This window comes from Alexandromys fortis, unplaced genomic scaffold (assembly GCF_014885135.2).
Source record: "Alexandromys fortis isolate MF-2015 unplaced genomic scaffold, M_Fortis_MF-2015_v1.1 scaffold_12, whole genome shotgun sequence".
Lineage (NCBI taxonomy): Eukaryota > Metazoa > Chordata > Mammalia > Rodentia > Cricetidae > Alexandromys > Alexandromys fortis.
In genome coordinates, this window is record NW_026067937.1 from 17762395 (window position 1) to 17905066 (window position 142672).

General features: G+C 46.7%; 3 protein-coding genes, 1 long non-coding RNA gene and 2 other non-coding genes across 22 annotated transcripts in view; 4 read left to right on the plus strand and 2 right to left on the minus strand.

The window, feature by feature from the left end:
• The window catches only part of Pard3 (par-3 family cell polarity regulator), a 482565-nt gene extending 475107 nt beyond the window's left edge, over positions 1 to 7458 (minus strand). For 6 of the 17 annotated variants that reach the window (XM_050147190.1, XM_050147191.1, XM_050147182.1 and 3 more), the window contains exon 1: positions 6913 to 7412. In XM_050147190.1, the coding sequence (XP_050003147.1) occupies positions 6913 to 7032 (120 nt within the window). In that variant the 5' untranslated portion in view covers positions 7033 to 7412. Of the gene's footprint in view, positions 1 to 6912 lie in introns of all 17 variants that reach the window. The other 11 variants (XM_050147183.1, XM_050147181.1, XM_050147176.1 and 8 more) reach the window with 8 other exon arrangements.
• Positions 7459 to 67532: 60074 nt separating this feature from the next.
• LOC126504731 (U1 spliceosomal RNA) lies at positions 67533 to 67694 on the minus strand. The gene has a single exon (XR_007592702.1). It is a non-coding gene; the product is annotated as a U1 spliceosomal RNA (small nuclear RNA).
• Positions 67695 to 72362: 4668 nt separating this feature from the next.
• On the plus strand, positions 72363 to 93582 carry Rbm34 (RNA binding motif protein 34). Its single transcript, XM_050146963.1, has 11 exons — positions 72363 to 72547; positions 72628 to 72799; positions 73457 to 73590; positions 74245 to 74470; positions 76068 to 76127; positions 81652 to 81695; positions 86510 to 86593; positions 86730 to 86793; positions 89059 to 89098; positions 89565 to 89683; positions 90914 to 93582. The coding sequence occupies exons 1-11, from the start codon at positions 72498 to 72500 to the stop codon at positions 91190 to 91192; spliced, it is 1272 nt and encodes a 423-aa protein (XP_050002920.1). The 5' UTR covers positions 72363 to 72497; the 3' UTR covers positions 91193 to 93582.
• A 2967-nt stretch (positions 93583 to 96549) lies between these two features.
• Positions 96550 to 110814, plus strand: Tomm20 (translocase of outer mitochondrial membrane 20). The gene is made up of 5 exons (XM_050146964.1): positions 96550 to 96831; positions 100445 to 100491; positions 101867 to 101948; positions 104654 to 104796; positions 107005 to 110814. Exons 1-5 carry the CDS (start codon positions 96711 to 96713, stop codon positions 107047 to 107049), a joined length of 438 nt encoding a protein of 145 aa, XP_050002921.1. The 5' UTR covers positions 96550 to 96710; the 3' UTR covers positions 107050 to 110814.
• Positions 96838 to 99149, plus strand: LOC126504576 (uncharacterized). Its single transcript, XR_007592644.1, has 2 exons — positions 96838 to 98905; positions 99013 to 99149. It is a non-coding gene; the product is annotated as an uncharacterized lncRNA (long non-coding RNA).
• Positions 97515 to 97648, plus strand: LOC126504726 (small nucleolar RNA SNORA14). Its single transcript, XR_007592698.1, has one exon. It is a non-coding gene; the product is annotated as a small nucleolar RNA SNORA14 (small nucleolar RNA).
• Positions 110815 to 142672: the final 31858 nt, after the last annotated feature.

Consider the following 142672-nt stretch of genomic DNA (forward strand, 5'->3'; position numbering starts at 1 on the left):
AAAAAAAAAAAAAAAAAAAAAAAAAAAAAAAAGATATTCTATTTTCTGTGTCAAACAAAAAAGGCACCAAAAAGATTTGGCATACTGACCTCAGACTCTACTGCTACTGATCTAGGTCTAGACAGGAATGTGGAATTGACGGCTACAGAGGAGGGAGGATGCTGTGTGTGCCTAAAATGCCAGCTCCACCCAGTGGAAAATAACCTATGGAAAGAACCCACTGGCCTAATTGTCCCCCATTTCTTTCCAACCTTGAAAAGAGGAAAACAATGTGTGTGTGTGTGTGTGTGTGTGTGTGTGTGTGTGTGTCATCTGTTGAGCGTCTGCCTTCACAAACATGCATCCAACACCACAGGAAGGTAAGGCCCTTCCAGGACAGATGGAAGATCTGTCTGCAGGTTAATGGCCCATGTGGGACTTTAAACATTACCTTCAACAAGTAACTCATCCATGAGGAATTGAAAACACCATAAGCCAAGCAGAGCTTCTCCTCAGCCAGATTCATCCTGTGAAGCTCAAATCCTAAACACTTGCGTTCACTTCTGGCCCAGCCCCAAGGATTCACACTGAAAGACATGGAGGCACTAGACCGAGCCTAAGTAGAGTCAGGGCCAGATTTCCACACTGCTTTGGCCACATGCCTTGAACCTGACCCAGCGCAAACTCCAGGACTAAGCACTGTTTGGTCTCACAGACAGACTAGCCTCCTTGAAAATAGCTGACATGAACGAGAACCTTCCATGTTGTCCAAACTCTCTCAGTCTTAGTTCTGATTGTACACTGTGTGTGCTACATGACAAACACACAGGCCTTAGGCTCCTTCTAACTAGTGGGAGGGAATCAGTGCCTTCTCAGAAGGTCCTTCCCATGTGCTATTTGTGTGATGTGTTTACTCATCCTTTATGATGGCTATGTAACAGACATCTGCTGAACAAACCAGACTGAAGTGAGGCATTTGTACCAGCACCTCACCTGGAGGAGAATCACAGCTCCATCCTTTATAGCCTTGAGTCCTACACGGTACAAGAGCTATAGGAAGTCCTCGGGAGATGCACAAAGAAAAGAGGGCCTCAAACAGCCAAGTACACACAACCCAATCCCAGAGAGGACTAGCCTGAGCTGAGGGTCAAAGGAAGCCTGCAAAGAGGGAACAAGCATCCTAGGAAAGAAAATCGGGAAAGACAGAGCAGAGGCAGGGAAGTTCAAGGGGCTGGGGTATGGGGTAAGGAGTCCAGAGAAGAAAGCAAGAAATCTCTAGAGACCCTTAGACCTCTGAGAGAACAGGACATGAGAGAGCTGAATTTTGAAGCATGTTTAACTATGTTTCCTCTTTCCTTTTTCTATTTTGCAACAGAAAATGGTGCAAATAATAAGCCTTTACTCCACTAGTTCTTTTTCATTCTTGCCTATATCTTTGCTCAATTACAGCTATAATGTAACTTCCATTGAGTTTCCAGTAAGTTTGCAACTGTGTGGCAAAATGTTACCATGCATTCATTCACACACAAGAAAAAGAAAAGAAAAAACATACCAACTACCAGGCATTTCCTAAAATCCCTGATTCATAAGTTTAATAATTAACAATATCCCAAAAGAAAATAAATTTTTTGAACGTTCATGAGCATACATTGTTTTTATTTATTTCTTTGTTCATTCATTCATTCATTCATTCATGAACAATGAAACACTAACTGGCCTGGAACTCACTATACAGACCGAACTGGCCTGGAACTTGTGACCAGTCCTCCTGCCTCTCACTCCCATTGCTTGAACTGCAGGATTGTGGGTATGTCCCACATCCCCTCCTCTTTAAATTGTATCTAAACAAGTTACTACTAGGTCACCCTTAGAAGACTGGTTTGGGAAGCAGAAGCCCAGCCAGCCCATCTGAAACACTTAGAGCACTCTTGGCATTCTCTGCTCCCTAGGCTTACTGAATCAATCTGCCCTTCTGATTGCACCATTGCATGAGCAGGTTTGAAATCAACCAACTCTTCAATTAACTAACACTCTAAACAAAAGAAGCAAAAGCTAAGCAGGAACTACGGGATAGAGGAAAGTTGAGCATGTTCTGCAGGTGAAATGTATCAGTGATTCAATCTTTACCTAGCAGCTTTACAGACTAGATCTAGTTCAGAAGAAGTCATATTCATCAAGCTCAACACGCACTCTCTGCAAAAGAGATGACGAAAGTGAGGGTTAGCTTGCCCAAGGTTAAACAGCTAACACAGTGAGGTTCCCAACACTGTCACCAAAACAAGGCTCTAAGGAGAAGGGAGGTGGGCCAAGAGGTTGCAGCACTCATCTTGTCTTCAATCCCTTCTCCTGTCTACAGGAGCTCTTCTTTCCAACTAAGCCAGGCTCATCCAATCAACTCCGTGTCCTGTCTTTGCTGTCACCAGACCACAAGACATCCCAGAGTCTCTCCCTGGCATTTCCTGTCCTCCGCAGCCAGATCCTAACATCGGTGCTCCAAAACCCCAAAGTTTTTGTTCCCACAGTGCATTCGCTCACACTTTCAGGACGGCAACACGCTCTCCAGTCTCACACACCATGACTCCCCCACTTTCAGGACAGCAACACGCTCTCTAGGCTCCCACACCATGACCCCACTGCAGCCCTGCAGACCCAGAACTCTCCCACTGCAAGGAAGGTGCTTTCTGAGGTCACTCAGCCTCTCAGTTAGAAAGCAGGGCCCGAAACATGGCTGGCCATCCCACCCACCAAGCCCACTGCAAACCCTAATGACTATAAGATACCCACCACCTGCCACTGCATAATGGTGGCTCCTTCTGTGAAGTCCAGAGCAGGGCATTTAGTAAACAGCTTTCCTTCAATAAACCCCATGCTTAAAGCTAAGGTTAGGCTCTGAACACACACAGAGCCACAAATGGTCCTCCATCTGGACACACTCGGTGAAGTATACACATAACCTGTCTACGCACAGCATCTGCTCAAACCGGGTCTTGATAATGGTAGGTAAATGAGGACAGCTAGTGTACACTAGTGTAAAAATATAGATTACAGTGGGGGGGGGCTCACACCTTTAATCTCAACAGCACTCAGGAGGCAGAAGCAGGTAGATCTCTAAGTTCAAGGCCAGCTTGGTCTATAGAGTGAGTTCCAGGACAGTCAGAGTTGTTACACAGAGAGAGCCTGTCTTGAAAAACCGATAGGGTGTGTGTGTGTGTGTGTGTGTGTGTGTGTGTGTGTGTGTGTGTGTGTGAGAGAGAGAGAGAGAGAGAGAGAGAGAGAGAGAGAGAGAGAGAGAGAGNGAGAGAGAGAGAGAGAGAGAGAGAGGTGAGGGAGGGAGGGAGGAGGAGGGAGGGAGGGAGAGAGATTGCATATGACTAAGAGTAAGCTATCTAACACTGACTTTTTAAGGACATTTCTGGTACTAAGACATGGTATTTTCCTGGTCGTAAGTTGATTTGTCCAAGCTACAGAGAAAACAGCTCAAACAACACAAACAACATGCCAGAGAATTCACCCCACCACACCACAAAGTGCTTAGTGCACAGAAAACTTGACTGGTTTTCCTTTGCCAGCTCTTTTCCTTCTCCTTTTCTTCTGCTTCATGGGTTTGCATCCATTGAACATGCTCTGCCTGCCCACACTTTTCCCCAGCAGGTAGGAGCTCATCATGTCTCATGTCACCTAGCAACCTAAGCAAGATTTTACCACGACCTGGCTACCCAGTTCTTCAAACAGGATCTACCCTGTCTTATTAAGCAGAAGAAATAAGAGAACAGAAGTTGCAACACTCACAGCCTTGATGTGTTTGCTCCTTAATGACCTTAAATGGGAAGGGTGGTCTGGGAGAATTGTCTGTATTCTGTCCATCATGTTTTAAATAAAAGCTGATTGGCCAGGCAGGAAGTATAGGTGGGTCAACCAGACAGGAAGTAGAGGTGGGGCAACGAGAATAGGAGTATTCTGGGAAACAGGAAGCTCCCTCCACAGTTCTGCCCAGACCACTGAAGAAGCAAGATGTGAGCTGCCCCTCTGAGAAAGGTACTGAGCCATGTGGCTAACATAGATAAGAATAATGGGTTAATATAAGCTACAAGAGCTAATAAGTAGGCTGAGCTAATGGGCCAATCAGTTTATAATCTTATGGAGACCTCTGTGTGATTTTTTTGGGGGGGTCTTGCCGGCTGTGGGGTACCGGGCAGGACAGAAACCCCAACAGCCTGGCCTTCATGTTACCGAAGGGAGAAGTGTGAAAGCCTAAAGATGAATCTCAGCCATTGCCTAACCATCCAAGAGGAAAAACAAATGGATGAAACAGCTTTTAAGTTAATTTGTTTACTTTATGTGTATGGATATTCATCTGCATGTATGGGTACCACATTCACGTAGCGCTTGCTGAGACCAGAACAGCATTAGATCCGCTGGGACTGGAGTTATACATGGTTGTGAGCAGCCACTATGAGAGTGTTGAGAATTCAATCTAGGTCCTCTGGAAGAGCAGCACATAGTTGCTGACCTAGCCCCTGCTTGATTGGTTTTGGTTTTTGGTTTGTTTGGGAATTTTTTTTTTCCTTTTAGGCAGGATCTCATTCTGTAGCCTTGGGTGGCCTGGAGCTCACTCTACAGATGAAGCTAGCCTTGAATTCACAGAGACTGACCTGCCTCTGCCTCCGAGTTCTGGGATAAAGCTATGTGTCACCAAGTCCAACCCTTTGTACACTTATGAGTCAACTTGTGATCCAATGGTTAAACTCCGAATACTATAAAAAAAAATCTATGGGGGTGGGGGAGCAAGTAGCCCTGGCTGATCTTTAATTCTGGGTTCAGAAAGACTGTCTCAAAACAGAAAGTGCAGAGAGACTGAGAAAGACACCCAACAATGACCTCTGATCTCTAAACACACACACACACAAACACACCACCTCCTAAACTGAGCTTTTTTGGAAACCAGTGAATCACCCTTGACTCTCTTATCTCTAGCAATCCCTCTCCCTTTCTTGCTTTCTCCCACCTGGTCATCTCACAATTACTCCTGCTCTTTTTATGACCTCTTCCCCACCCAGTCCCTTCACCACGGAGCAGCCACTGCTGACAGTGAAGAACAGGCCACATCTATCAACAAGGGTGTTCCACTCCCTCCATCCAACATCCCAGAGACATCTTCTTCCCACAGCACAAACAAGCTACTCCATGGCTGTCTCCACTGAGGAGCCACAGGAATCTTGCTTTAGATTTTCACTATCCCTCTTCTAGGAAGAAGCCTACCGGCCCCTTAAATGCCTAGCACCCACAACACAATACGCGCTTAGTTTGACCTAGTATAGTAAATGCTTGAATTTCTATGGAAAAATTAATAATTCAGCCCAACAGTCAGTCACTGTGTATTCCCATAACAGACAATTTGACCAAGTTGACCATTTCAACTTGTGGTGTGCAAGATGAAACACGGCTAGTTTTACAAACAAAATCAGCAAAGCAGAGAGCAACGGCACCATGCGTTCTGCTCTGGAACACTTCTTTGCACTATATGTTACTGCCATTTTTCTTTTCTCTTTTTCCACAGCTACCAATGTTGGTCTGCAGAGTACAAAGACAACATTACAACATTAAATCACCAACTGTCAATCAGAAAGGATGCTTAAAACACTTAAGTGTGAAGTTACAGAGGATTTCCCCTCTTGTCAGCTTTACAAGATAAACAGGTGCCCAATTTCCACAAACGTTGTTTGATTTTTCAATGAATTCGACCAACTGGAAGAACACAGCTGTTGAACTCAGCATCTCCTATCCCTGTATCAGATTCCTAACCATCCCCCCAAAGTTGCCTTAAAGGGACAATTTTGTTATTTTTCCCAACACGGGGTAAAAGCAAAATAAAACAAAGGTGTGACCATTTTGCCCTTCCTTAATTTCGGAGAAAAATGGAGGGTGGCCCCTGAGCGTTCGGCGACTTAGGCAGACAAAGCCACCTTCCCCCTCTCGCTTGTTCCGAAGTCACAGAAGGCAGGCCACTCCACTGTTGAACAGACAGCAGACGGAAATACCAAAGGGAACACATTCCACTCTAGTACAAAGGAAATATCCTCAGGTGCTGGAGCGAAACTTCAGCGTGGGCTGTTGTCAAGCAGAGTGGGTAAAACAGTCTAACAAAACGCCCTTCCACTTCTGCCCCACAATGGAGGAATGCGGTTTAAGGGAGACAATGTTACTCCAGCAGGAAAACAGAGAAACGACGCTCCCCCGACCCCAGGCCCTCTGCAGCCCCGGCTCCGCACAGCTTGTCCAGCGAGGTAAGGGTAGAGGTCAGGAGGGAGCTCCGACTCCAGAAGCGAGTCCAGATTGAGATGTTTCAAGGAGCCTAACATCGGTCGGAACCACTCCATCGCCCCCACCGGAGTCCATGAGTCCGGGTCGACCCAACCTGGGCTGCCTGTGCGACCTAGAGATCCCGCAAGAACACAGAAGGTTCCCGGGACCGGCAGCGGCTCCCGCGTGTACGGGATCACTCAACTCTTTCCACACCCCCCAAAGTTCCGTGGCCAACCCTCCGCGGCAGGCCTGCTCGGGGAGAGGCCTGGAGCTGGATTGCCAGGGCCCGCGGTCGGCCGGGCAGAGGCGCCCCACCAGGCAACGCCGCACCTCCCGCGTGCCGCACTCAGCCTCGCCCGGTACCGGCTCCGGGCGCCGAGCCGCCCACTCCTAAGCCCCGAGGACCCAGACCATGTCCAGGGACTGTGCGGGTGGCGATCGCGGCCCAGCCCGAGCGCGCCGAGAACTTTGCGGTCGCAGGGTCCCGGCCGGGGGCGCAGACGAGGCCGCCGGGCTGCCGCACTTTCCCTTTCCCCGCCTCCCGGTCTCCCTCCTCCGTCTCCAGGAAGCGCCATATTGATCCCCGCGCCTTCCCCGTCCACTCCCCGCCGCGCGCCCCAGGCCACTCACCTTGGCCACGGCCTTCCGGTAGCGGGTCACCGCCTGCTGGATGAGGCTGAAAACTTTCATGCGGCCGTCTCCGCACGGCACGACCACCCGGGTCCTCCCGAAGCACACGGTCACTTTCATGCCGCCGTCCCTCGCTGGCCCCGGCCGGAGAGGCACTGGGCCCGGCGACTGCTGCACGCAGGGCGCGGTGGGGCCGCTGCGCCGGCGCGCCGGCGGCTAGGGGCGCGAGCAGGCGGCGGCGGCGGCACGGAGCCGCCCGGCTACCATGTCCAGCCCGGCCGCCTTGGCCTGGCCTGGCCTGGCCTCGCCTCGCCTCGCCTCGCCTCGCCTCGCCTCAGCCTGGGCGCCTGCAGCCTCCGGCCACCTGTTCGGTGGCTTGGCGTCTTGGCGCGCTCGGCGGCGGCCCGGGGCCGTGTGGCGCTCAGTCAGGACTCCGAGGAGGGGACCGCGAGGCGGGGAGGAGGAGCGGAGCGGCGACGGGCCGGGCGCACAGCACCGCGCGCAGGCGGCTGGAGGAGGCGCAGGGCGGGGCGCCCGGGAGGCCTCGGCCGCTGCCCGGCTGCTTGGGTCACCGCGCGGCGAGGCGCATCGCAGCCCGCGGCGCTGGGTTTGGACCGGCGCTGGGCAGGGCGCGTCCTCCTCCTCCAACCCGCTTGCTCTAGAGCTGCGGCGTTAGGCCCACTCGGGGACGCCCCACCCACGCCCCCAAGGGCTCCACCGAGGTCCCCTCCCTTTCTTTGTGACTTTTAATCCCCTTCCTGGGAGAAAGCAGTTTAGGCTAGGAGACGCCCCTCGAACCCAGCAGCCACCGAGTCGCCCCGGAGAGGACAGGGACCCGACTGCGGAGAAAGCACCAGGCCAAGTCTCTTTCTGTCCGCAGCGAGGCAGGCAGGCTCTCAGTCCTAAGTGCCTGGCTCCGGTGCAGGGCCGGGCGGCGCTGTTCTGTAGCAGAGATTAATTGGCTGGTCCCGAGAGAGGCTGGAGACGCTTGGACGCCCTGGTACTTCCTCTTGAGGCCACTATTTACCTTAAAGTTTCTTGGTGAACCACTTGTTTAAATAAGTAGGACTTAAAACCCAGTTCAAATACATTTGTTTCTTGAAAATTCTTCAATCTAAGCAACTTAACAAACCCTCTGAAAAATAAAGTCCGAATACTCTCAGAGGAAAACCGTTCTAGGATATTCCCTCACCAGGCTGGCTCATGGCTCATAACTCAGGTAGGCACTGACACACCCCCAACTCCCTAGGGAGTGGGTGACATGCAGACTCTAAGACGTTTAAAAACTACGTGGACCAAGTCTAGAAAAGTGACTGAAGCTGGCCTCCGACGTATAAGATGTTCCTAAATCAATGTGTACCATTGTCTTCAAAGAATGGCAAACTTCAAGAAAGCCGCTGTTGGCCTACTTGTCTGTCACTATATAGAAAGTTCATTTTGGCAGGATTTGTTCATAATTTGCAGGACTCCCTTGAACCCGTTAAAGAGCCTGTGAGCCCCAGAAGAACTTGAGCACTTAAAGCCAACTCTGGGGGTCGTCCATCTATTCCTCCTCCCTTTTGAAAATAATTAACAAAGCAAAGAAGTTCCTTGGCTTTTCAGAATCGTGCACATTCTCCTTGGCTTTGTGTCTCTAGGTCAGAGGAAGCATCGTGTTTCCTCCTTTCTGGCAGCTCTCAACCCACCCAATGAATCCCGGTCCCAGCAAATGGTGCCATCATGTGTCCTCCCCTCCGATGTCCATCAAGAAGTCACCCTCCCAAGTCCACAAGAGAATGCTTGAAAGAGCACAGCCCTGGGAAAGACTCATATTACCTCAATATGGCGACATTGTTGAGCTTGTCTACCAGTGACTATGCCAGTAACTCCTGCTGAGGATACATTGCTTCCGACATTATCAATACCTGCGTCCATGGGCCAGCAAGATAGCTCAGCCCACCAAGGAACCTGCCACCAAGACTACATAAATGCCAACCTCAGAACCCAATAGTGGAAAGAGAACTGCCCCTGCAAGTTGTCCTCCAACATTCACGCACGCGCGTGTGCACGCACACACACATAATAATAATAAATAATAATAGTAGTAGTAGTAATAATAATAAACAATACTTGAGCCCACAATAATTATGGATAATTAGGTAGAGATGGAGTTTCTGTTTTTACATATGGGAGGAATATAAAGTAGAGAGTGGGTTTGTCAAAAAGCAAAAATGTAAACGTGGCACTGAGCTAGGTTCAGGTCTAAGTTTCAGCACTAGTGCCTTCAAGTGTGGTGTTCACACTCTCCCCAGCCTTGCCTTTACCAATTGAGGAAAGAAATCGATGAGATTCATTCCATAAAGTGTGAAAATCAAACAAATTCTGTATTAAAAGTCTTGATCCATGCTGCTGTGTGGAGCATGCAATAACATTGCAGAGTCTGTGGACTATGAGGAAACCAAACCTAGATTGGGTAGCAAATGACTGGGAGGAATAAGCGAGGGAAGCTCAAAGCTGGAGAAATAACTGGATAAGGGCTGGGGATAGAGCTAGGAGAAGGCTTGTCTAGTGTTCAAAGCCCTGGGTTTGATCCCTAACACTACATAAAAGCTGGGTATGGTAGTCCACATCTGCAATCCCAGCACGTAGCAAGTGATTTGCAAATACATAACAAGTTCCAAAACAACCTGGGCTACAAGAGACCATGTATTGTTAAATAGGTAGGGAGGGAGGGAGAGAGAGAGAGAGAGAGACAGAGAGAGAGAGAGACAGAGAGAGACAGAGAGAGACAGAGAGACAGATAGATGATGATGATAGATAGATAGGTGATAGATAGATGATAGATAGATAGATAGATAGATAGATAGATNAGAGAGAGAGAGAGAGAGAGAGAGAGAGAGAGAGAGAGAGAGAGAGAGAGAGACTTTAAGCCTATCTGGCTAGTTAAATAGGGATGTGATTGTCATTAATCTTATGTCTGAAAATATCCCAAGCTTTGACATATGTCAATCAACAGATTATAGGTCTTGATGCAGTAGCGATTTAAAATGTAACTACTGGAGTATTTATCTTATTCTAACCTTTCCATAACTCACCTGTGCAGTTCTGTAGCATCTTAGAGCTTGGCCCGCGACAGCCTCAGTACCTCCAGATGGAATTGAACTCCCATGAATGAGGTACAGCCTTCTGTCTTAGTGTGGAGGGTGACCTTGAACTTCTGAATCCCATTCCTCTACCTCCAGAGTTCGGGATTTACAAGCATGCACCACCAGCCTTGGTTCATGGAATGCTGTGGTAGAATGTAGGGCTTCATGCATTCTGACTAAGCACATTACCAACTCAACTATATCATTAGCCCCCTGTGTGTGTATGTGTGTGTATGCAGTGAATCTCTTTATATTAAAAATTGATGAGAATAATGCTTTGTAATTTTAGATACCAGACCTTTTCTGTCTTTAAAAAAATTCATAAAATTCTATGGCAAATAATTAATTTATTTTCACCACTATATTGCTCAGATAACATCTAACCATCAAGATGGATCATAGCCAAGCCACCTTCAAGTCAATAAAATATTCAGCTCAACAAATAGCTTCTAGTCTGAGGTAAGCATTAAAGCAACCCAGTCTCCTGGAGAAGCAAAATTATCAAAGTCAGGGGTCAAATGCTGTGTAAATATCTTAAAGTAGATTTACTTATTTTCTTAAATTCTACAGTTTCTAGGTAAAAAATAATCATGGCCTTTGTCTGTATTTCTGTTTCACAGTTAATTGATTCAATGGGTTATGAACACCCAAGGGGGTTCTGAGGAATTAATTAGGTTTCGTCTGGGCTTTGTGCCTAGGTATGGGTGGGCACATATGACCACACGGAACATAAGGTCAGTGCTATCCAGCTACGCTCACACACTCCACATGTGTAGGAAAATCACTGTACCAAGCAGCTTGCCCTTAGAAAGTTAATAATTGAAAATAAGGGAGGTGGGGAATGGGAAGATGGCTCAATTCAATTCCCAGAAATCTGGTGGGGTTTGGGAGGAGGCAGGTTTTGTAGTGTACTTGTAATCCCAGTGCCTAATCAGTGAAGAGGAGGAGACATGTGGATCCCTGGAGCTTACTGACCTACTTGGAGAGTGCTTGTTTCGAAAAAATGTGTGTGTGTGTGTGTGTGTGTGTGTGTGTGTGTGTGTGTGACATCCAGAGCTGATCTGGCTTCTACGTGCACATGCACACACTCACATGTATACAAACAAACATGAACAAGCATAAAGAATAAAGATAGAGTGTAAAAGATTTTTGAAACGCAATCATCCTGCGAAGATTATTATTTCCAAGGCATTTCATACAATGCAATGCTTACCTTTAGATTACATATCCAAAAACAAATGCCTGGACTCCCATGAGTTGGGTCTGACAGATATATCACACTCATTGAGTAGCAACAATGATGCATTTTATATCAAGCCCTAAACTACACCTTTATAAGGTTCTTCCTCAAGAGAAGCCCTGTCTGGTGAAAATTTCAGAAACGAAAGAAGAGCAACTGAAATATGATTGCCTGCTATACAGTAGCAACTATGTTGATATCAAAGAAACTACTCACTCCCTCGAACAGAGACAGAAATGGCCTTCTAATTTCCTCGAAGAGAAATACACTGTAACAATATTTGTGTGTTAAAAGTAACAAATGGCCACAAATAAAATGATCACAATGTAGTTTATTTAACCAAAGATACTAAATATTGCCATCTTGACTTATAGAAACATTAATGAAATGGGGTCTTGCTTTATAGCCGAACGCATGTAGAAAATCAAGAAAATAGACAAACCTTTATCCAAAGTAACCAAAGGCATAGAGATAGAGAGAATATCCAAACTAACAAAATCAGAAAGGAAAGAGGGAACATACCAACAGACATGAAGAAAATCCAGAGAATTATCAGGTCATATTTCAAAAACCTGTACTCCACAAAGTTGGAAAACTTAAAGGAAATGGACAACTTTCTGGATAAATATCACTTACCAAAATTAAATCAAGACCAGATAAGCAAATTAAACAGACCTATAACTGCTGAAGAAATAGAAACAGTCATCAGAATTCAAAAAGATTTTCAAAGAACTAATACCAATACTCCTCAAATTGTTTCACACAATAGAAACAGAAGGAACATTGCCAAACTCTTTTTATGAGGCTACAATTTTATGAGGCTGATACCCAAACCACAGAAAGACAATACTAAGAAAGAGAATTACAGACCAATCTCACTCATGAACATTGATGCAAGAATACTAAATAAAATACTGGCAAATCGAACACAAGAACACATCAGAACCAACACCCACCATGATTAAGTCGGCTTCATCCCACAGATGCAGGGATGGTTCAACATATGAAAATCTGTCAATGTAATCCACCATATAAATAAACTGAAAAATAAAATCAACAAGATCATCTCATTAGATGATGAAAAAGCTTTCGACAAAATTAAACATCACTTCATGATAAAGGTCTTGGAGCGAGCAGGGATACAAGGAACATACCTAAACATAATTAAGGCAATATACGGCAAGCCAATAGCCAACATCAAACTAAATAGAGAGAAACTCACAGTGATTACACTGAAAGATACCAAATATTGCCATCTCAATGTGTAGAAGCATTAATGAGATGGGGTCTTGCTTTATAGTTGAACGCATTCCCAGGATTGCCTCAAACTTGCAATCCCCCAGCCTCGGAGTGCTGCAGCTGCCCATGTACAGTTTAGTAAGTCTCTGCATTCATATCTCTCGGCTAGGTCATGTTGATCCTGTGTGTGACTAATGCCCATGGCACAGCTCGATGTGGAGCACATTTCCAGAGCTCAGTAGCGACCTGTGGTCAGTGGGTGCCATCTTGGACAGCATAGCTCTGGAGTTCGGGGCCACTAGTAGCCCAGACACAGCGGGATGTTAAAGAAGAGACTCACAAATGGATTGGACTCCTTGAGGCAGAAACTGTTTTTCACCAGGTGGGCTCAGTTCACACTTTGTGACTGAATGAGGGTGTGTGAGTGACTGAATATGAAGGGGTGGGTGACAAGTGTCATCCTGACATGCAAATTGCACAGCAGTGCAGAATATAACAAGCAAGGATGGGGCTGGGCCCGGAGCTCGGCTGTTAGAGCGCTTGCCTAGCGTGTACAAAACCCTGCCTAGATTTGATCCACAGTTCCGCATAAACTAGGCATAATGACACATACTTATAATCCCAGACAAGGGGACTGGAAGCTCAAGACTGTCAGGGGGCTGGAGAGATAGATGGTTCAGCAGTTAAAAGCACAGGCTGTTCTCTTGGAGGACCTGAGTTCAATTCCCAGCACTGGCAATCATCTGTAACTCCAGTTCCAGGGAATCTGGCACCCTCACACAGTCATACATGCAGACAAAACAGCAACACACATAAAAATAAACATGCAATGGTTGTCCTCAACTACACATTGAGTTTGAAGCCAGCCTGGGCTACAGAGCAAGTTCCAGAACAGCCAGAGTTAAACAGTGAAACTCTATCTCAAAACAGCACCCACCACAAGAGAAAGAGAGAGAGAGAGAGAGAGAGAGAGAGAGAGAGAGAGAGAGAGAGAGAGAGAGAGAACCAAGCTGGATGACCAAATTTGAAACTTAATCCCAGGGACCCACATGCTAGAAAGAGAGCACTAATTCCTACAAATTGTACTGTGACCTCTACACATATGCTGTATATGTTTACAAATACACACAATAAATGTAAAACATGATGTATTAAAGGTGGCTGACTAGGTGCTGGAGAGATGACTCAGCGGTTAAGAACACAGGCTGCTCTTGCTGAGGACCCAAGTTGAATTCCCAGCAGCTATAGGGGAGGGAGGCTCACGACCACCTGTTACTCCAGTCCCAGGGAGTCCAGTGCACCTTGTGCAGTGATCCTGACAGCTGGACCTGGGTACATCCAGCCTACGGATGACCACTACGTAGTGTCAGACACTCGTTTGTCTTCCTCTGATAGCTACCCTGCTAAGTTCAAAGCTTGCTGTCATGGATCTCTTGCTTTGGGAAGTCGGTACCCAATCAAAGACTCAATGCTTTCTCAGATGAAGGTATCCTTGGGGGGAACATCGTGCAGCAGACTTATCAGAGATCCTGAACCCACAAAAGATCTCCCTGTTATGGCCCAGTCCCCCTTTCCCATTGGCCAGTTTGCAGACCAAGTGAGTTGGTTTGAACAAGACTGACTACCATAGGCTCATATGTTTGACTATTTGGTCCCCAGGTGGTGGAAATGTTTGCAAAGATTTGGGCAGTGTTGTCTTGTTGAAGGTGTATCATTTGGAAAAGACTGTGAGGTTTCAAAAGACCTCTTCCAGTCCTACTGTGCTTACTGCTTCCTTGTGTGGGTTTTAGATGTTTTAGCTGTTCATGCCAGCATGCTTTGGTTCTACCATCATGGACTCCAACACTCAGGAACTGTAAACTCCATTAAACCCTTCCTTCTAAAATCATCTCTGTCATGGTGGTATCAAAGCAATAGAAAAGTAATTAAGACAGTAGGCAATGTCACTTTTCTTCTCAGAGCCATTCAAAACCGTGTACCCCATCCTGAAACAGAACCCCTATCCTCACAGTGATTCCCAGGGGCCCAGATGATCCATGCTCCATTTCCCACTCCTTTCTCTCCAGCTCCCTGTTCATTATGCCCGTATTTAGTTTTCCTGCTGGTCTCTAGCCAAACTGAGTGGACTCTTGTTTCAGGGCCTTTGCATTTGCTGTTCCCAAATTCCAGAATGTTCTTCTTAGTTCCATGTCCTTCAGGCATCTACTCAATATTATTTTCGTATTTCTTGACCTCCTACCTATAGTAAATTCTCCCTGTCCCTCTCAAGGACTGTCATTTTATTCTGCTCATTAGCACTCACCACCCTTTAATATCTAGGTGGCTATTAATTCGCGGCATGTGTCTCCAAAAAGCCGGCAACCGCGAGAGAAGAGATCTCATCTGTTTTGTTCACTGCTGTAGTGCCTGAGTTGCTAAGTTCACAACTATCAAACCTCAGACACAAAGGACTTGATGGCACTGAGATTATCAGTAGGTTTAATGTTTGCTATACAAGCATGAGGACCTGTTAGAAATTACATATGGAAGCTCATTTTCAAAGATGCCTCCAGCCAGCTTAGGTCCAGTTGCTGCTGAATATAAAAGGCTAGACTCCACTTAATGCCTTCAAGCCCAGCTATCCAACACGTACACACACACACACACACACACACACAACACGCACACACACACACATATCTAGAAATATAGAGTAGAAAATTACTCATAGCAAGCTAACCTGTAAGGTCATCTGCCTGACAAGTTCTACAGTGAACAGGATGTAAAATGGTAGCAACGGAGCCACACTTGATGTTGTTGTTGTTGCTGCTGTTGTTAAGAAAAGAGCGTACTAAACAACACAGAGAAAGTAAGACCTAGAAGATGTATAATATTGGACCCTTCTGGTTGTTAAATAGAAAGAGGAAGGGCCTGGTGTTAGGGTTTAGAAACTGTCCTCTGTACTAAGTGTTCCTGCCATTGTAGGCTTGACAACCAACCTTGCAAAGTTGTAAGTAAAACTGCTTCTCTAGAACTCTTATTATGAAAGGGGGACTGTTGTTTCTCACAGACCCGAGTTATATCTCCAGAACACACGTGTGCGCACACACACACACACACACACACATACACACACACACACACACACACACACACACACCGCTAGGCATGCTAGTCCATGCTTGTGATCCCAGTGATGGAGAGGTGGAGGCCAGAAAACTCTTGGAGTCTGTGGAGAATTCCAGGCCAGTGAGAGGTCAGATCTCAAGAAACAAGCTCAATGTCTCCTGAGAAATACGTGAGGTTGACCTCCTTCATGCACACCCATGCGCACAATGCACACACCCCCACACTCACCTGTGATGACCGCCTTGTTTGTCACTCGGAAGCATTCTTGCCTGGTGAATCCTGGCATTCCCTTTGCTTCGGAGAACAGCTCTGTGAAGCCGCCCCCATTATGACTCCTACAGTATTGTTATTTGACTTTATTTTCTATTTTCCAAATGGAAAAACATAGCGTGTTTTGCCTGTCTTGTCTATCTGTACGCCACAGGCTGCAGTGCCTGCAGGGGGCGGAAGAGAGTGCCGGATCCCCTGGGACTGGAATCACAGATGGTTGGGAGCCGTCCTGTGAGCGCTAGGAATGGAGCCTGGTTCCTCTGGAAGAGCAGCGGGTGTACCTAGTGGCTGAGCCATCTCTCCAGGTCCAGTTGTTGCTATTTTAAAAATAGTGAAAGCCAGCTGCATGTGCAGCAGTTGTCCACCGAGAGAGGGGTTGGTCAGCTGCGGCCTGAAGTCTGCATCAAACCCACCATCTGTTTTTGTGTGCCCTGTGAGCTAAGAACGTGGATTTTGTTGGTGTTGTTCTGTTTTTGTTTTTATCCCTTTCAAGTGGCTGTGAAAAAGTCACAGCAACAAGAATAATTTGTGATGTGAAATTTGCATGCAATTCTCATGTCGGTGTCTGCAGATAAGTGCTAGCTGGGACACGGTGTGCTCATTTTTTCTTGTCTTGGCTGATTGTGCGATACATCGTCAGATGAACACTCGCAGCAAAGAGCAGATGGTCTATGAAACATAAATCTTTCCAACCATTTGTGGCAGATGTTTCCAGGTCTCCGGCTTAGAGCAGGGCATAGTGATTGAAAAGTAAAGGCAGGGCTGTCAAGATGGCTCCATGGGTAAATGCACTTTTCACCAAGCCTGACAGTCTGGGTTCCATCCACAGAACCCAAATATTAGAGAGAAGACTGTATCCCACCCCCAGGCTCCCAACACGTGCGCGCGCAAACTCTTTTGTTGTTTTTGTTTAAGGTGAGACGCTGTAAAGGATCTCCACCATAAAATGATATAAGCCTCCATGTCTTTATCAGTTGTGGTAGGGAGATCCCAATGGCGGACCTGTGAAGCTCCCCTCACCCCCGATAGACAGAACCTGGGGCTAAATTCCAATCAGTACGAGGTGCCTGATTTGGGTCAACTCGACCACATCTGGAACCAATGAGAACCCAAGCTGTTGGGCACTCCCTAAGCCTGGGCTCTGCTGCTCTCCCTCATTCTCCTTCCCAAAGGTCATCTATCCTGTCGCTGGCAGTATTAAATCCCACTTCCTTAGGGTTCCAACACTGACTGAAGACGGGCCGCTCTCCAGGACTCCACTGCCAGACATCCACCCTCCTGAGCTGAATGGCTGCGTTATTCTCCTCTTTTCCACACATGACAGTCATCGTTCAACGACCCAGACCCTGTCCTGTAAACAAGCTTGCTAAACTCCTTCTAATCTCTACGTTCGTTCTACCCGCTCTGTTCCTTTAGAGAGCTCTGACTGATACACAGTGGAACTGAAAACTGCCGCAGGACGTCACTGCTGTGGCTGTGTTCCCTGATGGAAGGTTCTACAACAACAGGCCAGAAGCACCACGCTGTCAGCTGACCGTGGGAGGGGATCGTGAGCAGGAACCGGGGGTGGCCTCTGAGAGACTAGGACAGCGTTTGCTCACAGTAGATGAGAAGCCAGTGTTCTCCGTGTCAGTGTTTGTGAGACACAGAGTCGTGACCCACAGCGACTGTGACTTATTGCAAGCCACTAAGTGTGTGGCCATTCATCCACACACTGGAAAACTAATACAGCTACACAATTCAGAGCTTGAGCTGTGATTAACATCCTCGGCCTTCTCAGGTTCCTCCACAAGCCCTGTGCCCCATGCTCAGTCATTGAGGCTGCTGATCAACAAAATGGATCTCCACAGGCCTCTCCTGACACTGTGGTTCTGCAGATGTAACCTGAGACTGAAATCTGACCCCGGCATCCTGCCTGAGTTTCATCTCTGAGCAACAAGTTAAAAAGGAAGTAAAGTAACCACGAGCGGAAGTGGTTGGAAATGAAGTGACCACAGAGTGGGTGATAAGTGGAGATGTCTGTGTCGAGCGTACACACTGTTCTGGCTGGGCCACGAACGTGTTTGCCAGCGAGACTGTTGGAGGTAGGGATCCTAGGTAGGCCTGTGATGGAAGCCTATAATCCCAGCAATAAGGAGGCAGAGGGAGGAGGATCATTTCTTGTTTGTTTGTTTGTTTGTTTGTTTGTTTGTTTGTTTGTTGAGACAGGGTTTCTCTGTGTAACAGCTCTGGCTGTCCTAGAACTCACTTTGTAGACCAGGCTGGCCTCAAACTCACAGAGACCAAAGATATACACTACCACACCCATTATTTCTAAAAGTTTTAGCTTGTTGATTAAGTACAATATTTTTAAAGAACTTTTAAGTTGTCCTGATAGTTCATTACCTGATTGTCAGGGGTCATGAGCATCCAGAACAAATAAGCAGACTGCAGCTCCGTGATTTGCGTGGGGACTGTACCTCTGACAAGATCTGTTCTGTCAGAGGAGGAGCCACAGACAAGTCAGGACCTATGGGTGTTAGCTGGACTGTTTAAAATGGAGGAGCATTGAGCCGGGTGCAGCTGGAACACTTGCCTAGAGGCAGAGGCTTCCCTATCTGTAAGAGGAAAGGGAAGCAGAAGAGAAAAGGATTTCTACAAGGGGCTTGTCAGGAAACAGAGCTGGGCGTGACGGTGGCGCACTGAGGCTGTTGGAGATCTGTGAGGTAGAGCCAGCCTGGTCTAGGAAGTGAGTTCTGGAACAGCCAGAGATCCACAATGAGATCCTGTCGTGGGTAGCGGGGCAGGGAGAGCAACTCGACAATTAATGGATCAGAAAAGGCCCTTGGGAAAACCTATCCAACTAGATGATATTTCTTAATCACATTTCGTTTTTAGAATAACATCGTCAAATAAACCATGAAGCAAAAACTAGGTTGTACAATCATGTTACAATCTTCCTAAATAGAAATGTAAAAGTTCAGCTACATAGTGAGTTCAAGGCTAGGTTGGTCTAAGAAAAAGAATAATTAGGAGCTGGGCAGTGGTGGTGCACACCTTTGATCCCAGCACTCAGGAGGCAAAGATAAGTGGGTCTCTGTGAGTTCGAGGCCAGCCTGGTCTACAGAGCAAGTTCCAGCATAGCCAGGGCTACACAGAGAAACCCTGTCTCACAAAGCAAAAATAAAGAAACTAGGGAGTTGGAGGATTGGCTCGGTGGTTCTGAGCCCTTGTTGCTCCTGTAGAGAGCCTAGGTTCAGACTCAGCACAAACTTGGTGTCACCTGGCGTCGTGTGGGTACCTGGGCATGTGCACAGCATGCAAAATACATGTCATCAGGGTGTGCACACATACGGAATAGAGTAAACCCATCTTCAAAAGAAGGAATGATCAATGAAGAAATGTCAAAGAGATTATTTTTCATATTTTCAGTTTCAAATTTCCAGATGAATTCCAATAAAATATTTTCAAAGTTACTAGAACATGTTCCACTAGGGGGAGGCGAATTCAGAAAAATACCTTTGTACCCTCAGGTCGTCAGGTCTCGTACAAGGCACAGATGCACAAAGACAAATGAACTGTTCAGGTTTGGCCATTGATTAGCCCCAGTTGGTATTAAAAATAGAAGGAAGGCCTTTCCTGTCAGCATCTCAACACGATGACGTTCTTACTCCCAGGAGGACTTCATGACCCAGATAGGAGGAAACACGGTAAGACTCTGAGCTTCCTATCACACTGTCAGTGAACACACAGATGTTCCTCTGTTTGGACACCATTTCTGTGTACCAAGGTCTTGGGATAAATAAAAAAGATTTAAGACAGGGCCACGCATACTATATGTTCCCGAGCAGATCACAGCGTGAACACACGTGCAGTTACCTGTGACCTTCAAATAAGCTAGGATTCGTCCTGGATAGACCAGGTTTATTCCCACAGGACCTTCTCTTTTCAGGCAGCGGTTGGCGTGTGAAAAGAGCATGTTCGTCAGCCGTGCCGATGATTTTAAGTAGGGAGAGAACGTGGTGATTCCAATGGGAAATGGAGCTGCGAGCCTCGGAAGAGGGCAGTGAGGCGGGCTCTCCCATTGGCTGTCAGCCGTCGCATCTCGGGAGGAGCATAGCATGAAGAATTGTCTGCAGAAAAGTTGCTGCGTGGGAGTCTGTGCCCTTTGACATCCACGAGGTTCGTGTGAATCAGAGCGAGCACTTGTGGAGTTAATTAAACTCAAGAAGCCTCGCTTCCTCGTTTGTAAAAGCTGTAAACAAATAAATATACTCTATATGGTCGTCTAGGTGTTGTCTCAGTAAGGCAAATAAAACCGCCGAGTCCTTGATTACACAGTGTGCTTAGTAGAAATGTCTGGTTCTGCATAGCCATTCTGACTACCAACATGTATTCTGTAGAATGACTTCAAAGGCCTCAGAATGAATTTTCGGTCGCTTCTTGTCAAATAGCCCAAGCTCCGTTTCTTATCTGGTTTTATGTCAAACTTTTTATCAGGATTTTTCTCCTTGTTCAGTCATTTCCTGTTAGAATACAAAGGGCTAGCCGGGTGGTGGTGGCGCACGCCTGTAATCCCAGCACTTGGGAGGCAGAGGCAGGTGGATCTCTGTGAGTTCGAGACCAGCCTGGTATACAGAGTTAGTTCCAGGACAGGCTCCAAAGCCACAGAGAAACCCTGTCTCGAAATAAATAAATAAATAAATAAATAAATAAATAAATAAATAAATAAACAAAACCTTTAAAAAAAAAAGAATACAAAGGGCTAAATCTCATATCTTGAGCAATGATAAACAGGAGTGAACATCTTCCACCCAGAAAGCAGCTCCGTCCCTCCAGAGCAGAGGCTGATGACGGACCTCTTCTCTCTCAGATCCGTGAGATCATACTCCCGTCTTCACAGTTCAGTCACATGACTTCCACATTAGCCAACAAATATTCTTCCTCTGGAATTTTTAGGCTATACATTGTTTTTATTTTCTGGTGGTTTGGGTTGGGTTTTTAAACAGGGTCTCAGGTAGTGCAGGCTAGCCTTGAACTCTCTAAGCAGGTGACAATGACCTTGAAACCCTGGTTCTACTGCCTCCACCTTTCAGGGCAGAGATCTTAGGTGTGGGTCACTACTCCAGCTGGAATCTTCATTCTTCGATCTCCACACACATCTGGAAAAGAGTCTGTCAGTCCCTAAGTAGGGAAGAGCAAAGGAGGACCCTTGAGTCAAACAAATTGATCAACTTAGAAACCATCAATATATTGTTTTCCATCCATGAGTTTGATCCTTTTTCCACTCCATGGCGCTTTAAAATGCTTTTCTGTAGAGCTTGCTCATTTTGGAGTATTTCTTCCTTGTTAGCCTATACGTCTGCTGCTACTATAACTGACTTTTTGTTTTGTTTTGTTTTTATTTTTCAAGACAGGGTTTCTCTGTGTAGCTTTCTCTCTTCCCTCACTTTCATTCCTCCCTGGCCAGGAACTTTAGAGAACGTTACTAGAAATGACAATGGATTTGTGTGGTTTGATCCTGATCTTGAAGTTAATGCTTGAGACCTGCTGATAGTAGGAATTAACTTTGCTCTTGAAGGAAGTTCTCTGCGTTTCCTGGTTTACTGAATACTTGTGAGCTTAGGTTTTTAGGGTTGTTTGCTTTGGTATTACTTTGGTTGTTTTGAGACAGAAGTTCATGTAGCCAAGGCTGACCCCTGTGTGTAGTTGAAGTGGATCGTGAACCCCTAATCTTGCTGCGTCTCCCCTCACGTACAGGGACTGTGGGTGTGCTCTTTCATGACTGATTTCTGAGGGTGCTGGGGATTAAGTTCAGACCTTTGGGCATGCTAGGCCAGCACTCTGCCAACTGGGTCGCAGCCCAGCTGCTAAGTATTTGTTTTTAATCATGAATGGATGCTGTAGTTCACAAATCTATTTTATGCAGCTATATGGGTAGACTTAGGCTTTTGATCCATTAATCTAGTGAATGCATTAATCACATTTATAGTGTCCCCTTTCACCTTGTTTGGGACTTTTGCATCCATTAAAGGTAAGATAAGATGGGGTGGCAATTTGCTTTTTTTCACACTGATCTTTATAGTTTTGATAGCTAGACCATAATAACTTCAATAAACTAATTACAGAGTTCCAACTTCTTATTTTCTCCAGATAGAAGACTGTAGACAATCAGAATTATTTGTTGCTTAAACTGAATGAATGCTATCTCTTCTATACAAATAAGCTCCCAACACCCCAGGTTCATCAAAGAGCCTACACCAGGAGAAAAGAGTCCATGAAGCCTGGATTGGAGTAGAATGAGTAACCAGCACCTGCTTCAAGCAACTAATACCAGGGGCACCACACAATGCCCACTTCCGGAGAATGGGTGATAGATGCAAGCTGAGCAGTGACCATAGCCCCAACTGCATGCTGACCGTGGGAAAGCCGTCACCCACTGGCGGCAAAGCTAAGGAGCCTTTCTGGTGACAGGCTGGGTGAGTTCTGGTTACAACAGTGGTGTTTGCAAAGATGATCAAATGAAGACAACATGGAAGGAGCGTGCTCGTGGGAGCCTCTAAAGGAACAGAACTGAAGGACGACTGTATCAAAGGGAGCCTTGCTAGACAGGCTTACAGGATACAGTCAGGCAAGCCAACAGTGGGTGCCTCACCCTGGAGAGGAAGAGAATCCTGCAGTTGTTCAGTTCCCAATACTGGAAGTCTGAGCAGTCCAATTCTGATTTGAGGCCTGGAGAATTCCTGGAGAGCTGCTGATCTTCAGTCTATGGAAATCCGGATTAGGTCCTAAAATTGGTGGAGAAACCACAGCGACAGGGAAGGTGGAGCTGCCAGCAAGACTGAGGGCAATCAGGCAAAATCAATAAACAAAGTTTTCTTCATCCATGTCCTTTTGCCTGGGCTGCCACCAGAAGGTGCCATCAGCATCTAGTTGGGTCTTCCTACTTCAAATAATCTGATTAAGAAAGTCTTTCCAGGAGTGCCATGCTGTAGTGATATTTCAGAACACCTCTGTTTCAGTTTCTTCTGAGTTCTGCATCCAGAACAGCTTCAAGGCTGCTGGCTGAGATGATCCAGCCTCACAGGATACTCCAGTCAGGATTTGACCATAATCCTAAATTTTCATTGGGTCTCCGTAAGATTACCAATGTCCTCAATCAGCAGGAAGTAGCCTGGAAAACTACACCCACATTCCCAAAAAATAGATGATGGGTGTTTGTCTTTGTTTAGTGTGTTGGTTACAGGTTGTTATGGATAATGGTCAAGGGGGAAAAAAGCTAAACAAAGGAGATTAGATTCAGGGTCTTTTTTTGAAAAGACAAAAAAAAAAAAAAACAAACAAACAAAGTACTGTGGGACACTGTAAAAGTTTGTCACTCATATTGGCTTAGCAAAACGCTAATTGGCCAGTAGCTTCCAGGGGCCTTACAGTCTCCAGTGCAGCGGCTGTCTCTTTGTGTGTTAATGAGCTATCATGTGGCTGAGGTCCAGGTAGCTTCAAGATGGGTCCAGTTGACAGAGGAGCCAACTATGTGACTGAAGGATTGAAATGTTCAGCCTGACTCCAAATCTCAAGGGCAGAGAGACAGACTGGAGACCGAGTTCAGTCACCAGTGGCCAATAATTTCATCAGCCACTCTTGGCTACTCAGACTCCCAGACTTCCATGCTCTGACATAATTCTTCAAACAACTCATATGGAGGGAAGATCTGTCTTGGCACTTGGTTCAGGCGTTCCAGTCCATTGCTGTTTGGTTCTGTTGTTCTGCAGCCTGTGCAGGAGCTCAGTGGCCAGAGAGAAGTGTGAGGCAGAGCAAAACTGCCCCCTGACATGTGACTGGGAAATGGGGTTGGGGGGTAAAAGGAGAAAGAAGTAGAGAATGTCAGAGTCTTGATATCCCTTTTGTGGTTACTCCCCAGTCAACTCCCTTCCATCACAAGGCTCCGCCCTCTAAAGGTTCCAGTAGAACCACCAGCAAGTAACCTAGCCTCCACCACACAGACTTAGAAAACAATGAGCATCCAAACCATAACAGTTATCTATGTGAAGAAGTCTCCAGAAAACCCCTGAGTGATAGGTGACTTGCCAATGCCTTTGTTTTGGAGAAAACATGACGAGGAACTGCCGTAAGATCAGCCTGTCATTTCTCTACACACCAATGTACACACTACAGGACAGAAGTGGGGAGTATGAAAGGAGGTGCAAAGCTCCTTTTGGCCAAGAGTTGCCATGGCTGGGAATAACCAGTGAGTCAATGTCGGGTCATAGGTAGCCATCTCTCGTGGTGACCATGACTGAGGGTCATGGGGCAGAGACAGCGAGAGCCTAGAGAAACAAGTCACTTTGGTTCTGGATCCCAGGCTGCTGTTGTTAAGGGAGTTGTCACCATTCACAATGAAGGAGCTTTGCTAACTGGTGTGGCCCTGGCTCACAGCGGGGGGGGGGGGGGGGGGGGGGGGGGGGGGGGGGGGGGGGGGGGGGGGGGGGGGGGGGGGGGAGTGCTCTTATCATCTCGGAGACAGTGTTTCTGCACTTGGCGCCCTGCTGGACCTCACCCTGTGTGTCTACTCATCCGCCAGTCATGTGGCTCCTTTTGACATACCTTCCCACAAACCAATAAGGACCAGTGTTTCCCCGAGTTTACGAGCCACAGCCATAAATGTTCAATTATGAAGGGAGGGCACAGTAACTCCCACTCTTCAGCCAATCAGTTGGAAATACACAGCATGGCCAGATAAAGACTGGACTCTAAAGCATGGGCAGTCTTGTAGGACTGGATTAACCTGCAGGGTCCGTGCTCACTCCAGGGAGACAGTGTGATAACTCAGTGGAAATTAGTTTTAAGATACCAGTTCGAGCCTGGGGATTCAAGGAGTTGGTTATTAGTGTGGAAATTCTTCCACATTTCTTCAGCAGTACCGAGGACACACAAGCATGTTTTTCTTTGATGAGAGAGAGGGAAAATGTTATCTTGGATTCTGTCTGGCGACAGACAGTGTTCTCACCTGGGACTATTAAAAGAAAACAACTTAAATTAAATACGTAATAGAGACAGACTGGTAGACTTGATCTGTTTTGACCTAGATAGAACATGAGCCTGTATAGAATGAGATCCGATAATTCTGTTCCTTTATGTTCATGACCTTTCGTGAGTGGGGTTGACAGTGTCCCCTGTCTATATGCTATGTGTTTCCAAAGTATAATATCTGCTAAGTGTGAGTGTGCAGATTCACTTCCCCAATGGTTTTGTGAAATAAGAAGCGGTGTTGTCATTGTGTTGCTACGGGGTCTCCTTTTAGGACTTTGCGATTGACATCAGGCAGCTTAGAGCTTGTGAAAGAGACAGGAGAGGATTCTTACTATTGAGGTTGTGTATTGCTGTGTGATACTATTCCTGGGGAACTGTGAACAACCAAGCACTTACCCCAGATATGGGGCCAACAACAGAACAGAGCGCAGATACCATCGAAGTCCAACTTGTTGAACCAAAAAGTTTTCTTAGAGTGACTTACATTAATATGGGTAATGAGCTTACTTACAAGATGGATGGTTTTATTTTGGAGAAAAGTGTTGCACAAAATGTATGTTTTATTTCCTGTTTTTACATAGGTATGCAGGTGTGGTATGTACTCGTGTGTATATGCATTTGCATGTGTTTGAATGCAGGGTTTTGTGGTTGTGCGCGTGTGCTCATGTGTATATGTGTGTGTGTGCATGCCTACATGGTGTGGTATCTGAAGTTAAAGTAGGGTGTCATCTTTGGTGGGTCTCCACTTTCTATACTGAGGCAGAACCACTGAATGAACCTGGACCTTGCTTGTGGTTGGGCTGGTCTGGCTAGAAAGCTGGCTCCAAGGATTCCCACTCCTTGGGATTAAAAGTGGGCTGCCACACCCACACAGCTCTTACATTCTGTGTGTGATCTCCAGGGCTCGTGCTTGCATGGAAAGCACTTGGCCTGCTGTACCCTCTCCCCTTTAATTAATTAAATACACTGAATGATGTATTTGTATGTGGTATACCTATTCCTCCATGGGGACAGAGAAAGATGGTGGGTGTCCTGTTCTCTCATTCACCGTGTTCCCTTGAGACAGGGTTTTTCATTGAATCTGAAGTTAGGCTACTAGCCTTCAAACTCTGTCCATCCCCCTGTCTCTACCCCTTTTAAGACTGGTGTTACAGGCACTGACAGTCATGCCCAGCACTTGAAGCTGGTACTGTGGAACTGAACTCAGATCCTCATGCCTGCACATTGTCCTTACTTGCTATTTCCTCAGCTCTAAGGTATTTAATCTTTAAAACTTTAAACTGTGTGTGTGCTCATGCATGTGTTTGCCACTGCACACGTATAGGGGTTGAAGAACAACTTGTGGGGGTTGGAACTCATCTTCTGCAGTGTGGGTCAGGACAGCAAATGGAGACTTGCTGGTGAGCACCTTCACTTGCTGGGCCATCTCACTGGTCTGCGAAGTATTGAAGTTTTTTCATTAAAAATATATTAATTGTTTGAGAATTTCACTCAGTGTATTTTGATCATATGCACCCTCAACTCCTCCCCTTAACTCCTGCTTGATCTAGCCCTCCTCCTTACCCACCAACTTTGTCTTCTCTTATTTTTTTTTTTACTTTGATATCCCATGGACTCCAATTTGTGCGATTTTCATGTTAAAAAATGAGACAGGCCATGTGTGATGGAGTACACCTTAAAACCCAGCACTTGGGAACCAGAGGCAGGCAGATCTCTAAGTTTTAGAGCAGTCTGGGCTACTCACAGAAACCCTGTCTCAAAAGAAGCAAAATTGGAGACAGAGAGACAGAAAGAGAGAGGAAGAAGAAGAAGGAGTAGAAAAGGAGGAGGAAAAGGAAGAGCCTAAGAAGAAGCTGGACGATCAGTGGGTACTGTAGAAGGAAACTGATCATGGATCAGAGATGTCCTCTTGGGGGATGGAGACCACCCTTGGAAAGGCCCCGTTACTCGGCAATTCTGTGTAGACACTGGGAAATATTCCTTAAAGCCTGGGGTAGTTTGGCAATTAGAAAGAGGAACTTCATTGTCCTTCCCTAAAACCCAAAGCTATAGAGACCTGGATTAGAAATTTAAGGGCTAAAAGACATTTATAATTTGGTGGCCTGGGCAGCTGTTCCTCATTCCTACTTCTTCAAAATGGTTTTATGGGGAAAGGGAGGAAAATAAAGAAAAGAAAAATGATTTTTTATGCTACCACATGGTAAATTTTTGAGCGTAGATTTTTATGAAAACTCTGTAATGACTTACCATTTATTGTAAATTTAATGGTTCTCTTTGAAGTAATATTTCCATTCTCCAGCCTTAGCTTCGTTTCAACGGCTAAGTCAATTCAAGGTCCTTTGGTATAAGTAATAAGAATATTGCTTAACGGGTGTTTTTAAAAGAGCACAGAGGGGCTGGAGAGATGACTCAGCAATTAAGAGCACTGGTTGCTTTAGTGGAGGACCCAGCTTCAGTTCCCCAAACCCAGTGGTGACTAACAACTGCCTGCAACTCCAGTCCCAGGATATTGATCACCTTCTGCTCTATGCAGACATGCAAGTGAGGGCACATGCTTACACACAGGCAAAACACTAAACATAAAGTAAATACATCTAAATTTTTTAAATGATGATTGGGTACCTCCCGCTTGGAACTGGGGGTGGGGACGGAGGGGGGGGCAGAGCAGAAGATGAGGAGGAATTGTGGGATTAAGGAGGGGTCAAGGGAACCAGAAGAGCATGCCCCGCCTCCAATCAACTAAACAGGGATAATGGGGGCTCACAGAGACTGAAGCAGCAACCCTGCACGGGTCTGTGTTAGGTCCTCTGAGTATATTACGACTGTTGACTTGGTGTTTTGAGGAGACAGTGGGAATGGGGGTGTCCAGATTCTTGTGCCTGCTCTTGTGACCCCTTTCCTCCTACTGAGTTGCCTCACCTAGCCTTGATGTGAGGGGTTTGTTCTTTATCTCATTGCATCTTGCTGTATTGTGTTCAGGCGATGTCCCTGGGAAGCCTGCTCTTTATTGTGGGGGGCAGCATAGAGGATTGGGGGACTTCTGGGAGGAGTGGAAGAAGGGAAAATTTTGGTCGGGATCTATTGCATTAGAAAAGACTAAATTTTAAAAAAAATGTAATTATAATATTATAAAAAAGAATAAAAAGAGCAAAATGAAATAAGGCCAGGTGGTTTGCTCCTGAAATCCCAGCCTTCAGGAGGATGAAGCAGGAGGACCAAGAGTTCTAAGTCAACCTGATTACAAAGAATCCTGTCCTGAAATAAATAACAAAATAAGGCAGTGACTTCCTTTTGTGTTTAGATTTCTTTGGTCCATCAGAAGGCTGCTCCAGGACAGGAAAGGTGGGTGACCAGGGAAACACCGCCAAGGTGCACATGAAGTTTAAAGGCTGATGGTGAAGAACTCAGAATCAGAAGTGGACTTAGGACCCAGAGTGCTTGGGTGTGTGGACTCTGCTGGGTACCCTTGGCCAGATGAATTCACTCTGTTGGGACACAGCTTGCTCGGGGGTTAAAGCAGACACAATGATAAATGCCCTTCTCGTGGGATTGGGAAGATGGTGAATGAATCAGAACCACGCCGAGTACCTGACTAGTGTGAGCAGGCACTTGTTAGTGTGGGTGTTCGCTCACCAAACGTGTAATGAGCACCTGCTAGGTACTGTAATAGTGGAGGGGTTTGTGGTGTGTAACTCTGTGACTAGAACAGATGTACACAACGCCAGCCTGCGGGAACACGGCTCCAGTCAGAAGCACTACGGATACATTCTGAAGCCAGGAGCTCAATAAGGGCCAGATGTTTTTATGTGACTAATGAGATAAAAAAAAAAAATCATAAAAGGTGAAGATGTGGCTCAATTGGTAGAGGGCTTGCCTAGCGTGCACAACTCTCTGGGTTCAATTCCTACCACCACAGAAAGCAGGAGTGGAGAATTCTTGAAATTCCAGCACTGCCGAGGTGGAGAATTAAAAATTGAAGGTCACCCTTACCTACACGGAGAGTCCAGGGCTAGCTGCCTGGACCTATGAGACCTTGTCTGAGTTGTTGTTTTTTTCTATAAAAGAGAAGTAAAGGGCCATGAAATACATGAGAGGAGCCATGGGAATTTGTGGGGTTGTGTTACTAAAAGTAACCAGCTTTTGTGTAGAACTGGCTTCCTCGGGGGAAGTTCTGAAAAGCAGTTCTGAAGAGCTTTGGCGCCTGCTTGTTCAGACCTGCCGGAATCACTTTGCTGCCGCTGTCGTAAACCACCGTAACCAAAGCAGGTTATGGGAGAAAGAAGAGGCTGTGTTGGTTGTTGTTGTTGTTGTTGTTGCTGTGACTCATGGTTCCAGGAGAGTAAGAACCCATCATGTCGGTAAGACGCTGCAGCAAGTGGCAAGGATAGTGGCCAGGGAGGAAAGTTGAGAGTTCACATCCTCAACCATCAAACAGAATGGAAAGGAAGTGGGGTGTCTTGGTCTGAGTTCTATTGCTGTGAAGAGCCACTATGACCAAGGCAACTCTAATAAAGGAAAGCATTTGATTGGGGCTGGCTGACAGTTTCAGAGGTTTAGTCCATTATCATCATGGCAGGAAGCGTAGCAGCATGCAGGAAGACCTTGGAGCAATAGCTGAGAACTATTGAACATGCTGATATACAGTAAGAGACCCAGGCCTTGGAATGGACTCTTCAAAACCTCAAAGCCTACCCCCAGTGACACATTTCCTCCAACAAGGACACACCCCCTAATCATTTCAAATAGTATGCTTTCCCAGTGACCAATTATTCAAATCTATGGGCCTATGGGGTCATTCTCATTCAATGGGGCAAGACTACAAACACTTAATGCCCAACTCCAATGAAATGCTTCTACCAGTAAAAAAAAAAAAAAAAAAAAAAAAAGTCACTCAACCTCCCCAAGCAGCATCACCCCACTGGTTAGTTTTTATGTCAATCTGACACAAGCAAGAGTCATTGGAGAAGAAGGAACCTTGATAGAAGTAGGCTGAACAAGCCATGGTGAGCAAGCCCGTGAGCAGCATTCCTTCATGGCTTCTGCATCAGTTTCTGCCTCTAGGTTTCTGTCTTGAGTCCCTGCCCTGACTTTCTTTGGTGCTCAACTGTGAAAGTGTTAACTGAAATAAACCCTTCCCTCCCCAGGTTGCTTTGTTCATGATATTTTACCAAAGCAGGAGGAAACGTAAAACCAACTGGCGATCAAGGCAATCACATATTCAAGTACCTAAGCCTATGGGAAGGAACATTACTCATACAGACTCCCACAAAACACATCTGGACTCCTCTCAGAGTCTTACAGACACTCACTCAAAAGCAGCTCCCCCTCTGCAGCCTGCTCTCTGACCGGGTTCAGTCTTTGCACCACTTGACCCTGGTTTTGCTTTGGTTGTATTTCTGCTATTTCCTGGAGCTATGTCAGCCATCCAGCCTTACAGATTGCTTGGCTGAGATCTGTATTTGTCGTTTTCCTTTGAAACTGTGATCCACAGTGTACATGCTTTAAACAGAATCCTCCCAGCCCTGGAGACTGGAAAGCTTGTTTTAAAAAACAAAGCTGTGGAGCCAGCTGTCCTCCTCACAGCACACCAGGATGGCGGAGTTAAAGAAGGGTATGCGGAAATCTCAGTTACTCTTCTGTATTAACCGAAATGCTTCAAATGAGGAAAAGAATGTCACTTTCTACCGCCAGGGTGCCCAAGACAAATCCAGCCAGCTGAAAAAACAGACTTCTAAATGAGAGCTTAAGAAAACAACACCCTGGCCACCATCAAAGCAGTCTTGTGATTCGTGTAGAATGTGTTCAGACGGGGTTTCTCAATCCAGAAAGGAAGGGCGATGACCACTGTGGTTGAGTTTACAATGTTCTCCTGTCTGCTGGGTGTCGGAAGGCACAGCGGTACAGTTCTTCGCTGCTGGCTGTGGACTCTGTTCCGATTTTACATCAGGTTCTGGTTGACATTATTTTTTTGTCACCTTGACAAAAGCTGGGGTGATCTAGGTGGAGGAACGCAGTTGAGAAAATGCTTCCACACAGATCGCCGGTGGCAAATTTGTAGAGCATTTTTAAAAATTAATGATTAATGGGGCGGGCCCAGTCCACTGTGGGCGGTCGCCGTTCCGGTGGGTGGTCCTTAACTGAGGGATAAAACACATAGAGGTCTCAGGTTTTATCACAAGCAAATAATATTGATGCTGACTGTTTTTACGTCAGTTCGAGCCAGACTAGAGTCATTTGGGAAGAGGCAGCCACAGCTGAGAAAATGCCCTCACCAGATTGTCCTGTGGGAAAGTCTGCAATGCGATGGGCGTGGCTGATGTGGGTAAACCCCTGCCACAGCCAGAGGATGGTGCCAGCCATGGTCCGTGGTCCTGGGTGGTGTTAGGAGGCAGGCTGAGCAAGCCGTGAGGGAGAGCCAGTAAGCATTACTCTTCCATGGCCTCTGTATTATTTCCTGCCTCCAGGTTCCTGCCCTGCTTAAGTTCCAGCCCCAGCTTCCTTCAGTGCTGGACTGTGATGTGCAAGTATAAATGAATTGGGGGGGAAAAACCTTTCAACCCCAAGTGGCTTCTGGTTATGATGTTTTGTCACAGCGATAGAAGCTCTAAGACATTGATACATGAATAGTAGATGTATTTAATGCTCATTCTGAGACAAGAACATGTGAAGTGTTGTTCATATATATATGAATATATATATGTGTGTGTGTATATATATATGAGTTTATTAAATCCCATGATGCTAATCATGTTGGATGTCAGTCCCAAGGCACTAGAATACAAGTCTTTAATCTTCCTTAAACTATCCATGACTGGGAAACATGGCTTAATTGGTAAAGTATTTGCCATGTAAAACACAAGGATATGAGTTTGATCCCCAGCACCCATATAAAATCTGAATGTGATGGTGTGCACCTGCAGTTCTGGATCTGGGGAACAGATGCAGGACGATCACTGGTACTTACTGGTTAGGTTCAGGGAGAGAACTTGTTTTGGAAACATAAGGTGGAGAACTATTGAAAGGTACCAGGCGCGAATCTCTGGCCATCGTAGGGATGCATGTGTATATGTGCCCACACCCCTACTCCTAATATTGTTGGGGCTTCAGACCTAGAGTGTAGGGAGCTCAGAGGCTGACAAGGCTGACTAACTCCTCAAAAAACTCTTGGGGAGACAGACAGCCCTGAAAATGGGCACCAATTGTCCCAAGGGCTCAGTGTTTCTTCCTGTAACTAGAACAATGCAGATTTATTTATCAATAGCGTGGGACTAGAAGCAAAGGCCTAGTCAACACTCTGGATTCACATGGGGACCTAAAAGATCTGGATTGTTGTGCTGATGGTCTCCATGTTACTGTAGTAGGAGGCTGCTCATTCGTTTCCCAGCCGTCCAGACCTGAAATAATCACACAGAAACTCTATTAATTAAAACACTATTTGGCCTATTAGCTTGGGTTTCTTATTAACTAGCTCTTATGTGATGTGGGAGTGTCATATATCAATCTGTTGATTTCATTGGCTGAGCAATAAAGAAACTGCTTGGCCCTCATAGGTTAAAGCATTGGTGGGAGGAATAAACAGAATAGAATTCTGGGCGGAAGAGGAAGTGAGGTCAGACTCTGCACTGCTTCCAGAGGGACCGGACAGCCGCCATGCTCTGCTCTCCCAGGCAGCTGCAACCCACGATGGACTTAGGCTAGAATCTTCCCGGTAAGCGCACCTTGGGGTGCTTACACACATTACTAGAAATGGGCTAGTCCAGGTGCGAGAATTAGCCTGTAAGGGCTAGAGTTCATGGGCCAAGCAGTTCTTTAAATGAATACAGTTTGTGTGTTGTTATTTCGGGCATGAGCTAGCCAAGCGGCCAGGGTGTTGGGGACGCAGCCCCGCCGCCGCTCCTATTTCAACACTTATGTCTTAAATTAACCTGTTTTTACTATTCTATGTATTGCCACACGGTATGGCCTACCAGTAAAGTTCTGGGGCATCTCTCTCCTTCGACTGCTACATGGCATCTCTATGACTCTGCCTTCTTTCTCCCAGCATTCAGTTTAGTTTTCCCACCTATCTCTATTCTGCCCCCCCCAGGTCAAAGCAGCTTCTTTATTAACCAATGGTAATAAAACATATTCACAGCACACAGAGGGGAAATCCTATATCAACATATTGCTCAGATGCTGATTGTCTCCATGATGCATACTGCCTAGATGTTGGTGTTACATACTGCCCAGATATTGGTGTTACATACTGCCCAGATGATGGTGTTACATACTGCCCAGATGTTGGTGGTTTCCATGTTACATACTGCCCAGATGTTAATGGTCTCCATGCTAACTACTGCCCAGATGTTGGTGCTACACACTGCCCAGATGTTAGTGTTACATACTGCCCAGATGTTAGTGTTACACACTGCTCAGATGTTGGTGTTACACACTGCCCAGATGTTGAGGATCTCCATGAGGCATACTGTGCAGATCCCACATTTCACTCCACTGCATGTACCTGCACTCTTTATATTTAGTTCCCCTGGTAGACACTCCCAGCGATGATTCAAGTTTAGTAGACTCTAGTCTGGACTTGATCTGAGTCTCAGGAGTCCTCATAAGGGACCAAGCTAGGATGAAGATCTAAGACCTCAGCGGTTTCCACAGTGGAGGGGGTGTTAAAGTTCTAATAACAACATTAACAGTTCAGCTCTGGCTAATCCCCTATAGACCATATTTATTATCATCTAAAATTATTTCTATGATGCCCCCAACAACACCCTCTTCTCTCCCCTCTCAGAAACAGAATCCATGGCTTCCTCGCCATTACTAAGGACGTGCTCTGCTTTCGGAGCCACATCCCCAGTCCTTGTGTCCTGCGTCTTCACAGCAGAAAGCACTTGACTTGTCTGGAGAGCTACAGAGGGGCTGGCTTCCTTCTCAAGGGTGTGGCAAGCCCTGCCTTCAGCTTTTACGTGTCCCGAGAGGCACCAGCCAATTTGTTGAAACCCAGAGTCTCTCACTGTTGACACAGCGCTCCTGCACAAATGTTTGCTGCAGAGAAAACATCTTTGATGCCCATGAAGCCAGTGAAATGAACTGGAGAATTAATGAGAACATTAAAATAATTTCTCTAAGAGCTCAAGCAACCCCTGTTTGGCCTCATGCACAGCATGACTTTAATGAGCCTCTCTGCTCCTCCTCCCCACTCTGCTCCTCTAATAAAAAGCTCTGAATTAAGTTACTACTTGTCATCTGGTGTTGTCTGACTCGATATGTTTCCACACAGCTTTGAAATCTCCCTTAGGAACATGGAGTTTAACTATAAGAACGAAGACAGGCTAATGGAAGAGAGGAAAATAGAAAAGAAGAAATTTGGACTTTTCCTAGCAGTTCCTTCTTTCATTTTTCTGCTTTGAGGCAGGGTCTCAGGTAGTCCAGCCTTGTCTCAAGCTCTCTAAATAGCCTGAGAGTGACCTTGAACTTTTGATGCTCCTGCCTCCACCTTCTGAGTGCTTATAGACCTGCTCTATCACACCCAGTTTTGTGTGGTGTTAGGGGTGGAACACGCTGGGCAAATGCTCCACCAACTGAGCTGTAGCCTTGGTCTAGCCTTTCCTTTAACCACCATTTCCTTTCTCCAACCCTCAGTAGTTCCTTCTGGTGGGCTGTATGCATTCTGTGGGCTCCCCCTCTGTCTCATCTCTGTCCTCTGAAAGTTCTTATGTTTTCATCCATCCTTCAGAATTTAACAGAAGAAGAAACACATTCCTTTATGCGCAGGCTCAAAATGGAGCCTTAATGTCTTAATAAAACTTGATGCCAGAAGTTCTCGGATTCATATCATAACCCTGTTTTTAAGTTTTGGTGTCCTTCATCTCCTAATTTACTGGCTCAGCTAAACCTTTTGAGAATTGTGTTTGACTGGTACCCCACTGTCGTCTTTGTTTTTTACTGTTTTCTTACTATTTTTTGTTTTGTTTTGTTTCTTTGAGATAGGGTCTCTTGTAGCCCAGGATAACCTAAACTTGCCTTGTAGTTGAAGATGACCTTGAATACCTGATCCTCTTGCCCCACTTCCTGAGTACTGGGATCACAGGCAGAAAAACAGCCCCCCCCCTTTTTTAAATGTAAGCTACTTTTCCCTCTTGGTAATGTGAAGGGGTTATAATCAGCATGACATTCTAGAAGACTGTCAAATAACAAGTACTCGGCTCCTATTAAAGTGAGTTATTTTAGGAGCAGAGATAAGTCATCCTCATCTATTCTGAAATGTGATGTCTTTGCTTTAAGTGGGGGCTGAAGACACTTTGGAAGTCACTTTTCATTCGTTAGACGCCAAACTGCTGAAGCCTTGTACAAGAAACAAACGAGAAAAATCCATCTGACAAATCTATAACAATTGCAAAATCCAGTTTGGGATCCTTTAGAGAATTTAAATCTGAAAGAGGAGACAATGGGCCCCACGGATGAAAATGAGCTGTGACAGACAGTTCACTAAGGAAGGCTTCGCTGGTGGGCCATGTGACATGGCCTTGGGCATCTGAGAGAGGAAGTTCTGCTTCCCAAGAGAGAGGATGTGTTCAGGATGGGTAGGAGCCTGCAGCAAGTTTACATCCATCCTCCTGAGATGCTCCAGTGGTCCAGAATTCTGACTATTGCATTCAGAGTAGAGCCCAAAGGTCTGTGACACCTGGGAACTCAATAAAAACAGATAAAGTATCGTTCCTACCCTCTAACCACTGAGGGAAAAGTTTCCTAAGCTGGGGGCTTGGGGAGGAGAGAAGTTTGTATGTTGATAAAGAACTTGTTGGGTGGGACATTTGATACTATAATGGGGAACAGAGGGATGTTTAGAAAAACGCAGCTGTGAAGGGAAAAAATGAAATTTGACAGTAAATGGATAGATAGAACTGAATATGGTTTTGAGTGAGATAACTCAGACCCAGAAAGGCAAACACTGTACATTGTCTCTCATAGTTAATGTTGGCTTTGAATCTTTAGTCTTTAAGCTGGAGTACCCACAGAAGACAGAAAACTAGGAAGGGGCTGTGAAGGCGGAGTTCAAGGAAAGGAGATTGTAGGTGATTAGAAGGAGGGGTTCAGGATGGGAGTGCAGGATAGAAGCGGGAGTGTGGGGAAAGATCAGTAACGTTAAAAACCTTTGGAAGTGTCATACGGAAACATAGAAGAGTCCTAATATATATTAAATTAGGAGTTATCCTTTAATGGGAAGACACTACCTCTCCCCCAGACCCACTGGCCATCAAATAAGAAGCCTGATGCCAGGTATGGGTTATTTCTTTTTGCATTGTTGCTCAGTGGGATCCCACATGTCCCCTCCCAAACACTACAGGGTTTAGCCATTGCTCTGGTTACCCTACAGAACTTGATTATAAGACCCTATTTCTGCCAGGTGTGATGGCATACACCTTCAGCCCTAGCAATAAGAAGGCAGAGGTAGGTAGATCTCTGAGTTCAAAGCCAACCTGGCTTGCTTAGCCAGTTCCAAGCAAACCAGGGCTACATAGTGAAACCCTGTCTCAGAAACAAAGTAACTAATAAGTAATAAATAACTAACAACAAAAGCAACCCATTGTTGAAAATATCATCTGTCTGAGTCACAGGCATGGAGAAATCAATTAGGTACTGATCTGGAAGCTGCATTTCTATTGGTTAGCTTTCATAGGGCTTGATGGTTCTGTGCACACTACTAGGAAAGAAAATCATCGGTTGTGCCCCCATGTAAACCGAGAGCTACAATAACCATTTACCTAGCAAAATATACCCACGGGTACAATAATAGCATACATCTTATGAGAGTAACCAGTCACTCTCTGATTGGATTTAAAGCCTACTCCCATGCCTGATACTATTAATTGGGTCAAAATAACAAACAAAACAAAACAAAATAAAACAAAAAATACCTAGAGAATAACTTTCTATTTTTTGAGACAGGGTTTCTCTGTAGCTTTGGAGCCTGTCCTGGAACTAGCTCTTGTAGATCAGGCTGGCCTCAAACTCACATAGATCCACCTGCCTCTGCCTCCTGAATGCTGGGCTTAAGGGTGTGTGCCACCACTGCCCAGCTACACCAGAGAATTTTTTGTTTGTTTGTTTTTCAGTAGATGGTGATTAATACAGAGATCAACAGCCAGTCCATGTGAAGGAGTAAGAGACCAAGGAGTGCTTAGCTCTGAATGGGACATCTGTATCATACATCCTTCTCCTGAGACAAAAGGATCATCGCAGCCAAAGAAAGTGTCTGACCATAACGGGACACTGCTTTCCAAACAACACATGTATACACGTGAATTCACAGCAGCTCAGACGGCTTGCACAAGACCTGCACAAGATCAAGCTGGTAGAAATCCCAAATGCTCATGATGTCACACTCCTGCATGAGGAGACACTAACAGTTGGTGGTGACCTGGAGAGGTTGGTACCTTTTTTTCGGGGGTGTGGACCCCTGAGAGACCTCCATGTTCATGGTTCATACCATGCTCATGCAGCCACCTCTAAATGGACTCAGTGTCTATTAATTTTTTTTAAAGATCACATGAGGTGCTGATTAATTCTGGTTTATCCTTTCTCTTGATAGTGTATTCAAGTCCTTCACTGGGAGACTCACTGTTTTCCATAATAAAGAGGGGTTTGGAGACTGGAAGCAGGGTGGACAGGCATACTAGAAGGTTCCAGTACCTTTCCATGGTCAGTTCTCAGGGAAATCCCTGGCATCCCTGCTAGGTTCTATGAGGGACCCAGTTGTGAGTCCTCTCCACCTCTGCTGGGAGTGCTGGCTTCATAGTAACCCTAGGGGAAAGACAGAAACGATACAGACTATGAGAGAAGAAATTGAGCTTCAGAGAATTTGTGCATCTTGGCCAAGTTTACCAGGTCTGGGGCACACACCTATCATCCCAGTATTTAGAAGGCTGAAGCAGAGAGACCCAGAGTTGGGGACCAGTCTGGGCTGGATAGCAAGAGTCTCATAACAAAAACTGAGGCTGGACAGCAGCTTAGCACTTTGAGGGGGAAGGCAGAAAGATGAGGAATTCAAGGCTATCCTCAGCTACACACTGAGTCTTAGGTCAGCTTGGGATGTGTGAAACTCTGTTTAAAAAAAAATGCACCTTTAATCCCAGCACTCAGGATAAAGGCAGGTGGATCTCAGCGAGATGATCAGGATGATCTACATAGCAAGTTCCAGACTACACAGGAATAAGCACACAGTGAGATCCTATCTGAAAATTAAAAAAAAAAAAATAGTTACCAAGTGATAATGTGGCAGTGGAGGGCACCTGGTGGCCTTCTCCTCACAATGGCTCAAGGAAACTCAGGTGGGCATTGTGAATAGTTGTCCGTTCTATTCTTCATAACTGTTGTGATACAAGTTTGCCATAAGCATTCACAACAATAAAAGTGTGCCAAGAGTGCAAAGCAAAACGGAAAAAAAAGACAAAGGCATGTTGAGTTGGTTTTTTTCTTTTTTCTTTTCCTGTTTCCAATTTCTAAGGATCATACTTGCCCCAGGTCAATGTAATTGTATCACTTATATTTCTTGGAGGGTGTTTGGGTCAGGGTGGGAGTTAGAATTTCCTGGTTCTCTTCAAGGCAGCTGTAGAGTGTAAGGAATATCAGCATGTGGACAGCACCCCATCATGATAACCTGTCTTATGATTTGTGCGATTTGTTGTTATCTACACCACGATTATAGGCAGTCTGACAGCCCAGTGTGTGCCATCCTTCACTTTCTTATCTCAAAACAAAACAAAAACAAAACAAAAATGTGTTAAGGAAAGGCACAAAACACAATGCACAATGCCCAGGAATCAGGCCTGACAGAAGGCTGCGCATCTGTTGCCAGGGAACAAGGCACTTCTCTTGCTGGGAAGGACAAAAGAAAACATTACTCCCGCAGGAGACACCTTAGATCCATCTGAAAAGATCTTCCCTGCTACATCAAGTGCCACCTGGTGTCCCAGGCATGAAGGCTTGGGGGACAACAACATGGAGCTGACAAACACCCCACGGAAGGCAGCAGATGGCCTGATAGAGTTAGCTACTTAGGTAAATCACTTATTTTTTTCTATAAGATAATAACAACTTACTCTTATAAAATGGTTTTCTATAATATGGTGCTTTTGTTTCTTGATTTTTCTCTTCATTTAAGTAATTGTCTTTCTAGGTATGTATCTACCCTGCTTTCCTACTGTTGACCCTCACTCCACTCCTTTTGGTTGCTGTCATCATTAAACTTACTCTGCAGGGTCTCTGAACGTGTGGTTTCCATTTCCTGGTGCACGCTTCCCCAGGACACCAGGCCTGTTCTGTAATTCAAGTCTTTAGGAAGAGGTCATCTTCTCTGTGAGGCTCATGAGGACAGTTAAAGCCATTCTGTCACTGCTTGACTCTCATCCAACTTCTTCCTAAATCTCAGCTCGCTGAATTATCCTGATGCAATAGTACTTGGCACAGACCAAATCCTCAGCACATGTTCACAGACAGAAATTATTAAAAGAAACTGTGGCTATGAGTCCAGGAAACAGACTTCCCAAATTAATGTCATGGTCATTCGGGAAAGACTGAAGGAGGGATGACAGGGACAGAAGTGAGCCAAAGTGGTGTGTGCTTATGTGCGTGTGTGTGCATGTGTGTGTGTGCGTGCATGTGTATGTGTGTGCGCGTATGTGCGTGTGTGAGTGTGTGTGCACGTGAGTGCGTGTGTATGTGTGTGTGTGTGTGGTATGTGTGGTGGCATTTGCCTGTAATCCCAGTATTGGGGAAACTAAAACAGGAAGGCACAGACTCCAGTCCAGTCTGGAATGCATACTGAGACTTTGTCTCAAAAAACAAAACCAAATAACTAAACAAACAAAAACCTAGTAACGACAACGAAGCCCCAAATAACCTAAAGAACGGAATATAGAGGTCATTTCAACAAAGATCAATGTAATGTTTATGCTAGAAAAATCTAGAATTTTCCAAAAAGTATATGTCATGACTATTCTTGGTTGTCTACTTGACTACATGTGGAACTAACTGGGTGGCTGAGCAGACCTGTGATAGACTTTACTTAATTAAATCATTTGAACTGGGAAAATGTACTTTTGATCTAGATCTTTGAGGTGGGAAGATACACATTTAATCCGGACCACACCTTCTGCTGGCAGCCTCTATAGAAGTCATGGAAGAAGGAAGGACTTGCTAGCAAGTCCGTTCCATCACTGGCATTACAGCCTGCTTCTTCAGGATTCCAGAAACGCACTAACGACCAGCTGAGACATTCAGCCTCATGGACTGAACAACTCTTGGATTCTTGGAGCCTTCATTGTAGACAGTCATTGTTGGACTAGCCGGACCACAGCCTGCAAGCCATTCTGATAAGTCACCTTTATATACATTTATAGAGAGCGATTCATCCTATCAGCTCTGTTCCAGTGAGAACCCTGACTGCTGCAGTTCTTAAAGCAATGACAATTGGTAAGAGTACATTTGATTTACTCTGCATCCATATGAAATAGACAGTCAGGTGTGATAGCATGTACCTTTAATTCTAGCGTTTGGGAGGCTGAGTCAGAGAGATTTCTGTGATCTCCAGGTCAGCCAAGAATATATATAGTGAATCTCTCTCTCTCTCTCTCTCTCTCTCTCTCTCTCTCTCTCTCTCTCTCTCTCTCTCTCTCTCTCCCTCTCTCTCTCTCTCAAAACAACAGCAAAAAGACAAAGAAGCTGGGATACATCTTAGTGTTGAGTCTTTGCTAGCATGCATGAAGCTGATAGACTCTGTCCCTAACACTGCACAGTAAACAAACAAGCCAGTGTGGAAATAACACAAGATAAACTTGTGGGGAACTGGGCCTCTTAGCAGAGCCTTATGTTCACGGCCAGGGATGTTTATTCTTGTCTTCCCCTGAGGCCACTGCTTTTAGAGAATAGAAACCAAGAGTGTATTCTTTGAGAAATTTTCAGCACGGTGACGTACACCTTCAATCCCGATTCTCTGGAGGCAGACAGAGGCCAAGAGTTCCAGGACAGCCACGGCTGATTGTTACACAGAGAAAGCCTGACTCAAACAAACAAACAAAAAACAGAAGAAGAAGGAAGAGAAGGAGAAGAAGAAGGTAGCTTTTCATGGTGTAGGGAGAAGTTTCTTTCAATCCTCAGAAAGACCCTATGGGATCATGAGGTAAAGAACAGATTTTCAGAGAAGAATTTGTCCTAGGCCATCACCCAGTGTCTTCCTCAAACTTCACCCAGCTGGACACCTGCCAGCCAGCACCTCCTGGGTCAGAACATCGCCCACCCCAGCTCCCCACCACCCACCACTTTTTCTTTGAGAAGGACTTCCTCAGAACAGCCCGAGCTGGCTTTACCACTCCCCTGCCCCGCCAGTATCACTTGCGATCCTCACAGTTACTGTCCCCGGGTTCTTCTCCCACACAGAGTCACTCAGCTAAGTATTTAGGTGGGACTCCACAGAACACCACTAGAGTTTTCTCACAGCCTGTGGGGACTGATGTCACTGTCCAAGACACAAGGACAGAGTGTCACCCAGTCAGCAAGGGACAAAGAGAGATTGAAGAGATGCGTCAGCGGCTGGCTGTGCCTCGGCTACACCAGACCTCTCTCCTCCGCTGGCCTGTTCCCTTCATCCTGTTTCCAAACACGCACTGAGCGGCTGCCATTGTTCTATAAAGGATTGGCACAGCAAAGAAGGAAAGAGACAAGGCCTGGGCCCTCACGGGGCTCATGATCTAAGAGGGGTAAATAAACAAACCCTCCCTCTGTGCGTCTACTGGCATCTACACTCTGTATAAAGATACACAACACAGTATGCTAAGCAAATACAGGATAGAAGCAAGGCAGCTGTTGGATGCTTGTTTATTTATTTATTCGGTTGTATTTATTTTTAAGACAAGGTCTCGCTATGCTGTTCTAGCTGACTCCCAAGCTCCTGACATCAGTGATTACCAGGCCTCGGTCTCTTGAATAGTTGAGACTATGGGTATGTGCCACGATATTTGAACAAAGTAATTCTTTCTTTTTTGCATCTTACTCCCCCCACCCATTCTTTCCTTCCTTCCAAGCTACATGCTAAGCCTGATCTTGTTTAGACAGGATAGCTGGAAAGGTTAGCACCATGATGTTTGAGTATAATCAGCACACCTGAATGGAGGTGAGAGGATGAGGGGGGAGCAAGGCTTGGGGTCACCTAGCCATATGTCAAAGTCAAGAACAGCTTTCATTACATAAGACCCTGTCTCCAAAAAAAAAAAAGGATATGTTGAAATAGGAATGGCGGGGCTTCGTTCCCAGAACCCCAGCCGCCTGCTAGCTTATGCCCGAAATAACAACACACAAACTGTATTCATTTAAACACCACTTGGCCCATGAACTCTAGCCCTTACAGGCTAATTCTCGCACCTGGACTAGCCCATTTCTAATAATGTGTGTAAGCACCCCAAGGTGAGCTTACCAGGAAGATTCTAGCCTCCATCCATCCTGGGTCAGAGCTGCCTGAGAGAGCGGAGCCTGGTGTCTCTGATCCAGAGAGCAGAGCTGTCGGGTCTCTCAGGGAGCAGAGCAGAGTCTGACCTCACTTCCTCTTCCTCCCAGAATTTTATTCTGTTTACTCCACCCACCTATGTTCTAAGCTATGAGGCCAAGCAGTTGGTTTATTATAATTAACCAATGACCTTCCTCCATCAAGGATAAAGTGTGGGCAAAAGTTCGTGCAGTATGAACAGGTGAAGATGGATGAAAGACATCATAGTGGGACTCCTACCTTGACTAGGAAGACAGTGGTCAAGGGTCCCAGTATGCCTGGGACTTCCAATGGCACAATGTAGAAAGTGACAGCAAACCTAACCTAATGAGGAATCCTCACTGCAAGGCTGGGTGAAAACTTTGACCAAAATCTGGGACAGAGTAGGTGTCAATGGATGAACAAATACTTCACATTTGTGACTTTAGGAACTTTGTTTACTTCTAGTAATTAGTGAATTTTTTTCTTCCTGGGCAGAGTTTATCTAAATGCTGTTTGCGCTGATGTAATACCACTAATTAAAGCATGTGATACAAACTAATTCAAGTTCAAGAGGAAACCATGTCACACATCAGCCGTCCAGCATCTGTGAGGCTGGGGTAGAAGGATCAAGCTGAAGACCAGGCGATGGCCCTTGTGGAGACACAACTCCAAAGTGAATGAACAGGAATAAAGGGAAGAACAGGCATTCAAGCAAAGCACAGTAATAAGCCTTCACAAACCAAAAGCAGGAAAATGATTCGGGCTTAGCGGGCTAGGGTGGAAAAGTGGGTAGATTCTGGAAATAAAGAGGAAAAACTCAGCCTATTTCTTTTCTACTTCACACCTCCCCTGCTCCCTGATCTGTTTCTCTCTTTTATCCTTTCTATTTCCTCTGTGCACACCCTCAGCTTCATCTTATCTCCGGGGTTCCTCCACGCAGACCATGATGGCCACCTGCAAAATGTCTGAGGCTTAAAAGGAGTGTGAGCTGTTTGCTGTTCTCATCAGAGCAACTTAGCTCAAGCCCTCAATTCTCAGTCCCGGGAGGAACCTGACACTTCTGTCATGCATGTGCTAATCATGGTAACTTGAGGGGAATTGGCAGGATCAGGCACTGTACACATCTGCACAGATAGGACGACGGCTACCCGTGGTGGGAAGGAAGTTGGGAGAGTGGCTCCCCGACAGCTCCAATTACTCCATTTCCGTTTTATTCTTAAATTTTATGGTAAGTTTCCTGATGTTTTTTTTTTATCACTTTCCTCTACTATTTTAACGTCTGAGATTTCTCTAAAACTTCAAAGGAAAAGGCTGTTTTCTAAACTGAAAGAAAAAGATGTCTGTGCAGTTGCACGGATACAGACACGAGCTCCTCCACAGGTGATGAGATTTTAATAGAATTAGTAGATCGGCAGATGTTAGCCTCCTTGAGCTCTTGTACACTGATAGTTTTATATGAGGGCTAGTAACCCAGTCGGCCATCCAATGAATATTTATTAAATAAATACATTGAATACTAAACACTCTCTATCTGCTAGTCAAACTGGAAAGTCCCAGATTTATAGAGGCTCAAACCAGGGAGACTGTAGTTGCTAAGTACTACAAAGATGGAAATAATTTCTTTATTAATCTGAAGTGAGCTTCTGTTTAAATGTTTTCTTGTAGTTAATGTTTTTAAGATTTCATGTATTATTATTTTAATTTTATGTGTATGTATGAGTGTCTGCACCTGTGTGCACGCATGCATGCCTGGGGTCTAAGGGGGCCGGAACAGGTTGCCGGGTGCCCTAGAACTAGAGCAGGAGGCAGTTGTAAGCCTTCTGAAGGGGCTGGAAACTAAACCCGAGTCCCCTATAATGGAAACATGGGACCTGAACCACGGAGCCATCTCTTCATCCCCATTCTTCCAGTTTATAGCAAGGAAAGGCCTCAGTCATTTGGGAGCAAGTGTAATTTTCTTCCAATTAAAGAGAAGTTGTGGCAGGCTTGGTTGCACAGACCTTTATCCCAGCACTTGGTAGTCAAAGGCAGGTAGATCTCTGAACCTGAGGCCAGCTTGGTGTACAAATGATTTCCAGGACAGCCAGGGCTATGGAGACACCCTGTCTCAAAAAAACAAAAATAAAATAAAATAAAGAAGTACTCCTAAGCCACATATATGAATATATGAATATAGTGTCTTCATTTCCTTGCTGGCCAGGTTGTTGCTCCACCCACGAAGAACTAGGAACTTCACACTGAGCTCTGGACCAACTCAAGGCAAAGGAGCAAGGGATAGTGACCCCTCACAGACCTAGTACAGTGCCTACCAACAACACAGGACTCAGGAGCAGTCCCATCACAGACAGAGCACAGTGCCTGCTAACACAGGACGCAGGAGCAGTTCAAAAACAGGGTGGAGATTGGATGTGGCCTGTGTTTGATCTCACACTTGTCAAATATATCAAGATGATGAGATTCCCATCACAGGCTACATAGAGAGCTGGAGGCTAGCCTGGGCTATAATGAGACCCTGTCCCAAACAATCTGTGGAAAGCAACCATAGGAAGAGGACTGGCTCCTTCCAGGTGAGCTAATACCTCCAAGTACCTTGGCTCTTTGATAGAAGGAGGAGAGCCCAGGACAAGAAAGAAGGTCCTGGCAAGTGGAAGCCAGAGCCAGTTCCGACATGAAGAGTAAAGCATTCTGAATCAATCTTCACTCCAAACTGGTGTGGCAGGTCCTACCAGTTAGACACAGAAATCAGAGGGTAGTTTCAAATTGCATAAATGCAAAGCCGTAAATCTCATGTTTCATTGAGAGAATAATAGGGAGATTTGTGGAAGAGGAAGGGACTGCATGCTGCAAACCTGTCAGGCCGGAGTTCAGTTTAGAGCTGTGGTTAGTTAGCATCATTTAGCATCTGTTCCAGGGGTAGGGTTAGGATCCTGGCTTAGAAAGTGTTATTATAATTGCATGGGCTGGGGTTAGGGGTAGTGCTAGGGTTAGAATCAGAGTTACAGTTAGGGGTAGGGGCTGAGTCCGGGGCCAGGATTAGGGGCAGAACTAAAAATGAGGTTAAGTTTATGGCTAAGGCTGGGGTTTGTTGTATGTCTGTGGCTACAGTGTGGGTTAATCTTGTGGCTAGGACTGGGGATACAGACAGGTTTAGAGTCATAAGTTTCAAGCTGTGGGGAGGGTTTGGGCTAGCGTGAGGGCTATGGTTAAGTTTGAGTTCAAGGCCTGTGTTAGTGTTCTGACATGGGCTAGGCTTAGGGTCAGGGTTAGGATTATGTTTAGGTTTAGAGTTAAGGTTAGGGATAATTCTAGATTTAGGGTTAAGGCCACTTTTAACACTGGGGTAGTATCCAGGTAGGGCTATAGTAGGGGTTAGGACTTGGTCAAATGGTAGGGTTATGGCATGGTCTAGCTTTAGTTTTAGGGCTAAATTTTATTTAGGGCTATGTTTAGGTACCCGATTAAGGTTGGCCATATATTAATCTTTAGGGCAAGAATTATTTTTTAGGGGTAGAGATAAGAATACGGTTATTTTAAGGTTTGTCCTGTGATTAGGGTTTAGGCTAACATGAAGATTATGGTAGCGAATAGGTGTAAAATTAGGTCAGTGTTAGGGGTAAGGACGGTAGGTTTAGGGTTGGTCACAGGAAGGTTTAGTGTTATGGTTAGGGTTAGGGACACGGTTAGGGACACGGTTAGTATTAGGGTTTCGATTGGGTTTAGGACTGACTTGGTGAGGGTTTGGGTTAGAACGTTTGACTCTGTAGTTAGTGTTGTGGCAAGGGTCTGTGCTAGGGTTGGGGTGATGTGAGTTTTAGGGTTACAGTTAAGTTTAATGCTTGGGTTAATATTAGGCCTGTATTAACTATTTGTTTTAACAATACATAAGGGTTCGGTGGAGAGCTTTTATTAGGGTTGAGGCATGACTTAGTTTTGTGGTGAGAGATAGGGTTTTGGTTAAGTTTAAGTTTAGGTCTTGGGCTAAGGTTTGGTGTGGACTAAGGTTTGGTGTGGGCTAAGGTTTGGTGTGGGCTAAGGTTTGGTGTGGGCTAGTGTTGGTGTGGGCTAGGGTTTGGTGTTAGAGCTAGGTTTGGTTTGAGCTGTAGCTAGTGTTAAATATTAGAACAAGCTGTAGGCTATGTTACGGTTATAACTACAGATACAACGAAGCTTAGGGTTTTGGCATGGACCAGGTTTTTGATCAGGTATAAGAATGGAATGGCTGTAGGTTTAGGGGTAGTTTGGGGTTTAGGATTAGGGGTAGGGTATTAGGACCTCTTGTATGGTTGGGGTCACTGCTCTAGGTAGGGTTATAGTGAGGCTACGATATGGTTTAGGGTTATGGTTAGAGCTGATATAAAGGTTAAGGGTAGGGCTCATTTCATGGTCTAAGGATAATTATAAAACAAAAATTATGGTTAGGTTTAGCCTTAGGGTTAGTCTTTTGTTAGTGCCAATCTCTGAGGCTAGGGGTGTGTCAGTACTAGGACTAGGTGTGTGTTAGAGGAAGGACTAGTTATGGTTAGGGATAGCATTATGGTTAGAATATTTTGTTCATTCATTTTGTTTTGTTTTGTTTTGTTTTTTTGAGATAGCAATTCTCTAGGTAGCCCTAGATGTCTTAGAACTTACTCTATAGACCAGGCTGGCCTTGAACTCAGAGATCCACCTGTCTCTGCCTCCCAAATACTTGGATTAAAGGCCTGGGTCACTACTGCCAAATTTAAGGTTAGAATTCTGACTAGCGATAGTTTAAGGTTACTGGTAGTATTAGCTATAGGGCTATGGCTAGGTTTCAGTTATTTTAGAGATAGTGAGTATGGGATTAGATTTATGGTGCTCAGTAATTTGGGGGTTAGGGTTTGTCTAATGTATGTTTAAGGTTAGGTTTAGGTTAATGTTAGCGCTAGTTTGACTAGGGTTAAGGCCAGGATGTTCATGTGTGGTACTAGGAACAGGATAAGAGACAGTGTTAGGGCTAGATTTAAGATTAGGTCTATAGCTACAGTAGCCATTAGGTTAGTACTAGTTGGTCTTCTAATTTGTTTTATGGATATGGGAAGGGTTCGTGTTTGGCTATGGTGAAGGTGAGGATTTGGTTTAGATTTATAGATAAGGTTTGCCTTTTGTTCATTTTAGATTATGGCTGGGATTAGAGTTGAGTCTTTGTGTAAGATTAGGTCTTAGTATTAGGATTAGAGTAAGCATTATGACTATGTTGAACATTCAGTTTGGAGTAGAAGTAAGTTTTACTTGGAGTTAGGGTTACCTTTAGGGTTAGAGTTAACTTTAAAACTTGGGTAGCATTGTCATTGGGGTAGGGGTAGAAATAGGTTTAGGGTTTGAATGCATTAATAGTAAGTTCTATGTCATTGAAAAGGCTTGGGTGTCACATTGATTATTACAAAAATCAAAGGACTTCCTCTTGGTGTTTATTTAACCTGGAGTGAATCCAGATTTGACTTCTTTACCTCACTCTCCCTGTGTCTTCTGTGTCCCTGTCTGTCTGTCGTATGAGTCTGAGTCTTTGCCTATCTATGGGCCATCTGGTGACTCTTTTCCTGTGTCTGTCCATACGTATCCATACCAAAAAGCTTTGCTCGCTCTTTTGTTAAACAGCACAGAAAGCAGCATGTGGAAGTAATGAGAAACACTCCACAGAAATCCTAGCAGAGTTTTACAAGGAGTTACATCACTCACTGAGTCATAGTAGCAGGAATCCAGGCATGGGCTTGTTGTCTAAGAATTAGCCCCAACTTACCCCAGCTGACCCAGTGACCGTAGCACAAACATCCCTGTATATCAGACAATCTCCGTATAGTGTCTTCAACACTAAGAATATTTGCTTTGTGATATTACTTTCAGCCTGTTTGCTGCTCCAGAAAATGATTATCATCACACATGTACAAACACACATGCACGACTCGGGGCACGGAAAATTACATAACTTAAGATTACAGCTTTTCAATAGTAAGTTGTAAAAGTTGATGATGTGGGAAATGCAGGGCAAGCAACGTTGGTTGTCACAGTTTTCTCTCTTAGAAGCGGGTTAGACAAACAGGCTGAGTACTCAACAGGATGGCAGAGCCCTGTGCGAAGTGCTCTCAAGGTGTGGGGCTCAGCAGAAGTTCCAGTCTCTTAAGACGTAAGCGATCATTTTTATCATAATGCTTTGCCACAGTTCCTCCTTTGTATTCCTTTAGAGAAGAAACACATCACTGGCTGTGCTCACTGGCGAACACACGGTGTACTGTAGGGCCCCACTTTGTTCTAGATGGTCCTTTTTGAGAAGCTCACGACGAGCCAGGTGTAGTGGGATGTGTCATTGATCCCAGCACTTGGGAGGCAGAGGCAAGTAGGTCTCTGTGAGTTCAAGGACACCCTGGTCTACAGAGTGAGTTCCAGGACAGCTCCAAATCTACACAGAGAAAGCCTGTCCCATAAGATCAATAATAATAATAATAATAATAATAATAATAATAATAATAATAATAAAGATTTAATCCTGAAAACAAATTAGAAAGATTTAGCCAGCTAATTATGAAATAGTGTTTGTCTTAGTTAAAATTTCTATTGCCATGAAGAGACACCATGACTGCAGCGACTCTTTTAAAGAAATAACACCTAATTAGGGTGGCTTACATTTTCAGAGATTTAAACATCCATTATCATCATGGTGGGACGTAGCAGCGTGCAAACAGACATGGTGCTGGAGAAGGAGCTGCGAGTCTCACATCTTGACCATAGGCAACAGGAAGTGGTCTGAGACATTGGGCATACACTGAGCATAGGCAACCTCAAAGCCTGCCTCCACAATGACACACTTACTCCAACAGAGCCATATCTCCTAATAGTACCACTTCCAATGGGCTTTTGGAGGCCAATTACATTTATTTTTTTTAAATATTTATTTATTTATTTATTTATTTATTTATTTATTTATTTATTTATTATGTGTACAGCATTCCTTCCGTGTGTGCCCACAAGCCAGAAGGGGGCGCCAGGTCTCATTATAGATGGCTGTGAGCCACCATGTGGTTGCTGGGAATTGAACTCAGGACCTCTGGAAGAGCAGTCAGTGCTCTTAACCACTGAGCCATCTCTCCAGCCCGGCCAATTACATTTAAACTACCATATTCCACTCCCTGGCCCCTATAAGCTTATAACAATATCATAATGCAAAAATACACTTAGTCCAACTTCAGAAGTCCCGTAATCTATCACAGTCTCAAAAATGCTTTAAAGGCCAAAGTTTCACCTGAGATTTATGTAATCCCTTAACTGTAATCCCCCTATAAAATAAAATCCAAATCAAAAAAACAGATCACATACTTCCAATATAAAATGGCACAGGATATACATGACCATTCCAAAACTTAGGGAAGGGAGCATAGTGAGGAAATACTGGACCAAAGCAAGACTGAAAACCAGCTGGACAAACTCCAGATTCTGTATCTCCACGTCTGATGTCCCAGTGACCTTCAGATCTCCAACTCCTTTCAACTGTTATCCGCCCCCCCAAAAAAATTCTTTCTCTTGGGCTGGTTCCTTTCCGTTAGCAGCTCTCCTGGGCAGCTATTATTAATCCCATTGAGTGAGAAAAAGACCACTACCACAGTTTAAAGCCAAATTGGAAGCAAGATTTAATTAAACACTCTCCAGATGGATGGGCTCAGGCTAGGTTCATACCCAGGTTCCTGGCAAATGGCCCCAGAATCACAGTTTGCAGCAGCTAAAGAAGGAAAACCCATAATTCATTGCATTTCCAATCAGGGGCAAGCATACATCCTGATATACCTCCCACCTACATCAGGCCAGACACACCATGACCACAGCACCTCTTATAAAGGAAAAAAAAGCATTAAATTGGATGGATTACATTTTCAGAGGCTTAGTCCATTATCATCGTAGTGGGACATGGTGGCGTGCAGGCAGACACGGTACTGAAGAAGGAGCTATGAGTCTTACATCTTGACCTGCAGGCAACAGGAAGTGATCTTGAGCATAGGAGACATCAATGCCTGCCCCCACCGTGACACACTTCCTCCAACAAGGTCATATCTCCCTCGAGAGTGCCACTCCTAATGAGCTTGTGGAGGTCAATTACATTCAAACTACCACACCATTTAAAAGTGTTTATTCTGAAAATAGAACTTTTATAGAAGGCACAGGGTTCTTGTGTTCACAGATAAGCACTTGGGAACCTGGAATGTTAACCCACAGGGTTGTTCCTCCAAGGAAGGGATGCAGAACCTGTCATCCACCCAGAAGGATCAGAGCAAATATGGTTAAAAGACTGGTGAAATTTGTACTATTTGTGTGGCCAAGACCACACTGGATCCTCCCCCAGACCTTTATCGTAAGCTTGTTTTTCTAGGGCAATCTATAGAACCCATCTTTACGGAAGGTGTCCTATGTACTTCACAAAGAGTTTTGATGCAGTCTCATCTCATCTTTATTTAGTTGTGCACATGGGATTGAGTTGGTTGTCACCAGGAGAGTCTGACCAAATTATGCTGTGCTTAAATATGCCTACAGTAAACTACTCTGGGTCAGACCCACAGTGTTCGAACCAACGCTGGCTTCCTAGAGGATCACTACTCTGCTGGCCTTGGTGATTGCATAGACCACACACCAGCAGTTGGAAAAGACTGAGCTAAGCTACTGCTGCCACGACAGTAATAACTGGGGCAGCCATGATAGCTGGAATAATGACTCCAGTGAATTTTTGCGCACATATTCAAGAGCTTAAGTGGGTTGTTTTAAAAGTGCATCCTCCATGCCACGGCTGAGTCATAGGAACAGGAATCCAGGCATGAACGTCTTGTCTCAGAATGAGAGCGGGAGACAGAATTACAGTGATATTAGAGGAAGTGCGGCCAAGGGGAGGGGAGTAAAAAGGATATGGGGCTGAAAGTCAGGAAGTTCAGAAAAAGAAATTCCTCTTGGGTTACCATGTTGTTTCTACAACACCAGGACATCTTGACGTAGCTGTATCAGCTCTGTTGGAATCTGGAGAAAGCCTGTTGCTGAAAGCGCAGGTCTGGAGACCAGGCTCTGAGTTATGGGGAAACCAGACACAGACATTGGGTAGACCATAGAGGAAAGTTTAGAGAAAACCAAGACTTTCGCTAAAACTTCTTGTTCCTTGTGTTATATTTCTTTTTATAGGTCATCAAAGGAGAAAGTTTAAAGAAACATCTTTTAAGTTTTAAAGTAAAAGTTGCCGAGGAAAGTTGCTAGTTCTAAGCCGTCATTCTCCCTTTGCTGTGGGTTTCACTTTTTTGTTTGTTTGTTTTTTTGAGACAGGGTATCTCTGTGTATCCCTGGCTGTCCCGGATCTCACACTGTAGACCAGGCTGGCCTCAGACTCACAGATCCACCACCTGCCTCTGCCTCTCAAGTGCTGGGATTAAAGGCGTGCGCCACCACACCCAGCTATATGTTTGACTTTTGAGTAATAAATGAGCTTGTTCAGGTAGTAATGAACTTGAGTAATAAATGACCTGCTGCTGGGGGTTATGAGGAATGCCATGAGAGACATGAATTTCCTAAAGTTGGCCAAAAAGAAAAAGATAAAAGTTTTAGTTACATTAACAAGACAATTGTCTGTTTTATGAAGTTATCAATACAACATTAACAAATTTAAAATGTGCAAAGGAGATTTAATTTTTTAAATATTAATATCTCTGATAATATTAAGTTTTCTTTGTGAAGCTTTAGCAGTCATTACTTGCAGCTGTTACCAAGAATCAATGAATAATTTATTATAAGTGCATTGGCTTGTCACCATACAGGGGGTTGTGATTGGGTTTTGTCTGCCAGTTAAAGAATTAAAAGGCAGGAAAAGTCTTGAATGCAGTGGGTAGCAGTAGGGGGAAACCTCAGACACAGCAAACGGTAGCAGAATCAATTGGGTTTGAGGCTTTTATCAGGGTGAGGAAACACAACGTGGCACAGGGAGAAAGACCCCATGCAGAGGAGGTGGGGAACCCGGGAAGCTGGGACCCATCTCTCCTTGAGAACTGGGGGTTTGCAGAATCTTTGAGGGGGTCTTCCTCCCTTAATTTCGTATTTGTCTGTTTGAGCAGGTCCACAAGTTCAGGATAAACACACCCTGGTGTGGCCTTGAACCTTGAACCTGTCAGGCGGGTCCAGAGGCAGGGAGTCTGCTGGGGGGCGGGGAGGGGGGGTGGGGGGGAGGGGGGGCACCAGGAATCTGTTTCAAGCCTTGGTCTCAGGTCCGGAGGTTGAGCCAAAAGCCAGCCATCTTGGAAGTTATCTAGTCTACTCCTCTTACCTGTCTGCCTACCAGGGACTCTGTCTAACTCCTAGTCTCTCACCGCCTCCTCTCAGAGGTCACTCTAACTGCTGGCAGGGGTTTGGGAGCAGAGCCCCTGCTAATTTCTTCCAAGCTAACCAAAGGGGTGAAGTTGAAGTGGCAGCCATTAGCGCTCCTCGGAAAAGAGCTGACATCACGGCGTATTCGATTGCGCTGTGAAACCCGAGACTGTTGTTAACAAAATCAACCTTGGATCAGGGGGTGGAGCCAGCAGCTAGTTGACAGGAATTAGCCATCCAGAATTTGGAAGGAGCCAGGAAGATGGATGGAGAGAGGCAGAGGAAGGAGTAGGGAGGGCCTTGGAGTTTCAGTCTTTTTGGTTTGGGCTGGCTGGAGAGATGCTCTCGCGCTGTGTCTCTGGCCACAAAGGTCAGCTGGCTGCTTCTCGGCCTCTCTGACTGAGCTAGCAGGTTTTCACTCCAACATCTGACTCCTGAGTCTTTACCGGTAAATAGAATGATAGAGACTTGGTTAAACACTACATTTGGCAGCAGCAGGGAAGGTGCCGCTGAACCAGAAGTCGCACCAGGCAGCACCAGGAGCAGTGGGGCACGGACTGCAGAGTCACAGAGTCACAGCCAGTAGTTAAAATACCAAAAGATTTGGGTGCAGCAATAAACCAGTGGAAAAACAACAGGCTGGTGTAATAAGCCGTAATAAAACTTAACAGACAGCAAAGGTCCAGAACATAAAACATCCATTTGATAACAATGTGTGTCCTTGGACCATGCTATGCAAGTGGGGTGGCATCTGTACCATAACATAAGATAGCCTCGCATAGATCGACTAATTGACAAAAGAAAGACCAGAGGAGCCAGAGGTCTCTCTGAAGTCCAAGTGGCCACTGAGGACTAGATCCTCAACTGGCCTTAGCGGTTCAAAAACAAAAATTAATTTTGGCTACCTACATGGTCTTAAACACCCACTGGGAAAATATAGCCAGGATTGAAATGATCAGTAAGTTTCTTTGACAATCCAAAGCGTCCTGTCTAGTTTCATGTCGATTTGACACAAGCTAGAGTCATCAGAGAGGAGGCAGCTTCAATTAAGAAAATGCCTCCATAAGATTGGGTTATAGACAAGCCTGTAGGGCATTTTCTTAATTAGTGATTGATGGGGGAGGCTCATCCCTCTGTGGGTAAGGCCATCCCTGGGCTGATAGTTCTGCGATCTATAAGAAAGCAGGCTGAGCAAGCCACATTGAGCAAGTGCTACATCAGCTCTTGCCTCCAGCTCCCAGCTCTGTGTGAATTCCCATCCTGACTTTCTTCAGTGATGAACAGTGATATGGAAGTGCCAGCCAAATAAACCTTTCCCTCCCTCAAACTGCTTTTTCTGTCATGGCATTTTGCCACAGCAATAGAAACCCTAACTGAGACAAATGGTGTTATCTGTCACAAAGATCACTTAGGCATTACTGGGGATCTGGGCTCATTCTATCTAATACTGCACAGAAGAAACAGCATTTAAATATGCTGTACCCTGCTGCACCGACGATCACTTAGGCATTACTGGGGATCTGGGCTCATTCTATCTAATACTGCACAGAAGAAACAGCATTTAAACATGCTGTACCCTGCTGCACTGATCCATGAACACGAAGATCCTAAACTGGGCTCTTGGTTCATGTCTGTCATCCCAGGACTCCAAAGGTTGAAGCAGGAAGATTACCACACATTTGGGACCAGCCTGACCCACCCAATGAGATTCCAGCAAAAGCTACAGAGCAGGACCCTGTCTAACAAACAAAACAACAAAAGCAATATGAATTTTCCATCTCTGTTCAGCCCAGGAAACTTCTAGAGTAAAGGTGTTGAATATGGGGCAGGTCACATCAGGAAAGAAAGCGTGGCTTACACCACTTCTTTTATTTGACAGGTGTATCTGGTTGTATATGGCAAGCAGGCATGTCCAACTTTTTGACATAGTCACATGAAACTGATAACCACAAAATCAAGTTACCAACAACAAAACAAACAAACAAAAACACGCTAACACGCTAAAACTCTAGTTTACAGTTTTGCATTGTCTGAAAACTCTCACCTCAAAGTTGAGAAAAGAGTTTATTCTGAAGCCAAATCTGAGTGACTGTGTCCTGGGATCACAGACATAAGCCACCCCAAATTTCACATTCCAATGAGCTTTGATGATGTTTATTCGTTAATACAACAAGGACATCATAAATCAAGGCACCTTTTAAGTACATTGGTGGGAAGATTAAGTAGGTGAGCTAGGGCAGAAATGGAAACTGTGGTGGTTCTGAGATGCTGATGGCAATCCTAGCTTTTCAGTTGATTGTAAAACCAACTGCACATTCCAAATGACTTGCACAATGGTCACAAAGTTGTAAGGCCAGGAACAGAGGGCAAGAAATGGCTATTAAGAGATCTACAGATCGCCCCAATAATCTGTCATTAAGCTCCGGACGGGCAACATTCTAATCTCTCCACGATCATTGAAATTCTAATCAGTCACTTGGTCTTGCAACAGTATCAGCTGAAGATGCAAGTTCCTCCTGGGACATTTTGTTCCCAAGTTGCACTCACAACGATCTTGGACTGTATGCAGTCACAGGGTAGACGCGATGATGCTGCCTTGTTCTTCATCGTAACCTGTTCAAAATATCTAAGGGCAATTTCAGTTCCAAGCCTGGGGCTTGTTGGGTCTGCTGTTCTTAATTAAATGCCTTTTCATTGCCTCCCGTGACAGCACCTGGTAGCTCTCGCTTATTCATTGGCTCTTTATTGAGGTGGGCTTGCTGACTGATTGGCTCTCTAGATATGTGGTTGCCTACTCAGCAGAGGGGGACGATTCCCGGAGACGCCCATTGATGGAGACAAGAAATCGGTACGGAGGCGGAACTGCCCAGCTAGTTCTGGAGCAGTTTGTGAGTCTGACATCTGTGTTTAGTTCACAGCTATGGCTTCTGAAAAATGCAGCCAGCCGGGAAAGGCCGGCTGCCAGGGCGACCCCCTCAGGACACTTGGAACTGCAAGGAGGAATGGTCGGAGAGCGGAGAGCGCGCCAAGACCAAGAGCTCCGGGGACCAGCAGTTGGTGCTGTGGCTCAGAAGCTTTAGCCCAGCTCTGTTTGCTTAGTGGACCTCCGCCTGGGTGAACCGCAGATCATGGGAACGGCTCTGGTCCTGCAAAACATAAACGAAGAGGCGCTATGAGTCGAACTGGACCAGGGCTTCTATGTGCCTCCAAGCCACAAAGAGCTGCAAGACGGTGGGAGGGGCGAGTCCCTGCTGTGATGGTTTCGTGGGGCTGAGAATGAACAAGACTCCCCAACGAAGTCAGCTACCTGCCATGACTGTGGGCGGGCCTTGGCACATGGATACAGTAACCCTTAGCTGAGGACAGTGTTCTTGCTAATCCTTGTAGAGTATTTGTCACCTTGAACACATTTGCTCTCTTCCCCAATGGCAGGTAAACCTCTAGCATTTAGCAGCTTAAAACAAAGTTGATGTTGCAACTGAATTAGTTTTCATTTCACTTGAGTTTATTTTGTCCGAGAAAAATGGCAAAGCAACACTTCAATTTCCCATTCCAGTTTACCCACTAAGTCAGAGGCCAACGCTGAAGTTCCCAACCTCAAAGCCCTTTCTTGCTGCAATTCTCCCATTAGCCCTGCAGCTTCCCTCTGGATGGCCCTCTTGGCCTCAGACTGCTGAACTGCATCTCCCATAGTAGTAGCCAGGTTGCCTGTGCAGTTACTAGCTGACACCTCCACCCCTGATGTACTACTACTCAGTGTCTCCTCTAGACACCTGGCAGTTCTCTCAAAACATGTCCATACTTCCAGACAGACCCCACGTGTGTGGGTTAGATGAGAATACCCCCATAGGCTCATATATGTGAATGCTTGTTCAACAGTTGGTGGAACTGTTTGGGAAGAATTAGGAGGTGTGACCTTGTTGGAATAGGTGTGTCACTGGGGATGGTCTTTGAGGTTTCAAAAGCCTACATCATTCCCAATTCTTCTTCTTCTTCTTTTTCTCTGCATCCCCAGGAAGACAGTGCAAAGACAAGCCCCTGGCACCCACCTGCAGCTCTCAGCACTGGGGAGAGTGGCCAAAGTCTGGGCCACCGCTAGCAGCAGCAACAACCCCGTCCACAGTGCCTCCTAGTATGGGTAGAGTGAGAGCCAGAGAGAGGCCTCTCCCTTCGTGCATCCACGTGGAGGTTCTGAAAGCAGAGGAACCCAGCACCGTAGAAGAGCCTAAGCAGCCGCACCAGTAAAAAATTCGGGGGCCACAGGGTCGTAGAGTGCGCACACAACTGTTCTCCTTAGGACTCTAAGGGCCATGCCACACTGCCCACAGTCTCCTGCTCCTAGCTGACTCCCGATTATCTTAAGGGCGGGGCAAAGGACAGGGTGCTGAATCGCCCAGTGAGCCTGGCTTCCTTATTTCTTTCCTCTGCTAATAGGTGTCTCCCAAACCATCCAATCTCAACAGAATACTAATCAGTGAGCAAGAGACCACCCATATTACAAAAGGGCTAAAGAGTGAGTGAGAGCCCTTGGCCAATGAGATGACAGCGCCCTGTGTGAGTGTTGGTGCCACTGCCTGGTGACGTAAGGGGAAGCCCTAACGATGGCCAAACCAACAAGCTCATGGTGCACAACCAAAATTGCTTTTAGATGTTTTAAACAGGTTATCTGTGATGTACACCTTTAATCTAGAGGCAGACGTGTGAAGATCTCTATGAGTTCAAGGACAGCCTGGTCCGCATAGGGAATCCAGAACAACCAGGACTACATAGAGAGACACTGCCTCAAACAAACAAACAAATAGGTTATGATGAAGGAAAGAATAACATCACTCTGTTCAAGCTGGGACTATAGCCACATACCCCTACGACCTGTTGGATGCAATATAGCCTTAATTGCATGTGATGTCTGGGAGGCAGCAGAGGGTACAGGCTGGGGTAGGAGGTCCATTTAGGTGACTACTGGGAAGACCTCCCCCTTGACGGGTAGAGGTTTTTCAGTGTGGCTTTTTGGGGAGGAGCTCCCACAGCCCCTAAGAAACCCCTTGGCTATGCTCCGCAAGGAAGCCCAATAAACTCACTGGTTCCCCAAACTGCACTTTGGTGGAATGGCGCCTTCCTTTGTCCCTGGGACCTTAGATGATATTTGCACCTCCTCCTGGGAAGGAATTTCAGCAGCTCAGGTAAGAGATTACATTGTGATTAACATTTGAACTCCGCCTCGTGAAAGACTAAATCAAAACCACTCACCTAAAGGGCTCCTAGACCGGAGGCGCCCAGAGAGCAAAGGGAAACACCTTGGTTATTTTGAGCCATTTTGTATGATCTGTTACACGTCAGTGGATAACTAAGTGTTGAACCTGGAACCTGGGATCAGAGATGAATCACCTTACAAAAATGCACTCATGATCATAAAATTTACTGCTCTTCTAATGAATGAGAAGCAGCCACCATAAGAATAATGGCCCGCTGAGGGCTGTAATAGAGGCCAACAGTTTGCAAGTTTGTGGCGCTGTCCTGTAGCATAATTAACACCCTACAACAGTGGGTCTCAACTTCCTAACGCTGCGACCCTTTAATACGGCTCCTCATGGTGCGGGGACCCCAGCCGTAAAATTATTTTCATTGCTACTTCATAACTGTAATTTAGCTAGTGTTGTGAATTGTAATGTAAGTATCTGATAATCAGGACATCTGATATGTGACCCTGATTTGGCCCCAGAGGTTGAGAACCACCGCCTTTCTCCCAAAGCCAGAGTGTAGAGCTGTAGGGATGGCCAGAACAGAGATAAAATTGTCCTGTTTGGGTGTTATATAGGCTAGCTTATTTCAGAAGTAAAGTTTGGTATATTTTAGACTTATCCAAAAGCAGTGACTGCTTTAAACAAAATACCCTCTGTTACTCGAATTTATATAGAATACTTCAGAAATTAAAATCTCTAGTAGTTAACACATTTACCATGTATCATGATGAGGGTTACAGGAAATATCTCAACAAACAATATCATTCAAAATCTTGGCTTATAAAATATATCTTATGAATGATTATGAATATAAAAAACTGTTTATATGTGTTTTTTAAAATAATATGTTGGGGCTGGAGAGATGGCTCAGTGGTTAAGAGCACTGACTGCTCTTCCAGAGGACCCGGGTTCAATTCCCAGCACCCACATGGCAGCTCACAACTGTCTGAAAATGCAGTTCCATGAGATCTGACATCTTCACACCAATGTACATAAAATAAAGTTAAATAAATCATTAAAAAGAAAAAATTAAAAAAAATAAAAAATAAAATAATAAAATAATATGTTGCTTTAAATGTTTAAAAATAATATGTTTAAACATTTAAAAAAACATAATGTAGTTAGTACCACACTGACTTGTAAGTGCTCATGTAAATTCAGGTTGTTAACTTGACCCAGCTTCCTTTTGGCTGACAATAAAACTAAAATTTTGTTTGGCAGAAGTGGTGCACGCCTTTAACCCTAGTACTTGGGAGGCAAAGGTGGGGGAATCTCTGTGAGTTTAAGGCCAGTGTGGTCTACAGAGTGAGTTCCAGGGCAGGATCCAAAGCTACAGAGAAGCCTTGTCTCAAAACAAAACAACAAAAAACCCTAAAATTTTAAGGAACGAAACAATAACAAACTACAAAAAGGGCATATTTAACCAATGCGATAATATTGTTAAATCAAATAGAGATAGCTAATAAGCATGGGTTTTTTTTGGGGGGGGGGGACATTAAGTCTATTTCTAAGGGCAAGAACTCCGTCCAGACGCTTTCTCTTTGCCCCTTGCCAACTCCAGTTCTGCAGCTCGGCCCTTGCCGCTTGAGGCACAGAGTAACTTTAAGAGACCATTGCTCCTACTCCTAGTCCAGGATGCATTTTTCTCCTATTGGATACTTGCCAGCCTTTGAGATACCACTCTTTATTCCAAAGATTAGCAGACGACTTATGTCTCAGAATAGCTGAGATCAACAAAAGAACCAACAACGAATGCCGGAGGAAACGTAGAGAACACAGAACCCTTGTTCACCGCGGGTGGAGCTGCAAGCTGGATCAGCTCCTCTGGAAGTGGATGTGAAGAATTCTGAGAAAGCTAACAGGTCTACCGCACGACCCTGCCACGCCGCTCTCGGGCTGCGCGGAGACCTCCACATCCTGCTTCACAGACACTCACTCCGCTGCGTTCATGACCGCCTTAGCCATAGCCGGGGAATGGAAACAGCCGACGTTTCCACAGAGATGGAAGACCAGGAGACGAGCTGCACCAGTGGACTTGGGGCTTTCCCTGGTGTCCAGAAAAGGGACACAGAAAGGACAGTAGAAAATTTATGCTTTCTGAGGCAGGAAGTGGGCAGGCCCGGCAGGTGTAATCAGCACCTGCAGGACGGCAGAGACCCCTGGGTTATATAAGTCATCTCTCTTTAAGGGGATCGTTTTCCCTGTCATCCTCCGTTACCTCTTCAGGTATATCATGTTTCCGTTCCCTGTCTGGCTCCCAGCTGTTCCCTTCAAGATGCTATACAGAATTTTTTTTTTCCTATCGCAGGAGGTCTTTGACCCTGACAGGGCAAGGGTCACTTCTGCTGTCTTCGTCTAAGGGCCCCACCGACCAGGGGCCAGGCCACTTCTAAAGAGAGTCAGAGGATGTCACTGTGTTTTCAGTCCTGCCTCGCTGGGTCTTCAGACTTGGGAGGCCCCATGATCTGTACCAGAAAGGAACTTCCTAGCTATGCACCATGCCATTGTGCCGAAAGATGCTGACACTCATTAAGCCCCCTGGGTGTCCGGCAGGAGACTACACATCCACGTTTGTGTTCCCTTTCTCCTCGTCATCTAGCATTGGCCATTTCAGCATGATGAAATTACAAAGCTGTCATTAAAAATATCCAAACAAGTGATGGGGGAGCGAATTTTCCAGACAGCCCACAGCTCACACACCTCCCCAGAATGGTTCAGATGCTGAAAACATGGCTCAGGGTTTCAAGTCTTTGTCATTTCCCAGTGCTTAACCTAGGCTTCTTGTTTTCTCTGTGGTCAGCTGTCGTGCCCCCGCCCCCATGCCATGCTCCAAGCCATGTCATAACTGAATTGTCACGTGTGAGAGTTTCTGGGTCTGGCCAGTAACAGAATTAAAAGACAGGAGCAAATCAGAGTGTGATGGTTAGCGTGGAGAAAATATCGGGCACAGCGAGCAAAATTAGACAGTGAAGACAGCGCTTTATTAGAGGTAAGAACAGAGAGAGAGAGAGAGAGAGAGAGAGAGAGAGAGAGAGAGAGAGCAGGACACAAAGACAGAAAGACCCTACACAAAGTAGGGGGAAGGTTTGGTGGCCCTAGGATCCAGACTCTTCTCAAGGGTTGGGTTTTGTTTCTGTTGTTGCTGCTGATGCTGTTTTTGTTTTTAAGTCCTTGAAGGATCTTCTCGCAAACTAGGGTCAGTCTGAACAGACTCAGGTCGGCTCACACCATGATGCAAACATGCCTTGGTGCTGTCTTGAAGACCTCTGGTTGGTCCATGAGCAGGAGGGCCCTACCAGTGGGAGAGAAGCCTGCCAGACCTTTGCTTTCCCCTGCCAGGCTCCTGCCTCAGGAGGAAGCAGCCGGCCACCTTGGAAGCCTGCCATCTTTGTTCCCCAGACGTGTCGGCTCTCCCTATCTGCCTGCCTGTCAGGGAATTTGTCTGACTCCTCTTCCCTCACTGTTCTCTAACTAGAGAGCATCCAAAGTCTTCGGGGCTGAGGCTTTTAGCTTTGCCAGGGGCTGGAGTGTCCTTGGTGACAACCTGTGCTTCCCCAGGTCTTGAGTATTGTCTTTCAACAACAGGACTCTTTTAGTCAGGGTTCCTAATGCTGGAATGAAACCCCATGACCAGAAGCAGCTTGGGGAGGAAAAGGTTTATTCACTCACAGTGTCATAAAACAGTTCATCATCAAACAGAACGAGGATAGGAACTCAAGCAGAGTAGGAACTGGGATGTGGGAGGCCATGGAGAGGCACTGGAGGTTGATTCTGGTGATAAAAGATGTCTAGTTAGGGCATTGTTTTCCCAATTATTTGGTGACTTCATTTAGATTTCCTTTGCACAGCCAGGCAGTGGTGGAGCATGCCTTTAATCCCAGCACTCGAGAGGCAGAAGCAGGTGGATCTCTGTTAGTTTGAGGTCAGCCTGGTCTACAAGAGCTAGTTCCAGGACAAGCTCCAAAGCCACAGAGAAACCCTGTCTTGAAAAACCAAAAGCCAAAACAAAACAAAAAAAGATTTTCTTTGCATGTGTATATATATTTTAAGAAGCTTCTACGGTAGTGGGCTTCCATATGACCCCTCAGGTGGGCCTTAGTGTTCTGTCTCCCTTCCCTTCCCTGCTCCCTAGTCTCTTACCTGATAGCTAACCTCCACAGTTATATGGATTGTAACCTGCTTATAGAAGACTTTACAGATAACGTCCACATGTAAATGAGTACTGACCATGTATGTCCCTTGGGTCTGGGCTACTCAGAATGATTTTTTTTCTCCTTTCATCCATTTACCTGTAGATTTCATGATTTTTTTTGAATAGCTGAGCAATATTCCATTCTGTAAATGTACCATGTTTTCATTATCCATTCCTCAATTAATAAACATCAAGGCTGTTTCTAATTCATGGCTATTAAGCATAGAGCAGCAATGAACATGGGTGGCCACGTATCTCTGAAGGAGGATCTGGAGTCCTTTGTGCATTTGTGTATCTGGCCAAGAATGCTATGGCTGGATCTTGAGGCAGATGTATTCCCGGCTTCCTAGGGAACTGCCACACCGATCTCCACAGTGAATATAACCGTTTTCACTCCCACCAGCAATGCACACTTATTTCTCTATCTCCACACATGCCTCTGCTCTAAGTTGTGACTCACAGGCATAGAACCAAGAGCTGTTCCTGGCTCGCTGGAACCCCACACCAGGGCACAGGACAGGGTAGCGTGGGACGCTAGTGTCAGGATGACCCCTCCCCAGGTCCAGCATCATCAGGCTAGGAAGCATGTACAGAAACAGACTTGCTGGACCTGGAAGAGGGTCTTCCTCTAAAAGCGACCCTCCTCTGCCCTCCTCTGAAAAGACGGGCATCATGCGCACTGTCAAAGCAGAGGCAGGTAAGGAGGGCTGTTCTGAGACAGCATCTGTGATCAAGGAAGGAGCCAACAGTGATTGTGCTGGGTGCTGTCACCTGTGCGGAGAGGCTGGGATGCAGGTCATTGCAACTCAGCTTGGGTCTGTGAAATGACGGCAGGAGGTCCTAGAAAGAAGCCACATGGTCCCCAGACCAGGGAAAGATGCAAGGGAAAAGCATGGGGACTGGAAGGGGGTTTCCAAAGTGTATACTTCCTGTGGTTTAAAATTTAGAACTGGGGAGCTGGGGAGATGGCCCCATAAGTGAGAGCACTTGCTGCTCTTGCAGAGAACCTGGGCTCAGTTCCAGCACCCACAGTTATCTGTACCTCCAATTCCAGGGGACGTAACACCCTCTTCTGACTTCCACAGGCACCAGCGTGCACACGCACACACACACATACACACAAATTAAAATAAATTTAAAAATAAGGATACAAACAGTCTTTTGAGATTCATTAGGGTATGTTCATGCTTTTTTTAAATGCCTGTGAATTCATATATATTAATCAATGATCAGCCATCTTGGAACTTTTTCTGAGTGTTGATAATGGCTTTCTCACTGATGACCTTGTACTTCTCAGAAACATTACCTCTCATACCATCTGCACATAAAAATGATTTATCTTGTCTGTTTGTATGTCTCTGTATCAGGGAGAACTGGCTAAAACCTCCAATGTAACTCTATGAGATAGACTAGGGCCACATGCTGAGTTCTAATTCATGAAGAGTCACAGGGCTTCCTCCATTCTGACTGCAGTTCTGTTCTGTGTAGGTCCCCAGTCAACAGGCAGCGAAACGAAAGACGGTGTTTCTGCGACCTCTTCTGGCGAAAGGTTTGTCCTGGGGGAATGAAATGTGCATTGCAGGTATGGTACGCCACCTTGTGGAAATAAGAGTGTAGTGCACCTCAGCGGCGTCTTCTGCCATAGTTACCCTGGTCTTTCCAAAACTGGCAGCCAGGGTGGACATGGTCACCCTCAACACAAACACAGTTCTTCTCTCTCCACCTCAGTGGGAAGTATCTGGGGAAGAGGAAATCCAGAGCTAGCCAGGCAAGAAGAGTGCACTCCCTCTCCAGCGAGAGCCACGCTCACCTCTCCCCTTGGCGAAAGTCCCATGACAAGGCTACAGAACCCCAGGGCACTGATGGTGCTGATGTCATTGGAGAACTCGGGTGGGTCAGTGTCTTCTGTCTAATCTGCCTTCGTTAGGGTTACTGTTGCCGTGAAGAAACATAGCCAAAGCAAATTGGAGAGGACAGGGTTTATTTGGCTCACATCTACATCACTGTTCGTGGTGGTCGGGACAGGAACCGAAGCAGGGCGGGAACCTGGAGGCAGGAACTGATGCACCGGCCATGAAGGGGCGTTGCTTACTGCCTTGTTCCTCATGGTTCCTCATGGCTTGCTCAACCTGCTTTCTTATAGAGCCCAGGACCACCAGCCGAGGGGTTATCCCCTTCCACAATGGGGGCCAGGCCTTCCTTGATCAACCACTAATTAAGAAAACGACCTACCAGCTTGTCTGCTTATAGCCTGATCTTCTGGAGGTATTTTCCCAGTGGAGTTCCCTCCTCTCGAACGGCTATAACTTAGGTCAGGTTGACATAAAACTAGCCAGCACATAGTCCAATGGGACATTGGCCTCCAAGCGCCCAGTTAAAAGTTCTCTCATCGGATAGCATGATAAAATTAAATCATCATCCTCATTCCCATGAAGGAATGACGTGTGCTGTAATCAGTGGTTGTGGGACTCCAAGAAACCTCTACCTGGCATGACAGAGCACATCTCTAGTCCCAGCCCTTGAGGAGGAGGGCAGGGGCAAGCAGATCTTTGGGAGACAGAGGCCAGCCCTGGTTTACATAGAGAGGTCCAGGCCAGCCGTAGTAAGATCCCATCTTAGCACAAACAGAAACAGGCTCCCTCTGTCCCGGAGAGCCTTTTTCAGTAAAGTGGCACCACAGGCGAGTTTGTCATGCCGACATCATGAAGAGCTCTGGGTGCAGAGTGTAAGGCCGAACTTCATCATGCTAAGAGAAGATTCTTAATGAATTCGGAAACCTAGCAACAACGTGCTCCAGACAGAGCCAAAGAACATCCCCAGAAATCAGTTATAACCTACTTTAACGGGAATTGGCTAAAGTACTAATACAAAAGTGTCAAGGCCACAAAGTGATGGTTTTAGATGCAGCACTCTGTGAGCCACATTAATAGAATTTATAATAATATGAGGAGGAATAAGAAAATTATCAAATTGCCCCATTCTGCTAAGAAACAACTGTATACATCTACCCCAATATCTTCCTATATAAAGACACTAACATGTTCCCATTATTGACAACATGGCTACATGTGTCTTAAGACACCAAAAGTACACGGGACCATGACATGGATTCATCAGGACACAAACAGACACCAGCCTACTGCAGCCTTTCTCCCAAATCAAGGATGCACACCACCACAGAAGGAGGAAAAACAGACTTCAGTCTGGTTGGTTTTATGGTTATTTATACAGGAAGAGTAAGTCCTCTTAGGTCAGGGTGAATGACTGCAGTTTCCCAACAAACGATTTTTATTTCGTAAATGAGGGCATTTCTGTGGTGTCAGGCTGTGAGTACTTCTTATTGGCTGCATAATTCTGCCATTCTGTGGCTCTGGTTGGGTAAACTCCGAGTTTTCTGTTGAGGGAATGACTTTGGATCTTGGTTGGAACTGGGATCTATATCTAGCCTCTCTCTCTCTCTCTCTCTCTCTCTCTCTCTCTCTCTCTCAAGCAACTGATGACATTTAACAAAAAGGATGGACAGCAGGTGGCACACCAGTCTCCTGTGTGTCTCCTCATTTCCTCAGGACAAATGCATAATGATTCGTGTTTTGGAAGAGGACGCCCAAACACCACCTTTGGTTTTCCACCATTTCATCTAAGGTTTCTTCAATATCTGTTAATTTCTGCTTTTATTTTTATTACTTCTTGCTATCTAGTGGTTTTGGATCTCTCTGTGTAGTCCTCACTTACCTAGAATTCATTGGGTAATCCTGGCTGGCCTCCACACGCTAACCATTGTGATGGTCTCTGAGTTTTCCAGGCAAATTGTGCATGTGAGTCTTCCATGTTGGGCTGCGGTCGTCATTAGGTTGGAGGTATCAAATTGTTTTCCGGGGAATGTAGAATGGCTGAAACCGGCTGGTCCATTGGTCACCAAGTCTGAATAATGGTCATCGGTGTCCTGGTGTGTTAGTCATCCTGGCAATCAGGAAAGTATAGTAGATCACAGAGCTCTGGGGTCAGACAGGGGTTTGGTGTTGTGAGCTCCTGCTTATTCGATTACTTGAGCGATTAACTTCGTCTTCTGGAAGTTAATCCTTAAGCCTCCCCCCCCCCCTTAAATCCTGTTTTTGCGAGACACCTGCTGCTGTCTCTGATCACCCAGAGGCAGCACCGCATCCCCCACCCCCACCCCCAAACCAGGCAGCATGGCATCGTCCTCCCCCTCCCTCCAGGATAATAAAATCTCCTTCATGTTGAGAATCTGGTGTCTGGAGTGTGTTCTGTGCCAACCCCGAGCCCCCTTCAGTAAGCCTGTTCTCCTCTTGAAAACGTTGCCTTGGTTGAACTTCTGAAAAACCCAGCTACTAAGCTATGAGACATGAGTGTTCAAGAGATCATTATTTCCTAATTAGAAATTAATTTACCAAGGCAGGCGAAGAATCAAAAGTGCAGTTGTGTTTTGGGGATGGGGTTGGAAAGAGAGACCTCACTCTCTCTAAATTTGCATTTGCCTCCTTTGGACTTTTGCCATATGCGTTTGATGCCCATTCAAAACACCCTGGACAATTTAAAGGCTCTGCAGAATGCTCGTATTATGGTATTTCTATGCTACACGCAGTCAGGGAGGCCGGCTGCTTTCTTTTCCAGGGTTACTCACTGAAAAGCCTTACTTCCCATTCATTTTCTTAATCCTGCTTTAAAATGCTGCAGTTTCTATACTATATTTTAAATAGAATTAGAATAGTGTAAAGAGATCGAGCCTGTTAAATTTCATTCCTTCTAAATGTGTGTTCAGTTCGACAGCATTTTTTTTATCTTTGTGTGTGTGTGTGTGTGTGTGTGTGTATGAGTATGTGCGTGTGTGTTCCTACATTCATTTCTTAAATCTTCCCGCTGCTTCTTTCTGTTTCTTCTGTGCTTGGCATTCCATGTGGTCATTTTCACTAGACTCTAAGTCAGGTGTGTAGGCACTTTTAACTACGCTCTCTGCACACCTGCCTCATGACAATAACGGGAATGTTCTCTGGAAACATGGAAAGGGAGTGGGGCTTGACTGTTGAAGAAAGCCACTTGCTGGTTCCCGGTTGCTCAGTTCCAAAATAACCACATTGAAACTGTAGTAATTAAATCACTTCTTGGCCCGTTAACTCTTGAACGTTTGGTGAGCCTCCTGAGTACTGGGATTACAAGAATGTGCCACTGTGCACAGGCTATTTTATAGCGCTATTCCTTATAAATTTTATTTAATTTTCTTTTATGTGTGTTGGCGTTTTGTCTGAATTCATGCCTATGTGAGGGTGTCCAATCCCTTGGTGCTGTAGTTTGACAGTCGTGAACCGCTGTGTGGTTGCTGGGAATTGAACTGGAGTCCTCTGGAAGAGCAGCCCCCCACTCTTAACCACTGAGCCATTTCTCCTGCATTTTGGAAAATCGCAGAGGCCAACACATCCAGAGTGCAATGGATAAGCCTAGCTGTAAGAAAACCTCCTTCGTGATCATGGTGTCTCCCCTGCCAGGTAAGTATGCTATTTTTTTCTTTTTCTTTTTTTTTTTAGATTTATTTATTTATTATGTATACAACATTCTACCTCCATGCATCCCTGCAGGCCAGAAGAGGGCACCAGATCTCATTACAGATGGTTGTGAGCCACCATGTGGTTGCTGGGAATTGAACTCAGGACCTCTGGAAGAGCAGCCAGTGCCCTCAACCACTGAGCCATCTCTCCAGCCCTAAGTATGCTATTTTTAAAATATGTGTGGGATATGTAAATTTTAGGAAAAGAGAAGCCTTTTTTTCCTATTGTACAGCTTGTCTTTACATTAATCACCACTAGGTGGCAGTAATGCCTCCCTAGGCAATAAGAGGCTTGAAGACATTTGGGAAAATAGGAGCTCAAAGAACTTGAGGTCAAATGGTTAAGCTTACTGGTTGAGGCTAAAGAACGTGAGTTATCAAACCAGCTGAATGGCGAGACTGAAACAAAAGGGAGGACATGATTACTCCGAAGGGGTGAAAGTGAAGGTTTATTATAGATACGAGGAAGAACACAGACAGAGGCAGAGGAATCTGGAAGAGTTCACAGTGAACGGGACTGGCTGACTGAGCCGGACCATGCCAGGAGAACGGGAGCGGGAAAGGGAGAGAGGGAACCAGGAGCAACAGCAGCCAAGAGGGTCAGAGAGCAAAAGGGCCGAGTAGCCAAAATGTTTGTGTTACATAGGGAAGAGCATCTGAGGGGGGGCAACCCAGCCCCTGGGCCGGGGAAGTTTAGGGTAGGGGACAGGGAATGCCATCCAGGAGGACTCTGAAACAGGCAGGGGCTAAGAACAGCACACATGGGCTTATGTCTTCCCCATCTGGTCCTCCCTGAGTCCTAGGGAAGTTAGAAAAGCTATTCTTAATGTTCTGGAGCATGTAGTACCTGTTTGTCTCACTTCTGATTGGTTTCCTGCAGGGTACAGTTTGTGGTTTTCCTGGTTATTGTAATGGTGAGGCCTGGTCCAAGTGTGGTCAGCCTGCAGCCTGTCATGGCCTCACTGATGCTAAGTTAGGCCTCTTCACAGACCACATCTGGCCACCAAAGGCCAACACTGTCCTATGTGGTAGCTGAAGATTTAATGTTGTCCCATATTGACAGCAAAAGTCCTACAACCACTGCCCCCAATGGGGCCATCAAGACCACCCGAGTCTAAGGCAACCATGTAGGTAATGGGTCTCTGTCAATTTAACTGATACACAGGCCATTCAGAGTATGGTTCCTGCCACAATTTATCCTTTTCAGTTCTTTGGTTGGGTTGATGGCTAACTATAACTTCATCAATGCAGCAACTACCACACATTAAAAAAAAAAAACAGGCCTTACTTTTCTAGAGCTTTTAGGTCACTTGATAAAAAAAGAAAAACTCACAGACAGCTTTGCATTACTACCAGGCTCCATATTAAAGGTAAAGAGGTTTCAGATATAACTTTTACTATTTAAGGAACTTGTTTTGCAAATACTGTTACAACAATGGCATTGAAGGACGTGGTGGCACACGCCCTTAATCTCAGCATTTGGGAGCCAGAGGCAGGTGGATCTCTATGAGTTCGAGGCCAGTTTGGTCTACAGAGTGAGTTCCAGGACTCTGTTACACAGAGAAAAACCAGTCTCAGGAAAAAAAAAAAAAACTACTCCTCCCTCCCACAAAACACAAACAAAAAGCAAAACAACGGTATTGTAAGCTTCATGGAGTGAAAAAAAAAAACCCATAAGACTTGGATCCACCTCTCACAGGTCAAATGGACTCCAGATAAATGCCCTGTCAATCAAAAGTCTAAGGTCCCCTGCTTCCTGTGATTCCAGCGGTGGGGAAGCTCCACATCTAAGTTTCCCTTTAATTCATTCACTTTAACTGCTGTCCCTGTGTGGATCTGTCTTGGCAGAGTTCCACTAAGCTGGTAGACACCATCCAGAAATCACCTTCGAACTCACAACACCTCCAAATGCGATCTACATCACCCAGGTAGTCCTATGAAACTGGAACCCCGAACTTGCTGAAAGCTGATGCGAACCAGTCTAGTCCATGTGGTTGCTCCCTGTCTCTTCAGCTGGGTCAGCAAACCGGAGGCTTCTGATGAATGCCCCATTGCCCACATGCCCTCCTGGTTGTTGGCTGATATTCCAGCATTCCTGGGCCCTGAAAAGGCCATCCTAGTTTCAGCCGGAGGTAGTTACAGAGGAGAATACATCACCCCTTGTCTTCAACAAAGGGCTGGAATATTAGGTCTAAGGAAATTTGCTGGTAAAGGGGACAAAATGGCTACCTATAAGTATACCAAGATTTTGAGACATTAACATTTGTTCTTTTTATGCCAACCAAAAGGTACAATTTGTAGATGAGCAATGCATCAAAAGATTTTTGTTTCCCCCCAGATAAAGAATGCTTAGACCCTATCAAGGGTTTGCCAGGGACACATAAGACAAGGAGGAAATGAAGAAACAGGCTGTCTCCATCTTAGGCTTAAAAGTCATCTAATTGTAAAGGCAAACTAGGTTCACGCCTGCTTATGATTAAACCTCTCTTTCTCAAAGATAGGACTATGTTCTGCCTGTAACTTTTTTCTTCAGTTTCTTGAGACAGGGTTTCTCTGTGCAACTGCTGTGGCTGTCCTGAAACTCACTCTTGTAGACCAGGTTGACCAGGTTGGCCTTGGATTTAAGAAGATCCGGAGACCCGCCTGCCTCTGCCTGGATTAAAGTGCCGGGATTAAAGGCGTGAGTCCCCACCACCGGGCCACACCTTAACTACAAATGGCTCTGTATGCCTGTTCCAGGAATGGCCATCATGTCTTTCTTTCTTTCTTTCTTTCTTTCTTTCTTTCTTTCTTTCTTTCTTTCTTTCTTTTTTTTTTTTTTTTGAGAAAGGGTTTCTCTATAGCCTTGGTGCCTGTCCTGGAACTAGCTATTGTAGACCAGGCTGGCCTCGAACTCACAGAGATCCACCTGCCTCTGCCTCCCGAGTGCTGGGATTAAAGGCGTGTGCCACCACCGCCCAGCTCGATCAAGTCTTTCTTTCATGGTTTATAACCATGTTGCACCCCCATCTTATCTACTACTTTCTCTGCTCTGGACTCTTCCAGATGCATCTGGATGTTTTCATCTTCCTATCTACAATAAAAGAACCTGCTTGCTGGGCAGTGGTGGTGCACGCCTTTAATCCCAGCACTCAGGAGGTAGAGGCAGGCGGATCTCTGTGAATTCGAGGCCAGACTGGTCTACAAGAGCTAGTTCCAGGACAGCTAGGACTGTTACACAGAGAAACCCTGTCTCGAGAAACCAAAAAAGAAAGGAAGAACAAAACCTTCTGCTTAACCATAACTTGGAGCAGTTACGTCATCAGTCTCAGTGCTGGAGATGGAGTCCAGGACCCTGTACAAGCACCGTGCCCTGAATTGTATTTGGTGGTGGGGCACAAGTGTGCAAACAGCTGCAACCAAGCCAGTGTGTTACAATGTTGAGACGCTGCGTGTTTGTGAACAGGCAAGCCCAGGCCTCCGTACGGTGGTGCAGAGACGTGGCAGGAACGCAAACATGCGTGGCCAGGCCACCAGGTGGTGGCATGGGGACATGGAGGGCATATGAACAGGCATGCTCTCACAGCCACGTGACAGTGCCGGGACGATGACTGAGTGTAAACAGGCGTGCCCAGGCCACCACTGGTGACATTCAGTTACAGCAGGCATGAGAAAGTGCAAGCCTAGCCGCCAACCGGCACACATGAGACGCTGCTGACAGAAGAGTGTGGAACTCCAGAGCTCAGCCTGTTCATCTTGAACAAGTAAGAAAGAAGGGCCTACAAAGGGTGGTCTCACCTAGGTCCTGCAGGGCTCCTGTTCTCCCTCTTCAGTACTCATTTTTCCAACTGCACAGAATGCTGGTGGCTGATGAAACAGGGCTGGGCCCCTCGCCAGGAATGTCGCTTGTGTGAAGACAGCCCAGGAAATCAGGACAGGAAGCATGCACCTGATCAAGCGGTTCCACTGCACTGAGCCCCACGTCTGACACCTGCTGAGCTTCATCACACCCAGCACACAAACTTCAGACCTGTGAGAATCAGTTGCAACAGGCTAGGGGTGATGCGCACACACCCGGTGTACCGTATAGTAATCGGTAAGGATGTGCATGTGTCAGTTCGCCCACAGTTTACCCTCAAGGAGATGGCCAAGGGCTCGTGGCTTCCCCAGGGCAGGTAGCTGAGCTTTGACTAGAAAAAGCAGCCTTGTGCCTTCAGCATTCCCAAGCCTTTACCTCTAAAGAGACTGCTAACAACACTAAGACACAGGACAATCGTGGTAAAGACGGCCAGGACTTGGATTTGTGTTCCTACTGCAAGTAGTTACCTTGTGATTTATTGACCTACAGTTTCATACATGTATATAAGACATTTTGATCCTCTTCACCCATTTACCCCTCTCATTCCCACAACTGCCAAATAACCATTTCTCTAAATAATAAATAATCCAGAAAATGTGCTTGAAGGGGGGAAGTTAAGGAGCAGGAGCCCTGAAGATAGGGCCAACTGTGACGGTTTGCATAGGTGCGAAGAGCTTGAGACAGGGTCTCATTGCAGTCCAGAGGGGCTCAGTACTAAGCCGCGTAGATCTCTTGCGCAGCCGCAAATCGCTCGGAGAGGAAGGGCATGGTCCTGAGCGGAAAAGCAAGGCCCCAGAACGGAAGTAGCGGGAACTCGGAGGCGGCCGGAACGGGGACCAGTGAGAACGCGGGACTAGCCGGAGCCCGGAAGTGCGGACTAACTCTGCGGTCGTTCCGGAAGCTCAGGTCTCAGCATGGCTTTGGGAGGAAAGGCACCCAAGAGGAAGAAGGGCCAGGAGCGGAGGTGAGCGGCGCGCGGCGTTGGCGTGGGTGCGGGGTGGCGAGTGGCTCGCGGCCTGGTAGAGACTGTGCCTGTGTTTGCAGACAGAGCCCTGAAGATGGCGTGGGGGACGCGGCCGCCGACTACCAGGTGGGACAGGTCGCCGACAGCCTGCGGGGCGGCCAGAGACTTTCCGAAGGCGCGACGGGGAGGCTGGCCGCTCTCTTCAGCGCCGCGGAGTCACAGGCTGCACCCGTGTTTGTGCCTGTGCCCCAGGTGAGTCCCCGGACTGCGGCTTGAGTGTCCCTTAGAGCTAGGCGTAGAGGGTAACTCGCCTGACAGCATCAGCTGTCCGCCCCGGAGCAAGGCAAGCCTTTCACCCCCAGCCCTGTTTATTGGTTGACAGGGTTTGTTGGTTGACAAGAGATTGTAGCTGTTCAGGCCTCAGATTCTGTAATGTACCCGAGGACGGTCGTCCTCCAGCTTCTTCAGTGCTTAGATTACAGGACTGCTCCATCATATCTGACTTTACTTTTTAGTTTGAGAAAGGGTCTCACTAGTTTCCCAGATTGACTTTTAGCACACACTGTAGCCCAGATGCCATACTGCAGCCTCAACTTTGCACTGAAAAGTGGAATCACAGGTGTGTGTGTGACCAAGCCCATCAAATCTGGGTTCACGACTAATGATTGTCAAGAATTCTCTGCTTCTCTTTAACCAGTGAGGAAGAAGTAGTATCGATTTAGAAAGAGCACAGTGTTGCTCAGGGATTTGGAGACGAGGACTTTGCTATGTAGCCCTGGTTGGCCTGGCATACCCCCTACCACCTCCACATCCTGATGGCTGGAGTTACCAGCATAGGCCACAACACAGTCATAGGGTCGGAGTTCTTAACAGCTTGACGTATTAAGTGTGACTTGAAACTCTTGAAAGGAAACTCCTAAGAAAAGAAAACCCGATGCTGAAGAAGAAAGTACGTCCCAGATTAAAAGGCCACCTGTGCCAACCCCTGCCAAAAGGATGAAAGTGAAGAAACTCTCTGATGCAGAGGAGAGGCTGGCAAGCAGGTTGGTGAAGTTCTCCTTCTTACTGGGTTAACTACATCAGGCGGTTTTGAAAAATTAATGTTCATCTTAATTTTTTCTTATTGCATAGTTCTCAGATTAAAAAAATACATTATATAAAGTCTCATAGTATAGACAGCTAAAAAATACAAAGACCCCGTTTATCCAAAGTGAACAGCCTTTCAGGTCTTTCCTTTCCATCTCTGACTCTTGTTATTTCTGGGCCGTCCTTGGTAGGTCTTTACCCCATGACTGTAACCCTGTGGTTTCTGTCTTCAATATTTCAGGTGGCTATCAAACATGAATTTGGTTTTTCATGTGGAAACCAGATTTCCATCATTAGCTTGAACTTTTTTTTTATAGAATATTTGAGTTAGTATCCAGATAGCCACACCAGTACTACTTTTCCAGTTATTGTTTCTCGCTGTTTTGGGGAGGTGAGGTAGGGCAGGGGTTTCCTTCCTTTCTTCCTTTTTCTTTTCTTTTAAGATTTATTATGTATACAGTGCTCTGTCTGCAAGTGTGCCTGCTGGCCAGAAGAGGGCACCAGTTCTCATTACAGGTGGTTGTGAGCCACCTTGTGGTTGCAGGACTGGCTTTGTCAGCTGCTGTTGTTTTGTTTTTGACTCTTTTCTTTGATTGTTCCTTAAAAACTAGGGAGAGTGCCCTAGCAAGTGCTGACCTAGAAGAAGAGCTTCATCAAGGGCAGGAAAGGAGAAAGTCTCAATCTCGTGGTAAAGCAGCAGGTGGAGAAACACTTGGTGTGGCCCTCAGCCACGATGGAGACCAAAGAAGAAAAATCCCACTCAACCCTGAAGAAGAGCGGTTGAAAAACGAGAGGACTGTGTTTGTCGGCAACTTGCCTGTCACATGTAATAAGAAGGTGAGCGCTAGGGGCAGTTTAAACCTAGGGGAGTTTACTCCCCTAGGCTGAGGTCACTTTTTTATTGAGCTAATGATTGATAACTCGCTGCCATAGCTTCGCCGTGCTTCCTGCTCACCACACCATAGATGATTATGGTGCCGACACCTCCTTGATCCTAGAGTCACAGACACAATCTGGGCTGTGTGTTTGTGTATGTGTGTGGTCTAATTCAGGCTTCTGAAGGTCATGTTTGAAGCAGCAGTAGCTTTTTCCTGGCTTTTTTCTCTTCTGCTTCCTTCCTGTTAACGCCTCTAGAATGTAAACTGGATCGTTCTCTTCACTGCTCTGTTGGAGCACAGGAGAGGACGCCTGACACAGCACAGGCTCAGTGATGTCTGCTGTGTGGAAGAGTGAGCACCCAAGTGCCTTTCGTGCTGCAGGCTTCACTGAAGCCGTACCTTTGCCTTCTATGAACATGTGGTTGGTCATCACTACCTGAGCAATCCTCAGGCTCAAATCCTGCTCACCTTTGGAAGGATGGGTTTATAGTCTCCTTCCTTAAAAGCAGCCTAGGAAACACTGACTTTTATTCTGTCCCCTAGTGTTTGATTCATAAAGATATCATGTACTATCTTTTTAAAAAACCTTTTTAGATTTGTTTCATGTGTATGAATATTTTGCCTACGTGTATGTATGTGTACTAATATGTGCCTGTGGTGGTCAGAAGAAGTAATAATCAGATCCCCCGGAAGGTGGAGTAACATGATTGTGAGCTGCCATTTGGGTGCTGGGAGCCAAACCCAGGTTCCCTGTAACAAGGGCTCTTAACCACTGAGTCATCTCCCCAGTTCTCCTTTCTGTTTGTGAGACAAGATGTCTTAATGTCTTCACTCTGGCTTCTAACTCACGGCAGTCCTTCTGCCTCCACCCCCAAAGTGCTAGGGTAAGACACCAGCCCAGTCGTCTTTTGTCAGTTTGGTACACGTCTCCCTGAATCACCCTGCCTTGGCCTCCTGTATACATTTTGTTGTTGGTTATGATCTCCCTTTTATGTCATAAGAACTCAAAGGAAAGGTGCTCTGCAAAAATATTCCTACGTTTTAAGTTAGAATTAGTTGTAGAGATTATTGTCCTACCCCTTAAAAATGTATGTTCTTGAGACTGGGATTCTCTTGAAGTAGTGTTCTGAAGTAAACAGTTGGCAGATTTCCCTGTGGGTCAGCATCATTAAAAGGCAGTTTGGGTTAGCCAGTGTAAAAAGATCCGAGAATGTGTGCAAGACACAAATCTGACCTCGGTTTAAGTGTCTCACAGACTGTAAGCATTGGCGCCTACAGCTAGCACCGGCCATGAGTAGATGCTAATGTCAACTTCTCCCCAAGTTTCTGTAAACTCTTCTTGTCCATCCCGCTGAGTAGTCACCTGCTTTTCTGATGTGCTCTTTGGATTTTAGATGCCAGATGTGAACACTAATCTCGCTTCCACTTTGTGTTTCTAGTGCTGGGATAAGAGACGTAGACTACTATAGTTGGTTCTGGAATGTTCTCAAAGTGTAGCAGTGAACATAGATGTTCAAGGTATTAACTAACATGTATGTGTTTATTGTTTATTTTAGAAGCTGAAGTCATTCTTTAAAGAGTATGGACAGATAGAATCCGTACGATTTCGTTCTGTGGTAAGTGTCTTCTCCCCCTGAAAAATGCATGTCACTGCGCTTTATCTGTAAATCAAAACTGACGGCCTCATGGTGCCCAGTGTCTGCTACGCTCAGATGATTGTCTCTGCTGTCAGTAGACAGAAAGGTTGCTCCTCACCAGGCGGTCTCCTTCAAACTGCAGCTAGCCTGACTTGTGTTGTGTAAACAGAGATTTTCGTCGGGACCACCAGCTTCCCGATAGCCACACTGAGACTTATTATTAACCATAAATGCTTGACCAGTAGTTTAGTCTTGTTACTAACCAGCCCTGACAACTTACCGCGTATGTTTAATTTATGCTCTGCCACATGGTGGTACCTTTTTTTCAGCCCGGCATATTCATCTTGCCTCTCTATGCATCTCCTGGCAACTCCATCCTTCTTCCCAGAGTCCTCTCAATTTGGCCGTCTGCCTGACATCTTTCTGCCTAGTTATCGGCCAGTCAGTTCTTATTAATCCAATCAGAAGGCACCTTGGCAAAGACATATCTTCACAGACTTACAAAAAAATTATTCCAAAATAGTGTGCAGTAGATGAGTGTGACTGTTACAGGCAATGCTTAGGCACTTGTAGAAGGCATTGGTATCCACTTTCATTCTCAACCAATTATGCTAGCGTTCTCAGGATGAAATACACAGTATAGTTTCTGTTTCTGTTTGCTTCCTCCCACTGTCCTGGAACTCTAACTACATAGACCAGGCTGGTCTAGAATTCACAGAAATCCATCTGCTTCACCTCCTGAGTGCTGGAATTAAAGCTGAAGTCATCACAACCAGTGATGTGTATTTTAATATTTCCAGTATAGTTAGCATGCACAGGTAGTGTTTACCTTCTTCCTAGTTATTCTTTCTTACATGATTCTCTCAGGGCTTCTCAGGGCTGAAAGCATAGATCAGCAGTGGGAAGCTTGTCTAGCATTTGTAGTTTTTCAGTATCCACACTGTCAAGGTGTGAGCTGGGTAGTTTTGTTGCTGCTGCCTTTTGCTGCCTGGGATGATCTATAAATGCCTGCAGTCTTTCCCATCCAACAAAGGCATCCCTGAGGGATGTCAACTGTCCCATGGGAAAAAACTAGCTTCTTTAAAGTATACATTTTCACAGGCAGAGTGCCCATCTTTAATCTCAGCATTTGGGAGGCAGAGTTAGGCAGATCTCTGTGAGTTTGAGGCCAGCCTGGTCTACAGAGTTAGTTCCAGGACAGTCAGAGCTACACAGGGAAACCTTGCCTCTAAGAAAATGAAAAAAAAAAAAAAAAAGTAGACATTGTCTAAGATTTTGACAGTCCTCATCATTTCTGTTGATGTGTTTTTTCCCCCACTGTTATCACCTATTTTATCTGCTCTTCTGAGCTCCATTTCCCAATATGGAGGTCTTATCTGACCCACCAACTGGGGTGTCTTGGCCCACACTCTAGTTATGGGATGCCTGTTTTTAGCCTGCAAGATGTGGCATTGCCTTTAACTTCTTTGAACCACCTGGCCTGTTACTTACTCTGTTTGCTTTTCACATGGGTATAGTCAGAGTTTTCCCATCTTAGCAGCTGCTTCCAAATTACCACACAGAGACTTAGTATTATGTATGAATACTTGGCCAATAGTTCAGGCTTATTACTAGCTACCTCTTACATTTAAATTAACCTATTTCTATTAACTATGTATTGCCACATGGCTTGTGGCTTTCCCTCTCCTATAGCATCTCTTGCTCTTTTGACAGCTGCCTGGAGTCTCTCTGACTCCATCCTTCTTTCTCTCTGTATTCTCTTTTTTTTTTTTTAATTATTTTTTAAAATTATTTATTCATTATGTATACAATATTCTGTCTGTGTATATGCCTTCAGGCCAGAAGAGGGCACTAGACCTCATTATAGATGGTTGTGAGCCACCATGTGGTTGCTGGGAATTGAACTCAGGACCTTTGGAAGAGCAGGCAATGCTCTTAACCACTGAGCCATCTCTCCAGCCCTCTCTCTGTATTCTCAGTTTGATTACCCCACCTATACATTTTGCCTGGCATTGGCCAATCAGCTTTTATAAGCCACTGAGAGTAATACATATTGATAGTGTAGAAAAGGGTTGTTCCACTGCATTTCCCTGGTTTTGTCTAATTAAGTGAGGTTTTAACTTTAACATAGTAAAACTATATAATAAAAAGCTATTAAGCAAGAATTACAGTAATATCCGATCTATTTATTTGTATTTGGCAAATTAGAGAAAATACTCTATTATCTATTTTATCTTGGTGAGTCTTAAGTTTTATATCTAATTTATCTTTTATTATAACTAAGAAAAACTATAACCGACAATTTAATCTTCAACTCTGTCAAAGACCCCAGAAGATGGTAGGGCAGCCAACTTTGGCCTACAGGCCTAGCATATCTGACAGACTTTCCTGTGAAGCAGGGAACTTTGAAGGACTCTCCAACTGTGTCTTGCCAAAGTTTGGCAATCGCCTTTTTGGTGTCCCGCTGGTCCTGTTTCAACAGTAACTGTTATAGCATTGAGGCAAGGGCAGTTTCTTTGCCTGTGTGACTAGCTTTTGACAGAAACAAAACAAACTTCATACAGAATTTCTTCAGTGCCCATCATCTTTCTTTGAAGTAAATGCGTGCTGTTAGGAGCAGAGGTGACTCATTGTCATGAAAGCCTTAGGTTATTAGAACATTTTAAATGCCATATTCTGTAGGTCTTTGAAGTGTTGGAAGGCTACCTGTCTCATCTAAAATGTATGTTTGACCTTGAAAACACACCTAACATGACTACATTTGATTGTAATAAGTGACTAACTACTAACTGGTATTTTTTAAATTATACATTACATTTTTAAATGAGCTATATAAATACAATATTCCAAACAAGAGTAGAAACATAACACAAATAACTAAATTAATAATAAGTTACTATTAATAAACTAAAATTCATAATAATGTGAAATACTTTGAGATTAACAGTTGTTTTTTTGCATTAAAGTAGATTTATTAATCTATTGTTTTATCTCATCTTTTCTATATCTTATTCCCCTTTTCCTTTAGAAAGAGATCTTTAATTTTAACTCCTTTGTTTAGCTTTTTTCCTGACTATGATCCATAACAATTTGTAACCAACCCCCCTAAACAATGACAAATATCCATAATTCATTTTGGAGGGATGTTGGCATTGTTCTCCAGATTACTTTCTGTTCTTTTGGGGGCACTGAGGGACTTTGTGTATTTCCCATATTTACATGGTTTATATTTTTTATTACTCTATTTCTATTTAAGGACTTTATTTTTAAACTTTTTTTTTTTGTTTTGTTTTTGCTTTTGTTTTTCAAGACAGGGTTTCTCTGTAGCATTGGAGCCTGTCCTGGAACTAGACCAGGCTGGCCTTGAACTCAGTCGCTTGCCTCTTCCTCCCTCCTGAGAGCTGGGATTAAAGGAGTGTGCTACCACCACCCAAAACAATATATTTTTAATCCAAGACTGTATATATACTTTTTCTTCTCCCTTCCAAGCCTATGCACATTGATAAACACATACTAGACCGGTTAGAGGCTCTTTTTGTCTGAGTCTGTCCTTATTGTGTATCTGTAACTCTGTAACCTTTTCTGTCTGCATGAGCAGAAACCCTAAGCCAGCCAGGCAGTGTACAGCTGGGAGACGCTTCTCTGTACCACAGCCTGTGTGGGCCTGTGGGAATCAGCCATGTGGCTTAGCTCGGGGTTAGCTGGCCGTTGCCAGGAGCTGTGTCTCTGTACTGCAGCAGGCATGAGAAATACAAGGCTAAGGTGTTGCTCCAGGCTCTGTTTCTGTGTGTTTAGGATTGTTTTTAGAGCTTTGTTAGGTCTTATGTGGGATTCCAGTCCTACCTTGAAGTGCCATATGTAGGCAGAGTTTCCCATCCCAGCAGCCACTTCCAAATTACCACACAGAGACTTAGTATTATTTATAAATGCTTGGCCAATAGCTCATGCTTATTACTAGCTAACTCTTACATTTAAATTAACCCATTTCTTTTAATTGGTATAGTGCCACATGGCTTGTGGCTTTACCTGTCCTCTAGCATCTCTTGTTCCCTCGGCAGCTGGCTGGAGCTCTCTCTAACTTTACCTTCTTTCTCCTGTATTCTCAGTTTGTTCCTGCCACCTGTTTTTCCTGGCCTTGTTCAATCAGCTTTCATAAGCCAATGAGAGCAATACACAGTCGTAGTGTTCCATAGCTCCTGGGGTTTTTCCATAGTTGAGTCATTCCTTTCTTTTCTCCTGGCCTATCTCTACTCATTGCTTCTTTTTAAATTTTTAATTTTTATTGGGAATCTCTTTTTTTTAAGATTTATGTGTATGGGTGGGTGGGTGTTTTACCTTCAGTTATATGCATGCAGTGCTCATAGAGGCCAGAAGAGGGCAGAAGATCCCCTGGCAGTAACTGGGATCCAGGGCTCATGCTTGTGTTGGGAGACCAGCCTGGGTCTTCTGGAAAAGTAGTGAGTGTTCTTTACTGCCGAGCCATCTCTGCAGCCATCTTACCTATTCTGTTTCCTCATGTTAGAACAGCTGACTATGCTGTGGTTCTCCCTTCAATCTTCCTTCATTGATACAGCACCCCATGGTCTACCGGCATGAGTGGTCACCCTGTGGGTTCTTCAGCCTCATCTCTCAGTGCACTACTTACTGCCCTGAGCTGAAGCCACTTGTTCTGTTGACCTGTGTGGCCTTTCCCATAGCTGCTCCCTTGGCTGTGCTGCTGGTATTATGTGCTCCTGGGTCTCTGGGACTGTGTTCCCAGGACCAAGATCAAGATTATACTCAATACACACTGAGTCCACGGCTTGCCTGGGCTACAAAGGCCCTGTCTAAGACAAATAAAGACTCCAAAAAAATTTGGGGGCCCGGTGAATATATAATCTCTTAGATGCGAAGGAAATCACGTTTCCTCCTGACCAGTTCAGACGTTTTAAATACATGGAGCGGAGAGGAAGGTTTAATTTATAAATGCTGTCGTCCCCCCTCCCATTTGCTTTATAAAACTGTTTTCATCCTGTTTCTCATGACTCTTCGCTGTGTTGGAGTCACCCAGTGTCTGTGCTTGTGCTTTGTTGTCTGTGAGTGGCTGTGGACTGTGAGGCTGTCTGGGAATTCCTTGTCTCTTCTCCCTTTTGTCTGAGATAGGGCTTCCTGTGTCCCTGTGCAGCTCAGGAGGGTAGCTGTATTCCTCATCTTCTTGTCTCAGAGCCGAGATTACAGGACTGTAGAGTGTGCCACAGCTCCTGGTTCACAGGCATTAGGATGATTGTCTCTGATTCAATTTCCCTAAGGGGTTTTGAGCTGCATGTGGTTAGCTACATAGTTTGTTTTTTACTAAAATGTAACTTACGTGGCTGGAGGTGTAGCAGAGGTACACAACATGTTGGCCTGTGTGAAGTCCTGAGTGCAGTCTCCAGCCCTGAGAAAGGGGAAGAATAAAAGTCTTAACCAGTTTGGAAAATACTCCAAAATCAAATTTGTAATGTTTTTTTTTTCTTCTTAAAAGATGCCAGCAGAGGGAACACTAACCAAAAAGTTGGCTGCAATAAAGTAAGTTTATAGATTATTTTCTTTTTTTAGCCTATCCTAGTGTTCTATAAGGTCTACCTTGATTTATTTCCGTATACCTGCTCGTGGCTAGTTAGTTTGTTTGTTTGTTTTCATCTTGTGGTCATAAATAAGTGGAGTGAAGGAATGGTTTGGTTTGATTTTTTGAGACAAGGTCTCATTATGTAGCCCTGACTGACTGACTGACTTTGAGCTTACAGAGATCTGCCTGTCTGTGCCTCCCAAGAGCTGAAATTAAAGGTATGCACTACTGGGCCCAGCCAGGCCTTACGTTTTTAAGACAGTGTCTTGCTATGGAACTCCTGATTCTTCTGCCTTTGTTTATGGGTGCTGAGCATATAGGGGAGCACCACACATCTGGCCACTTAGGACTGTGACATTTGAGCCTGGCAAAAGCATTGCCACAGTCTGCATCCTGAATGCCTCCTTAGCCCAGTCTGCTGGTGTGCCTGTAAGGTGCATCTGCCTCTGCTGTAGGCAGCACTCTCTTGCCTACTTTCTGAGCTACGTGTGCTAGTGTGTTTGTGAGCAGACCCCACACTTCGTGATGCTCCTCCTTGATTCTGGGGATGGCACGTGGGGCCTGGTTTGCGCTAAGCACTCACACTACCTCTGAGCACACTCCAGCCCATTCCGTCCTGGTCTGACTTTCCTCAGCAGGGTTTTGAGATCCGTGCTGTGTGCATCAGTGATCTGTTCTTTGTCAATACTGTTTCCTCATGTGGAAAGTGAGCATTAGGTCATTCACTAGCCCTTCAGCATCCAGTGAGTCCAGATTTTACCTTTCATGCATAAAGGACTAAAACCATTTGTGGACAGGTAATGTCTCCTGACAAAGTCCGTGAGGGAGAATGTCTATGCCATACACTCAGTATGTTTTAGCTTCCTGAAAGGTAGCCCCCTACTGCCCATCATTCTTGCATGGTTTTCATTCCACCAGCACTTGGTGAGAACACCACATGTCCGTGTCCTCCGCAGCCACAGGACACTAGTGTCAGCCTTTCTGAAGACTCCTTGCTATGCTTTTGTAAGATGGCAAACATCTTTTTATGTGCTTACTGGGTTTTTACTCTTTGGTCAAATACTGTAAAACTTCACCTGTTTACTGCTGTCTTTTTTCCCTTGTTTCTGAGGGAGAGAGAGATGGACGGCATGGGGGAGAGTTACATATTCTGCATGCAAAAGCTTTGGTGTCTTTTAAAGGATCAAAAGGATAAGAAATTTCACATCTTATTGAGGATCCAGTGTGGAGGGCTGCCATTGTTAGTGAGCTGTAGTGGAGTGGGAATGAGGGCACCAGGCTGTGGTCAGCCCCTCCGTGCTGTGTCCCCAGGCTCCCCTGCTATAGTGTTTGTTTGTAATGTGTGTGTATGGGCGTGCATGTGCAGTGTGCGTGTGGGAGCTGGCTCTCTACCACCAAGTGGTACTAGAGGACCAAACTCAGCCTGTCAGTCTTGGTGGCCGGCATCTTTACCCACTGAGCCATCTTTTAGGCTAGACTTGGTCTTTTGCCTTTGATGGGTCTTAATGTCCCATACCGTGTTGCTGACAGGAGGTTCCCTTTCCTCTTCTAGCCCTGGAGTCTTGGCTCTGCCCCGAGTGGCAGGCTGACTGTTCCTCCCCGCAGCATCTTCACCTTTTCCTTTACCTGGAGGAGAATCCAGGTGGGCTTGCACACTCTCCTCTAGCCTGTTGTCAGCATAGATGTTCTCCGGGGCTCATGCCCAGGCTCCGTCTTCTGTGGATGCCAGCTCAGATCTGAGTACACCCATAGATGGTCCCCTTGCAGCATGAGTGAGACCGAACCGTGCGGGTATTGTCTCTCTTTAGAGAGAGGAGCCTGGCCTTACTGTCCAGGTGCTTTCCTCTAAGACTCTTGCTCTCTGGGTTCCACCAGTTTTGATGCTGTGGATTAGCTGCTAAGGACAGGAGAGATGCTCTTTCTGGCTTCTGTGCTGTAGTGGAGACAGAACATTACCTGACATGAGCGGTTCATGGTCCCCTTTAGCCTGATGTAAAAGTCCACTGAAGTAGACCCACCTGCTTGCCGCTCGCATTCATGGGACAAAGATCTTTCTGTTCTGTGTTGCTGGGGTCAGCGTTGGGTTTGTTGGCAGCTGTGTCCTGTAGGGAGAGTTAGGTGCTGGAGAACACTGACTGTCTTTCCTGTAGCTTGTCAGCTTTTTGACCACCATCAACACTTCTCGGACCTCAGTTTCTTCATCATGAAGTCAGAAAACAACACCCACGCCAGGTGAAAGGTCTGGGTTAGTGCTGGGCAGTGTTTTGTGTCTAGTAAATCATAGCTGTTTTCCTCAATAGGAAGGTATCAGATTGTGCATAGGAAGTCACAGAAACCATGACAGTACCGAGATGGAGAACGGGCATGCGCCCCGTCTCTAACCCAGAAGCTGTCTATGGTCAGCTGGTCACAAAGGAAAAATTGTTTTTTTCCAATGGTGTCTCACTGGATATACCACATTTAAGTGAGAGCCTGTGGCTAACACAAAACAAACTCAGTGGTATTTTTAAGATTTTTTTTTTTTTGTCTCTATTTTGTTTGGGCATTTTTTACCTTACTGGTCTTTTGCTTATATATTATAGTTTCTACACATCTCTCATGCTTTCTTTCTTTCTTTTTTCTGTTTTGCTTTACTTATTTATTTTTGTCTGTTTGTTTTCCAGAGAGAGAGAGAGAGAAAAGGCATGGAGTTGGATGGGTGGGGAGGATGTATAAGTCCTGGCTGTCTTGGAACTTGCTCTGTAGACCAGGCTGGCTTTGAACCCACAGAGATCCTCCTGCCTCTGCTTCTTGAGTGCTGGGGTTAAAGGTGTGTGCCACCATACCTAGCTTGAAAAATAATTTTTTTCAACAACAGGAAAGAAAAGACTCCAGTGTGCTGCAGCACGCTGTGTTCATGCCTGGCCCTGCCCACTGGGGTATCTTCCCAACAGTTCTCATTCGTGTTTTTGCCTTTGATGACCTCAGCAGCAGGCTGGCATCTTTAGGCAAGGACCAGTGATCATTACTAAGTCTATTTTACTGTTTTGTCTAAGATTTATTTATTTTTATTTTTTATATATTTGATTGTTTTGCCTGCATGTGTATATGTGCATTGTGTGTGTGGTGTCAGAGGAGACCAGAAAGGATGACAGATCTCCGGAACTAGAGTTGCAGATGGTTGTGAGCTGCCTTGTGAGTGCTGGGAACTGACCCAGGTCCCCTTCAAGAGCAACAAGTGTTCTTAGCCACTGAGCCATCTCCTCAGCCCTCATCTGTCTTACCACTATCATTAGTAGCTATTTTTACTGAGTCGCATCCATATTATATTACCCTTTGCAAGTGTAGGTCTTGGGCAGCAGCAGCAGCCATAATCACTAAAGGTGAAAAGCCAGCCTGGGGAAATGGCTCAGTTAAGTGGTTGTCTTGCAAGCATGAGGACTTAAGCTTGATCCCTTGTTAAAAAAAAAAGCCGGGCATAGTGGTTGGCACACTTGTAATCCCTGTGCTGGAGAGGTGAGACAATGACCATGCAGTCTAGCCTGTGTGGTGAGACCTAGGCATGAGAAACCCTGTCTCAAAATGTAGGTAGAACCTGCAAGATGGCTCAGCAAGGAAAAGTGCCTTCTTCCAAGGTCAGTGACCTCAGTTCAGTCCCTGGAACCCACATAGTGGAAGGGAAGGATTGACTCCTGTGAGTTGTCCCGGCCTCCACATGAGTGTTTGTGCTCCCCTACCTACAACTAAACACGTGTTTTAAAAATACACACAAAAATGGTAGACAGCACTGGAGGGATGACAGATGAGGTTGACTCTGGCCTCCACACATACATGCATGTATGTGTAAGCACACACACACACAAAAGTGAAGAGCAGCTCTTACTTGTCTTGCTTAGAAAGAATAGCCACGGGCTGGAGAGATGGCTCAGTGGTTAAGAGCGTTGCCTGCTCTTCCAAAGGTCCCGAGTTCAATTCCCAGCAACCACATGGTGGCTCACAACCATCTGTAATGAGGTCTGGTGCCCTTTTCTGGCCTGCAGACAGACACACAGATAGAATACTGTATGCATAATGAATAAATATTTAAAAAAAAAAAAGAAAAGAAAGAAAGAATAGCCTCAACACTTACTGTGGTCCTGACATAGGGGCCGTGTCTGGGCCAGATCAAACCTTTAGACCCAGTAGCAAGTTTACCAGGTACAGAAGACGGAGGCGCACGTCAGACTGCTTTCTCACAGCAGCAAATTCAGGCTGTTGGAAACAATGCAGGCTCAACAGATTTGTTTGCATGGACAAGTGAAGTGTAATGGATAGCAGTAGATAGGGCTGTGGGGCTGTATCGTGAGAGAGAAGCAGTCCAGTCCGTGTGGAAGTCGGGATGGTGGTGCCCATCAGCAGGATGGCTGGGTTGCTGGGTGGGTGGTGGCTGCTAGCACTTTCGCTTCTGCGCTGAGCTGTTTGTTGATGTGCACTTCCTAGTGTGTATCCTACAGTGAAAAGGAACAGTTTTTCTAGGTTCGGAGTTGGAGCCAGGATGACATTAGTGATCTTTCCATTGTTCTAGCTGACAACTCACAGTGATGACTCCTGAGATGATGTGGGCTCGTTGCTCCTTTTGCTATCTTTATATATCTCTGTTCCTTTTCAAACTACTGGATCTTTTCTTGAAAATGTGGAACTTCCAGTCTGCAAATTTTATCATGTATTGGTTATAGAAAACAAAACTAGTTTTTTCTCCTGAGTTTGAGGTTAGCAAGTTTTACATGATCTGTTTTTCCTTCTGTTCTCTCTGCAGACGTAAATTTCACCCTGACCAGAAAAGCATCAATGCGTACGTAGTGTTCAAGGAAGAGAATGCTGCTGCAAAGGCGCTGCAGAGGTGACCCTGCCAGGGACAGGGGGACAGGGCGGTGCTGGCCTCTTCCTGAGAGGGCTTTACATGGGCTTCATTACGGCAGACGCCCCATAGCTAAGTGCTGATTTTCAACAGCCACCCCCACTTGTCTTTATATTAGAAACGGGGCCGAGATTGCAGAAGGATTTCGTATTCGAGTTGATCTCGCATCTGAAACCACCTCTGTAAGTAGAATGTGATTTGTTTAAGGATCTTAACAAGACAGCTAGATATGGTAGCTCATGCCTGTCATTCCTGCATCAGGAGGGTGACAGGAATTACAGGTTCACCTGACATGACAGTGTGAGACTGTCTCAAAGAAGTGGAAGAGAAAACAAGGCAACAACAAAAAGATCTTCACATGAGCCTTGTGAAAAGGTGGACCAATGGAGGGAGCAGGGGGAGAATGGGAGAAAGGAACCTTTGTTCTTTAGGGACACCGTATTGGTGTCCAGGGGGGGTCACAGGACTCAGGTGAACATTATCTTCACAAATAGGCCACTTTCCATTTGAAGATACTCTCCCATGACCAGCTCTTTAGAGAAAGTAAGAGGTCACCAGAGACTAAAGTCAGGAAAGTTGTTACTCACTTAGGCTGCTTGCTCATGCCTGTGTTGGAGCTGGGGAGGCAGAGGCAAGAGCAGCACATGTTTTGGGCAATGCTGGGCTGTACAGTGAGATCCCATCTCAGAAACCAAAAGCAGAGTTGTTATTTGTTAGAGGTAAGGAGCAGTCTGAAGACTCTGTGTGCTTGGTATGTTGCTGGAGACGCAGAGGGCCAGGCTGTGGCTCTGTTTTATGGTAAGTGCTGTCATCTACACAGGGGGCTTTGTCCACTCAGAGTGGTGCCCCTGGGACAGGTCGACAGGAAAGGACAAGAACGGTTTGCAGGAGAACAGATTCCATGAGTCTTGAAAGATTTACCTGGGCAGGAAAGTATTCTCAAAGCACAGTGGCAATATCTGTGAGGTGTTATGGGAGGCCGCTTGTTTGCTCCCAGCTACCCAGAACTGAATTAATCACACAGAAACTGTATTTAAATCACTGCATGGCCAGTCACTTAAGCATATTGCTAGCTAGCTCTTATATCTTTGGTTAACCCATTTTATTATTTTATATTTTACCACAAGATTCATGACCCACCAGCAAGGTTCCAGCTGGCAGCTCACCTCTTTCCCTTCTGGCAGCTACTTGGCTTCTCTCTGACTCTGCCTTCTTTCTCCCAGCATTCAGTTTAGTTTTCCCCACCTAGCTCTGTCCTGCCCTGTTATAGGCTCAAAGCAGTTTGTTTATTCATTAACCAATAAAAGCAGCACATATACAGAAGGACTCTCCATATCAGGGGTGTGTATGGCAAGAGCTTTGTGTGGTCAGTGGGTGTACAGTAGCTAAGAGAGCTGCAGGGTAGATAGGTTGGCAGGCAGACTATGAATCCCTGCTTTGCCTCACTTCATGCAACGTCTGGGTCTTGTCCAGTATGGGTTCAGGAGCATTCAACATTTCAGTGCTGGAGCAATGTGACCAGACTGCACATGACAGCTGCATCTTCAGACAATAAGAGAACTGTAGAGTTAGCCTGCAGAAGTGTGCTTCTCTTAGATGAGAGAGAGCAACAGTCAGAGTCAAACCTCTAGCAGGACGACAGAGGGTCAGCAAGCTGTGGTGCTTGGGCCATATCTGTTAATAAATTTAACTGCATACAACCACAAGTTTTTTTTGTTTTGTTTTGTTTTTGGTTTTTTTTTTTGTTTTGTTTTGGTTTTTTTTTTTTTTTTTTTGGTTTTTTGAGACAGGGTTTCTCTGTGGTTTTGGAGCCTGTCCTGGAACTAGCTCTTGTAGACCAGGCTGGTCTCAACTCACAGAGATCTGCCTGCCTCTGCCTCCCAGGTGCTGGGATTAAAGGCGTGCGCCACCACCGTCCAGCACCTTAAGCTATTATAGCCGGATGAGAAGTTGCAGTGGAGATCATGTAGCCCTTAAGCTCTAAGTCTGAGTGGTTCTCCACCTTCCTAATGCTGCAGCTTTTAATGCAGTTCCTCATGCTGTGGTGACCCTCAACCATAGATTATCTTAATTGCTACTTCATAACTGTAATTTTGCTACTGTTATATATCATAAATATCTGTTTGCTGATGGTTTTAGTCATCCCTGTGAAGGATCATTTAACTACCTAAGGGGTCACGACCCACAGGTTGAGAACCACTGCCTTAGAGCCTGACATGGTTGCTGATCGGCCTCTCGCAGGCCCTCCCTAAGCACTGCCTGTGAGTGCTGCTGTGATCAGGTCTCTCCTGGTGCTCACATACTATGCAGCGGGAACATAGGAACAGACGAGGGCAGGGTATGATCAAATCAGGGAGTGGAGACCCTCAGCCCGAGGAGGGGATGGGCGGGGTGGGCTAGCTCCTGTTTTCTAGTATACTGACTGTTTCTGTTCATCGCTGTTTCAGAGGGACAAGAGATCGGTGTTTGTGGGGAATCTTCCTTACAGTAAGTGTGCTTTAACAAAAGTATTGTTGTTACTACATGATAGGGAAAGGAGCGGGATGTAGTTCCATGGCCAGGGGCTTACCTACATGCCTGAGAGCAGTAACAAGTACAGTAGTTGAGAACAAAAGGAAATTGAGTGATATGGACATGGTGGCATAGTGAGTGTCTTTAATCCCATCTAGTTGAGGCCAAGGCAGGAAGACTGGAAAAGAAGGTCAACTTTAGCTGCCTCTGGGGAAAATTTAGAAAGAGCCGAAGGTGTTGCTCAGTGGCAGAGCTCCTCCCTGGTGCTTTGTGTTCCCTTCCCTTACAGCAGAACCGTAGAAACAAAGCTCGAGTAATGTGAGGATTGCTTAGGACAGCTTTTAGAGGCAGGCTGTGTAGTGCTGTGTTCTCATGGGCTTCGCTAAGCATTATCACACAAGGACAGTCCACACATTCACCTCATTTGTGCTTGGATTTGTAGAAATTGAAGATGCTGCTTTGGAGAAACACTTTCTGGACTGTGGGAGCATTGTGGCAGTGCGGATCTTGAGAAACCCACTCACAGGCGTTGGCAGAGGGTTTGGCTATGTGCTCTTTGAGGTACGGGGACCAGAGAGAGAGCACTGCTGCTCTTGGGAATGAAAGCCTATGCCCCGGGGAGGTCGTCAGTGCTGTGTTGTGATTCGAATTCCCAGCTTCTGACTCAGGAAAGCTCAATTCATAACCACCACAACAGAATGCCATGGCTACAGCTGTCCAAGCATCCTTGTTTGTGCACGCTAGCAGTACTGTATAATACTCTAGATGCTGGGTGTTAGAGGAACCTTACCTTCTGTAAGAGGGAGCAAACACAAGGTTCCAGCATTGAGTTCAGTGACTACTAGTCAGTGTCTCCTGACATTCCTAAGCAGTAGAGGATACCTCTGCTGGATAGTAAGTAGATTTATTGTTACTATTTTTAATGTGTATGTGAGTATAGATACCCATGCCAGGCATGGGGGGTGCCCCACGAGCTGGAGTTACTGGTGGTCATGAGGCACTTGGCTTGGATGCCAGGAACTGAACTCCAATTCTCCTTAAGAGCAGTCTGGCGGCGGTGGTGGCGCACGCCTTTAATCCCAGCACTTGGGAGGCAGAGGCAGGCGGATCTCTGTGAGTTTGAGGCCAGCCTGGTCTACAAGAGCTAATTCCAGGACAGGAACCAAAAAGCTACGGAGAATCCCTGTCTCGAAAAAAAAGAAAAAAAAAAAAAAGAGCAGTCTGTACTCTTAACTACTGAGTGAGACATCTGTCCAGTGCCCAGGCTCTCTGACTCTTGACAGGTATCCCTGGGAGATGTTAGAAGTCTTATGTGTGAGGTCTGTGTTGCTCTACTGCACTGATATTGTCACTCTGTGTAGATGTAACTCACCTCTCTGAGACGCCTGTAGAGTTCTTTCAGCATCTCAGCATTCAAAATAGTATTAGTCATTCTGTGCTGGAATAGGAGTTTGGACTCACAGAACGTTCTAGAGCCTCTAGTCCCACATCTTAGGGACTATAGGAGAGTTTCATGTCTTCCACTTACAACAGAAATTTTACAGAAAGTTGGCTTCTGAGCTGTTTTCTGTTTTAAAGAAACCTATGATGACAGAAGTGAGCCCGTGGTTGTGGCTGTTAGCGTTTGGGGAGGTGACCTGAGTGTGACATGAGCAGCGGGGCTCACGCAGGGCTGGGACCACAGAGTAGAGGCCTTCATATACCATTGAACTCAGACTTTACTGATCTCGTTACATAGGAGTTTCTGGTGGAAATTAATGGTTTTTTTTATTATTATTTTTGTTCTTACAGAATACAGATGCTGTTCATCTTGCTTTGAAGTTAAATAATTCTGAGCTAATGGGAAGAAAATTGAGAGTCATGCGTTCTGTTAATAAAGAAAAGCTAAAACAACCGAGTTCAAACCCAAACTTGAAGAATGCCAGTAAACCTAAGCAAAAAGTTACTTTTTCTTCCAAAAATGCAGGGTGTTCCAAAAATGCATTTATTGGAGAAAAGGCAGTTCTTACGAAAAAGAAGAAAGGACAAAAGAAAAAAGTAAAAGCAAAGAAACCAAAAAATCAGCAGTAAAGACAGAAGCTGCTTCCTTCGTTTCTATGCTGAACACTTGGAATGAGTGTCCGGGTTTTTTTTACGAATTGTGTGGAAAATGTGGAGACTCACACAGTGGTGTTTTGTACTCATATGTAAGGCTTTTTTTTTTTTTTTAAGCATTATTCTTAGATATGAATTTACAGAAAATAATAAACATTAATACTGGTTACTGTGGGAACGCCGATTCCAGATGTGGCTGTGAAAGCCCAAGACAGACTGTGAGCTGTCAGTAATAGACGCCCATCTCTTCCTATCTCGTTCCAGCCATCTCAGAATTGCTAACCAACAAGAACACCCAGAAGTGTGACTGACTTCTAGGCCATGGCCAGCAACTAACGTGGTTGGTTATTAATGTCCTTGATAGGCTGGCTATAAAGCTGGTTTCACAGGGGTCACTCGGAATGAAATGGCTGTCCCAGAAAGTTTAAAGACATTTCCCAATGAATTATGGTAATTGAATCACAGATTTTAAAGGTGAACGATAGGACAACACGGGCTGCACCCTCTAGGGGCTTGGCCTGGTTACAGCAATGATGCAGATGTCACCAAGCCAAGGCTGGGTCCAGGATGGAGAACTGTGGGGAGGTATAAGCCAAGGTGGCTGTCTACAGAAAACACACTCTGTCACTTAGGTAGACACTCGTTTAGTTTTCAGAATTCTGTCTTTGGACAGTGCCATGTAGAAAACCTAATGGGGTGTCAGAACATAGCTCTAGAGGCTGGGGAGATGGCTTCTTGGTTAAGAGCATGCACTGCTCACGCTTCCAGAGAACCTGAGTTCAATTCCTAGCACCCACCTCAAGTAGTTCACAACTGCATATAACTGTGCACAGACATACACATACAGTTAAAAGTGTAGTTCTTAGGGAAAGCTCCATTTCCTGTGGCCAAGTCTGGATAGTTTATGCTTTGTTTCCCTTACCGTGCTCACAACCCTTTCAGTTAAATCTCAGCAATGTTACTTGATCATTTTAAGCATTCTGCCTAAATTATATAAAGATAGATTGTGTGTTCATATATGATCTGTGTGCATACATGCATACTTTGACTCCCGTGAGTGAACAGCTTAAAGCATAGTAGATATTGTATATACATATATTGTAGAGGACTGGCCTCGACAAAAATACCTCTTGCCAGGGTAGGGGCGTGGGAATTGAAGAAATGTAAGTAAAGAATATGAAGATGCATAAGAATAATAAGACAGGGCTGGAGAGATGGCTCATTGGTTAAGAGCATTGCCTGCTCTTCCAGAGGTCCTGAGTTCAGTTCCCAGCGACCACATGGTGGCTCACAACCATCTGTAAAGAGGTCTGGCGCCTTCTTCTGGCCTTCAGGCAGACAGACAGAATATTGTATACATAATAACTAAATAAATATTTAAAAAAAAAATAAGACAGAAAACAAAGTGTTGGGAGGGCATTCCAGTGACTGAAATCCTCTGTGTTTATTTTTTCACAGTTTGTATACCCAACATAAATGGGGGTGAGGGAAGCAGATAACAAAGGACTTTATTAACCTGATACAAAGGATGACTCACACAGCCAATGGCTTTATCACTCTGAGACATCCAGTCATTAGCATTCTGTTGTCTAGGTAGCAAAGGTGCTCTAGATCACATGCTGACAATTACCTTTCCTCAGCAGTTTCTTTCTTAGTTGCAAAGAAGGAGCAGAAAGTAGACTTGCAAATCCTGACCACCTGTCAGGGTGGCATGGAGCTATCTTAATTTCAAGAGAACCAAGCAATCACATCCTGAGTTAGGACAGACAACTATGGCCTGTCGATCTCCAGACTCTGACGGTCAGACAAGGTGGAAATGGGCCTGCATCATGTGGACGTAGGTGGATGCGTGCACAGCTTACACAGAGCTCTGAGAACTCGAGCTCTCTTCCACAGCGTGCACTTCTATTCACAGCCAGCTCACAGGCCCAGATGTTTCGGAATTTGTTAATGTGTACTTGCTGAACTCTCCTTTCACAAACAGAATATGTGTGTGGTACTTACTGTTTAAAACATGAAAAAAAAAGGATTTTGTAGAACATTTTCCGTAGACGCTCTGTAACCTTTCAACTTGGACAAATACTTGCCTTGTTATATCTGGGTAAATACTTACAGCCACAGGACTATGAGTGGCCAACAGTGGTTAGAAGTTGGTTTTTAGTTATAATAAAAATACTGGATGGGGGCTGGAGAGATGGCTCAGTGGCTAAGAGCACTGACTGCTCTTCCAAAGGTCCTGAGTTCAATTCACAGCAACCACATGGTGGCTTACAACCATCTGTAATGAGGTCTGGTGCCCTCTTCTGGCTTTCAGGCATGCACGCAGAAAGAATATTGTATACATAATAAATAAGTTTAAAAACATACTGGATACATGCTTTTTAATCATGAGAATTAGTCACTTTTTTTTCTCTCATGAACAGTTTTTCCCTAACTTGTCCTCAAATGCTTTCTGCTGGGCTTACATGTTAAGGAGTTCTCAGAGTGAGAGGCGTAGGGAAGCTCTGGCCGCCTACCCTTTGCCTTGTCTCTGCGGACAATTCTGAGTGACTGCAGCAGAGCTTGAGTGTGACCCAGTTCAGTGACTAACATTAAGCACGTCTCCCAACTTCCCTGTGAATACCTCCCTCCGTAGGTGAAGTAAGAGATTGGACGTGGAGTCTGATGGAATTACCTTCAGTTTGCAGAATTCACTAATAATTATGAACACATTTAACCAAAATGAACTTTTCACATGGCTGTATGTGTTGCAGACATTTAATTTAAAAACCCAGTAATGTGGCAGAGCACCAACCTAGCATGCCTGCCACTCCTCCTTTAATCGACAGTAACACAAGTTAAACTGGTTTCCATTCAAGTCATCCGGAACCCACTGTTACAGCTACAAAGACGACCAATGTCCGGTGTTCAAGGCCTCGCATGCCAACTTGTGGATTTGAGTAGCTGGTTTCTGTTCTGTGTACCCAAGGCTCAGGAGGCTGAGGCTCACAGGTAGTTTTAGGGATGAGGGAAATCACAATGTGTGCCGGGTATAAGAAAGCCGCTCTCCTGCTCTGTTGTATGTGTCTTGTCTGGGTCCTTGGTTCTGCTGTATCTGCACTTATCCTTACCCCATACCTTTCCCCCACACATACCTTCAGGGCTAATTCCTGTTCTGATGGAGGGCTTTCCCAGGCTGTGTTAGGTCCTTCAGTGACATCTTCCGGTATTGTCTACCAACTACTCAGACTAAGTTTCACAAGGGAAGGGTGCAGTGTTCGACCAGATTGCCTTTCCTTCAAACGCTAGCCAGTGTGTGGTGTGTGGGCCTCACCATTGCTAATGAACTGGCTGGCATTCTTTTGCTCAGATGGAAATCCAGTAGGCAAGGAATAGCTTCTGTGGAGCTGGTAGTTCTGGGCCCTGAAGTGCAGACAGCTTCTTAGCTGGGGCTTACTGATCCAGAGGCTTCTAGTTCCAAGTCCCGAGAACTGGAGATTTAGGGTTTCAGGCCTTGCAAACCAGATAGCTCTGACTTCTGATTGCCAGCAGCCCAGCGCTTACCAGCTAGTGAAATCCTTGGCCCTAAGAACAGGTAATGGCGGCAACACCTTTTATTACCCCTGGGAGGACCTCAGACCTTGGGACCCTCATCCTCATGCAGTGTTACAGCCCTGGGGTCTTGGGTGTCAGGATCCTTGTCTGTAAGATGTTTCCTGGAACTCTGACAATGACCAGAGGCAGCAGCTTCTCACCGTCATCTCTCCACAATGTTCTACCTTCTGCTCTGTCATCCTATTTCTCGCTTGCTGCTACTGCCACAGAAGGGTGATGGTGTGGGCACGGTCGCCGCTGTCACTCTCTACTGCCACCCCTCTAGTTGCTAGCTAAAAAAAAAAATCAGTTGGGAGTAGCCTTTTTATTGGGTCTAATGTTGCAATACTAGGCACCAATACAAGGCAGCATCTCCTGGCTGACTCAAAAATGGAGCTGTCTGGTGGGTGCCTGGTGCAGACCCGGAACCGCAGCTGCCAAGCAAGTGGAGACTGCTGGGGCTTGCTGGCTGACTAGAGAAAACGCCAGCCCCAGCTTCATGGGGTGGCTGGTTAGCTGAGCCCCTGGTTTCTCTGCACATACATTTAAAAAACACAACCTGGTTGTGGGGTAGGAAAAAGGATGACGTGAGTGCTTGCACCGATCATAACTCTTCATGTAAAAGAGCCTTGTGTTTTGCACTAACTCTGGAACACGAAGGGACGCTTCTCACCCTGGCCTTGGCGGGAAGTCATCCAGAGTCCTCTCTGGCTCTTGGAGAGTAAAAAGATCGGTACAATCGCTCTAAAACAGAGCCTCCCGGTGCTGAGTCGGTCTTCAGCAACAAGCGGCTACAGTGTGTACTACGGGTAGCAGGGGTGTGTTTAGAGCATGCGGGTGGCTTCCCTTCATTGACAGAAAGTCCCAGTACCGTGTCTACAAAAAAGACTCACGGAAAAGTCCGCACAGAAACGCCCATTCGAATAGCGTTTAACACAGCTCCACAATATTCAATAGTGCTCAGCTCAGCTCCAGCTTCCAGGGAAGGCGTGGGTTCCTGCAGTACAGATAGCTAGCCTGAGTTTGGGGCTTTCCCCATTATTAGTTAATTTCACTTAAAACGTCAAAGAATTGCTACACTTGGATTAATGACAACTAATGACAGCTCAAGGGCACATCCCCAGATTGTTTTTTTGCCTTTCTACTTCCCTCATAGGTTAACTTTTGTTTTGCTTTTTGAAGAATCACTCAATTTTTCTTCCCTACGAATTAAGATGGGGCTACATCCTAAAATTATTTTGAAATCAATTACTGTGTCCAAGTTCGGCCACAGCTCAAAAAACAAATGCAGCCAGGCCGAGGTGGGAGGGTTGCAGGTTTCAGGCCAGGGCAGACAGACAACACAGCAAGTCCCAGGCCTGGCTAAGTCACAAGGGGAGAGCCGGGCTCAAAAAATGGAAAAAGGGAAGAAGGCACGCTCTTCATGTCGCGGGCTTCCTGACGGGCACGGTGGGGTGGGGTGCTGTGCTAGCAGGCTCGCACCTCTGTCCTTCACGAGCGACGATGGCGGACAAAGGCTCCTGACTCAGCGCGCCACCACCACGTGCAGCCACCAAGCCACCAGCCGTGCAGGGAGAAAGGGGGGGGGGGAAGGAGCGCGTGATGACGCACGAACCCTTCCGCAGTGCGCGCCCCTCCCCCAGCGCGGCCGGCGCGGGCGAGGCCGTCTGCGCTTGCGCACCAGGCGCTCCCGCGCAGGCACCGCCGCGGACGCCCCCGGGAGGGGCGGGGTAGGGAGAGCGGGGGGGGGGGGTCCTCGCGCGCCGGAAGCGCTGGGGCCGGGCCTCTTCCGTCCGGACGCGGGGCGGCGAGCGGCCGGCGTGCTCCGAGCGCTCGGAGCGAAGCGCTGCCTGGCGGCCCTCGGCGGCCCCGGCCCCGGCCCGCGCGCGCCCCCGCCGAGCGAGCGAGCGGACGAGCGAAGATGGTGGGCCGCAACAGTGCCATCGCCGCGGGCGTGTGCGGCGCCCTCTTCATCGGCTACTGCATCTACTTCGACCGCAAAAGGCGGAGCGACCCCAACTTCAAGAACAGGCTGCGAGAACGTGAGTGGGCCCGCGCGACCCCGCTCCCCGACGCCCGACGCGATCCCCGCAGGCCGCCCCGGCCGCGCGCTGCGCCCGGGGTCCCGCCCGTGCCCGCGGCCCTCCATCTTGGAGGCGACCTGGGCTCCATCTTGCAGGCGACGGGATGGAGGCACGCTGGGCTCCCGGGAGGGGAACCGTGTCCCCTCCCACCCGTCTGTAATGTTTTTTTTTTCTTTCTTTTTAAGACGGGTCTTTAGTCCTGGGTGGGTTGGTGGTCATGGCAGTCCTCCCGCCTTCGCCTTCCAGGTATTGTCCCAGGCATGAGCCACCTCGCCCAGCCTCCATTAGACTTGTGGGCGGTGTGTGCGTGCTTGAGACCGGGGCCTGCCGTGTCGTTGAGGCTGGCTTGAATCACTAGCCCAGGCTAGCCTCGATCTCGTGGCTCAGCCGCCGTCCTTCAGCTCCTCGAGGGCTGTGCTAACAGGCACAAACCATCCGTTCCTCCTTCATTGTTGGAAGAGATTGTTCCCGTGTGTTTGCGGCAGTTTGGAGGCTGGCTTCGAACTCGTGGTGCCTCCCATTGCTGGCTTTACAGACGGGCGCCACCACATGGCTAACCCAATCCTTACCCCGAAATGGTTGCCTGTGGTGTGTGCAATCGTTCGCTAGAGCCTCCATCCGCAGACTCTGCGGGATCATCCTTGCATTCTTAAACCCTCTTGGCGGCTTCGCTCCGGTGCTTCCAAGATATGAGTGAATGCTAGAGAAAGTGCGGGGGAGTCCAAAGGGCTGCGCTCCTCACGTGGTTCAGCCTTATTTCATACCTGCGACATCTTTTAGGAAGTTTGCCGGATGGCGATAGCTAAGCGGGTTAATTCCTTTGGAAATCTTAAGAAAATAGTTTCGGGTTGAAGAAATCGTAAATTGTCGTTTCGGGGAAATTTGGGTTGTTTGGGGTTTTTTGTTTTGAGCCTGGTTTTCCATCTGTAGACTAGTGTGGCCTCAGAGTCAAGAGATCAACCTGCCTCGGACTCAAGTGCTGGCATTAAAGGCTTGGGGCACAGAGCCCTACTAGCCTTGTTTTCAGAAAAACCTTTCCGGCATTTCCTTTTGGCCCTTCTGGCGATTGAATACACGGCCTTTTTCAGACTCGGTTTTCCACCACTGCCTCTATCACGTTCTGTTCTATCTGCTTTGTGTTGTTGGTGGGTGTTTTTTTTTTTTTTTTTTTTTTTTTTGGTTTTTCGAGACAGGGTTTCGCTGTAGCTTTGGAGCCTGTCCTGGAACTCCCTTTATAGACCAGGCTGGCCTCGAACTCACAGAGATCCGCCTGCCTCTGCCTCCCGAGTGCTGGGATTAAAGGCGTGCGCCACCACCGCCCGGCTTTTTGTTTTTCTGTTTTTTTCCTCCTAACTTTAGTCAGGACCTACCTAAGTGAATTAGTAACTGTAGCTGTGGCACAAAAGGCAGGAACGAATCCACACTTTTGGATCTCTAGTACCGCTGCTGACAACGCTATTAATGAATGCCAGAGTTTCTTTAAATTTTTGCAAATAAATAGCGAGTAGTTCCAGTCTCTTTAAAGCCGTCTGCAGTCGAGTGAGTCTTAGGAATCTGAATAGTTGGTTTTGACTCATTTGCATTTGCAGTAAAAGACTAGTTTCTCCCTTCGTTTTCTTTTTGATATTTAATGAAAAGGAGCTTAAATTGAGTGTTTGAAATTGGATTAGGTGTCTTAACTCAGACTTCTGTTTCTGTAAGCAGATGATCCTCACTCCTCGCCCCAGAGGCTCCATCGGGCTTCTAAATGGCGTGAAAGACGCTCCATTGAGGAATGTGTTAGAGAGGCTACTTAGTTAGATGTTCAGATAATGTCTTGGATTTGGGGTGTGTCTGAATTTATATTTTGCACCTCTGCCACCCAGCACCCAGTGGATATAGTTACCGCAAGTTTACAAGTGTCGTTTGAGATTAATATCAGCAAGTAAAAAGCAAGGCCTGATTCTGCTGATTGGATGTGTACCTTGTTCCTGATGTGTTTTTCCCTGTGTCACAGAGACACTTGTATGAAACCACGCCCACGCACTTGTTAGTAAGTTAGATGGCTATGGAAAACTAATGGAGTTCATGGTCTTTTTATTTTCTCAAAATTCTGGTTTAGAACATTGTATTATTACACAGTTTTGCTTTGTTTTCAAGGTATTTTTGTCTGAAAGGTGTGTTGTCTGTATAGTGTCTGAGGGCAGGAGGTCTTGAACGGCTGCTTTCACATCGTAGGAATTGACCAACAGGTCCTGTAGTCATGTGTTGTCCTGGATTCATGGAGTACTTTAAGGTTTTTAGAGGCTTTTCTTATTTTTTTCTTTCTCTCTCTCTTTCTTTCTCTTTTTCTTTGGGGGGGGGTGTTGGAGACAGGGTTTCTCTGTGTAGCTTTGTAGACTGTCCTGGAACTAGCTCTTGTGGGCCAGGTTGGCCTTGAACTTACAGAGATCCTCTCACCTTTGCCTCCCAAGTGCTGGAGTTAAAGGCGATGCCACCACCACCCGGCTGAAGTTAGAGTTTTCTAATTTCTAATTTACCCAGTTAGTGCATAGAGAGCCCTTCACTTGGGCCACCTAGTTATTGTCCAGGTCATAGTATTGAGTGATTTGTTATTTTCTAGGTATTGAATATTTAACTGTGAGGTGCCAAGGGCAGAATATGAGCCTAGGTACTCTTGCCAGATGTTTGCATTTGTTAACTCACAAGCCTGCTGGAAGCCCCATAATTATGGAGATACTATTATTAGATCAGTTTGAATGAGGGCCAGGTTACTGTACCTTACTGTAGTGTAGGTCAGTACAAAAGGGGCTGTGGTGCGGGGAGATGGTGGCACACGCCTTTAATCCCAGCACTGGGAGGCAGAGGCAGGTGGATCTCTGAGTTCGAGACCAGCCTGGTCTACAGAGCTAGTTCCAGGACAGGCTCCAAAGCCACAGAGAAACCCTGTCTCGGGGGAAAAAAAAAACAAACAAACAAACAAAAAAAAGGGGGGGCTGTGGCCCCCACACACCAATGCCCTTTCTTATGGAGCACACCATTACAGAGCAGTGAGGTCATTTTTAAATAAGCAGCCATAGGCAGCAGAATGCATTTTGGAGCATGACCTCTTACCCTTTTCTTTTATGACCAAACATAAATACTACTGAGACCTTGGAACCTTATTGCACACCTGTAATCCCTGCACTTGAACTGGAGCAGAAGGATCTAGAGGTTAGGAGCCTCCACTGTAACAGATCAGACCAATCTGGATTCACAGAACTTGTCTCTAAAAAAACCCGCCGAAGTCAAATATTTTATTTTTACAAAATCATGCTGCTTAATAGTAAAGCTAGAATCTAGTATAACTCAGTAATAAATGCTTAATTCTTGTACCTTGCAAAGGGAGCTTAGTTCTGCTGGGGTGCAGCTGTTGGAACTGTCTCTGTCCTGTGCGTTGCTAGACCTGGGGGGGGGGGAGGCTGCTGTCCAGGGAGGCCGGGGTTCTGGGGTCAGGACTGTTTGTGAATTAATGATTGCTGAGTAGTCAGATGTGTTGATCCTTTTGATGATAGCCAAGTGAAATTTTATTTATTTATTTGTTTTTTTGTAGGAAGAAAGAAACAGAAGCTTGCTAAGGAGAGAGCTGGGATTTCAAAGGTAATAAAGTGGTCTTTGTGTTTATAACAGCAGGTTATCTGGGCCTGCTAGATTTTGGTGGTGGTGACAACAAATAGCTTACTGGAGAAACAGCAAGATGGGGGTTTCTAATGATGTGGGCACCAAGAGGTAAGTGTGTTCTCAGCCACTTGAGAATGGTTAAAATGCAGCATTTGAGTCCTTCCTCTGGTGTCCTTGGAAAGAGCCACACCTGGAACCCTAGTGTGGAGAGAGGAACTTAGGCCAGGCCTCCTGGGCACCCTCTGCAGTGGCAAAGGGAGCTCTGTGTATTAATCCCAAGGCTCTTTAAAGTTTTTAAACCTATGGACCACAACTGTACCAGATTCTGATGGATTTAAAAAAAATCGTAACTTGTAGAATATAATTTCATTTTGGGTCCTGTGTCACTAATTTTTAATGACTATGTAAGATTTTTTTTTAATCTACTTGATTAAAACTCGCCTGGGCTGTGTCATTGAACTGAGCAAACGCTAGTTCAGCTACATGTCGCTTTCCTTCTTGCTGACATTACTTCTTTGTAGAACATGAACTATTGGATCACGAATCAATCTTTTAGAAGCTCATTCAGGCAGGGAAAATGTGATCGAAAAGTGTTAGACTTTGTTATTTTGAACCAGATGAGTGATCAGCATAGCTGGTAGGAAATGGTTCTAGCGAATAGAAGCTGGGAGCTGTTGTCCTGCTATGTCCAGACTACTTTTCCAATCTGTGGGATACAGATGGGGAGATAACTTGAGATTGTGTGTAAGTGTGTGGGGCTGATGGGAGGAGTGTTGATTAAGATTGGAGAGGTGGAGCTGGGCATTGTCTGCCTGGCAAGCTCTCTACCGCTGAGCTCTGCCCTTTCCCTGTCAGTTGTTTATGGTTCATTATAAGAATGAGAGGTCACTGAGATGACCAGCAAATGCACAGTGACTCTGCCCTCATCCCTCAGAGGTGTGTCTGGTGACCTGGGGCTCCCTGAGGCCGGAGGTTTGAAGCTTTGTGGCCACCCTGGTAAGATGCTGTCAAATATAAAGAGGACTGGGAATGTAGCTCAGTAGTAGAGTGCTTTTCTAGTATGCAAAGGGCCTTAAGTCCAAGCAACAAACGAATGGATGATAGTGTTTGTCTATAATGGCCACAAAAAAGCATCGTATAGATGATACAGATAGATATAGGTAATAGAGGTTTGTAAAGATGGTATAGACAATATAGATATTTGTGTTTTTTAGATTCCTTAGCTTTTTTTTTGACTAAGTTTTTGTTCTTAGAATGGGTGCTCATTTGTTGTGCTACCACTGTCATTTTTAAATTTTATTGGCTTTCTGTGTGGGTTGTATTCTCGTTTAATTTCTAAATATTCCTTTTCCAGTTACCTGACTTAAAGGATGCTGAAGCTGTTCAGAAGTTCTTCCTTGAGGAGATACAGCTTGGTGAAGAGTTATTAGCACAAGGTAATAGTCATTCCAGGATTGAGAAAGTAGAGTGAATTATTCATATTGATAAAAATGTATAATGACAGGATTTTCTTGCATAGTTGATGTTAGAAAAAGGATTCTAAACATTTCAAGGTGAGTTTCTCGGTGCTTTGTACTAAGGCTGGCTCCGGAAAGACAGACCGTAGGCTGCCATTGTTCGGCACTGGGTTTTATGTGAGTCTTAGGCTCACATGCTCTGTCACAGAGCAAGTGGAGGATGAGGTAAGAGTTGAGTGGAAGCCTGGCGGTGGTGGCGCACACCTTTAATCCCAGTACTCAGGAGGCAGAGGCAGGCGGATCTCGGGGAGTTTGAGGCCAGCCTGGTCTACAAGAGCTAGTTCCGGGACAGGTTCCAAAGCTACAGAGAAACCCTGTCTCGAAAAACCAAAAAAAAAAAAAAAAAATTGAGTGGAGCTAGGTGAGAACTTCCATTTTTACAGGTGACTCTGAAGTCATTTAGAGTGTGTGTGTGTCCGTGTGTCCTCGTAGTGCAGTGTAAATAGTGACTGAATGTGATCTCAGTTTGCCAGCGCGCACCTAGTCATCAGGAACAGACACTGGCATCTCGTCACAGAAAGGCCAAGGATCTGTCCTAGAGAGCTGCCAGTTTTCAGTCCACATTGTAATCATGAAGTATATTCTAACACTATCAAAAGACTTGGGATAGCTGAATTTGCTGGTGAGAGTGAGGGCAAGCAGACAGAAAGGCACAGCTTTCTGTCATGTCTGTCTGTGGGCTGCCTCCAGGAAGTGTGGCCAGGATTTAGGGTGGGTTTTCAACCTTAGATAGTCCCACCAAGAAAAATAACTCAGATGTGCCCAGCTACTTGGATTTCAGTTAATTTTCCAATTAGTCGAGTTAACAACAGCCAGAGTAGTCATCATACCAGGTGTTCCTAGCATCTCGTTTCAGATCTGATCAGTTACATGGCCCAGAATTTAGATACTTAATTACTTTCACTTATTCAATCAAGTTTGTTTTTGTTGTTTGGTTTATTTTTCATCCTTATATATATCTTTATCTTTTATTTTTTTTTCCTTTCTGAGACATACTGTGTAGCAGCTCTGACTATCCTGGAATTCAATTTGTAATCCAGCCTACCTCTGCCTCCCGAGTGCTAGGATTAAAAGGCATTTGTTACCATGCCCAGCTACTGAATATCTTAATAGGTATTTTTTGTTTTAGAATTGGGTAACATTTTGTTCTATACTATAGGATGTGTAGTGATATTTTATTTGTACAAGTACAGGTTGCCTGAAGGTCAGAGTGCAAAGCTAAGCCACTAGAAGCCAGAGAGCGGTGGCACACAGTTTAGTCCCCCAACTCTGTTGGACTCAGAGGCAGGTGGATCTCTGTGAGTTCAAGGCCACCCTGGGCTACACAAGATAAATCCAGAAACAGATCCAGGTGTTGGTGGCTCACACTTTGAATCCTGGCACTAGGGAGGTGGAGACAGATTATATGGCTGGGTGGAGAAAGAAATATAAAGACTGGACCTCACCCTTTCGGTCTGAAGATTTGGTAGAGGTAAAAGGTGTCTCTAGTGGTTGGCTGCTTTGCTCTTCTGATCTTCAGGTTGAGCTCCAGTATCTGTCTCTGGGTCTCTGGGTTTTTATTATTCATGCTACAAGGATGGTTCCTATTTAAAACTTTTTGAAGTTGTTGCTGTCATTAATAAAATTGGTATTTCAGATTTTATACTGGATTCAGTTAGAGTTGAATTTCATGCATAATGTGTTATTGTGTTGTTTTATGAGAGAGTTTATGGTGGCGATCATCTTAACCCTTTTAAAATTCAGTGTGTTTGTGGGAGATGCACGTGAATTCCACATGTTGGTGTAGGGTCAGAGGAAATCTTGGAAACAGTTCTCTTCCACTCTTAGGTGAGGCTGGGGATTGAACTAAGGTATCCAGGCTTACTTTAGCTTTACTTGCTGAGCCACATCACGGGCCACAACTTCTTAGATTTTTTTTCCTAAGAGAAGATTTCACCAAAAGTCAGAGATGTTCTTGTATTCAAATAACTAGCAAACTTATTTCCAGACTTTTCCCAGATTAAAACCAATTTGAGTAGGAAAACTTAGAAGAATAGATTTTCCAAGGTGCTCTAGGGAGGCCCAGGCACTGTGTGTTCTTTGCAACAGGGTGGTGCTTCAGCCTGGAGTGAATTAGTTCCTCTGTTCTAGCCAGCTGCAATTTCAGCACTGACAAATGGACAGAAAAGCTTATTGCCAGAACTGGTTCAGAAGAGGCCTGGTGTGTGCTGGAGTAGGAACTGAGTAAAGCCAATCATTCAGTCAGCTCCAGCTCTATGTCCCACAGTCTCGGGGCCTGGCCCTGCGTAGGGTCTCCTGATGGGTATCATTACATCTTCTCATGCCCGAGGAAAGGAACTGGTCATGCACGTCAGAGTGGTGGCTGCACGGTCAGCTGGTGTCCTGATTGTATGGGTGGGATAACCATAATTCCCACGAGGGCAGAGACTGAGCTATTTCTGACCATGCTTGAGAGGTTCTTAGGTGCTGGTGCCCCACTCTCCACAGCCGGCAGCTGGTGAAATACGTCCATTCCGTGGGTGCAGGGAAATTCAGTGCTGGTTGTTTTACTTGTCCCCATTCGATCTGTTGGTGACTACGTTTTGACGGCCACAGATAACATGTGGTTCTGTACACTCTTGCAGGTGACTACGAGAACGGTGTAGACCACCTGACAAATGCGATTGCTGTGTGTGGGCAGCCTCAGCAGCTGCTGCAAGTGTTACAGCAGACTCTCCCACCACCAGTGTTCCAGATGCTTCTGACCAAGCTTCCAACCATTAGTCAGGTAAGTGCCTCAGAGTAGCCTGTGAATTGATTGGTCTGAGGACTAGATGCTCAGGGGCAAGTCTGCTGAGCATATTATAATATTGGATATGCCAGACTGGAAATGGTTTTCCTAATGATACATTAAGCAGGTAAGTAGCATAAGGTCCAGACCTGTATCAGATGTGAATCATAAGTGTACATGGTTGGTGTTGAGTGTGAGGCCTTTACATTTGAGTCCCTAAGTTCAGGCCAGCCGGCTCGTGCTCAGGATGCAGTGCGTTTTGGAGCCCTCGCCCTTTGTGCTCAAGGCTCTGGGCAAGCTTGTTGGACATCATATCAAGTTTTCAGTTTAGTTAACATAGGGGATACAGAAGTCAAGATTGCATAACCTGGGCCATCCTGGTTCCATGTGTCAGGCTTGGTACTGTCTGCCTCCTGCTGCTGTGGGCTTTGAATTGGTGCTGTGTGACATACATTCCTCAATTTCTCCTGCGAGGGACAAAGGGCATGTTAAAATGTTAATACAGCTGAGTGTGAGCACACACCTGTCATCCCAGCACTTTCAGGGTCTGAGGCACGGCTATTTAGTGAGATTTTGTTTCAAAATATTAAGTACAAATTGGCTAAACTTTCACTACCATGCATTCTTTCTAAGGAGACCAAAATGAGGCTCAGATCAGCTACTGCATGTGCTGATTGCTAGTTCCATATGGATCAGAGTTAGCAAAGTGATGATGGCAAGGAAGTTTTCACAAGGTTTTTCAGTAACTTAATAGTTTTCCAACTTTTTTCTTTCATGGTTTTGTGCCTTATTCAAGTTAGGTGCAGGCTTCACCATTGAGTCACAGTCTTGGCTCCTTTGCACCGATTGTTAACTCAGCTAGGTTGGAAGAGGCCTGGGGAGAAATTAAATTTCCCTAAGATTTCCAGAAGATTTAGAATACCTGGAACTTGAACTACACCCAGCAGTGGTTGTGTACGCCTTTAATCCCAGCACTCTGGAAGGCAGACACAGGTGGATCTCTGTGAGTTCGAGGCTAGCCTGGTCTACATAGTGAGTTCCAGGACAGCCAGGGCTGTTACACAGAGAAACCCTGTCTTACCCTGTCTTGAAAAACAAAACAAAAAACTGATTACAAGAACTTAACGTGTTTTTTTTTTTGTTTTTTTTTTTTTGTTTGTTTTTTTTTTGTTTGTTTTTGTTTTTTGGTTCTTTGAGACAGGGTTTCTCTGTGGTTTTGGAGCCTATCCTGGAACTAGCTCTTGTAGACCAGGCTGGTTTCGAAACTCAGAGAGATCCACCTGACTCTGCCTCCCAAGTGCTGGGCTTAAAGGCTTGCGCCACCACCGCCTGGCTTAAGTTTTTTTTTTTTTAATTAAAGATATTTATTTATTATGTATATAACATTCTTCCTCCGTGTATGCCTGCAGGCCAGAAGAGGGCACCAGATCTCATTATATATAGATGGTTGTGAGCCACCATGTGGTTGCTGGGAATAGAACTCAGGACCTCAGGAAGAACAGTCAATGCTCTTAACCACTGAGCCATCTCTCCAGCCCTTGAATTAAGTTTTAAATTTAGATGAATATGGTTCCATTCTGTCCACACCCCAGTTAACGTTATGTGCTGTTGAAGGGGTAACTTCTGTAGTTTGTGATGCCGTAATCATAGCCAGTTCTGGACATGGATTTAGCTGTTATATATCAGTCCAGGAGCCACCTGGCTATGTCACAGTGTGACGCGGGTTAGCATCTAAATTCTCAACAGGTTGTATTACTCTATTACCTTGTTTTTTGTCAGTTAAATGTAGATTGAGGGGGAGGGTGTTAATTTTGGAATGCAGTATTGCTTCTTGTAATGGCTGGGGGCTGGAAGGGAAATGACCTGTAGGAACACAGCTTGGTAAGAGCGCCAGCTGCTGTCCTTGGTTTGTGTGGCGTGAAAAGTTTGTAGATTACTACATAATTGACAGCATTCTGCCTTGTACTTCATGTATTCACTTGGATTCTGGTGTGAAACTGAAGCTTGTGTGGTGACACCCCAACACCACCACCAGTCCCCTCCCCTCAGCAGCCCTGGCGCTGAGATTGCAGGGCTGTCTCCATGCCCAGCTGGTCTTGTCTTCTCAGACAGCAATGTGTGAAGTGAAGGATGGGGGAACTCGAGCAAGGGTTAGTGTAAGTTGAAGTTAAGACACTTGTCAATTAATTTTCTTTTTCTTTACAGAGAATTGTAAGTGCTCAGAGCTTGGCTGAAGATGATGTGGAATGAGCCAGATATCAACACTATAAAATCTGTTAAAAATGATTTAACCATTAGCTTGGAAGCTGCTCGGCTCTGGGGGAATAAGGGCAAATGTGCTTGTCATGAACTGTCCTACACTGAAGTCTACCAAAGTGAATGTGTGCTTTGAGTAGATCCATTGTCTGTTCTATTTATTTTTTCCAGTGAAAAGTATTTTGATAGGACTTTTCATTTTATAAATACACAGAGTTAACCAAAATATCATGGATTTCGTTTATTCTTATGACATGGAATTCAAATGTAAATACAGTAAGTAGAGTATTACTGAGATAAAAACACCCAGAGATGAATTTTGAAAGATTGGAAGAGAGTAAGAAGGATAGTTGAATAATGCCCATTTTTAAAGACTAGTACATTTTACTGTAAGTCATAAAATTGGATAGAAACATGTGTTTGTGAAAACTGAGCATTAAAATCTTACCGAGACCGTTTCTTTCTGTTTACTCTTGAACATGTGAAGTGTGCTGTTAGCGATCCCATTCCTCCCGTGCTTCCTTAAAAACTTAGTCTGCATCTGTGGCTTAATGTCTTTTGGGCACTAACGCCTAGTATTCCGAGCACCTGGCTGCAGGTAGCTTTGCCTGCTGTATGCTCATTCAGCTCTGTGTGGACTGAGTGTCGGTCTGCTCATCTCGGGGGTGGCTCTTCAGTGTGGAGCCTGATTGGTTCTGTTGAGTGTCTTCAGGTCCATCTCCAGCTGTTGACTGATGGTTATTTCAGAACAACCAGGGCTTGCACTAGTTTATATTCTGAATTTGCATGTTTGCCTGGCTTGGTGTTTCCATAGTTAAACCTCTCAATAGACTAGCTTCTTTGTCAGTTGTCGGCTGATGTGATCCTCTTGCTACCGTGTCAGTTAACCAGGAGCTTGTCTGTGGGGCAGTTGTGATGGTCGACTTGTGTCTCCTCCCTTTCTGCCTATACCAGTGCATCTCTTCAGTCCCGCGGATGACTCAGCAGATCACCTGGTGACGTGAGCTGTTTCTGAGCTGAGGGTGAAGGCCTTAGGGTCTGTGCTGGTATCTGTTCACCGAGCAGCATTCTCAGGGGCAGCTCGTCGGCCTCCATGCCTTAGACTTGCTTGGCTTTCCTCACCTTTTCCATGGGTTTGTTGTGATGGTCATATGCACATAGGAAGAACCTGGAGTAAGGCTTAACTAGTTTCTGCCTCTGGTTGGACAACTCCCTTCATGTAAGAACCTTGCTCTAGTAGTTTCTGGTGGAATGCCAGGCCCAGAGGCACACATTTGAGCCTGTCTATAAGCCCTTGCCAGGCCTTTGATCCTGAACCTTTTAAAACAGTGCTTTCTAGGTAGACATGTTCTCTGGTAGGGTATAGAGCCACCCCAGGGATGAGTGAGCATCATAATGGTGACTGGTCAAGACATTGTCCTGCATCAGCCCAGATAAGGGAGGGTGGGGTGGGAACGGGACTGGTAGGGAACTGCTGGAGAGGTGTCCTAGTGTGCGTTGGGTGGGCTGGCTGGCTCCTCTGCAATGACAGTGGAGAGGGTAGAGATGCAGCCTCTTTTTTTTTTTTTAGTAATGGATGTGCCATCAGCGTTGTCGCCTTTGAACACTAGCTGTGTGTGTGAAGGACTGCTTTCCTCTACAGAAGCAAGTGTTGAACACTATTCTCGAGCCAGAAAGCCTTGGTGCTAGGCAGTGATACACATAACTAAAAGCATTTTAAATAGAGCTGCCTGAAAGGTGGTGTAAATGCCCTTAGTGTGCACACGGGCAAAATCCAGGTGTTGGTGATCCTTTTATCTCATTGTCCACTTGCCTTTATGACCTTGAGTCAACCTATGGACCAGAACATCCACTTCACTGTTCCTGCTGAAGAAATGGGGGATTTGGTGTGTGATCATGACAACGAATATCCCTTCTAACAGAGAAAGTGTTTATTGCTTGTGACTCAGCTGTATTAAAGGGTTTGGAGAGCATGTGGCTTGGTGTGTATTTGCAGAACTGAATGCGGTTGATTTTGGTGACTAGAAAGCACACCAGCCTTTTAGGTTAGCGTTCTTTTGGAAAAGCTGTGTGCCCTCACCCGCCCCTACCCCTCAAAAGCCCATTACTCCTCGACTTCCAGTGTGGAAAGTATCCAAATTCCAAGTTACGAAGTTCTGCCTTAATGCCAGTAGGTGAGGGCTTCTGTGTAGTCTGGGGTGGGGGCGGTGTCTGGCAGCCAGAGTGATCGTAGCTATTAGACTGCTGTCTCTAAAAGGGACCGTGTTTCCTGGTGACCGAGACACTACATACTTGATGACAATGCCTAGTCACTGTTGAAAGTCTGGACCATAACAACTCAGCATTTTTGAAATATTTAAAAAAACTTCTATAGCTCAACTTGATGGATTTATTTACAAAATCACACTAAGCACTTTCTTTTTCTGCTCTGGAACGCAAGAATTGTGTAATTTTACTGTGTGGGGGTGGTGGTGGGACACACAAAAAGTTAGAGTGAAGGCATTGTGAAATGAACCTTTTAAGGCCATTTTAGTACATTAGGATCCTGGCAGCATGGTGAGGCTTCATGCAAAAACTGCCGAGAGTCAAATTTTACCAAGAAGCAGGGGGGCTGGAAGGTGAGAGTTGACCCTGGAGGATGGTTTAGCAGGCCTTCATTAGGGGGACGGGTAGGTGGGCCTGGCATGTGCAGGTGTGATCCGAACGTAGTGGAGACGGACCTGCTGGGCCTCGCTGAGGTACAGGCTATGTTGCAGACTTTGAGTTCACCTCAAAGCAGTTTAGGGGATGACAGTTAACCCCTGAGGGATAAAGCCTTGCGGAGGCTAGGGTTGGCACAGTCTGCTGGCAATGCTGTCCGGATCACATTCCTTAAGGCCCTCGGTTTCCTGTGTTAGGGCTCCACTGGCAGAGTAACCCCTTTTCAGTCCCCACTCTCCTCTCTTGCCTTAGCCTCTCAAGTGCTGGAGTTGCTGAATGTATCACTGCCTATTAGTGCATGGTCATAGTAGAACAGCCCCCTTGCAACCATCTGTCATGGGGGGGCACTTGTGCTCCCATCATCTGGGTGACAGAATTGTGAGTTTGAGGTCAGCTTTGGACCCTGTGGAGGCTGGAAGGTTAAGGATTTGAATTAGAATAAACTGACAAGGCTGAGCTCATTGGAAGGAAGCTGGGGTTGTTTCACTAATTTGTTTTCATTCATTTTGTTTTTCAAATAACTTTCACGCTGATCCTCTTGTGTTCATCTATGGAATGCTTGGTTTACAGGTGTGTGCTTCCATGCCTGTTATTTAAAACAGACTCCAGTATGTAGATCCAGCTGCCTTGTCGTTTCCCCTGCCATCCCTCCCAAGTGCTCAGTGTCAGCGCCAGGATCAGACCCTGTCACTGATGGGTCTGGATCTTGTCTTGTTCCTGAGATAGCCCTGAGTAGCTCGAAGAGGCTGTAACTTCCAAGGCTGGGACCACAGGCATTTGCCTCTATGGCTTTGCTTTTCAAGAGTTTTGAGTTTCATGAAAAAACTTGTTTTTGACTTGATGTTACAACAGAATTTCCAGCACTTTTGGAATGATCCACGTCATGCTGTGTTTATGTAGAGTGTTGTGAACTAATTATAAAATTGGAATATTGACCAGCTGTGAAATTCTAAAGAGGCTCTGCAGGATCAGGTGATACCTAAAATTATATAATGTAAGAGCACATTCATCTCATTCATATGCACCTCATCGTTTTGAAATAAATGCCTTTATGATTTATTACCAGTAATGTTTAATTTGTCTTTCATGGACCCAGTACCTGGGATCATGTAGAAATTTCTTGGGTTAACAGGTTTGCCAGTGGGAAGTTAAGCTTCTAAGTAAACGTGACTCCTGCCTGCAGATTTGCCTCTGTTTCCTGCCAGCAGCACTGTCTTTTGCTGGGAGGGTGCAATGCAGTCTGGACACCTGCTTCCTCTCCTCCAGCTAAACCCCTTACCTCCATTCACAGACCTTGAATATTTTAAAATATTGAAACTGCCAAGTACAGAATCTTCACAGGTCAGGATAGCACCCTTGATAATTCTGCCTAGTGGGCTGTGATGGGGTGCAGCTATCGTTTCTGACTGGAACCGAGGCAGGAGGATTACCCCAAGTTTCAAGCCAGCAGTGAGACTGTCTCGATAAGATAAATTAAGAAAGGTTCACTTTAGGCTACTCTTGGGTCTCTCTGCCTTGCCTTCTCAGTGATTAGTGAGAAAAGGGGAAAGAGACTGGCCACTGATCGGCTGGGCAGATGAGGGAAGTGCTAGGCCACGGCTTTGCACACCTGACCTCGTGCTACTGGGAGAGGGGAAGGCAGAAGACATGGGTCTCCATGCAAGACATGGCCTCTCAGCGCCGGTGTGGGTGTGAAAGTTGTTCACATTGGAGAGTGTCCTTGCATGAGAATCTCATTGGGTTGGCCATGCACAGTGAAGCTGATTGTAACATAGTGTGGATGGGTTTCATCCAACCCAGTGAAGGCCTGCATAGAGAAAAAAAGAGGGCTCCCTAAGCCAGGCTGTACTGTTTAGAAGGCCCCACCGTCCTTTGGGCACTCGGATCTGGACCTGCATGAGTGAATGTCCCATGGGGTCTGTCTCTGGAAAACCTAGTGATTACAGTGTGTCCTGCTGGCAGCCATTTTTAAACCCTCTACGGAAATGACAAGCCTTTCTTACAACACATTCTTTGTGCTTTTGTGCCACCTAGTGTCACTTGTAGGAACTGCAGGCTGCTGGCCTTCCTGCCCCCTACCAGCACTTAGGGACACCTAAACACATAGTGGGCGTTCATATTTCGGTGCACCTTTTGTTTTTTATTCAGTTACCTAACAGAGCTTCCTACGCACAGGACGTTGCAGCAGACACACAGACGATTGGTCTGTGTCATCCTGTGTCCTATCCCGTTGTCCTGTCTTCTCCCCTCCAGCCCCTCCACACAGTTAGAGACAGAATAAAAGCTAATTCCAGCTGTGCAAGGACAGGGCCAGGACCGATGAGCAAAGGAGGTGATCCAGGATGGGGGACTGATAGGTGGTTCCCGATGCTTGTTTGCTGTGTTCCAGGCTGTGAGCTTGGGACTGGCCATACCCCTGGGCAAAAGCATCTTTCTAAGGGGCAGCCCTGCACTCATAAGCTTCAAACAAGGGACAAAGGTCTGATGTTTTAGAAGGCGGGGTGTGGGGGGAGGTGACCAGACCCTGCTGTACCAGGCAGGAGGGCTGCCCCTCTGCCCCTGTCTGAGAATGACCAGGAGGAAGAGGAGAGCTGGTTTGTGAATGGTAAAGTGGCGTGGGAGGACCGTGTCTAGTTTCCCTGTGTTCCCTGCCCCGCACTTACCAGGACAGGCTGCCAAGGGAAGGGGAAGGCTGGGATGGGACTGGCCTAGGAAGTAATCTGTGTTTGGGATAAAGCTATCCAGCAGTTGTCCAGTCTCAGAAGGGCTGAACTAGGGCAGATAAAATGCAGGAATTCAGATGGATGGTGGGGTTAGGATCTGAAGCAGAACCAACTGAGTCCACCTCACGCAAGGCATCAGGCGCTGGGTAGATCCACCCCCTTTCCTGGTGGTACTTCAAGGTAAAGGAGCTGGAAACAATGTCACAGGCTACAGAGGTCACAGAAGAGGTGGGTGCTAAGGGGCAGGCCAATTGGCTTGAGGTCCTCCGTGCCGGTGGGGTAGGCTACTCTTTTTACCTGTCCCTCTTCAAGATGGCCTTCCCTACAGTCAACCGCTAAAGTCACTATAAGAGCTTGCTATTTGCCTCTTGGACTCAGTTTCTTTACCACAAAATGGAGTTTCCTATATTTATTTTTGAGACTTCTGTAGCTCGGACTAGTCTTGAACTTGCCATGTGGAAGAGAGGATGGCTTTAGACTTCTGTTTCTCTTGCCTCTCCTTCCCGACTGTTCTAGCTTATTAACCAAGCCTTGTGTCCTAGGCTCTACTCCTGAGTTATATCCCCAGCCAGGGTGCTGCTTTCTTGCCATCCAAGGGGGGTGGGACCATATCTGTCCTCTGGTCCATTGCAGATGAAACACATCAGGCAGATGGAAATCAGGGTCTGGGGCCATGCTGCAACTTCCTGAATCCAACACAGAATGCAAGTACCATGAGTGTAGCAGCACAGAGGAGGAGCTGGGGAGGACTGTCCCTCTTCAGGGAACCACAGAACTAGGGCATTCACGACAGGCCTGGCCTTCGGTGTGGAGACTTCTTGGTTTCTAGGGACTCTGACCAGCTAAGCTGGGCTGAGCAGGCAACATCCTCCAGCCAGTGCTAGGGTGCTCCTGAGTAAAACCAAGAGTCCACACCCAGCCTTCCTGCTGGGACTTCCTGAGTCTGCAGATTCTTACCCCCTCTCAGCTTCTGACAGCTTCTAATGTTTGGGCTTGGGAGTAGCCCTTTATTAAAGGACAGCAGAGTCCCAGGTGGCTGCCCTCACCCCACTTCTGCCTCTTGGCTTCGTTTTCTTGCCTCATCTTTCCACATAATTCATTTAGACATTTAAAAGTTTCCCAGCATGCTCTGAGTTGCCACAAACACTGCCATTGTGTGCAGGGCTCTGGAATGCTAAGAATCCCAGGGCACCGTAACATGGGTCATGGCCTTTGTGGTGGTTGGTGGCTGAGCAAGGCCCAGAAGCTGCTGGCTTCATATGGTGTGTGTGTGTAGTTGCATCATGAGTGCTGGTGTGTCCCGCTCTCCCTGGCTTCCTCAAATTATCCTTGCACCAGGCACTCCCATCCGTTCTCCCAGAATCATTAACACCATCTATTTAAGGAACATCTCTTGGCCCCCACTGTGTGTGACAGGCAGGGTTTGTCAGGAGATGTCAGAGAAGACAAAGCTTGGTGTATTTGATCTGCAGCCGCAAGGGTGTGTTGTGGTTTAATAAAAAGCTGAACAGCCAGTAGCTAGGCAGGATTTCCAGGCACAGGATGCGGAGAAGGAGTCATGAGGAACCAGATCCATCAGGATGGGCACTACGGAGATGAGGTAATAAGGAGACAGAAGGTAAGTTAACAAAAATGGGTTAAATTTAGCTAGCTATCTAGAAACAAGCCCACCCTAGGGCCAAACTTTCACAAGTCTCCATGTCGTGATTTGGGAGCTGGCTGGCGGGACAAAGGCTCTCAGTGAGGTGTGCTTTTTTACTTCTTATGCAGAAACATGGAGTCCATTTCCTCAAGATTCCATGCCCAGCATGTTCAGCCATTGAAGTTTTCCAAGTACATGGTGGGCCCACAGACAAGCTGATTGGTTCTGTATTCAGTGGGTTTCACCGCTGCAGTCTAGGACTTGAGCCTGGGCTACTGGATCCCTCCAAATGCTCTGCCGCCTTCTGCATCCTTCCTTTAAAAGGACACTTAATGCATGTGCAGGCACACTTAGAGGTCCTCTGGAACTGGAGGTACAGGCAATTGTGAGCCTCCTGATGTAGGTGCTGGGAACCTGGTTCTCCCTAGGATCAGGAAGTGCACCTAACAACTGGGTCACCTCTCTTGTAGGGTAAAAGGGACAACTGGAGCAGGAAACCAACCAATCACTGAGCACCCTGGCTCTGAACCCAGAGCCAGTGAAAGAAACACCCTGTATTTGAGACCTGGGCCAGGGAGAGAAAGATCTTTATCCCTGAACCCAGAACTAAAGACATGTGCCCTGGCTCTGAAACTAGTGTCCAAGAAACACACTTTGCCCCTAGAGTTGGGGCCAGTGAAAGAAATATGTCCTGGTCCTAAGATTAGAGTAAAAGGCTAAAAAGGACCAGTAAAAGAAACACAGTTTGACCATGAGGTCAGAGCCATCTCTGCCCCTGACCAATCCCCCTTCTCCCTGGGAAAACTCCGCCCCTAAGAAACCCTATATAAGCCTCTCCACCCCTTCAGTTAAGAGTTGCAGTTAATCCCTCCCTGGCAGAGGCAGCCACCCTCTTGAATTTCTTCCCAAATCTCTTTCTCAAGAGTCTTGGGTGAGAACCTGGCTGGGACATCCTTTAGGGGACCGAGCTGAAAAACCTTGCTGAGATGATCCCTAGTGGGAGCCTCAGCAAGGTGGAGCAGAACAGAAGAACCTTGCTAGGACGCCTGAGCTGGACCATTGCTACATTTCTGCAGGGGCTTCTCTTTAGCAGAGAGTTAGCAGAAGAAATATCTTGGGCCGGAGAAGAAGCAGATAACTCTGCTAGGATGCTCCCCAAAGGAACAGAGCAGAACTCAGCTGTAGCAGCTCTCCAGGAGAAGAGCAGGATCCCTATATCCTGTGGGGAGACCATCCCCCACCGCACACCAGCTTCAGGTAGCCTGGCTTCCCGATTCCGGACACCTTTCCTCCAGGGCTGAGCCGTCCCATTGCAGCTCCAGCCTCTAGAGCTGTCCTGTCACGCTCTGAGTGTATCCTGGCTTCCCGATAAGTCGGGATATCCCAACACCACTACTGTACCGCATTCCCCTACATCTCTAGCCCTTTTTTCTTTCTGGGATAGTATTGGCCTCAAGCTTGCCATATAGCTAAGGATCACATTGAATTAATTCTCCTGTCTCATATCCACGTGCCGGGGTCACAGCATGGGTGCTCCCCCTTTGCTTTAGAGGGCGCCAGATTTGACAAGGTCCTTCTGTTGGACAAGATTCTATTGACCTTGCTTTTATTAGCTGCTCCCCACATGTGGTAAAAAGGGAAAAGCTCAGGGGAGGTATAGTTACTGATCTTATTTGGCCTCACGAAGACATGAAACAAGGGGGCACCATCACTCTCACTACCTAACCAGATTATATCAACACACGCACACACCACCGCTCCAGGGTCCTGGGGACTGAACCCTGCACTTCACTTAGCTAGGAAAACACTGAGCTACATCTCCAGTATTAAAGGCATTTGCCACCATGCCCGATTACTTTTCCATTTATTTACTTACTTGAGATGGTCTTGCTGTGTAGTCGAGGATAGTCTCGAGTTTATGTTGTAGCCCAGAAAAGCTTTGCTTTCAAACCTCCTTCTGCCTCCTGATTACCTAAGATTGCAGACATGTGCCATCAAGCCTGGGACAAAACATTTTAATGACAGAATAATGGTAGGAAGAGAAGCTAGCAGAAGATAGTCCTGGCAAGCAGAGATCTATCAAAGCGTCACTGGATGCCTGGAGGGGCTGCTCCATCCAGACCCGAGAGTGAGTAACTCTAGACCCGTGAGTGAGTAACTCTAGCCAGATAGCCCTGGCCATGACCTGACTATGTGTGGCAGTCATCTAGGGTTCCTGTTCGTGGCAAACACGATTTATTTATTGATTGATTTTGAGACACGATTTCTCCATGTAGTTTTGGAGCCTGTCCTGGGACTAGCACTTGTAAATCAGGCTGGCCTCAAACTCAAAGAACTCTGCTTGCCACCGCCTCCCCAGTGTTCGGATTAAAGACGTGAGCCACCACCACCTGGTGGCAGATACTCATATTACATCCAGAAAGGGCTGCCGTGAACAGCAGGACCCACTCCATGCCGTGCCAAAGACAGCCCGAAGCAAGGGACAATGAATTGTCTCTGAAATTGCTCACAGGTCAGCCAGCCCAGCCTGCTTCCAAAGTCTCAGGCCACTGAGAGGTCCCAGGGAAAAATAAAAGAGTAGACAGCACCTGAGGAACGACCCCTGAGGTGGTCCCCTGGCTTCCACGTACATATGTATATATCCGTATATACAAACATACATGTAGTAGGAGGCTGCTTGTTCATTTCCCGGCCACTCAGATTCCTGAAATAACCACAGAGGTACTGTGTTAAATCATTGCTTGGCCCATTAGCTGTAGCTTGTTATTGGTTAACTCTTACATCTTAATTTAACCCATTTCTATTAATCTGTGTATTGCTACGAGTCTGTGGCTTACCAGCTAAAGTTCTGGTGTCTGTCTCCGTCGGGATACATGACTTCTCCTGACTCTGCCTTCTTTTTCCCAGCGTTCAGTTTCATTTTCCCCACCTAGCTAAGTTCTGCACTATCAACAGGCCAAGGCAGTTTTTTATTCACCAATGGTATTCACAGTATACAGTGAGGAATCCCACAGCACATATGTACCACATATATGTACAAAATAGACTTGGTGGCATATAACTTTAATCCCAGCAGAGACAGGTGAGCTCTGAAGAACAGCCTGGTTTACATAGCAAATTTCAGGCCAGTCAGGGCTACTTATTGAGACCTTGTCTCAAAACAACAACAACAACAAAAAAATTAAATGTTAAATAAAATGGTTATTTTGAGTCTAGTAAACAAAACCAAAACATTTTTCAAATAAATTCTTTGCTGTTGCCTAGACATGGCCATTACTACTAGAGGCCACTACTGTCATGTCAGGGAACACCCAGACAATGCCTGGTGCCCCTTCGTGACCTGTGAGCTAGAAGGAGCAGTGGCTTCTGGGTAGCTCCCTCTGTCCAGCTCCATGGGAACACTAGCATGAAAAGGCAAATGGTTTCTATTTCTTTGTTAAATCCAGAGCATCTGAGTAGAGAAATCGAAGCTTGGTTGCTCACGTCTTCAGTCCTGGGCCAGCTTTAGATACATAGAATATTTGAATCCAACCTGGGCAATATGAGATCTTGTCTTTAAATAAACAAATAAGAAAACAAAAGAAGGAGCCAGTGAGCTAGGTCATGAGTGAAGAGGTTCTTGCTGCCAAGCAATCTTGAGTTCAGCTCCAGAACCCACATGGTGGAATATCCAGCTCCTAAAGTTACCCCTGCCCCGTACACACTGTAAATGAATAAACAGTGAAATGAGAGGAAAAAATAGATAAGTGGTCATACTAATGAGCCGTTTATAGTCATTTATTACACATACAGTGCTCTGCCTGCATGTACACCTGCAGGCCAGAAGAGGGCACCAGATCTCATTACAGGTGGTTGTGAGCCGCCCTGTGGTTGCTGGGAATTGAACTCAGGACCTCTGGAAGAGCCACGAGTGCTCTTAACCTCTGAGTCATCTCTCCAGCCCTAGTTAAGTTTTTTTTGAATGTTTATTTATTTGCATGTGATGCGGGGAACATGCCACGGCTTGAGTGTGGAGGTCAAAGGCAGCGTTCAGGAGTCATTTCTCTCTTTCCAGGCGTGAAACAGGGATCAGTTCAGCAGCTTCCTGTATCTACTGAGCCATTTCACCGCCCCCATTTACAGACCTTTAAATCCTTGGGTGAAAAGTTTAGGACAGACAGGTGTTGAATGCTTTATTGGGATATTATTAATTATACATAGTGACATTTTATGGCTTTTTTTTTTTTTTTTTTTTTTTTTTTTTTTTTTTTTTTTTCTGAGACAGGGTTTCTCTGTGGCTTTAGAGTTTAGAGCCTGTCCTGGAACTAGCTCTGTAGACCAGGCTGGTCTCGAACTCACAGAGATCCGTCTGCCTCTGCCTCCCGAGTGCTGGGCGTAGTGACATTTTAATATGCATATATAGTATATTTGATCAGATTCAACACCCATCACCCTTTCTTGTCCCCTTCTGACTCCCGGTCCTCTCCGCAGCTAGTCCGCTTCTACCTCCGTGTCTTATGTGTGTTCCGTAGGCCATCAGGGGCTGTTTACAGGAGCATAAGAACCTCGTTAGTCTCTGCATCAGCACCCCAGCACTGTTAGCATCCTAGAATCATGGGAGGCGGGGTGCAGTCCCATGAGCCCCTCTCCCCTCCATGGCAGGGTGTTGGCTAGCCTCATTCATCTTGGGGGAACAGATAAATCTGAAGAAAGGCATTGGTGTAATCAGCAGAGTGTGAGATAAAACTGACATCCCAGAGAACAGTGATTGAAAAGGTAGAGCTAACAATTAGTCATACCTGCTGATGCTTTACATGCTGTTCTGTGTTCAGCATTATAGTTCTTAAGACTGCAGTCTCTTTAGGAAGGACCCTTTATTTTCTGAAATAGAATGTGGCCTTGGGAAATGAGGTGTACTGTGTGGAGCCAGGTGGATCTAATGCCTTAGGGCTGGGAAGACCTTTAGGGCAGTCTGCCTAGTGTTTTGTTAGTTAGAGGCAAGGTCTCATTTTGTACCTGTGTCTGAGCTGGAAGTCACTGCGTAGACCAGGCTGACCTTGAACACATGGAGATCCACCAGCCTCAACCTCTTAAGTAAGTGTTGGGATTATAAGTGTGTGCCAACCTGGCTTGCCTAGTGTTTTGAAATTAAGAAATTTCAAAACACCCTTAACATGGGTGCTGGGGACCTGGACTCAGGTCCTCATGCTTGTGCAGCAAGTGGTTCACCTGCTGAGCCATCTTATCCCCTCCCTTTCATTTTTGAGACAGGGTTTGTTACACAGGTCAGGCTAGCCTTGAATTTGTGATCAAGATCTTCCTGCCTGTGGGGTTGGAGAGATGGCTGCTCTTCCAGAGGGCCTGGTTCCATTCCCAGCACCACAGGGCAGCTCACAGCTGTCTGCTCTCCAGTTCCAGAGGACGTGATTTCTCCTTCCTGTTACCGTGAGCACACATATGGTGCCCAGATATACATGCAGGCAAAAGCTTCATAAAATACCCATACAGTAAACATAAAAGATTCCTCTGCTTACTGAGATCATTGGTTTACGTCACCATGCCCAGCTGAGACAGTGGCTTTTGTACTGATGCATCCAGAGATGTCTTCACATCTGGCAGGAAGTCCACAGGATGTGCCCAGCAGACACTGCACATGCCCGGAAAGGCCTTGTACACACCTCTGCAGATGCTGCTAGGGATTGCCATTTACCACACTGCTCAGTGCTCTAGGCTGCTCCTCAGTTCCTGAGGGGTCCTTCTAGGCCCCTTGGTAAACAAAGCCCCACCCCTTTTCTTCCTCCGGGTGCCTTAGGCTGTCTCAGGCCTCCTGCACTGCCTCGCTGGGCCACTTGATGGCAGTGTAAGAACTGGGAAAAGAGGCTCCTCTCTGACATTTCAAATTGCTGCTTCCACCTCTGCAGCTACCCAGAACACACAGAAGGCTTCTCAGCTCAGTCCCCTGCTGTGCCCTGCCTCTTGGCCTGACACAAGCCTTCAGTCACCCACTCTCCTCTGCCTCCTCCCTCCCCCGCTGTCAAGCTCCCAACAGTCCCTCCTGGTTTATTGTGGATTTTTATTTGTTTTAATTTTAATTTAACCTGGAGACGGAATCTCACTCTGTGGCCCTGAACTCACTGTGTAGACCAGGCTGACCTTGAACTGACAGGGATCCACCTGCCTCAGCCTCCCGAGTGAGCACGGGATTGACAAGCACCAGGACATCCAGCTGTTTGTTTGTTAAGCTTTGTCATTCCGAGTCTCAGAGTCTCCGGGCTCCCAAGCATTCGGCTTGAGGGAAGAGGTGCAGAATAAGTTATTAGGAACTTGTGGCTTTAGAAGAAAAAGCAGATGTGTTTGAAATCCTTCTGGCCCTGGGGGTTGTTTTCTGGAAGAAGGACATAGTGGGGGTTGTGGGGTTGGAGGGGTGAGAGGGCAGAGGGAAGGTGGGGCAGGGGTGCAGAGAGGAGAGGGGACACTAGGACACTACAGGAATGTGCAGGAGGGCAGGAGGTGTGGGGATCTGACGCTGGGTGCATCTTAAAGGTGGTCTGCTCTTGACTTCCAGATGTGGTGTCAGAATCCTGGAAAGGTCGAGGGTGCAGGCAGAGCATGGTCACAAGGGCCTTTCTCTCCTTCCATCTCTGTTGTGGTCTCTAACTTCTAACCCAGCCTACTGGCCTTCCTTCCTTTCTTCCTTCCTTCCTTCCTTCCTTCCTTCCTTCCTTCCTTCCTCCTGCTTCTTTTTTTGAGACAGGGTTTCATGTAGCCCAGGCTACCCTTGATTTCCTGTTTTTTTTTTTTTTTTTTTTTGCCTCTCCCTCCTGGGTGCTGGGATGATAGGCATCCACCATCATGCTTGGCTAGCTTCTGAGTCTCCCACAGACAGATGGGATGGCCAGGCATCCCAGGAGCTTGAAGCCAGTGGACTGTGAAAGGTTAGCCTGGGCTAGACAGTGAGTTCAAGGGCCCACCTGGTGTTAATAGTGAGACCCTGTCTCAGCCATCACCTCTGCCCTCGTTAAGAGCTGTGGGACAGTCAAGGAAATGCACAGTCCGCCCGTATCTTCCCCCAGCCTTAGGCTGGCAGCTCTTCCAGTTCACCAGCGATGGCTAAGGATGTAGGAGAGAGAGAGAAAGAGATGGGTCGTGGCTCACGAGGAATTTGCTGTGGGAAAAATGGTTTTCCCAAACAATGGCCAGGAAATACTGTCTTGATCAAGATTTGCTGCATACACTGTCTCCTTGGCAGCGTGATCTAAGGGCTTCCGCACCATGTGAATTTCAGTAGGGCCAAGTTTTCAGGCTCAGAACAGCCTGCCCCACACAGGCCCCCAAGACCTCTCCATCCCCCTTAGTTTGTACTGTTGTGCCCTCCTGTGGGACAGTCTTGACCTTGAGAAGGACCTAGGCTGGCTGGCCCAGTCTGTATACAGGTGGGAAGCCATTCTCAGCTGACTCAGGCCTTGGCCTAGGGAGGTGCTTGCCTTCAGCCTGTGAGTAACACCGGTGTTTCATCTTCAAAGGGCCTTCCTAGGATTAACCAATTAGTCACCCCCAGGGAGCCATGGTACAGGTTACCATTGTCTTCACTAGACCTGAGCTGGGGGAGGGGAGCGAGGAGGATCCCTGCAGGCCAGAAGCATCAGTGGAAGTGTGTATAGTCAGTGTAGGATGTACCACGATTCAGGACGGGCAGGAGGAGACAAGATCCCCAGTGTGAAGCTGGAGCTGATCACTGGATGGGAATGAGTGACACCTGGGGGAGGTTATAGACTGGGAGTCTTGGTTCCATGCGAAGAATGTCTTTCTTGTGACTAGGGAGGTGGCTCACCAGGTAAAGTTCCTGCTGAGCTAGTGTAAGGACCTGAGTTTGGACCTCTCCCCCACCCATATAAAAAGTTGGACTTGGTGGGTCACCTGCCTGTGACCCTAGAGTTGGTGTGGGGCCATGGAAGCAGGGAGAACTTTGGGGCTCTCTGCTCAGCCAGTAGAGCCAAAGCAGCAAAGTCTAGGTTCAATGAGAGGCCTATCTCAAAAATAAGGCAGTCAGCAGTAGAGGGAGAGCCCTGGAGTCAATGTCTGGCTTCCAGCCATGCACACAGAGATGAACACACACACACACACACACACACACACACACACTCACACACACACACACACACCATGCGGGAAGGCAGAACTGACCCATGGGGGCCACCATGTTCTCACTATTGCAGTCCAGTCTTACTCTGCCCCGCTGAGCCTTCCAGACATCTGTAGCATAAATCTTAAAACAGTTTTTGGGGTTCATGTGTGAGAGAGATTCTTTTGGGGGGTGGGCGGGGAGGAACTTTTGAGACAGGATTTCATATATCTTAGGCTGGCTTCGAACTTGCTCTGTAGCTGGGGATGATCTTGAACTCTTGATCCTCCTGCCTCTACCTCCCAAGCGCTGGGATTCCAGGTGTGCGTCATCAAATCCAGTTGAGCGTGAGGCTCCAGGGGACTTCTGGGATGATAAGGACCTGCCGCTCAAGTGCCTCGTGCATCACCATTGCGAAACCTAGAAGAGTAAGAGGTGGAGCGCACACTGGCTGCACGTGTGTCCCTCTGGGGTGCCTGGTGAAGAAAGTGAGAGTCTTAAAGGTAAGTTTGTGTCCTGGAAGCCAGATAGGGACAAGCCTTTCCATCAAGCCTCTCTGCAGCTGCTTTTTATAACCTTGGCGTCAGCATGTGCTTGGCAGTGCCAGCACAGTGTATTCGGAAAATATCTTCTGCCATTTGAAAACACACACATACACATACACACACACACACAAATGCACACACATGCACATGCTCGGAAAAGGATAGAAGGAAGAAGAAAAAAAAAAAAACAAAACCAGCCAACAACAAACAGGAATTGTGCAGGATACAGAGTGTCTTCACAGAGTGGTGCCCGCCTGTTACTTCTCCAGTTCATTTCCCTGCTGCCAACTTCAGAAGTCACTGTTGTTGTTAAACTCTGCAGTCAAAATGTAACTCTAGGCGGAGAGTCGTGTGGTAGGTTGTGTCAGAAAGCCTCTGGAGAGCAGCCCTGGTGGGAGATACCTTCATCCCTGAACCGAACCCATGTGCTTTGTGGTATATGTTGGAGACGGTGCTCTAGAGTGGACCTGCACTCAGGAGTTCTGGCCTAGGACGTCCCCGAAGGGCCTCCCTGACAGGAAAGAGGCAATGATGAACCAAGCCGTCATGGTTTGCTCCGTGTGGCCCAGAAACAGAGTGGGCGCCACGTAGGGCAGCCTCCTGCAAGATCTCGATATGGCGGCACTTCCTCTTTCACAACCCCTACCCTGCAGAGCAGCAGGCAAGGGGCCAAAAGAGAGTGGCTGGATTTGTTGAGGCCTGACTTCCTCCCTCGTTTGGAAGCGCTGAAAAGCCAGGAATAGTAGGGGCCACGTAGCTTTGAGACTAGCAGGTTGGCCATTTTGCTGGCCTGGAAGACTGGAGGCAGGTAGGGCCCTGGGATCTCTTCGAGCAGGTTCAATAACAGTCAACTCGGAGAACACGACAAACAGACATTCCAAATGCCTGTGCTTAGGGACAACCAGGAAAATCCAAAGCCCAGCAAGGTGCCTGAGCATAGTCAACCATCAGGATGGAGGACGGCCTCACCTCTTTCCAGCCTCTCTCCTGCTTCTTGTTTACTATTCTCCCCTCCCCACCCCTGCAGGGGGGGGGGCGCTGAGGGTTGCAGGGGAAGGCAGGGAGAAAGGAAGGTGTTCTTGGTGGCCAGGTCCCCAAGCCCTTGGCCTGGAGTAATCTCTGTCAGCAGAGCCAGAACTGGAATGGCTGCTCCGGAAGCTCGATTGTTGTCTTGGATCCGGCATTAAGGGCGGCACTGGTGTGTCCAGGCCCAAATTCTGCCCCAGTTGCTGAGCTGACGGCACCATAAGACCACCCACTTTGTTCTAGATGCTCTCTCTGTCCAAAGGGGCTTGGGCTCCCCACACTTGGTACATGAGAGGATCGACTTCCTGACCACCCACGCCATGCCTTGGTGGAAAATGTGGCGAGGACTTCCGCAGCTGCCCAGGAGCCAGGCTCTCCAGACATGGCTGGCTCAGACCAGAGAGGCACGTGGTGTCAGTTTTCAAATGTATCAGGTGCGGTGGAACATGACTGTAATCTTAGTATCCAAGAGGAGGTTGAGGCTGAACAGAAAATTTGAGGCCAGCCTGGGAGAGACGTCTTTCAGTGAAATACTACTGACCAAGCACAAGGACCCGAGTTCAGTCCCCAGCAACTCTTGTAAAAGCTGGGGACTGGGTGCATTTGTCACCCAACGTGGAGGCAGAGAAAGGATACCTGGGGCTGGATGGCTAGCCTAGCTGGATTGGTAAACTCCAGGTTCAGTGTGAGGCTCTTGCTCAAAAACAAAAGCAAAAACATGGAGAATGATAAAGGAAGACACTGGGCACCAACTTCCGGTTTCCACATGCATGTTCACACGCACCACCCACACATGCACCTAGAAGATAATACAAAGCTTACCAAGTATGTGCTCCATCATACAGGCTACTGGAGACAGGTTCTTTCCAGGCAGCAGTGGGCAGGCGATGGACAGAATTACGGCCGTGTTGCGTGGGTGACACAGATCGCAAGGAGAGCCAACGTTGAGAGACCACTGGGTCTACGGCGTCAGCGCAGTGGGCTTCATGGATTGCCGTCAGGGTTTTCCTGAAGAGCCAGGGGCAAGTGTGACAACCCTGGGGCTTCTGGGCTGTGCCTGTTCATCCCGCTCCTGGGTCTGGTTCTGCTTTCTCTCTTTGATAAGCTGATTTATTTGTTCATTGGTTGATTTCTAAATTAAAAAATTTTCACTACGTACATGGTGTCGTGTCACGCGAGAATATTTCTATGCGCGTACAGACTGCACATTGAGCATGTGTCTCACGTAATCCCGCTGTTCCTCTCAACCATCTCGCCTCAGTTTTCATGTCATATATACATATGTGAGTTTAAGTTTCTGTGTACATCCAGAAACTATAAGCCAGAACATGTATTTGCCTAACATGGTTATCTAGTTGCATCTGTTTGCCTGCAGATGGTGTAACTTTTCCTTTTCCTCTGGGCTGTGTGTACATGATGTCCAGGGACAATTCTGCCATGTATACTAGCCAGATTTTCTTTATCCATTCCTCTGCACTTGAATGTCTACATGGGTTCTGAGCTTGCCAGTTGTGACAAGTGCACAGCAAACGTTGATTAAGGGGTGTGCTGGCCTGGAGTGCTTTGGGCAGATCATCTGGGGGTAGATGATCTGGGCCACATGGTAGAGCTAACTTAGCTTTTTGAAGAACCTCCATACTGAATACTGATGTCTGTACTGAAAAACAGGGTCTTGCTCTGAAACCCAGGCTAGCCTCAAACTCATGGCAATCCTTCTGCTTCCATCCCCTGAGCTCTGGTATGTGCTGGCATGCATGGCTTGACTAACCTGATTTAATAATCCAGTCCCAAAACAAACACCCTGGGAAACCCACATCCCAAACTGGCCTTAAAAAATATTGTTTCGAGCCTAGAGGTGGTGGTGCACACCTCAGGAGGCAGTGGCAGGCAAATCTCTGTGAGTTTGAGGCCTACCTGGTCTACAGAACAAGTTCTAGGACAGCCAAGGCCACACCGAGAAATCACGTCTCGAAAAACAAGCAAACAAAAAATTTGTGCTGGGTGCACACCTGGAATCCCAGAACTCTGGAGGCTGAGGCAGCAGACTAGAGCCCGAGTTTGAGGCCAGCCTGGGCTACAATGGGAAGAGTTCAAGGCCAGCCTGGGCTGTGTAGAACAAGACCAAGAACAAAAAGCAACTATAACATTTTTTAAAGGATGGGGTGGGGTGAGAAGGGGTGGACGCTGCTGTCTGAGTCCCTCAGTACTGTCTGATTGCTAAGTCAGCTTTCCTGCAGACGGCTTGCATGGAACAGGCGTGGGGGGACAGGCGCTAATTTCCATTTGGCACGCAGTCTGCCCAAGACCTCTCTGTCCTCTGACCATAGGTCCTGATGATTTGAAAACACTCAGGAAATGAACTAGAATTAAAAAAATTTCCTCTTCTTCCTTTTCCAAGCTAGAGATGCCTTCCTGGAGGAGACAAAACAAAAGAAGGTGACTGCCTTCAAACAGACTAAAGAGCCTGGTCTGCATGCTGGGCTCAGGAAGCCCCTCCTAGGAGGATGTGAAGAGAAGCAGGGTGGCCATGGGTCCCGTAGGAAGCGGCAGGGGAGGTCCTGAGGCAGCTGTGTGTACCAGACACAGAGTGAAGGATCTACATCCGTGTGCCTGAAGCCCATCCACCAGCAAGTGGTCAGCACCTCTCCACGGCCTAGACACATTGGTCTACATGGGGTGACTCTTTGGGGCTTCTAGGTGTTTGTGTGTGATTTGTGAAGTTGGAGGGGGTTGTTATTAAAAACTTGTCTGGTAGTACAGAGGCTGGGGATGAAGCTCTCTACTTCGCTTATCCGGGCGGAGAACATTGCTGTCCATGAGGAAAAAGCTTCTGCTGTGTGGCCACCCCTCCCATTAAGGTGGCAGCAGCTGCTGGCCGCCATCCCTATGCAGGACACAGTGCTCAGCTGGGCTCTGAGGCCAGACTCTCCTCCTTCTGTTGGGGAATACACTTTCTATTGGTTGTGACTTACGTGCGATTCAGGCACCAACTCAAAGAGACACCAGGCCAGCGTTTACCCGTGGCTGTCTATACCTTGGGTTCTGCGCTGGCAGGCGGTGGTCACTCCACAGGCTCCCCCGGGAGACAATACTTCCACCGTCATAACAAGAAAGGATGTTTTCCTGACTCATCTTCAGAGGACTCCCCCTCCCCTTCTCATTTGACTGTAAAATATAATTAGTAACAAGCTGAGCTGACTCTCCTACCCTGTAGTTCAGATGTCTGCTGACTGTGTGTGGGCACCTGCAGGAGTGACTTTTATTTTGAAGCCGTTCCAAGGACCAAGGGGGCAGATATGCTTATCAGTCTTGGTGCTGCCTGAGCCTCAGTTTCCCCTGTGTACCAGGGATCCCTGGGATATGTGTGGTTCATGCTGGGGCCAGTTCCTCTCGGGGCCAGAGTACGGCTGATGTAGTAACGAGGCGGCCAGGGCCATTACTGCTGGCTCCTGCTATTACTGCTGGCCCTGAGCCTTGGGGCTATGAGGGGCACCTGTGTACCTGCAGGTCAGCTCTCTCTGTCCCAGGCTGGCAGCCAAGGCCAACTGCCTCTGTTGCCAGGTCCTTGCTGGAGAGGCTGGCGTGGAAGGGTAGGCCCTCCCGCATGTCAGGAGCACGGACGGGTCACTCAGGCAGCCTGAAACTCCTCTGCCGGATGAGAGGGAAGACTGACCAGCTGAGGACCACTGTCTAGCCTCGAGCGTGCTTCCTGTCAAAAGCATGAGTGCATGCCCAGCTCATGGGCAGCTTCTGGGATGAGAGCCGGGTCAACGGGCTTGATGTCCTCCCTGGGGCAGGCAGTGGTAACTATACGGCTGGCTGGCCTGGCCTTCTCTGGCCTGAATCAAATGCAGCCAACGTCATCGGAGCCCTAAGCACCTTTCCCCAAGTTGCCCAAAGTGCTTTCTGAGCAAACACTTGTTTCCTCACACCGTGAGAAGTAGGTGGGGTAACAAGGGTGTCTTTGTCCCTGTCTTTGGAAAGCTTGCCTGGCCTGGTGGGGAGGCCAAGGGAGGGAGAAGGCACCGTCCCGCCCTAGGCTCTGGAGTCCGGAGGACTGGGCCAACTGTGCCCAGTCACCAGTTCCTGCAGGGAGGAACAGGGTGTATGAGGAAGGAGGCGAGAGGTAAAAAAGGCAGGCTCCTCTCTTTGCATCAGAAGCGGTGGCAGCATCTCTTCCTGGACCCTGTGGCCCTCGGTGTTGATGTTGGCTATTGGTGATGATGGGAGATAGCAGAATACCCTGGCCTGCTTGGGTTGCTTGAAGCTCTTGGGGTTACCAGTGACCTTTCAGGTGCTTCCCCGTGTCTCAGGAATGATTCCCAGCACGGAGGACACAATAGTGAATGGGTCATGTGTGGCTTTGCCACTACAGCGCCCACTGGCATCCCAGCTGATGTAAAATCATGGTGCAATCATTTCAGAGAGTAGCTTGTGTCGTAAGGATGATTCAAAGGAATAAGACCAGGCTGGGGAGATGGCTCAGTTGTGAGAGTGCTTGCTGTTTATAAGAGGGTCTAAGTTCAAATCCCATGTACCCATGTAGAGAGCCACGGGTGGTTATGCGTGTCCATAACCCTATTGCTGTGGAGGGCTGGGACAGGAGGATTACTGGAGCTGTAGGCAGGCTGCCTGCCTCGTTCTAATGAGAGACCCTGTTTCAAGAGAGGAAGGTGAAGACTTAGCAGGACACCCAGTGTCCTCCTGTGGTTTCTGCACCCCGACACCCAAGTGTACATATACCATGCATATATACCACACTATCACATACACTAAGCTTCCACCTTCCCTATGCACACACACACACACACACACACACACACACACACACACACACCCCATCTCTCCTACATCCGGGAGCAGAGGGAAGAGCAAAGGATTGAAACTTCAGATAGAGGCTCAGAGAAGGGCGAGGTGGGCCAGACCCGGGAAGCAGGCTTGGGGGTGGGGGGAGTGGCAGGTGCAGGAGTTCTCAGAAAGAAATGGGGTAGCCTGTCCAAAGGCAGGGGAATCTCTGTTCTTAGATGGTGGTGAGAGATGACCCGAGGACTGTGAGCAGGGCCTTGGTAAAGCAGAGAGAACCTGGTGGCATGGGCGTGTATGATCATGACTGCAGGGGCAGGGGAGGCTGGAGGATATGGGATATGGGTTTACAGTGCGGTGCTTACCCTGCAGGTAAAAGGACCCGAGTTTGCTCCCTCAGAACCCATAAAACAAAAGCTAGGTATGGTGATGTGCACGGATAGCCCTGGGAAGGGAGGGGCAGGAGGATCCCTGGAGCTCATCAGCCAGCTTCATCTACTTGTTGGATTCCAGGCCAGTGAGAGCCCTGTCTCAAAAACAAAACAAAACAAAACAAAACAAAACAAAACAAAACAAGGTGGGTGGCTTTTGAGGATTGACACCCAAAATTTTATTTTAGCCTTCATATGTGCACATGTATATATGCATATATACCCCCATATGTGCACACACACATGCATGTGCACCCCCATGTACCCACACACAAAACCCGGAGCAGCTTCTTATGAAAAGAGTCGTCTAGAAGAGTGTGTGCCTGTGTGAGTGTGAACAGCACGGATCCAAGAGGCTCCTCTCGACCACACAAGTGGCATTCTGCACTGCGTAGATTTTAGGCAGCAGGATGTGGTACGGCAACACCTGCCATGGTAGCAACTGGAAGACTGAGGCAGGGGGACCACAAACTTGAGGCCAGTCTGAGTGACAAGTGAGACTGTGTCAAAAAAGAACTGCATCAGAAAAGTGCCCACGGCCCACCTAGGGGCTGACCTGCCCTGTCTCGCTGCTGAGGGCCAGCTCAGAGCCCTTCTGCATTGTACATTTCTTCTAAGTCTGCTCCTCCAGGCTGTGAATTGGGGGCAGGAGATGAGTGTATGAGTGTGTGTGTGTGTGTGTGTGTGTGCATGTGTGTGTGCATGTGTGTGTTCTTCCAGTGTCTTGGTGGAAAGCTGCACAATTTGATGCAGAGGTTTGCTTGCTGACAGACAGAGAAAATGCAGTTAGGAGTTGGCTGTGGTAAATAAAGACCCAGAGGTTCCTTCACTAAGATCAGTTTGTCGATGGCGCAGACCTGTTTCTCTGTGTACAGGGCTTTATAGCTTCCATGATCACATCCTCATTTGCTCCACTCTGTACCTCAGAAGGCGCAGGGTGTTGCTCCGTGTTAGTGAGCTTGCCTGGCAGGTGCAGGGGTCCAACCCCAATACCACACAGAGAGAGAAAAGGAGAGAGAAAAAGCGAGAGAGAGATTATCCTAGCTCCTCCTATTATTATAGGCAGTGTCTAGCTGCAGGAGTGAGCAGAGAGAAATCCAGAGTCACGCAGCACAGGGACACCTGGGAATTAGCCCCAATCCTCAGCTTCTGCCTTCAGGCTTTCCCAGGCCTCCCTTGTCAGGCCTTTGGTGGCAGTGGGCCAGAGTGGTTCCGGGCACCTGGACAGACTGTGTGACCGGGAGTTTGGTAAGCTGGGAGGTGCCGCCGCTCTCTGAGCTCCTGGGAACCAGCTCTGTGCTCACGGGGCTGTGTTGCGACGTGACTAATGGGTGAGAGGGTTGAGACCAACAACCATTACTTCACCAGCATGAATCAAGGTCATTTGTCATCATAGGAGCATGGGGAGCTGTGACACTGGGGAGAAAAGGGAGGCACCTACATCTGAGTCCAGCCCTCAGTGTGGTCTGGTGCTTGTCCCATGTGGCAGGAAGAAGGGATAGTTCCAGAAAGAAGAATGTACAAGGTGACCAGATCAGGAGCTGGAGCCAGGGGACCTGACTGTGCCTGCTGCAGCCACGGGGGCTTTGTCAGGCGCTGGCTGGTGACCATCCCAGACTAAGGGCTCCTGGACACTGAGATAGGGGCTACCTGAGAATAGGTTATCACCGAGCTTCCGGAGAATCCTCAGACCTGGCCTGTCTCCCTAGCTTGGCAGGCCTCTTTGGCACAGTTTGGACGTGAAATGTCCCCCAGGTTCATGTATGTACACACTCGGTCCCTCCCTGGAAGTGTTGTATTGCAGGACCTGCGGGACTTAAGGACTAGAAGGTATAGGCGGCCAGAGGTCAGCTCAAAGGTTACAGGCCAGCCTTGTGTTCCATCCAGCTCTCTACTTCCTGATTTCCCAAGACAGGAACAAGCTGCCTCATGTTCCTGTCACTGCGCACAGGAGCTGGAGCTCTGCGTCAGAGTGCTCAGGCTCAGAAGAACCCTCACAGACCACTCCTAGAGGGTACGCCATAGGAGCTGCACGTCAGAGTGCTCAGGCTCAGAAGAACCCTCACAGACCACTCCTAGAGGATACGCTGCCCACACTCAGGCCAGCGGGCTAGGACCACACTTCCCGCCAGAAACCCAGGTTCTCCATCATGGCTGCCCCTGGGCTCTCATTCTCAGCCCTGAGCTGTTCCTGTGATCCTCACATTCCCACCTGTCAGCTTCCCCTGCCCCCATTCTTGCTGATATCCACTGATATCACGCTAATATGACCTGGCATGTTGATTGGGTTGCTCGCTTCTAGTGTTTCTTCTCACAGAAAGGCACGTTCCATGACAGACAGAATCTTGTCTGATCCAGGTCATAGGGTCACATCTTGGGGACAGAGAACATCTATCCTTTGGATGAAGGGATCAATGCATGGGTGTGAGGAAGCAGCTGGGGTGGAGATGGACCCAGGCACAGCCACTCATGAGTAGATGCTGTGTAAGGGCCTGCTCGTGGAGGGGCAGCTGAAACCCCTGTGGGGGCAGACTCCTCCTGAGGCCCAGCAGAAGGTACCTCTTGAGGGCTCTGCTGTGGTCTGGCAAGGGAGTGGGATTTGCGGGCGAGTAAACAAGGCTGGCCAAGAGGTCAGGAGTAGCCCAGTCTCAGAAACTGCACTTGTCATAGAAATGGAGGAGCCAGGAATGTGTTTTGCACTGATGTCAACCTTCCCTGCTGGACCACACCTGCTTCCCGACCCAGGAGCGTGGGAATGAGAAGAACATGCCTTGTTTTGGTAGAGGTGGAGCACGGGTAAGAGTGAGGATGCTCGCGCCCTGACTCAGAGTGGGAAGTTACTCTGGGGACTGCGGTAAGAGCCTGGGCTCCTGGCCCTTCCCTGCCAGGTGCTCCAGTGAGTGGCTTGTTCGGACAAGTGTGCTGTCTGCATGGGACAACTTCCCTCTGCCCAGGTCTCCCTTGTCCTAAGATACAGGAATTGTCTTCTACAGCAGAAGGGAACCGGGACCTGGAGACTGGACTTCCCACTCCCAGCTTTGGCTCCCATAGCTCTTCCTGCCTTGTTGGCTTCTGGTTCCCCACAGTTTCACCCTCCAAGGCTGTCAGGGCCATGTCTTCTTCCTTCCCTCTCCCCAGCTGCCCTGCAAAGAAGCCATGTTTTCTGAGACCCCTGCAGCCAGGCTCTGCCACTGCATAGAGACCCCGCCTCCCCTGCAGCTCTCTGGACACAGTTGTTAAGCACTCCACAGAAGCCTGAATCGATATTCTTCACACGTTTTAATCCAAACCTAAGGGCTTGTGTGACTCCTAGTCTTGACTCTCACTGACCAGTTTATCCCTGATACCAAGTGATATGCAGGCCCCTTGGTTACTAGGAAACTGGGGTTCTCTCTTTGGGATTCTTGGAGGATTTTGTAAGGCTGGTGAGATGATGGGGCTGGTGAGGTGACCCGGTGATAAAAGCCCTTACTTCTATGCCTGACAACCCGAGTTCAGCCTTGAGGACCCCGGTGGTACAAGTTCTCTCCTGCTCTCCACCTGTGGGCCCACACACATGCACATGAATCTGAGAACGTAATGAAAAATGTTTTTAAAGTATTCGAAGATGAACTCAGAACAGTTTTGTTAAAGTCTGAGAGGAAAGCAAAAGGAGAAGCAAACTAAAAATCCTGGCAGTGGCCGGGGAGAAGGGAGATGGAGAGTCAGGGCTTTGCAGTTTGGAGGTCAGAGAAATGGCGGCGGATGTCCTGAGCACTGGGGACGCATGAGAGCTGAGTTCAGAGGAACCAAGTTCCAGACTCGTGTGTCCGAGAGCAAAGGATTGCACCAAAGACACATGGTTAGAAACAGAAACAAAGACAGTTTATTAAAAAAGAAAGAAAAAGCAGAGGGTGGGAGAAAGGGCTCAGTGGTTAAGAGCACTGACTTCTCTCCAGTGGACGATGGTTTGATTCCTAACAGTCACAAGGTGCACACTACCATCTGCCACTCCAGTTCCAGGGTAACTGGTGCCCTCTTCTGGCCTCTTCTGGCACTGTATGCTAGTGCACAGATACACATGCAGGCAAAACACCCATGCACACAAAAACAAATAAATCTTGAAAGATTTTTTTTTAAAGAAAGAAAGACAGAAGAGGCAGATCTCTGTGAGTTCAAGGTCAGCTTGCTTTACATAATGAGCTCCCAGCTAGCCGAAGTTTCACAGTGAGACTGCCTCGAAAAATTAAAATAAAGAAGCAGGAAGAAAGGAAGGAAAAAAAGAAGGGAAAGAAAAGAACGGGAGTAGGGTGTTGAGTTGAGGAAAGAGCCCAGAAAATGCTGGGCTACATCACCCCGACCCTCCTTAGGTCATTTTCATAGCACCTGATTCTCCCAAGTTCGTATACTGCAGGCTTTTCTTTTGTGTGCTCTATTAGAGAAAGTCCAGGCAAGGAAAGACTTCCTCTACTCCTCTGCAAGCTGGCATCTTTCCTGCTTAAATCCTTGAGCTTCTGCCAGTCCCTCCCACCTTTCAAGCTCTGCCTCTTGCACAGGTTCTCTCTGTGTGTGTGTGTACGTGCGTGCATGCGTGTGTGTGTGTGTGTGTGTGTGTGTGTGTGTAGATTGGCCCATTCTCCACAAGCGTCTAGGCTAAGCACTGTCAGCCCATGTGCCTCAGCATTGATGGTGCACATCACCCCGTCACTGGTCTGTAATCTGTCTCCAGCACAAGCCTGGATGTCGAGAGGTCCCTCTGTTTAGGGTAGTGTGTCTGCCTCACTCTGCAGGTGGGGGTTTGATGGGCACAGCTGATGTCTTCTTTCAAAAATTTTTTTTTTATTTTTGTGTGGTACATTTGCCCACATATATGTGTACCGTGTGTAGGCATTACCCACAGAGGCCAGAAGAGGGGGCCATATCCCTGGGAACTGATGGGGCAATGGGTTAAAAGCACACCCATCATCCCATGCTCACCCCCTCGCCATGTTGAATTCAACCTGCCAGCTAACGCTTCTGTACTTCCCGAGTGGTCAGATGAGCAGCTGGATTACGGAGTCTTCTTTTCTTTTCTTATTTTTTTCTTTTCTTTTGACTCCGTGTATCTCTGACTTTCTTGGAATTCGTACTGTAGACCAGGCTGGCTTCGATCTCAGAGATCCTCCGCCTCTGTTTCCCAAGTGCTGGGATTAAAGGTGTTTGTTACCAAGCTTGGCTGCTTCCTGAGTCTTTAAAATCCTGGATGTGTTTATGTCTCCTTGCCTCTTGAGTTTTCAGGCTTGAACTTCTTCAAAAGATCTCAGATGTCTGTCTCCAGAAGCAATTTCGCTTGGCTTCATGTGGTGGGAGCTACTTTTGTGTTAGGGGGCTATACTGGCTCTTGAATTTTATGTTGTTTTGTTTTTTGAAACAGGGTTTCTCTGTATAACCGCCCTAGCTGTCCTGGGACTTGCTTTGTAGTAGCCCAGCTGACCGTTTGGAACTCCAGTGCTCTCATGCTTGCTCCCCACCACGTGCAGGTGTGTGACGTACCTGTGTGGAGTGGGTAGGGCCCTGGGTCTGCACACACTGTTTATAAAAGCAAACCAGGGTTTGGGGAGATAGTCCACTCATTGAAGAAGTGCTTGCCACAAAAGCACGAGGACCAGAACTTGGTCTTCAAGAATCCCCGGGGAAGGGAGGTGGGGGAGTCAGGAACGGTGTAATCTCAGCGCTGGGGAGGTGGAGGCAGGCACGTTCCTGGGCCTCACTAGCCAGCCTGGCCTAGCTGACTGAGTGAGTTCTGGACTAGTGAGAGACCCCGCCTCAAAAAATAAGGTGGATGGTACGTGAAGAACTGACACCCAAGCTTGATCACAGCCTCGACAGACATACACATACATGTTTCACACACCTGTCCTCGTGAGCACAAACACGTACACACAAACTATGATGTCCAGAAGGCTGTGTCCTTCATGGGTCATGGTCAAAGGTGTTCCTTCCTACTGGAATATTGTTCTGGTGCTGTCTCAGGTTGGACATGGTATGGGGCTTTGGAGTGAGCTCTGTTTTGGCCCAGTTGGTCAGGCAGCAGCTGCTGGGTGGTGGGAGGGGCTTGGGAATGCACTGTGGAGTGACACCACCCCTGACTATAGGAAGCCTGGGTTTGGCTATTGAAGTCACAGCATAGCCAATGGCATGTCAACTTCTTAAGCTCTTGTGGTCACTACCTGTGTAGTGAATGGAATTAGTGTAGCACTGGACGTTTGGCAAAAAAAGACCTGATCCCGCACAGCTGCCAGGCTCCACAGTACTTGTGGGTGATGCTCTGACTGCCCCAAAGCCAGGTTGGGTAATTCCTCTCCTTAGCCGACAAGGTTAGTCATTGCTGACACCTCCCGAGTCTTTCTCATTTTCCAGAACAATCCCTATAAACAGGTCATGCGATATGCCACATGTTTGGTGCCAAATTCCTTTGCAGGTCCATGACTGTATTTTGCATATTGAGGTGGTTCAAAGGCTGACCTCCTCCCGGAAGTGCCTCTGCCTAAATGCTGCAGCCGGTGGTGGTAGCCTCTGTTCCCAAGCCTCGCTTTATCCAGGGGTGAACTTAGTACCTCTGCCCATCCAGCTACCTCCCACCTCAAAAGTCACCGAGCCCCTCCCAAGTCAGGCACTCTGCGAAGTCTAGGGGCGTAAAACAACTGGAGGTTTATAAGCAAGCCTGGGTGGTACTAAGTGCCCTGTACTAGCAGAGCAAGGAGAACTTTCTAGGCAATGTGAGCACGCAGGGGCTGCTCACTATCTTTCCTATGGAAAGTGTGTCTTCATCCAGACGGTCATCAATCAATAGGACGTACTTAGTATACCAATGTGAAGCACCAGGGGGCTCCTCCCAGACAGGTGCTGCCTGGACACAAGGCTCAGCGCTCTGCCCGATGGCGCATGCCTGTAATCTCAGCCACTCAGGCGGATGTGCAAATTCTGTGTTCTGTGCTCTGGGTGCCCTGGTGAGACCCTGTGTTGAAGTTCAGATTTTAGAAAAAGGCCTGGGGATGTCACTCAGTGGTAGAGTGCTGGCCTAGCCCATGCAAGACCCTGCATTCACACCACAGTACTGAAGAAACAAAAACAAAAGGCAAACAAAGATGCAATGATCGTTCATGCCTGCTAACGCAAACATAATCATTGCTTGTGCTAAAATGACTTAGTGAAAAGTTTGCTTTTTAAGGAATATTTTTATTATCTTAAATTGTGTGTATGTGTGTGTGTGTATATATGTGTGTGTATATGTATGTGTGTATAAATGTGTGTGTGTGTGGGGGGATGCATGTGAGTGCTGGAGCCTCGGAGGAATTCATAACAGTAGCAAATTACAGTCATGGAGTAGCAATGAAATAACTTTATGGTGTGTGTGGGTCGGGCGGGGCTAGGAGCTCATCACAACATGAGGAACTGTATCAAAGCCTTAGGAAAGTTGAGAACCACTGTCCTAGACGGAGATTCTCCAGGACTTTCCTCTTACTACTCTCTGTGTTCTAGCTAGAACTAGTTCATTCTCTCTCTTCCTTCTTCCCCTACTTCTCCTTTTCCCCTTCCTTTCTTCTAATTAATTTTGTGTGTGTGTTCTACTGGGGGTTCAGGCCCAGAAATCCTCTTTAAAGCCCTTGAGTAGTTCAGAGAAATGGGAACATTGGCATAAAGTGACCTAAAGAGGGGGACTCTTCCAGGGCTGTCCCCGCAAGGTCCCCACCTGAGTAAACATCCATTTGCATATCAATGTGTGGATTACAGACGTTTTCCTTCTGGGAACAAGCCAGCGCCCTGTTAACTCACACAGGTGTACAAACATCTAGGGAACCCTCCAACCCTGTGCAACCTAAGAACCGAGGCCCGAGTCCTCAGGCCTGAGGCCAAGGCCATGCTGGTCCAGCGCTGTCTGTTGCAGTTGTCGCAATGCATGCTTTGTTTGCTCTCCTTCCCAGATGACCCGGCTTCGGGCATGCGCAGGGGCCCTGTCTCTCCTGAAGCCAGGTTTGTAACTCAAGGGTTTTATCTTGGGTCTTAGTCATACAGATAAAAGAATTTAAAATGGATTCAAAAGAAATCTCAGGAACAATTTTATTGGCATTATAGACAGGCACCCAGCAGGGCCAGCAGCTGCCTTGAGGAGAAGAAGAAAAAGAGAAAGTTTGTACTTTTCTGAGTTTGAGGTCAGGAAAGTAAGCCCGTTAAGCAATGGAAGCCTCCAAGCAGCTGCTGTGGAAAGGAGGGAGACAGGGAGGGAGGGAAGGAAGGAAGGAGGGAAGGAGAGAGATTGAAAGGGCAGGCAGGTTTAGGAAGAACAGGAAAGAAAATGCCACTCTTTGTAAATCAGAACTTGGGAATTGAATGGGTCTAGCAATGAGAGTCCGTAGGCGCCTACAGGAAAGGTGGGTTCTGGGTCCTTTGATGGTCTCCTTCCAGAATCTCTTCAGGTGTGTTGTTTCTTTGCACCTCCTGGTTTCAGGCCACGGAGCCTTTTGAGGCTGTAGGACAGGATTTGTCCTTGTTTCAGGATGTCTTCTCCTTGCCTGGGCAAGGGAGGATCCCGCCTTTCTCACCAAAGGATGCTATCAACCCCCGACCAGGCCCTTTGTGAAGGGGGCTACTGTCGGACCACAGCTTTTGGGAGTTGGGGCCTGAGGATGTGTCTCATCCTCACCTGAGAAGGTGGCCAGCCTTGGCAGCAAGTGTCTTTACCCTGGCATGTCCCCTCCAGAAACCGTTCCGTTCTAGCCCGGGAAAGATGGCATTACAACACGTTCTGTCCCAAAAGGTGCTTGTGGAGCGCATAGCTGCAGTGTTTGCTTGTTTGTGCCACATTGAGGAAAGGCGGCTTTAATAGCAGTGGGAGAGTTCACCACACACGTGGGACTTCTCCAAGAGCCATACTGAATACGGGGTTCCAAGCTGCAGCCACCACCTCTGCTGACGCTGCTGCTGGCACCGCCTCTCTCGGGAGGGGAAGGTGGGAGGCTCGGACTATACCAGCTGGGTGCAGTACAGAACAGGGTGATTGGATTGTTACAGGTGCTTCAAGGCCGCTGAGTCACTGTGGGGGGTCAATTACCCAGGGGAGCAGGCGTCATCAGTGGGGGCGGGGAGGCAGCCTGTAACTGGGAGTCCTCGTTTGGAAGCAGTGGGGGCCAGCAGGCTGCACCAGATTGGCTCCTGCAGGAAGGACAGACGGGCATCATTGCTGATGCTGATAATCGTGATTTCCTCTGCAGCAGTAATTAACCCTGAGGCACCTTGTAGGGCCGTGTACTTTCAGGAGGCGGATGCCGGCCACTTGGGGGAGGTTAATATTCTCTCTCTCTCTCTCTGACGTGCTTTTCAGAGTGTGTTCGATTCCAACTAATATCATTAAAAAAACAAGTCCTGGATTCAGCCATCAGGCAGAGGATTGGGGATTCCGTGAATGCAGGTGATAACAGGGCCTGTATACTGGTGTTGGTAAGGCTGAAGTCTGGCTCCTGGCAGCCTCGCCAAGTCCAGGTTTGGCTGCTGTCCTCAGCAGGCCAATCCAGAGAGGCAAAACAAATCGAAAAGCTAAGAAAGGAGATTTAGCCAATGAGGCCCTGGTGGGAAGAGGAGCAAAGAGATCGCATGGTGAAGATTTGAGGTCCAGGTTTAAATAGAGGCGGGCAAGAGTTAATTCACAGCCAAGCAGGCCTGGTCCAGGTGTGGTGCTGCTCATCACAGACCAGCCTGTCCTGTAAGGTGGTCTCCTGAGGACCCTATGGAATCTCTCTGGAGACCTAAGTTCCCTCTCTGGCTGGTCCTGGCCTTCAGCTTTTTCCTTTTCCCAGAATGAGATACCTGAGTAAACCTTCACTCCTTGGGGAGCCTCTTTAAAGAGCCTATTAGCCGAAAGGAGGCAGGTGTACAGGTGAGTCTTCACAATGGCTTCCCTCCCGCCCAGGTGGCTACAGTGCCAGCCTGTTTGGGCAGAGAGCTGACTGAAGGCCCATGGCCTCTTTGTCAGACCTCCTTAGGGTAGGGCTTTACCTTCTCCCTCCTCTAGGACCAATCTAGCCTAATCTATCTCCTGCTGCTTCCGGCTCACTGAGTGACCCACAGTGGTCTTCCTGGGTGGGGCCATAGTGCACCTTCCGGAAATGTAGCTACAAAATGACGGGTCCTCCTTGCTTCAAAGACTTAGAAGGGGCCACGGAGGTGGCTCAGTTGGCAAAATGTCAGTCATGCAGGCATAAGGACCGCAGGCCAGATCCTCAGTACTCAAGTACAAAGTCAGATGCGATGGTGTGTGTACCTATACTCTCAGGGCTGGAGCTGAAGACAGGAGGGTATCTGGACGTCACTGGTGGTCAACCTGGCTGAATCGATGAGCCCTGAGCTAGAGACATGGTCTGAGTGATGGAGAAATATACTTGAGGCTGACCTCTGGCCTCCGCAGGCATGAGAACACCTGGGCAGATCAGCATCCACAGTCACGGATTGCAGTGAGTCCCCGTATGTTTGTCTACAGGTACAGACAGGCCTGGTGAAGCCTGCTGGCTGAACCCACTCTTTCCAGAGGGAGAACCCCAAGCTGCAGGTTTCCTCTACACCACCAACGATGATACGGCTCCCTTGGATTAGCTATCAATCACACACAGTGACCCAGCTACCATGGGGCATTCGGGGCAACCCAGGGGCCATTTAGGAGATGAGGAAATAGAGACTCAGCAGGACAAAGAAGCTACAACCAGGAAGTGGTTGAGATGGCCACAGAATGGCTTTCTTTCTTTCTTTCTTTCTTTCTTTCTTTCTCTCTCTCTCTCTCTCTCTCTTTCTTTCTTTCTTTCTTTATTTATTTAGTATACAATATTCTCTGTATTAGTAGTCTGTGTGTATGTCTGCAAACCAGAAGAGGGCACCAGACCTCATTACAGATGGTTGTGAGCTACCATGTGGTTGCCAGGAATTGAACTCAGTACCTTTGGAAGAGCAGGCAATGCTCTTAACCACTGAGCCATTCTCTCTAGCCCCAGAATGGCTCTTTCCTTAGACATCAAGGAGAGTATGACCAGTCTCTGGGAGAGTGACAAGGATGATTTCAGGTAGTTCTAACCCTGGGCCAGAGGGCCATAGGCAGCTGAAGGTATCTATGTAGGCAAACTAACAAGACATCTTAACACTTACTTAAAATATTATCATGTAATTTATTATATTTTTGTGATTCTATTGACTCAATTATGACGTTATTTGTTTGTTGTTTGTTTTTTGAGACAGGGTTTCTCTCTGTAGCTTTAGAGCCTGTCCTGGAACTCACTCTGTAGACCGGGCTGGCCTTGAACTCACAGAGTTCCACCTGCCTCTGCCTCCCGAGTACTGGGATTAAAGACATGCATCACTACTGTCCGACATGAGGTTCTTTTTTCACCTTTGTATATATGATCTGGTGTGTATGCGTGTGTATGTATGTTGTGTGTATGGTACGTGTACGTGTGTAGAGGTTGGAGGAAAACCTGAGATATTAGTTTTTGTCTTCCTTTTTTTTTTTTTTTGAGACAGAGTTTCTTGTTTGCTGCTGTGTATCCAACTAGCTAGCTCATGAACTTCTGGGACGTCTCCTGTTTCTAGTTGCCGTCTTGCTATAGGAGTGCAGAGATTACAAGGAGCACCCTATGGCACCTCACTTTTGGGTGGGTTGTTGGGGCCCTGAATTCAAGTCTTCACGCTTGAGTAGGAAGAGCTCTCCCCTGAGCTGTCTACCCAGCTAGCTGGGGTGGTTCTCGAGTGTTAACTTTGTAGATGGTGACGTCAAGTTGTCATGACTACATGGTGGCTCGGACCCACCCAGTAGATGCTCAGAGGTGTGAGCTGCCTTCTTTATTCTTTGGCATCTGTATCGTAGATCTGTCTGCGTCTCTGAAGGGGGATCCTGCCACCCTGAGAGGAACCAGCAGCCCGTTGGAGCCTGGTGGTGGTTCTGGAGAGGATTCGATCAATAAACAAGCAAGATGAAGCGGTGAGATGGCTCAGTGGGCAAAGCGCTCGCTGTGCAAGCCGGGGGACGGAAGTTCGATCCCTGGAACCCATATAAAGGCAGAGGAGGGGAGTCAATGCCACAAAGTTGTGGTCTGCTCTCCATACGTGTGCTACGGTACGAATCCTCCCCAGTCACAGTACTAAAAGTGCAAGATGCCTAGATAAATTAGAATTGAATTTCATATAAAACTAACAATTTTGGGAGGATAAAAGTATGTCCTGTATGATCACTGGAATGTATTTATTTAATAAATACAATATTTGGGGCTGGAGAGATGACTCAGCGGTTAAGAGCACTGACTGATCTTCCAGAGGTCCAGAGTTCAATTCCCAGCAACCATGTGGTGGCTCACAACCACCTATAACGAGATCTGGTGCCTTCTTCTGGCCTATAGGCAGGATACTGTATAAATAAATAAATAAATAAATCTTAAAAAATACAATATTTAATATATTTATACTGAGAAAGTATTTATTGGCTGAAATTCGAATCTCACTGAGCACTTTGTTGAACTGGCAGCCATAGTTCCAGGTGAATCTGAAACTGACCAAATACTGTAGGAGGCTTCATTGGCTGAACAGGACCCCAGAGTGGGCTTTGTGGGACCCCGAGGTGGGCTTTGCAGGACCCCGGAGTGGGCTTTGCAGGATCCCCGAGTGGGCTTTGCAGGGCCTCGGAAGTGGGCTTTGCAGGACCCCAGAGTGGGCTTTGCAGGACCCCGGAGCGGATTTTGCAGGACCCCGGAGCGGGCTTTGCAGGACCCCGGAAGTGGGCTTTGTAGGACCCTGGAAGCGGGCTTTGCAGGACCCCGGAGCGGGCTTTGCAGGACCCCGGAAGTGGGCTTTGTAGGACTCTGGAGTGGGCTTTGCCCAGAAGCTCAGAAACCCATCCTGAAATTGGCAACTCCACCCTCAGTAGAATCTGGCCAGTTGTGTGTTTTTGACTGACATGATTTTAATTCTAAAGTCCTCAGCCAGTCAAAACACAGAGCTGGGAGCTCAGTCCCAGTGGATACACCCACAACACAACTCCCGGGACCTAAGGCTCAGGGAACGCTGAGGAAGACGGGAAGAAAGGTTTGTAAGAGCCAGAGGACCAGGGAGTTTGCTGGGAAACTGTTTCTCTTAGCAATGTCAGAAGCTACACCCATAAGGTCTGACCAACATGACTGCACAAATATGATCTAAACAAGGATGATACCAACGAACACGACAAACTGCTCGGGAAAAAGTTCTTGAGGCCTCAACCTTGCATGAGAAACTCTAGGCAACGGAGGAAAGCTGGAAGTGGGAGAGATGGTCCTTCTAGGGACGAACACAGCAACCGGCTGTCCAGTGTCAGATCGTCAGCCCTGGAAACACGATACAGGTAACATTATACAAACGGAACAGGTTATATTCAGAAATATTTATGTAGATACACGTAATACACATATGTGATTGCAATAACAATAAAAAGGGGCCATGGATTTGAATTAGAATGGGGAAGAGCTTATGGGAGGGTTTGGAGGGAGGTAATTGTGTAAAATTATATTATTATTATTATTTTGGTTTTTTGAGACAGGGTTTCTCTGTAGCTTTGGAGCCTGTCCTGGAACTAGCTCTTGTAGACCAGGCTGGCCTCAAACTCACAGAGATCTGCCTGCCTC

Bases quoted from the DNA above. Each gene is read 5' to 3' on its own strand.
- Rbm34 (XM_050146963.1), top strand. From the start codon at position 72,498: ATGGCTTTGGGAGGAAAGGCACCCAAGAGGAAGAAGGGCCAGGAGCGG. The intron at 72,548-72,627 runs GTGAGCGGCGCG...CTGTGTTTGCAG, and splicing joins AAGAAGGGCCAGGAGCGGAG to ACAGAGCCCTGAAGATGGCG. The intron at 86,794-89,058 runs GTAAGTAGAATG...TCGCTGTTTCAG, and splicing joins TCGCATCTGAAACCACCTCT to AGGGACAAGAGATCGGTGTT.
- Tomm20 (XM_050146964.1), top strand. From the start codon at position 96,711: ATGGTGGGCCGCAACAGTGCCATCGCCGCGGGCGTGTGCGGCGCCCTC. The intron at 96,832-100,444 runs GTGAGTGGGCCC...GTTTTTTTGTAG, and splicing joins CAAGAACAGGCTGCGAGAAC to GAAGAAAGAAACAGAAGCTT. The intron at 100,492-101,866 runs GTAATAAAGTGG...TTCCTTTTCCAG, and splicing joins AGAGAGCTGGGATTTCAAAG to TTACCTGACTTAAAGGATGC.